This window comes from Calliopsis andreniformis, chromosome 5 (assembly GCF_051401765.1).
Source record: "Calliopsis andreniformis isolate RMS-2024a chromosome 5, iyCalAndr_principal, whole genome shotgun sequence".
NCBI lineage: Eukaryota > Metazoa > Arthropoda > Insecta > Hymenoptera > Andrenidae > Calliopsis > Calliopsis andreniformis.
Window position 1 is genome coordinate 22677611 of NC_135066.1, and position 144179 is coordinate 22821789.

General features: G+C 35.5%; 11 protein-coding genes and 1 long non-coding RNA gene across 22 annotated transcripts; 6 read left to right on the forward strand and 6 right to left on the reverse strand.

The window, feature by feature from the left end:
- Positions 1-6346: 6346 nt before the first annotated feature.
- Positions 6347-9487, reverse strand: LOC143179070 (multiple inositol polyphosphate phosphatase 1). Its single transcript, XM_076378081.1, has 8 exons — positions 9310-9487; positions 8887-9021; positions 8507-8700; positions 8259-8378; positions 8035-8179; positions 7729-7939; positions 7417-7629; positions 6347-7331 (listed from the first exon to the last, which is right to left on the reverse strand). The coding sequence occupies exons 1-8, from the start codon at positions 9485-9487 to the stop codon at positions 7184-7186; spliced, it is 1344 nt and encodes a 447-aa protein (XP_076234196.1). The 3' UTR covers positions 6347-7183.
- Positions 9488-12921: 3434 nt separating this feature from the next.
- On the reverse strand, positions 12922-14186 carry LOC143179419 (dynein light chain Tctex-type protein 2). The gene is made up of 3 exons (XM_076378637.1): positions 13997-14186; positions 13355-13548; positions 12922-13143 (listed from the first exon to the last, which is right to left on the reverse strand). Exons 1-3 carry the CDS (start codon positions 14063-14065, stop codon positions 12978-12980), a joined length of 429 nt encoding a protein of 142 aa, XP_076234752.1. The 5' UTR covers positions 14066-14186; the 3' UTR covers positions 12922-12977.
- A 4055-nt stretch (positions 14187-18241) lies between these two features.
- On the reverse strand, positions 18242-21463 carry LOC143179676 (uncharacterized). The gene is made up of 2 exons (XM_076378989.1): positions 19479-21463; positions 18242-19394 (listed from the first exon to the last, which is right to left on the reverse strand). The coding sequence occupies exons 1-2, from the start codon at positions 21461-21463 to the stop codon at positions 18242-18244; spliced, it is 3138 nt and encodes a 1045-aa protein (XP_076235104.1).
- Positions 21464-28180: 6717 nt separating this feature from the next.
- On the reverse strand, positions 28181-30172 carry LOC143179117 (uncharacterized). 2 transcript variants are annotated; one of them, XM_076378169.1, is made up of 5 exons: positions 29932-30172; positions 29503-29719; positions 29353-29440; positions 29037-29267; positions 28181-28969 (listed from the first exon to the last, which is right to left on the reverse strand). In XM_076378169.1, exons 2-5 carry the CDS (start codon positions 29715-29717, stop codon positions 28856-28858), a joined length of 648 nt encoding a protein of 215 aa, XP_076234284.1. In that variant the 5' UTR covers positions 29718-29719; positions 29932-30172; the 3' UTR covers positions 28181-28855. The 2 variants fall into 2 exon arrangements, with proteins under 2 accessions (XP_076234284.1, XP_076234283.1); XM_076378168.1 differs by having other exon boundaries at positions 28183-28969; positions 29503-29723; positions 29932-30169.
- Positions 30173-45544: 15372 nt separating this feature from the next.
- On the forward strand, positions 45545-49980 carry Pig-g (phosphatidylinositol glycan anchor biosynthesis class G). 2 transcript variants are annotated; one of them, XM_076379079.1, is made up of 14 exons: positions 45545-45763; positions 46106-46256; positions 46334-46532; positions 46607-46816; positions 46890-47081; positions 47230-47572; positions 47642-47838; positions 47912-48154; positions 48229-48407; positions 48479-48663; positions 48743-48896; positions 48968-49268; positions 49331-49497; positions 49575-49980. In XM_076379079.1, exons 1-14 carry the CDS (start codon positions 45757-45759, stop codon positions 49804-49806), a joined length of 2760 nt encoding a protein of 919 aa, XP_076235194.1. In that variant the 5' UTR covers positions 45545-45756; the 3' UTR covers positions 49807-49980. The 2 variants fall into 2 exon arrangements, with proteins under 2 accessions (XP_076235194.1, XP_076235195.1); XM_076379080.1 differs by lacking the exon at positions 45545-45763 and having other exon boundaries at positions 46201-46251; positions 46403-46532; positions 49575-49979.
- Positions 49981-50888: 908 nt separating this feature from the next.
- On the reverse strand, positions 50889-61289 carry L(2)k05819 (transmembrane protein 94-like protein l(2)k05819). Of its 6 annotated transcripts, none has more exons than XM_076379073.1 (26): positions 61197-61289; positions 60207-60373; positions 59994-60128; positions 59664-59800; positions 59401-59594; positions 58861-59331; positions 58631-58792; positions 58456-58559; positions 58295-58389; positions 57986-58223; positions 57383-57476; positions 57085-57302; positions 56789-57024; positions 56602-56726; positions 56383-56531; positions 56004-56042; positions 55420-55554; positions 54991-55134; positions 54545-54689; positions 54265-54473; positions 52960-53134; positions 52101-52346; positions 51781-52021; positions 51604-51697; positions 51371-51532; positions 50889-51310 (listed from the first exon to the last, which is right to left on the reverse strand). In XM_076379073.1, exons 2-26 carry the CDS (start codon positions 60368-60370, stop codon positions 51238-51240), a joined length of 4185 nt encoding a protein of 1394 aa, XP_076235188.1. In that variant the 5' UTR covers positions 60371-60373; positions 61197-61289; the 3' UTR covers positions 50889-51237. The 6 variants fall into 6 exon arrangements, with proteins under 6 accessions (XP_076235188.1, XP_076235189.1, XP_076235187.1 ...); XM_076379074.1 differs by having other exon boundaries at positions 52101-52307; positions 55995-56042; XM_076379072.1 differs by having other exon boundaries at positions 55995-56042.
- On the forward strand, positions 53189-54132 carry LOC143178992 (uncharacterized). Its single transcript, XM_076377946.1, has one exon. The coding sequence runs from the start codon at positions 53404-53406 to the stop codon at positions 54130-54132; it is 729 nt and encodes a 242-aa protein (XP_076234061.1). The 5' UTR covers positions 53189-53403.
- A 33-nt stretch (positions 61290-61322) lies between the features above and the next one.
- Positions 61323-68741, forward strand: Med16 (mediator complex subunit 16). 4 transcript variants are annotated; one of them, XM_076379081.1, is made up of 14 exons: positions 61323-61848; positions 62661-62822; positions 62900-63098; positions 63949-64195; positions 64293-64448; positions 64512-64684; positions 64788-65115; positions 65192-65399; positions 65488-65662; positions 65737-65883; positions 65959-66172; positions 67863-67972; positions 68128-68273; positions 68373-68741. In XM_076379081.1, the coding sequence occupies exons 1-14, from the start codon at positions 61787-61789 to the stop codon at positions 68494-68496; spliced, it is 2451 nt and encodes an 816-aa protein (XP_076235196.1). In that variant the 5' UTR covers positions 61323-61786; the 3' UTR covers positions 68497-68741. The 4 variants fall into 4 exon arrangements, with proteins under 4 accessions (XP_076235196.1, XP_076235197.1, XP_076235198.1 ...); XM_076379082.1 differs by having other exon boundaries at positions 64518-64684; XM_076379083.1 differs by having other exon boundaries at positions 62676-62822.
- Positions 66494-67869, forward strand: LOC143179748 (uncharacterized). The gene has a single exon (XM_076379085.1). The coding sequence runs from the start codon at positions 66494-66496 to the stop codon at positions 67652-67654; it is 1161 nt and encodes a 386-aa protein (XP_076235200.1). The 3' UTR covers positions 67655-67869.
- A 26-nt stretch (positions 68742-68767) lies between the features above and the next one.
- Positions 68768-71340, reverse strand: Txl (Thioredoxin-like). The gene is made up of 4 exons (XM_076379086.1): positions 70984-71340; positions 70134-70401; positions 69447-69730; positions 68768-69369 (listed from the first exon to the last, which is right to left on the reverse strand). Exons 1-4 carry the CDS (start codon positions 71079-71081, stop codon positions 69156-69158), a joined length of 864 nt encoding a protein of 287 aa, XP_076235201.1. The 5' UTR covers positions 71082-71340; the 3' UTR covers positions 68768-69155.
- Positions 71341-71414: 74 nt separating this feature from the next.
- LOC143179750 (uncharacterized) lies at positions 71415-73731 on the forward strand. The gene is made up of 2 exons (XR_013002002.1): positions 71415-71651; positions 71709-73731. It is a non-coding gene; the product is annotated as an uncharacterized LOC143179750 (long non-coding RNA).
- A 3438-nt stretch (positions 73732-77169) lies between these two features.
- Positions 77170-78096, forward strand: LOC143179677 (uncharacterized). Its single transcript, XM_076378991.1, has one exon. The coding sequence runs from the start codon at positions 77170-77172 to the stop codon at positions 78094-78096; it is 927 nt and encodes a 308-aa protein (XP_076235106.1).
- The last annotated feature ends 66083 nt before the right edge of the window (positions 78097-144179 follow it).

Genomic DNA, 144179 nt, shown 5'->3' on the forward strand with positions numbered 1-144179 from the left:
TATACCACGCGATAGAGCAAACCTTTCTACTAAGGAAGGCATCAAGCGAATGTCCAAAATTATTTTTTATTTCAATATAAAAATAAAATAGTTTGGCGAAACGCGTGGCGGAGACAGTGGTACTCAATGACGTCAATGCGTATAGGGACCGCTGAACGGCAGGCGGTAGGCGAAGTGTCATCCGCGCGCGCCGTTGTCATTGAGTACCACTGTCTCCGCCGCGCGTTTCGCCGAACTATTTTATTTCTATATTGAAATAAAAAATAATTTTGGACATTCGCTTGATGCTTTCCTTAGTAGAAAGGTTTGCTCTATCGCGTGATATAGTCAAATTTTCTCCTCGATCCTTACTTTTTGAAATAAAGTGAAAAATATCAGCAAAAATGGGTGCGTTTTAGGTGTCCTTTTCACTTTAATTGTTATTTAAACCTATTTCGATGTTTATAATCTAATAACTATTTATATTATTTTATTCGGGAGAGTCCACAGAATCATTTCGTGCAAAGAGCAACTAAATAACTACTACGGTAAAAGCAGAAAAAAATCCCAAAGTTAAAAATTTGTCATTTTTTTCAAAATTGATTTTTTCAAAAACTGTACGTTCTGGGGGAAAACGGTTTGCAGATTCGTAATCAGCACGTCGAAGTCTATAAGAAATGTTTATACACGTTTACAAAATCGAAGAAAAGTCAAAATTTGTCGAACAGTGTAATTTATATTTTAGCCACACAGGTAGGCATAAAACACAGTTGCACTTCTCATTTTTTTACAACCAGTCTTTTCAAATCAAATTTATATGAAGATTGGAATTGTATATTAAAGTTACTTGTAGAATAAAAAAAAAAGTTGCAGGTTTGAGCGGGATCCGAACTCGAGCAATGGTAAAGACATAGATGACAGGTATAGGATCCGTGCATTTTGACGTTCTTCATTTTATTACCGTTACGTCTGATGTCACAGTTAGATTATGTATAATGAAGAAACAAATGCAATAGATCACATGTATATTTAAAACAGTTGTATGCGTTTGGATACACCACTAGGCCACGCATAGGGAATTGAAATATCTCAATACCGTCGATTAGTTGTCGCGATTTCGAGTAACACTCGGTCATGTTCGGCTCGCATCACGTATCGCATCTGTAACGTCCCTAAAACGATGCTACGTTGTCCATGGAAGAGCGGCCTTCCAATGGACGAAAAGGTGGGGGTTCGTTTGGCGTGCGGTTAAGGAGTTAAAATCCAAGGCTTATATCTTTCTTAACAATAATTTATTCAATAATACTTATTCTAATCCTAACGTTAATACAACATTTATAACTATTCTAATCTGGTTAAATAAAATCATAAGATAATATGAGATTATATTATGTGTGATTATATATATATGTGAGGTTATATTGAAGGTGATCAGAATTATCTATCAATTATCTCGATAACGCAAGGGTTATGCAAATACGATATATACGTCGTTGAACGAGAGTTAGGTTATGTGATTATTTATACTATTCGCGGTAGAGGATCCTCTATACACGGTGAAGTGTATTGTGCGTGTGTGTCTGCAATAGATCTTGTCTCGTATGCCTTGGTCGCTGCCAAAGTTATAGGTGGCTATAACCTCAGAGCGGTCTCAAGGTTCCATGAAACATATAATCGTTGCCTTCATTGCCTAAGCATCCGTAAGCCCTTCGTTGTCTTTTCTACATCAGTCGCAACCCTGGAGAAAAGACTCTTCAGGAGCGGTCTTAGAAATGTGTCCGACTAGGAATGGCTTCTAGCGCTTGTTGGCAGGCGATTCGTCTGCTTCTGGCGAGCACGAACTCTATATTAAAGGAGCATCAACTACTATTTGCTAGAACGGTCGCTACCTCTAAAGGAGCGGTCTCGATCTTTTAGTATATCAGCTTCCTCCAAGATGTCCTCCGTACTGCACTTCACAGGAATCGTCGTAGTGCACCTGTCATAAGGTTACTTCAGACTGAACCTATAAAGCAGCATCAAATACCCTTGATCTCTGGAAAACGGTCGCTACCTCTAGAGGAGCGGTCTCGATCTCACTGGACGAGTATATCAGCTGCCTCCAAGATCTTCGTCTGTTCGGAACCTGATGCCAGTGAGAAGTGTGTCTCCTGCTGCTTTCGCAGCTCCTTATATACTCGCTAGACGGAGTTCGCGCATGCGTAATGTCTTATTTTCTAATGGCGGTCTTATTCTAATCGTAAATAAAAACGTACGATATACGTTGTGTTTATGTTAAAATATAATTGGAACCTATAATATATGATATAAAAATAAGGTACAAGAATATTAATTAGTATTAAGATAATAGAATACGCAGTAATATAATAATAAAGTATTAGAAGGATACAAATATAGAGAGAGATGGCAATAGACAGAGAGAGATAGTAATAGGTAGAGAGAGATGTAATAGATAAAGTGAGATAGAAATGGATAGAGTGAGAGGGAAGACCGTGGGTCGTTACACATCGCTCGCTCCTAACCTAGCGCGTTACCACTTATATACAGGGTGTCCCAAACTAAGTGCGGGAGCCGGAAATGGGAGATTCCTGGGCTGATTCTAAACAACATTTTCCTTTGCAAAAATATCCTCCGAAGCTTTGTTAACGAGTTATTAACAAAAAACCCCGACCAATCAGAGAGCGCGAATAGCGAGCGCTCGGCCGACCAGCGACAAGGAACAAGTTACGCGGAGCGTCTGCTATTCACCGTGCTCGAGGCTTGTACAAGAAACTCAAAATGTATACGTCAATGCTCAATTTCTCCTAAACTATTGGATGAAAAATTATGAAAAAAATTAAGACCACGTTAACTATTGAGACATATATTATAGAATTTTTTCAGATTTTTAAATTAATTATCCAAGTTATAAAAAATATAACACAAGAAGAAAGAATTTTAAAATGCCGATTTAGTAAAGTAATGCCATAGTAAAAAAAATAAACAGCAATGTTTTCGTAGTTTCTATGAATTATACGTTATTTTACTGTGTATTAAAACATTGAAAAGTGTACAATAATAGTTATTTCATAATGAATGAACGAAAATTGGACGTATTAGTTGCTGTAATCTTTAAAAAGTACGGAAACATTGATTTTTACTTTTTTAATTATGACGAACCAAGGTAAAACATGTTTAAATAAATTGAGACTAATAATAATATGTCTCTAGTAATACGAGTAATTACTATCGGTAAAACTTACTCATTCGGAGAGGAATTCACCTGCTGCTTGAACACTTGCTCCACTAGGTCGTTATGCCGATCCCGATCATTGGGGGATGATGCCCAGGTAGCGCTGATCGCAGGTATCCAAGACCACAAGAAGACACCTTGCATTTACAACACTACGCGGTCACTAACACTGATCACTTCACTAAACGAGCACTTGACCTTTTAATGACCAACAATCGACTATTTTGAAACGTTCTGCGGCATTTCGTAAATAAAACCAAGATGTTACACAGTTCGGCGGCGAAATTACGATCGATACTGGCGATTTTATCCGAAGTCTCTTTCCTCGTGCTCTCGCATCCCTCCAGCGCGACTTCTCGGGGTGTAGCTTCGTCGAAATTCTCGAATTTGATTTGTTAGTTGACACCAACGAGGTTGGATCTTCCTCGGTTACTTTTTCTAGTGGAGGTGGTAGTCTCTTCTTCGGATGGAAAAAGTCGCAAGCAAATTCATGGGGAAAAGCGAAGGCCGTAACGAGTGTCTCGCAGATGTGGCCGTTTATGATCACAGGTATTGCCCTGCAAGTTCGAAGGATCCATCCGTACCCGAGACCGAAGGCCGCGAGGGTCGCGTCGCGCTTACCATGGAAGTCCTTTCGATGCATTCGGACTGTGTCTCGAAGGACTGTGTAACATCTTGGTTTTATTTACGAAATGCCGCAGAACGTTTCAAAATAGTCGATTGTTGGTCATTAAAAGGTCAAGTGCTCGTTTAGTGAAGTGATCAGTGTTAGTGACCGCGTAGTGTTGTAAATGCAAGGTGTCTTCTTGTGGTCTTGGATACCTGCGATCAGCGCTACCTGGGCATCATCACCCAATGTTCGGGATCGGCACAACGACCTAATGGAGCAAGTGTTCAAGCAGCAAGTGAATTCCTCTCCGAATGGGTGAGTTTTACAGTGAGTTTTCAATGTTTTGATACACAGTAAAATAACGTATAATTCGTAGGAACTACGAAAACATTGCTTTTTATTTTTTTTACTATAGCATTACTTTACTAAATCGGCATTTTGAAACTCTTCTTCCTCGTTTTTTATGTTTTACAACTTTGTTAATTATTTTAAAAATCTGAAGAAATTCCAAAATATTTGTCGCGATAGCTAACATGTTGCAGCATTTTTTGTTATAATTTTTCCACCAGTAGTTTTAACAAAATTGGTCAATATCCTTCTTGTCTCTCGTTTTTTATGTTTTACAATTTTGTTAATTAATTTAAAAATCTGAGAAAATTCCACAACATTTGTCGCAATAGCTAAGGTGTCCTTAATTTTTTTCATAATTTTTTGTCCAATAGTTTATGAGAAATCAACACTAACAGTGTCTTTTTTTTCTACAACTTGGCTAATAATTTAAAAATCTGAAAAAATTCCACAATATGTGTCGCGATAGTTAACGTGTCCCTAATTTTTTTCATAATTTTTCATCCAATACTTTAGTTGAAATTTGGCAATAACGTGTAAAGGTCTTGAGTTTCTTGTACAAGCCTCGAGCACGGTGAGTAGCAGACGCTCCGCGTAGCTTGTGACCTGTCGCCGGTCGGCCGAGCGCTCGCTATTCGTGCTCTCTGATTGGTCGGGGTTTTTCGTTAATAACTTGTTAACAAAGCTTCGGAGGACATTTTTGTAAAGGAAAATGTTGTTTAGAATCACCCCAGGAATCTCCCATTTCCGGCTCCCGCACTTAGTTTGGGACACCCTGTATACATACAGGGTGTCCCGCGTAACACAAAAAAAAAACACAAAAAAAAACTGTTTACATGTCATTTGTATGGTATAAGGGGGAAAATTTATTGGCTATAACAAATTATCTTTTAGATTATTATTTTAGTAAAATAATAATCGTAGTAAATAGAACTATATACTTTTTGTCAAATCACTTTGTAGTGCGTTTCAAGACAAATTCAACGACATAGAAATTATATATCTTTCTTCAAATGGTTTTCGAGACATTGCATACGAAAGTTTAGTGCTTTTCAACACCGGAAAACCTGCTCGAGTAGAAAGCACCGCAGGAAGTCTCGCCTGCGCGTCAAGTGTCACACGCCATACATTATCCCTTGAAACCGATACGAGAGGCTTTGCTGCAGGAACAGTAGGCCCAAATTCTGGAAATGGTTTTCCTGTGAACCTGACTATCATGTCTTTGAAAATAATAATTTAAAAGAAAATTTGTTATAGCCAATAAATTTTCCCTGTACATAAATACAGGTAGATACAGTAATGTTGCGGACGAGAGCCGTTTCGTCTCCATGGACGAGAGCCGTTTCATCTACACTCTACAGGGACGAGAACCACGGTCTATCCTCACTACCTCGTATGATATGTGCCTCCGAGAAACCAATTCTTGGAATCATCGCGACGAGCTCGACGCCCGAGAACAAGGAGGCTATAAAAAAACAAGGATAGCATTAGGGATTTAAATAGGAAAAATTGAAGTTTCTTATTCGCAAACGGATTTTCACGCAAATAATACCAGTTAATTCCTTGTGCTCTCCCGAAGGAAATAATATCAAACACGACATGATTCCGATTATTTATAACATACATAAAAATTGATTTATAGAAAGAAAGGTCACACTCATCTATGTATACAGTAATGTTACAGCGAGAGCCGTGCTGGGGTCTCGTCGCGGCTCTTGTTCATGTGGACGAAACGGCTCTCGATCGTATTATTACTGTATTTAGAATCCAACGATCCTAATCCAGACCAAACTCAAAATATATACATACATATATATATTAATATTTCTATTTAAAATTGGCTTGAGTTTCATTAGTATCTACTTATATGATTATACCTATCTATAAGGTTATTGGGCTGTTACTCTATTTTATCAATCACCTAGGGGGTAGAACCTACCCTCCCAAAATGTCTCACTTGTTTGGAAACACCCTGCATAACTCCAACATTTCTTTTTCTTTCTTTCTTGCCAACATTAACAGAAGTCTATAATAATTAGACAGTCGTTTCATACATATGTACATGCATGTATCTCCCAATCGGATAATTAGTATAATTCAATAATTAGTAACGTTGCAAAAAAATTAGTGTACTAATTTCGTTTATCGTTTACTTTAATTAATTAAATTCGTTTATTAATTTAAATGAGTTGAACTTTCTCTTATAAAACCAAAAGTTTATGACACTTTTTTATAGCTATCAATAGTATTTGATACATAGATTTCAAAAATATCAGTATTAACTTTAGGTATTCATACTACTAATAGTTATACATTTTTAAAGGGGCGTATTATTGCTACTATACTGCTACTACACTGCTAATTTTAACGCCACATTGATTTCATTGTTCATGGGGCTCAGTTAGTCAGGAAATTGATGAATCTTTACTGTACATAACCTAGAATTATGGTATGGGTCAGATGTGATCTAGGTTATGGGGTAGGAGTCGGGACTATGCCCAGGCCACAGACAAGTCTGTGCCACGAACTAATACATATTGTTTGTGTTATATCGTCAAAATGACAGATTATGGACTGTAAAAACATGAATTTCTTTATCGCCTGAATCCCGCGGACAACGAACAAAGCCAATATAGCGCTAAAATAAGCCATATAATAGATATCTCTAGAGACGTATAACTTTTAATACTCTGAGTTTTAAAGTTGATATTTTTTAATTCTACTTGTCAAATACTCTCGGTAGGTACACAAAAAATCCTAAATTTTTGGTATCCCAAGATGAAGTTTAACCTTTAACACAAGATATGACATGTCATTCATCGCTCTAATTTAGGTGACAGTACCTATTCAGATAATATGAAAAAACTAATATAAAAAAAGCTGTACTTGGAACTATTAGAAATTGTTACAAACTATGGTTAACGCGTGAAACAATTGAAAAAGGTAAGATGTAAACATACTTTTACAATGTATTACAAGAAATATTACTTATATTTTATAAGAATTTTTTTTTTCTACATACAAAAGTTTACATTGCACTGTGAAGCAACAGATCCCAATTTCTCCTTAACGTATTCCCAATCACAAACACCTTCATGACAGCCTTTGTAGTCCAAAGGCCTTTCATTTAAATAAAATCTTACTTTATTAGAAGAATCGCACCTGAAAGCAGTAATTACAAATAAAAGTATTAATTTTAATGAAAGTTAGTTTCAAGGATACAAGACGAATATAACTGCAAAATTACTTGTAAAAGACAGCCGCGAAATTCGCGGCGAAAGGTATCAGATGGGAAGTACGCCACTTTCTTGTATTTTTCATTTCGTTAAAGTTGTTACTTGTCAAAGGTGTTGAATCTTCTGCGATTCCCATTGACATTAAGTGTAATTGGACCATTGAACTATGGGTGTAGTAAAAAATACCTTTTAGGTCTTCTCTTGAGTCTCCATTTTCCAATTTCCTATAATATTCGAGAAAAAATCATTAAAGGAAAATGTGGGGATTATTTCCAGGCATTATAGAAAAAATGTGTCAAAAATTTGAATTACGAGGGACTCACGTAAATTGGTTAAACATGTCCTGCAACGGCATGCATCCGATTTTCCTTAGCAGTTTGTCACCGTAACTACTGTAATAATAATAATGAAGATCTTCCTTATATTCGAATACTTCTAACTCATTCTCAGTGAAAGCCGCGCACCAAGGAGATAATTTATCAACGTGCCAAGCTCTCTCGTAAATACACGCATAATGCATAGTTACGACATCATCTGCAACGAATAACCTAATTAAATTAGTTTCTTCTACAGAAAATAATATTACCTAATTATAATGTCTAAACGTATTCCTGAATAATATCTTATACCTAAGGAGAGGTCATCTGAGAAGCCAAGTCGTCGACTGACATTGTGAATTAGTTTCTGAAATTCGGAGCCAGACAGAAAGGTAGAAGCTTCATCATTTTTCGATGGTTCATTTTCTTCCCGCCAACGCTTACAAATTTTATGAGTCTAACAAAGAAAGATATTTTTATGCAATAACGTTAAAAATTGTTCTACATATTTGTTCTTAATTACCACTTTTACATACTTTTAGTAAAGTGTCTTCCTTGGTTGGTACCACTTTCATGTTCATATTTACATCTCCAAAGGCTCCACGGATGAAGGACTTCATACTAAGTATGGTTCGTTGAGTGTCTGTGGATCTGAACTATATAAAAGTCAGAATTTCAAAGTGTTTGAGTATTTAAATTTAAACGATTTTTAAATATTACCAATACCTTCGTGTATTGTCGAACTATAATAGAAGTGTTATTTTATTACCTAGATATAACTTACATAATATCTATCTACTTGTATATCCTTCGAATCAGCCTGGAAAAGTTCAGGCAAATAATTTTTAAATCGTTTTCCGATAAATGTTAAATCGTTTATACCCTGCTCTGTTAAAAATTCTTTATTCTCTGTATTAAGACTTGAATTCATCCTCCATCTCTTCAAATTCTCTATATCTTTCTCGCACAAACGGCTACCTAGAAATAACCAGAATAAAAACTACTTTTTAAGGATATTTATACTTTTTTTAAAGATTGAAGCGTGAGATATGATCATATAAAAACGTGTGACTCTAAAAAAGTAATCGGTCATTAATAGAATGAAGATGATTGCAATTCGAATCCTAGATTATATAATCGTGTACATTATCTATAATTACTCACTCCCATGTTTTTCATAATTTTGAATTATGTTACGTTGCAATTCCGGTAAATACTTTTTCATGTTTGTAATTTCTTTTTCATTTGGATTTCGGGTTCCATGCCTTGTCAGCATCCATATTTGTACTGGATGACAGTCTGCAGAGAAAAGATTTAGTGTTTATAAGTAAAGATTTTTAAAGGCCAAAAATTTGGTATCCCTTGTTAATTCTTATTGAAATATTATTATATGAAATAATAGACGCTTTTAACTTGAAGTTACGATTTTCAACAATAATTGGAATGTTCTTTATTTCAAGACAATTGTCTATGTTTATTTAAATTATGTGTTTAACATGGTACTTGTTTTCCTTGATTAGAAAAATGGTACCAAACTTGTGACAGGTAATGTAAATATAATTGTAAAATGTAATTAAACTTACTTACTGGGAACACTAGTATTTTTAATTAGACCATGGTTGAGCTGATAGGCTGTTTTAGTGTTTGCGTATATATATGGTTGTTGGTCATCAGAGTAACAATAATTTGTTTCAGCATCACATAAAACTAATTTAGTTTCAAGACAGACTATAATTAATATTGTAAAGACTCTTATATCCAACATTTTCCTGATTTTATTTATTTTCGGCATATGTTGTACCTGTTGGCGAAGAAATGTAGGAAGATATTTAACCCATGTAATAACTTGTTATTTTTATTAAAAATGACTATAGGAAAGAAATAATTATGGAACGCGTCCTTGTAATATCACGTTTTGCAAAAGTCTTTGTTACTGTTAATGTCTGATAAATTATGTTATGTAGTGATATACATACATATGTATGTGTATACTTACTGATAAACTAACATTGAATATACGTTTCTAAATAATTACTTAGTGATAATAATTAAATATTCTATCAATGGTTGATTGTGGTGGACAATAATCTATGCATCGACTTGCAATTATTGGCCGATATATATAATTACACTGTTCAACACGGGTCTGATTTTGTAAGCGTGAATAAACATTTCTTATAGATTTCGACGTGTTGATTACGAATCTGCAAACCGTTTTGTTCCAGAACGTACAGTTTTTGAAAAAATCAATTTTGAAAAAAATGACAAATTTTCAACTTTGGGATTTTTCTGAGCTTTTGCCGTAGTAGTTATTTAGTTGCTCTTTATACGAAATGATTCTGTGGACTCTCCCGAATAAAATAATATAAATAGTTATTAGATTATAAACATCGAAATAGGTTTAAATAACAATTAAAGTGAAAAGGACACCCAAAACGCACCCATTTTTGCTGATATTTTTCACTTTATTTTAAAAAGTAAGGGTCTAGGAGAAAATTTGACTATACCACGCGATAGAGCAAACCTTTCTACTAAGGAAAGCATCAGGTGAATGTCCAAAATTATTTTTGTTTTCAATATAGAAATAAAATAGTTTGGTGAAACGCGCGGCGGCGACAGTGGTACTCAATGACGGCGGCGCGCGCCGGTGGACGCCTCGCCTATCGCCTGCCGTTCCGCGGACCCTATACGCATTGACGTCATTAAGTACCACTGTCGCCGCCGCGCGTTTCGCCAAACTATTTTATTTCTATATTGAAAACAAAAATAATTTTGAACATTCGCTTGATGCTTTCCTTAGTGGAAAGGTTTGCTTTATCGCGTGGTATAGTCAAATTTTCTCCTAGACCCTTACTTTTTGAAATAAAGTGAAAAATATCAGCCAAAATGGGTGCGTTTTGGGTGTCCTTTTCACTTTAACTGTTATTTAAACCTATTTCGATGTTTATAATCTAATAAATATTTATATTATTTTATTCGGGAGAGTCCACAGAATCATTTCGTGCAAAGAGCAACTAAGTAACTACTACGGCAAAAGCACAGAAAAATCCCAAAGTTGAAAATTTGTCATTTTTTTCAAAATTGATTTTTTCAAAAACTGTACGTTCTGGAACAAAACGGTTTGCAGATTCGTAATCAGCACGTCAAAATCTATAAGAAATGTTTATTCACGTTTACAAAATCGAAAAAAAGTCAAAATTTGTTGAACAGTGTTATTGGAACAATTAATGGTGATTGTAGAATTCTCATGCTGCCTGTTCTCCTTTTTCAGTGATCTAATAACACATTATGAGACTACTATATGTATTCCTTTCGTATTTGTTTTCTCTTTCTTCTTTTTTAATAACATAGCGCTAGTCACATAAGTACCTACTAAACTAATTCTAAGAAGACCAGCAAGAAAACTTACTTTCCGCTTTCCGTAGTAAATAAGATAACGCATAAAGTTAAAAAAGTACTAAACTTTTAATGTTATATCTGTAAGAATTAAACCTACAAGTAATAATATAGTAACAATTAAAATAATTGAATACACAAAATATTAAATCTCTAAAGAAATTTACGAAAAGATTTACTTATATTATGTTTCAATTTTTTATAAATTGTTTATATCTAATAAATCTACGTTCGATTGTAAAAAGAAAATGACATTTGTAAATAACATTTAAAAAACTTTTAAAGTTTTAAAGTGTCACAATTTTGCTTTCAAAAGGAGAATATAACACACACTGTAATACAATCACAAATGAAATGCCACGGACAAATTCGACTAATGAATCTGACAATGAGTAAATACACTGCCCTCTATCCTTTATTAAAAAAATAACACGTGTCATTTAAAAAAAAATAACAATAAATAGCTATACAGTACCACTTTACAATTATTTTATTAAAATATCTCCTGAACTAATAATATTTTGATACGAATCTCCTATTATTTTTCTTTTTAAGGACTCTCTCAGACCAACGTGAATTTTTCACTACAGCGGCGAATTCGCGACGAATTAAGAAAACAGACATATGAATTGGTATTGGTGCAAACAGGATATTACGAAAAATCACCGCGAATTCACTGCTACTGCGAAAAATTCGTCTTGGTCTGTAAGAGCCATAAATCTTTAATTATTCAATAACTAATAAAGAATATTTTTCTATTGGAGATTGGAACACAGTACTTACGTGTAATCGTTTCGACGAATGATCAGAAACTGTCTGCGTACGCGCTGTTTTATACGATTGAGCGATAAAGCTGTACTCAACTAGTTTTTTTCCTTTATAGTATTACACCAAGTATAAAAACCAACGATGGAACATATCAAACACCTAAGGCGTTCATATTTAACGAAGCGAGATAAAGCATTTTGGAATATTTATTACAATTTATAGCGTTTGTCTGTGTACACCTGTAGAGGACCAATGAAAACCGGTTTTTTGTATAATCAATGTGACAATGCGAGATCAACTCATAGAATCTAGATAAAAGCTTTAAATAGTATAGTCTGATCGTGAATAATTATATCACTACGTTATTTTCTTAAGTCTCACTACGAAATGTAAATAGCGTGCCTCAATACATTACATTAAAACAAAACGACAAATCACACATGTATTTAACAGGTGACATGATTCAAAAACCGCGATTTTTGGGTTACGACTATGAAAATTTTACTAATTGAATTTCGAATTTGTGGAATTTATTTAAAGAAATCTTTCAAAAAGGAAAGATTTATCGTAAATAATGAGTAAATATTACTTAAATGAATTATTTAAACAAGATAACTTTCGTTGAATAATTTTATTTATTTTTTATAAGTTTATAAATAGGTATATAAATAAGTTTATAAATAGATTTTTTTTCTAAAAAATATGCTTTTTAATTTGTGTGTATTTGTATATGTACTCGACGTTGTGATGTCTGATACCTTGATCTTAAGTACAAATACGGAATAAGTTAGGTCAAATAAACTAAGACAAGAAGTGTTCAAATTTTAAATAAATACTTTCATTATTCAATGGAATCAACTACAATGTATCATAGTATCGAAATAAATGTTATACTGAAGACACATGACCAAGAATTGTAAATGAATACATATGTCATCAAAAAAATATTATTGAAATCATGTATAACTTTTGTCGTTATACTATATGTATTCCATATTTTCGGTTATCGTTCTTCTCTGGTAATACATCTTTTTCTTAACCGAAAAATAAAGACGAAGTTCTGAATAACGATTGTAAAGCTAATTTGCATTTTACTCGTAGTAAAGGCCAAATACACAGCAGTAAGCGTGAAATGTTCGTGCTTCGTACATGAATGTTGAATAATTATCCCTTCCAATATCCCAAAGGAATCCAATCGATGTTTGTACAGATTGGCTTGCCTTCTCAATGATAGCCATGTTGACTACAATTTTACATCTAAATGAAGAGTAGATAACTTCAGTAGAATTAAATTTACTACTTCTGGCATTTATACTATTCAATTGATTTATTAGTACGTAAAAAAAGAGAATATACGGAATAGTATTAAATAATAAAATATGATGAAAATAATAGATAATTCTGCAGAGATTTTTTCTTCGTTTTCTCTATCATTACCAGATTATATTGTGGACAAATAGTGACGCACCTGTCGAAGTTTAATTTTTTTATTCTGTCTCTAATGTCTGTAGCCACTGATTCACAAAGTTTTGGACACACAGCGGCATCATAAGATACATTTTCTAGTTTATTAGATAATATTGTTTCTATGATCTTCTCGACTAAATCAGCTTTAAAAGTATTATATGCCTCCAGACGATAAGTATTTTGATACTTCAATGCCTGAAAAAGGTAATCACTCATTTCTATTTTATTGTACATTACATCATATTAGAAAAAATTATTATACAAGTATAATCTGTTCAATTAATGTATCTGCAATTTGATAAATATGTAATTATCCTGTAAGAAAATAGAAAAATGATAAAGACAAAATGCTCAAAATGTTAACAAATCTTATCGGTTTATAATTCATTGTAAAATGAAATAGTTGGATGTTGCAGTAAGTATTGTCAATTTTTTAATTAAAATTGTAAGAATTTAAAAGATGAAACATGTATAATTAAAGTATGTAATTATATCTAATAAAGTTCTCAGAATGTACATAAGAACTCTCCACGTCATCAGTGCAACTATTTGATATTTTTAATACAGAAATATAGATAACATTCTGCAAATTATATTTACTTGCAATTGTTGAATAATAGAAGAAATCAAGGTGTTTCCTCACCTCGTGTTCGTAATCTTGCTCCTTATCGCACAGGTCTTGTTGAAAAGGCATAGTAGATATAGCAAGCATTAATCATAAAAAGTATGTGACATGTATATTCAGTGAGTTATTATTTAGAACATATTCGTAAATATTATACTTTTTATAGATGTATTAATTGATAATTAAGTAATCAATCTATTTGCTTTACACAGTCACAAGCAACAGACACCCATGTTCCACTGCTTTCTATTCACGAGTTACTTAGTAACCAAAGTACACAATATTGACTAACAGATTCTATTGCGTAACAGGTCAACAGAAATATCTTTAAATATATATCTAATATTAAAAAATACTCTGCTTACGCATAATTATTATTATTATTCATTTATTTTATCTACTGTTATTTATTTATTGAATCTATACACATCGTAACGTGAATTTTGTAAATAAATTGCGTATAAATTATTTTAAACAAAGCATCCAAATCTAATCATAAGCTATAAGGTATTCACAATTTAAATTTTAAACCACTATCAATTTAGGTAGATATACAGGGTGTCCCACAATTATGGTAAAAACGGAAACATTCATATTCCTGGTGATAAAAGAAATCGAAAAGTCCTTTACCGTTTTGAGATCCGAGACCCCGTTTCCGGGATATAAGTAGTTGAAGTTTGAGAAGTCGACTTCCGGGGCGCGCAGTTTAAATACCAGACGTCGGAGCACGTGAGCGTGCTAGTTGACAGCACCACTCCACTTGTTCCGGAGAAAATATTTGGTGACCAAAAGCGGCGTACAATGAGCGGTTCACCGTTATTTTTCTTTAAGATTTCCTCTATGCACATGGGTTCCTCTTTCGCTCCCTTCAGTGAAGTGTGAAAATTAAGAATCCATGCTATTGCATTATTTCTCAAGGCTTTTTACTACAAACAAATTTTAACTGCATATTGAAAAAGTGTGATCGATCTGAATTTTTATTCACAGTTAGTATTTCGCTCCTTTCACCGTGATTAGACAGTGCAGAAAGGGTTATAAGCCATTTTATCCCTTTCTCCTACTTGGGCCGAGTACCATTACTGAGTCCTACTAGATAAATTTCAATTAAGATCTATCATTTTTTTTTTTATTTTTTCAAAGTTTTACCTGCCTATTAAGGAATCACTACCGTGGAGTCAAGGATAGAAAGTGCAGTGTGAAAGAACAAGTGTTCTCAAATTTGATTTTGCCGTTTAAATATAAATTTAAGATAAGTTATTTATGCGTATCATTTCTCTATGCCTCCTATAATCCTCCGAATATCAGACATCGAAATAATTAAAGGGTTGAGAATACAATTGATGTATTTTTCCTTCGGTGCAGCGACGAGATAATCTCTGCGAGACATCCGTTAACCACATGTTTGACGACCAAACATTTTTCCCAACTCACTTTTCAACAACAGGGAATTCCATATTTCTTTCGTCCAAATGCATCGAAAGGACTTCCATGGTAAGCGCGATGCGACCTTCGCTGCCTTAGGTCTCGGATACCGATGCGTCCTTCGAACTTGCAGGGCAATACGGAATAAACGGCCACATCTGCGAGACACTCGTTACGGTCTCCTACACTAATCCGATATGCCTTTGCTTTCCCCCATGAATTTGTTTGCAACTTTTTCGACTAGAAGGAGAAACTACCACCTCCACTAAAAAAAGTAACCGAAGCAGATTCAACCTCATTGGTATCAACTAACAAATCAAATTCGAGTATTTCAACGAAGTTATACCCCGAGAAGTCGCGCTGGAGGAATGCACGGGCACGAGGAAAGAGACTTCGGAAAAAATCGCCAGTATCGATCGTAATTTCGCCGCCGAACTGTATAACATCTTGTTTTTATTTACGGAATACCACTTTTACGGAATACGGAATACACATTTCAAAATAATCGGTTGTCGGTCATTAAAAGGTCAAGTGCTCGTTTAATAAAGTGATCAGTGTTAGTGATCGCGAAGTGTCATAAATGCAAAGTAGCTTCATGCGATGTAGTATACCTGCGATCAACAGACGCTGTGCTGTACGCTACCGGGCATCGTCCCCCAACGACCTGGATCGGCACAGTGACTCAGGGGAGCAGGCATTCAAGCAGCAGGTGAATTCCTCTCCGAATGGGTAAGTTTTACTTTTACTTTCGAATGAGGAAGTATTATTATTAAACTCAATTTATTTAAACATTTTTTGCTTTGGTCCGTCATAATTAACAAATAGAAACCGGTGTTTCCGTAGTTTTTAACGATTACAGCAACTAATACGTCCCATTTTAGTTCATTCTTTATGAAATAGGTATTTTTGTACAATTTTTAATGTTTCAATACACAGTAAAATAATGTACAGTCGGTAGGAACTACGAAAACATTGCTTTTTATTTTTTTACTATGGCTTATCAAGCTAAAAAATGTGAAAAAAATGTTACATAATGGTATTAGGGATGTTTATGGGTAAATATAGATTAGGGGAGCCACCTCCAATTTCAATAACCTTGGAATATCTTATCAAGGTCATCATTCTGAACAGCTTTTCCCTATACATATACCCGGTGGTCTGTTTTGGTTTTCGAGATATTCGCAAAAATGTTTTCAATATTAAAAAGTGTGATCGGAGTAGGTCTGGGTTAGGTTCATTAGTGGGGAGGACAGCCCCTCCCCAAACCCCTCAAATATTGAAAACATTTTTGCGAATATCTCGAAAACTAAAAGAGACCGCCGGGTATATGTGTAGGGAACCTTGACAACATATTCCAAGGTCATTGAAATCGGAGGTGGCTCCCGTAATCTATATAATTACCTGCTTATGTACAAAATTAATATGATGATAAATCGTTTTATATTTTTTACAACTTGAATAATTAATTTAAAAGTCTGAAAAAATTCCATAATATGTATCGCGATAGCTAGCATGTTCCTGATTTTTTTTTCATAATTTTCCATGTAATAGTTTAAGAGAAATAGGGCAATAACGTCGAAATATTGAGTTTCTTGTACAAGAAGAGCACAGCGAGCAGTAAACGCTACACGTGGCTTGTACCCTGTCACTGAACGGCTGAGCACTCGCTATCCGCGCTCCCTGATTGATCGTTATTTTTCGTTAATAACTCGTTATCAAAGCTTCAGAGAACATATTTGCAAAGGAAAAGGTTGTTTAGAATCACCCCAGGAATCTTCCCTTTTCGGCTCCACCACCTTATGTGGAACACCCTATATTTTCGGTTGTCTGTACAGATTTTTATGATCGTGTATTCCACTATTTCGTTACTTATGGATGTTGGGAAGTATATTTCTTCGTATGAGATGTCCTTCTTGATGATGATAGCTGTTCCACCTCCTTGCTTAAAAGTAGGTGTGTTCGTTCTGATGATATTGTAGTCTTTAAATCTAATTTTGTAATACGGTGTTATTTTGGTCTCCGATATGAGAACTGCATCATGGTTGTAAGTTTGAAGGAAATTCTGTAGCTCTAGTCTTCTGTAATTAACTCTGATAGAGTTGATGTTTATAGCCACGACTGAGAGATTATTAATACTTTCCCGATTAGTCATTATGATTTGAGAATAGCGAGTTCATTATGAATTCAATCTTCTGTGATAATAAGCTAATCTGAGCTGGGTGTACATAAGCTTGGCGCTTCTGGCTATTATGGACAATTTCGGAAAGTCAAAAGAGAAGGTGAATATGTAAGTTGTACTTGGCAATTTTGATTTCAGAAACTATTTAGCGTATTTACATGCTTCAAGTTTTATTTTAGTTGAGAACGCTTGATCTGCTTAAATAAATTCTTATATGGCCTGCAAAGTATTTTAACAACGTTGGAAGTTATGTGGAAATTATTATTTTTTAAATAGGGCCTCGTAATAGCGTTTTTAAAAATTTGGAAAAATAGTACCATATTTATTGAAATGTTTTCCATAAGAGAGTTAAGGATGGTTTATAAAGGATTATATGGATAGTATCATGTTCAATAACGGAGTTAGTGGTTGCAAAGGGGTTTTCACCGATAACATTTCACCGACTTCAAATTTGACCGACAATAACTTTGGCTGACAACGCCTTTGACCGAAAACGACTTTGATCGACAACGATTTTGACCGCCAACGAATTTGACCGACAACGAATTTGAACGCCAACGAATTTGAACGCCAACGAGTTTGATCGACAACGATTTTGACCGGCAATGATTCTAGCCAACGTCAGTAATACTAGTACTGACTAATACTGACTAATACTAGTACTAGTACTGACGTCGGCTAGAATCGCCCTCTTGCAACGGTCTTGTTTCGCGGTTCCACTTTGTTCGCATAAGCAACGTGGGTAGGTATTCCTTTATCCATCTAGTCCAATACATGTCGGCCAATTTCTGTGCTACACGCCATTGTCTTCGTAAGTGCAGATCTTGGTCACGAAACTTCTCTGGTATCGGCGCTCCTGATGATGCACCAATAAGAAAATGATTGGGTGTCAGATTTCCTTGATCTCTGTGGTTTACCGACACATGAGTCAATGGTCCACTATTAACAGTATGTTCCACTTCCGCCATCAGAGTCGCTAAGGTCTCCTCTTTGGGAGCACGTTCTTTCAGTACTGCTTTAAGCGATACTTTGACAGATCTTATAAGTCGCTCCCAACTACCACCCATGTGTGGTGCAGCCAGTGGTATGAACCGCCAACGTATTCCTAGATTGATGGCTTGTCCGTTCAAGAGGTCCGCGTCCATTTCCTGGTGGGTGATTCGTAATTCTGCATCGGCGCCTCGAAAGTTTGTCCCGTTATCCGAATAAATTTCAGTTGGACATCCCCGCCGAGCAATCATTCGCGTGAGTGCCATAATCATGGAATCCGTTGTTAAAGATGCGGCGAGTTCCAGGTGTATCGCACGAGTCGTGAGACATGTGAATAAAACTCCCCATCTCTTTTCCCTTCTTCTGCCTATAGTAACCAACATTGGCCCAAAATAGTCGATACCACAATAAGTGAATGGTCTATGATGGTGCTTTAATCGGGCTGCTGGTAAATCCGCCATGAGTGGTGTTTCTGGTCTGCTTCGTTTTATTCGGCATAATTGACAACGTGCGGCGACGTTTCGGGCAGTCGGTCTTAGATTTAAGATCCAGTATTTTTGTCTTAATTCATTAATAGTAGCTTCAGTACTACCATGGTTAGCTCTTTGGTGATAGTGCAGTACAAGTAACTTGGTATAAGCGTGCTTCCCATCGAGTACGGGCGGATATCTCGATTGTCCTTCAACGCCTTCCGAGGCGCTTATACGCCCACGCAGACGAATAATGCCTTCTTCATCCAGTAGTATTGTAAGCTGCACTAATCGACTGTCTTGGCAGAGTTTTATTTTGACGTAGAACTTCGACTTCTTGGCCGAAGCTCTCCATCTGGGTGGATTTTATCCATAGATTCTCCGCTCGTTCAAGGTAATCCACGGACTGCGACAACGATCGGCAAACACCAACACCCACCCGATACTACGTATCAACAGTGTCCAGGATGAGAATCGGTCCAATTCAGGCAATGCCCATCGGAATTGGTTTGAACATACGGCGACAAATTGCGATTTCCTCTCCTCCGTAACGTGTATCACCTCCGTATTAGGGACGCTTTTCATTTTCGGCCAAGTCTCCTCCGGGTTCGTGAGAAATTCTGGTCCTACTATCCATCTGCTCTCGGACGTTACCTGTATTTGGTTATCTCTTGTCGCGTCATCCGCTGGATTCTGCCTCGTAGGAACCGATCGCCATTCGGAAACGTCTGTCAGGTCATCTATTTCGCCTAGCCTGTGTGCCACGAATGCTTTATATTCTCGAGGATCTGTTCTAATCCAATGAAGTACTGTGCGAGAATTCGTCCAGAATACGCGTTTTGACACCTTAAAATCGTGTTCCTTCTGGATGGTATGCGCTATTCTGCCGCCAAGCAGCGGCGCTTGAAGGTCCATCCTTGGGGTTGAGACTGGCTTCAAGGGAGCAACTCGAGATTTACTCGCGATGAACGCCGCGACAAATCTGTCGTTTTCGAGTTCATACCGCCAGTAAGCTACCGCCGCGTATGCTCTTTCGCTAGCGTCGCAGAACACGTGCAAATCTGGGTCGCTATGAAGGGGTTGCTTGATGTAACAACGTGGTATTTTGCATCGATCTATAGCTTTCAGATCGGCTGTCCATCGACGCCAATATTCATACTGATCATCTGTGAGGCTTTGATCCCAAGCTATACCACTCCGCCAAATTTTCTGGAGTAGCATCCTAGTACAGATTGTGAGTGGTGCCAGAATGCCTATGGGATCAAATACTGACATTATAGTGCGTAGCATTTCGTGTTTCGTGGGTCGTTGGGCACCTGTAACAATTGTCTCAAGGGCTTTCTTCATGTTCAATTCGAACCCTAACGTGCCGTCGGTAGGAGCCCACTTTAACCCTAAAATCCTCGTTTCCATCCCGTTTGTCGAATTTAAGTGTACGGTTCCTTTCATTAAAGTTGCAGGCGGTAACCTGGACAAAACCTGCTGGCTGTTGCTTGACCAGTTGCGAATCTGAAAGCCTTCCCGTCGATGTACTTCTGTGACATCATGAATCAACTTAATGGCTTCCTCGTCTGTATTAACGCTATCCAAGTAGTCGTCCATATAATGTTTCTGTATGATCGCTTTGGCTGCTTGTGGGTAACTTTCCCGGAATTCCTCGGCATTTCGATTTCTCACGTATAGGGCTGAACATGGTGAAGATGCCACTCCAAAGATCATAGATGTCATGCTATATTTTCCCGGCGGCCGATTGCGATCTTTGCCTCTCCACAAGAAGCATTGCGCCCTTTGATCTTCCGTACGAATCTTGATTTGCAGAAATATTTCTTTGATATCCCCGGTAAATGCAATTAGTCCTTGACGGAACCGGAACAATGTCCCCAACAATGAATTCAGCATGTCTGGCCCAGCCAATAGGTGATCATTTAAGGAAACACCATCCGTTCTTGCAGCAGCGTTAAATACTAAATGCAGTTTCCCTGGTTTGTGCGGGTTGGTGACGCCGAAATGGGGTAGATACCATCTATGGTTATCCTCTCGTCTTGATTTCATTGCGTAACCGTTGCTTATGAGGTCATTAATTTGTTCTTGGTACGCTCGCTTATATTCTGGACTTTTGTCCAATTTCTTTTCCAGCGACTTCAAACAGATTAACGTATCACTGTAATTTTCTGGAAGTTGGATGTTGTCTTGTCTCCATAATAGTCCCGTTAACCAGCGCTCCCCAATTCGGTTCGTCGTGGATTTGAGCAATTGAATCGCTCGTTTCTTTTGCGCATCGAATCGGGTTCGTGGCATTATTCCTATACTCTCTAGCCTGAAATGATTTTTGACCAACTCGTGCAGGTCACTTCCATGTAGTTGGTCATCCTGTGCGTCTGTGCGGTTATCAATGTGTAACAGGGTTTCCTTTACTCTCGACATAATCTTGGTAGTCGCATAACCGTGTACTACCCATCCCAACTCTATGCGAGAGGCGACTGGTTCATCACGTCTGGCTCTTCGAGTTTCCTGCGATATTATTAGGTCCTAATTATCTTGTCCCAGTAATAGCTGCGGTTGCGCATTGGGATAGCACTGTATATCTATGTCACTTAAGTGCGTGTATCTGTTAAGATCTTCTCTCGACAATCCTTGCCAAGGTAGCGATAGTCCTTGGACTGTCTGCGCTCCCAACACGTTGAATTCCTTGTCAGTCAGCTTATCTTAAAGGTGACTCGCTTGCTCATGGGCTCCACTGCTATCATCCTTTGATTAGCACCCTATAAAATTAGTTGTTCCCTGGGCCCCCCAGCTCCAATCTCTTCTGCTAAAGGTTCATCTATCAGGCTAATCGTTGATCCTTCGTCCATGAGAGCAAGGCTCGATTTGGATCCTCGTGGACCTGTCACTGTGACAGGAGCGACCTTTAGCCAAATGCGTGGAGGAGCGGTTAGTCAGATGTTACCACTCGTTGTCTCGTCTGGCCTCGATGAGGTGCGCTGTTCGCTTGTCGCAGTCGTTGATTCTTCTGTTGATCTGTGTAAGAGGGTATGGTGTGCCCGATTGCAACCAGGGCGTTGACATAATTTCGCGCGACAGCGATTCCTTCTATGCATCCCTTGCAGGCATTTAAAGCATAGGCCCTTATTCTTCGCACAGTCCCACCATTGTTGAATTGATTGCGCGGTAAACCAGATGTATTCGCTTATCCTGTGTGATGGGCCTCCACAGAGTACGCATTTGGACCTTTCTTTTTTTTTATCGGTTTCTCGGCTCGTTACCAAGGACACGTGTCGTACTCTTTTTGCAGGATAGCGACGATCTGGCTCTGTATTTTGTCGGCAAAATGGTTGTTCCTAACGGCCAATCATTATACTAGTGCCTGCCTTAGAGGCTATCTCAGCCTCCTGTTGAAAATACTTCGATAGTGTTAATAGTCTTGGGTCTCCCGTGTTTCTATTTTCATGCCAGTAACGATTATAATTGTAGATCATGACGTTGGGCATTTTACGGATTATCTCAGAGGCGAGTTCCGGATTGTGCAAATATCCTACGTGGTTTACGGCTTGCATTGCTGCTACACAGTTTCTCAACTTTGTCGCGATAACTATTAAACTATCGCGCCCAGTACCGATCTTGGGTAATCGTTTTAATTCTTCCGTAAATTCCCAGACTATATAGTCAGGGTTGCCGAAACGTAATTCTAGTACTTCCATAACTTGACTGGTGGTACTGGCTGTCATCATCATGGCCGCCACGGATTTTCTCGCCTCTCCCCGAAGACAACTATACAAACGTGTTACCTTCTCAGTTCCTAAGTAATCAGTGCTCTCCAATAATAACTCAATGGTCCGTTTAAAGGGAAGCCAATCTAAGGGATCCCCGTTGAATGTGGGTAGATCTTTCGTGTTTAATATTGTTTGCATGGTTCGCTCAACTCGCGTCGATCCGACACGAGCAGTTATCTCTCCTAGGGTTTGTGTCAATGCCTTAGTTAGTTGCTTGATTTCTGTGTTTTCTACTGTCTCTTCAAGTTCCACTGCCGGCTCGGGCATTGAGGTCCTTACTTCTTGCGTTGGCTGCCCTGCTTCAAACACTTTCTTAAATGAGCTGGAGCTTATCCAGTGCCTAGTCCGAGAAGTTTTCTAGCTCCGCTTCTTATACTGGATCTGAGGACACTCCCGTCTTCGCTCTCAACCTCAGACAGCTCCGCCCGCAACTGCTTATCCACCAATTCTAATTCTAGTCGTTCCCTTTCATCAATAGCTCTTCTCTTTATTTTAGCTCGTTCTTCGGCGGCGCGTAATTCTAAGCGTCGCTTATGGCTAAGCGTACTCCCTCTTGACACTATAGAATTCGGTTCATCTCGTGTTTCCGCGTTCGGCTCTAAGGGCGCTCCCTTTGGGGCGCTTTCTGAAGGACCTGAGCGGACTGATTCAGGACTGCAGTCTCGTTGTTGCTTTTCGACCGTCACTAAAAATGCAGCTTCATCGGCCGCCACCTGCTCGGGCTCCATTCTTGGTCTTCGGCCTCTCCCTGCTTTTCTTCCTTTTGCGGTACGACGAGGGCGGGGCATCCTGGTTTGTTCAATTGACCGCCTCACTGTCGAAAATCGAAACCTTAACTATCATTCAACCACTTCATTGCTGTGAATCAAAAACTCCCTTGATAACACACGATAACCTCACTACGGATAATCAAAGCACAACTGTTTACGCTCGATCACTTCGCTGGTGTGAATCGAAGACACAACTGTTAACACTCGATCACCGCACTGTTATGAAGCGAAAACTCAACTGCGCTCTTCATTTCACTCAAATAGATATCGGGTACCTGAGCCCCCTCCACTGACAACCAGGCCCTAACCGCGACCCTGTTCGCGCGTAGGTCGCCGGTTCGGATCAGGCTCGAAGGACCAATTTTGTACCAGACCGCATCACCGTAGGGTTACAATGCCAGGCATTCCCACTACGGCATGGTACGCAAGGATTACGAATGGAGGGGTTATACTCTCAGACGCCATTTCTTAGAATTCTTATATTACACTTTCACTTGTTATGACCGATTTATTAAACGTTGAACAGAGACAGGAGTGATTCGACGGAACTCTAATTCTCATGGATCATACCAGCGCTTAGTTATAAACGGTCGTCTTAAATTTTTCTTGAACCCGTAAGATCGGTGAACAGTAGCTGTACCCAATTTATCCACTGGAACCTTTCCCAGTTGCTTACCTTTCCTAGGGACCCTTGCCATCGGATAGCTGATTGCTGAGACGCGTTTGTTGACACCATCTGCTCCTAACTGAGCATAAACGCGCCTCAGGAGAAGACCCTGAATGTCCTCCCATGATATGAGCTCTTGCCATTGAGCGATTACACTGAGTCGTGTTACTTGGCACAAGGTTGCTCTGATCAGAGCATTAACACGACTCTGCAATGTTCAACCACTGTCCACGCTCAAATTACGTCAAGAAAACACGAGCCCCGTTTCCCGACCGTTCCGTCAGTCACCCGTGCCTCTCTTCAAAGAAAAAGGGCCTATTCTGGCCCCGCGGTTGCGCTTTATTCTACTTCCCCTACCCCGGGTCAACTTCAGTAATACAATACAATTATAGGGCTGAACATAACGCAAGCATTGACGCAACTGAACGCAGTGTTAATAACAACGACAACAATGATCACGTATACATCGGAACAATCGAGAACTTAACACAAGATATAACCTAATCATAACAATACAGCTGACTGTAACACAAATTAACCTAATCATAACATTACAGTTAACTGTAACACAAATGAAACTTGTAATAATTATGCAAAATAAAATCAGTTCTTAGACTTCTGTGTCGTCAACCCTAACACTGATCACTTCACTAAACGAGCACTTGACCTTTTAATGACCGACAACCGACTATTTTGAAACGTTTGCGGCATTCCGTAAATAAAAACAAGATGTTACATAGTTCGGCGGCGAAATTACGATCGATACTGGCGATTTTTTCCGAAGTCTCTTTCCTCGCATCCTTCCAGCGCGACTTCTCGAGGTGTAGCTTCGTCGAAATACTCGAATTTGATTTGTTAGTTGACACCAACGAGGTTGGATCTTCCTCGGTTACTTCTTTTAGTGGAGGTGGTAATCTCTTCTTCGAGTCGAAAAAGTCGCAAGCAAATTCATGGGAAAAAGCAAAGGCATATCGAATTAGTGTGAGTGAGTGAGGGAGTGTGAAAAAATTATTACGCTCGCTTTGCTGAACTGTGCCATTTGCGTAATATTTATCAAACCATTTGATTATATGACTGCATTTAGGTGGGAGCAACAATTTCAATTAGTTGAAAGCATTCGGAATTTCTCTCGGTTCTAAAAATGCTAAAGTTGAAATTTGTCTAACTATGAAACTGAATGATTCATCTCTACCATGTCGCTGTACCAAACCATTCTTTTGTATCTTACAATACACGGATTGAAGATTAATTTAATTGCATTCATTGCCGCAACTTCGAAGTCAATTAAAATATATTCAGGATTTAAGGAAATGCCTAATTCTTCGACTGTGAAATTTGAAGTCCGTAGCAGGAGTATGTAAGTACTTTGCCGCTTCGAAGACAAAAATGCATATACCAGTGGAACTACGATACTATTCTCACTATCTTCATCTTCAGTACTGGCATGAATTGAATATAATTGCTTCACAAATGTAGGAAGTGCTTTAAAGGTTTCATCCATTAGCCAGTATTTACTCTTAGATAATAGTTTTAAATTTTCCCGTGTAGTGAATAGTATAATGCGGTGTGAACAGCCTTTTACAACTTTTCCAAATTGCTCTCCATTTAAGGTTTTTGATAATTCTTCTGGTAAATACAATTCTAATATATTTTGTAGTTCAGGAATTTTTAATTTTCTTCGTACATAGCACATTTATTCATTTAAATTCTTATCACTCGGAAGATATGCTCGGGTATACCTATTTACTTCTGCTTTAAAATTTTTAATAATAACGCCAGGTTTTTTATTAGTTTTAGTTGCCATTTCTTTCATTTTATTGCAAGATTTTAATATATCGCTACGTGATACCTTAGGAGCATGATTATGCTTCAGTGTATCATGCTTTCGAACAATGTGTTCATTATTAGAATATACTGTATTGGCTGTAGCTGTGCAGTCACAACCATTGCCATTTCTTCCTCTTCTTTCACATGTTCAATAATAGAAATCATTTCTGTTCCTATTTTTGTTGAATATACAACCGTCTATACAAATCTTTTCCTTTCGTTTGCTTGATAATATAATTTCTACAATAACAGAGTTATTACTTTCTGCAGAATACCTTCTAAAGATGGTGCTGACATTTCTTTATTTAACTATTCAGTGCACTGACACTTTTACTTTTATATTTGTTATTTTCAGGTTGTAGGAAAAAAGAGACACGGGGTATTTCTCCTTTAGAACACATATATCTATTTATATATGATTAAAATATAAGAAAACAAATAAAATTTTTGGTCATTATGAACGTGCATCTCACTGTACTCGCACAATATCCGGCATATTGCCATAATATCGCCCTCCCTCTCCTTTTTTTCTCTCACGCTCACACGCGCACCACTACTACTATCAGGTAAAACATTACCATTATTCTCAACAATATTGAAATATAATTATTACACAATAAGAATTGTAATTCTAACGAATATGTACGATGCGATTCAGATCTCAGCAATACGCTAACTGAGGTAATGTTTATGGGACAAACACGCAGTCGGCTAAGGTTGTTGTCAAACAATGTTATTTTTGGATAATACTGTGGTCGTCTCAAGTCGTTGTCGATCAAATTGGTTGTCGGTCAAATTCGTTGTGGATCAAAGTCGTTTTCGGTCAAAGGCGTTATCGGTCAAATCTGGAGTCGATGACGGTCGGAGAACTTGTATGAACGGAGAACCGTGTCGGAGAAATTGTGTCGGTGATTTCCATGGGACCCATTGCAAAGCGAGTAAAACATATTTTTCTTAATAAAAACAAATAGTACTTTTCTTTTTTCTTGGTAAGACAGTAGCAGTTACTTTCTCAATATACAGTAAAAATTTTGGGACAATCGATTGGTTACTTTTTTTTAAGTCATTCCAAATGGCAAAAAAAGGATATGGCAACCGAGGAGTAGAGGCGAAATGTGTAATAGAATTTTGCATGAAGAAATATTATAAGTACTTGAACATATAACGAACACATGAAAAAAGACTGAAGATAATTTACCAAATATTTTGTTTAGTAAAAATTTCAAAAAGTCATTTCTCATGAAGATAAGAAAAATTGATCACTTAGCATGCCTTGCACCGACTTACGGGTAGGCTAATTTTATTGAAAAGATTACAAAATATATGTACCCGTATATACAGGGTGTTTCTAAATTCGTGGGAAAACTCGGAGGTGTAGGTAGAAGACAAGAAAATAAATCGAAAACTTCGTATGCAATATTCTCGGAAACGCTGAGTTTGTTAGTTATACGCGATTTTATATTTCGTAAAATACCGATGTAACAGTGACCCATCCCCTTAAGGTTAAGGTGTCCGGGCTTCGACGGGGCCTCGAGCTTTTAAAAATCTAGGCATTTCTGGGGCTAAGTGAGCCTCTGGCGACTCGCAACGCGTATAGAGAGATACTTCATCCGATGGAAAAGCATACTTTCTAATTGAAAATACTATTGATATTTATCTACGATTAAGGGGTTGCTTTGGCATTCTTAGAAAGTCGAAAATTTTGCTCTCTCATAAAGGGATAACTTGAACCTTTTTAAATAACGTGGAAAAGATTTCATACTAAAATATTAAAAATGAAATTCAGTTTGAATGCACTGTCATTTCTCAAAATGATGGCTATCTCCATTGCTCATATTGCAATGAAAAAAATTGAATTTTTATGTTAAACAACTGAACAAAGTATAGTTCGTTTTTTTGTAAACAAATGATAAAAATGATATTTAATTAGAATTTATTATAATTTGATTTGGATGTTGTTTCAATGTTGCAGAGTATAATGCATTAAGTTTTATTGATATTTTAATATTTTTGTATTTTGTTGTTTCACAATAATTTACTTAAACATTTACAATAACTTAATTAATTAAATTAAAAAAATCTTATACATAAATGGCCGACAATTCTTATAGCAGTGTTACATGTTATAGCAATTATATATGTATGTCTATGATTATTCAATTCAACAATATTTAGAATATTCCTTCTTTTTAGATTAAATATATATACATATAAATTTGTTGTTATCTTAATTACAAATTCCATACATATGACTTTTTTTCGGAAACAACCACTAAAATATAAATGCATATGTAAATGTTTAGAAAGTTTGTTTGAATAAGCTTAGTATAAAATTTGTATTAAACCAAATTTAATATTTTGAAGGATTAAAAAAGAAAATAGCGAAATATTGTATTAACAACTAAGCACAATTTTTACAGAAGTTAGATTAGAAACATTCGTGTCCGAGAGTTAGCATTGATAACAAATAGTAGTCTCTTGAATTGTTTCATATTAATGCTAAATATAAGACACAAATGTACCCTTTCTTTATAATATACATCACTATTATTATGATATTGTATTCTGTCATAGATCACTTTAGAATACTTTAAATACTAATACTAAAAATATGTTTGTATTACTTTGCTTTACATAGAAATCAAATGTTAATAATACAATAAAGTATTTCTGTGTCAGTTGGAACCTCGTCTTTTTTTGCAGTTATACCTATAAAGAACATATCCAATAACAAAAAAATTACGAAGATACATTTTTTTAAATTTAAAATTCCATAAACATTTTAAGATAACAATTCAACTTCTGCTTGTATGTTTTGCCTAGCCTGTTCTTCATACTTTTCACGAAATTCCTTTGTGGCAAAAATATTTGGAATCTGCACAAAATTTTGCAGCACCTAATTGGAAATACAAATATTTATATAAGATACTTGTACAAAATTTTGTATAGCATCACAGAATTACCTTTAAACGTAATGCAGTATACATAGGCTCACTAAGAAAAGAATATTCTCCACGTATTTTTTCCCTATATTCTGTATAACTTTCTGGAGAAGAACCTAACACAGCCATGTCCAAATCTAAAAAATAATGAGTATCTTCACTTCCAAAGGCACCTCCAATTTTATGCGCATCTGTACTATGTGTAGCAGCAACTTTTAAAAGCTCACAAGCTTCTTCTCTCAATTCTGCATCCTATATAAGACATGATTTTCATAGTATTTATTTTTCTCAGTTTTTTAACAGACATCAATTCAATACTATTGCGAAAAGTAGTTACCGCTAGAATTTCAGCTTCATCTGCAAATGCATTAAAATGCTCCAAATTCTTATTCTCACCATCTAAAGCTTTAGGATCGTATTCAAAGCTGTAACATGTTCAGAATTGGTTGTATACTATTGTTTTATTTTATGTTATGATAGTACTTACTTTTGAAAGTATAAAGCAAGAAGCACAGCTTGAGGATTCTTTAAATTATTTTTAATTTCATAATAGTAATTCAGTTTTTCACAAAGAGAATCCAGATTATGATAAGTACGCTTCTCTTCTGAATAAGCTTCTTGCAATTTTGTGAACCATACATCACAAACTTCACTATTTAAACCTTCTGTTGCTTCTTTCCAACTCTCTTGTATTGATGCCATTTCTTTCTGAAATTACGTAGCTTATTATGTATTTAATTTATACTCAACAGAATAACTCTTATAAAATTTTATATGCCTTTTCTGTTTATGGTTATTATTTAAACAGAAGGATATCAATTTTCCAATTTTATTTAAAAAAACATACTAATTGTTTTTGAAAAATAAATCACCAAGTGACGAAAGAAAATTTTTCCTTTAATTATGGTATACTCACGATATATTAACTGATCCAAACAATGTAATAGTTTAAATTAGATACTAAAGGCAAGAAACTGTGTTTCGTAAAAATTTTGATTGCTGATACATAATGTGTCGTTGCGGTTGACCACTAACTGAACGAATTCTACTTCATAAAATAAAGTCGGCTTCTACTTATTGATCGGATTGTATTCGCATTTTATCAATAAAATACAACGCGACTTCTAATTAACGTTTTCTACGGAAAAAATATTGAATTACTATCCAGGAAATATTATTTATTAAATTACTTTAGACTTTAAAAAATTTAAGGATAAAAAGGAATTTAATATTTTCTCTACGAAAATAATTTAATTCCAACTTTACTCAGTTCGTGACTGTTGGTATCCCTTTGTGAGATACTGGGCTTCCCCATACAGGGTGTCCAATTTAACTGGAAACCTTCGAATCTAGCACTCCTATCAGCTAGAAGAGGAAATACAGACTTCTATACAGGGTATAAAAAAATGTTGTAATTCCTTGAAAGGGGTGATTGAGAGGGTGTTTTGAAACAACTTTTTCCTTAGCGAAAATGTTAGATGATCTAACATTTCACAACATCGTCAGCTGCTATCGTGGTCGCTCAGGCAGCAGACTTGCGTTGTCATTGGTCGGAGTTTTTTATTAATAACTCGTTAACTCGTTAGCCTCATCTAATATTTTCACTAAGGAAAAAGTTGTTTCAAATCACCCCCTGAATCACCTCTTTCAAAGAGCTACAATATTTTTATTACACCCTGTATAATACATTAGAATGCTAGCTTCTATGGATGCAGTCTGCAGTTCCATAATAGGCTACAACCAGCGTTTAAGAGATATGTAGAACGGCGACAAGACTTTCGTATTTCTACCACTGGCTGATAGAGGTAGTACTTTGAAGGGTTTCCAATAAAATTGGACACTCTATACCACGGCTCTATACTCTATACTCTATACTCTATAGTCTATAGGTTACCAATCATTCTGGGTCATTCGTTGTGTTCAATTAATTCGTAAAATTGATGAAAATAATTTTGTAATGTTTAAAGAATTGAAATATCTAGCTAAAACTCTCATTATTCGGATATCTGAGTACCTAAAATACTCATTGTAACTCAAACTCGGATTTGAAATCCGATTTCGAGTATTCGGAATTGGAGCTTTTCTATTTTATCTGAATTCCGAGTAAAGGGATTAAGGGAGTGAAGGCTTTAAATAAAACGATTAATATAAAAAACGTGAGAACTAATTTACTATCTGAGGATGCGAGAGTGACAATTTGCTGTCCATTACACACTGGCGCACGAACCGCGTGTCTGTGAGTTTAGCGCATTGGACATTCGGACAGCTTCGTGAAGCTGAGAAAGAAAGAGATGTATAGTTAGAATAAGTGAATTACATTTTTATTACTATTCTTAAATATATTAAACTTTTATTAATAAGCATACCACGTGCGTTGCACATTACAAAAAGGAACGTTAGTTCGACTACTGCGTCGGAAGCATAAGAATAACGAAAGGAACAAAAAAATCTTCCAGATGGCGCATCCTTAATTCAAATACAAATGTACTCTTGTATGAGGACTTCCGGCTTGAATGTAACACGTGAACACGGCAAGTTAATTGGTGAAATAAATTGAAGTAGTTTACTTTCTTAACAGAGAGAATTTCTAATAATAAGTGCATAAAAGTAAACATAAAGTAAAACAGAAACAATTATAATACAAAAATCTATAACTGATACAAGGTAAGGAAAATAAATCGAAAAGTAGAGAAATAACCTACAAAATCAGTAACATTCAAACACACATCACATCACATCACACTATGGATGAAGACATGGAAATAGAAGAAAATATAAAGAGTAAAAGCCTATTAGAGAACAAAAATACTCAAAACTTTACAACGACAAATAACAATGAAACACAAAGCCCTAACAGAAATCAAATAATGGACATTTTAGGAATAAAAACTTTCCCATGAACAAATAACCAAACACAACAAAAAAAAAAAAAAAATTTAAAAAGAACAATCCAAGAAGAAAATATAACAATAATAAATAGTCAGTCAAACACTAATCAAATAAATAAAACAACAAAACAAAATAAATTCTTCGAAATGCAAGAAAATAATAAATACAACAGCAATATAAATGGACCATACATACTGCAGATAACGTCAGAGGATGAATTACAAAACATAGGGAATCTACATCCATTACAAATAGGGAAAAAAATAGCCCCTCTCGCAATGGAACCGCAGAAAATAAATAAATTAGGGAAAGACAGAATACAATTGACATTTAACAACTACATTCATGCTAACAAATTTGTGGAAAATGCAAAAAATAAACTAACGGAATAGTACACATATATACCAGCTATAAAATATACAGACGAATAGTAATTTATGACATACCTAAAGATATGGAGTTAGAAGATATCAAAGAAGGAATAGAGGAGCATGAATCCAACCCAGAGATACTAGAAATTGAAAGATTAATGAAATATGACAGGGAAAATGAAAATTTAAAACCGACAAATGCGGTAAAAATAACAATGAAAGGAGACAAACTACCACAGAATGTATACATATGGTATGTAAAATGCAAAATAGCACCAGTAAAAAAAATATTAAAACATGCAAAAAGTGTCTGAGATATGGTCACATAACAAAACAATGTAGAGGACAAAAAAAATGCCAAACATGTACAGAAATAGAACACCTAGATACTAAAGAATGTAAGAACATAGTTAAATGTCATAACTGCAAAGAGAACCACAAAACGTTTAGTATAAATTGTCCAGCATTCCAATACCAAAAGAAATTATAAAACAAAATAATTTCATAAACGAAAATCAAATTATAAATACATATTATAAAGAAATCAACAAAAACAAGCTATACGACTGGAATGAGAAGCAATTTATAATTCCACTAACACCAGAAAAACTGGAAACCATAAATAAAGTTAACGACATAAAAGTAATGATAAGAAAAGGAAAGAAAATGAAGAAACAATCATACAAGAAGGAAAAACTTTAGCAGGAAATAAACATAAACAAAAAGAAAATGAAGATAGCACAAAAAAAACGGAAGAAATACAAGTAAAAACATTATCTCTAAATAATACCTTTCCATATCTCAGGAAAGAAAAAATAACAACAAATAAAAATCAAACACTAATAACATCGCAAGTAAGACCTAAAATTAAAGGAATAACAAAAAATGAAAATCTAATTGAAAATAAAAAACACACAAGTGAACAAAAAAGTAGATCCAGAATACTAGAAGAAATCACCAATATAGATTTAACAAAAACTTATCTAAAAGAAAAAAAAGAAAAAGAAGCGTAACAGAACAAAATGAAAATAATTCAATGGAATTATAGAGGAATCAAAAACAAAATTGTGGATCTAAAAAATATAGTTCAAGAATATAACGTAATAGTTTTGCAAGAAACCTGGCTAGATACTAGGAAGTACATAAATATTGAAAACTTCAACATAGAAAGAAATGGTAGACAAGATATCCATCATGGACGCGGAACACTAATAGTCATAAATAAAAACATAATAAGCGACAAAATAAATGAAGACTACACAAATTTCAATCAATTTGAAATCCAAACAATAAAAATAAAAACTTAACAAAATAAGAATTTATACATAACCAATTTACACAAACCACCACAAATCAAAACAACAGGAAAAATATGGTATAAACTATTAAACAAAATAGGTAATATATCAAATTTTAAAAATCACATTATATGTGGAGACTTCAACGCCAACCATAAAATCTGGGGAAGTAAAACTAATAACATTACAGGCAAAAACCTTATATACGCAGTTAATAAAACAGAACTAATAATAGTTCAAAAGAATGAACCTACAATGATACCCAAAATAAATTGTAAACCAAATGCACCAGATCTACAAATAGTAACAATAGATTTAGTAAATAATATTTACAGTTAAAAACATAATAGATCCCGTGAATAGTGATCACAACCCAATTTTAATAGAAACCAACATACAATTACAAGAATTCAGAAATAACAGAACAAAACTAATAATAACAAAAGTTGACTGGGTTAAAACAAAAATGGATCTAAAAAAAATAATTTTTAAAACTAATATACTAAGGACTAATTACCTGGAAGAATATAATACACTAATCAACCTAATACAAGATATACTCATCCAAAATGGGGCAAGAAAAACTAATTACCAAAAACAAAACCAAAACAACATAAACAACACAAATAACAATAATATAGATACAACAAGGAAAAATAAAAATAAAAGACCAGCACTTGGATGGTGGAACGATGAATGCCAAGAAGCTACAAATACCAGGAAAGAAGCATACTTAAAATATAAAAATCATCCAACTAATGAAAACCTAAATATATGGAAAGAAGAGATTAATAAAACAAAAAAACGATTAAAAAAGTAAAATCAAATAGCTTTAAAGAAACAATAAACAAAATTAACCCAAATACAAAGATAAAAAACGTGTGGAATATAATAAAATCTTTTAAAAATAGTAAAATATGGAATACATCAAATAATAGCACACCGGAAGACAAATTAATTCAGCCAAGAATTATGCAGAAAAATTTGCTCCACCATCAACAGCAATTTATACACAAATACATAACAAAAAACGGAACTACCATCTATATGGAAACATAAAGTTACAACAAAAGAAATTTAAAAAATAATAGATACCCTAAAAATAAACACTGAGGAGCGGACATCACAAATGAAATATTAAAAATCTTACCAGATAATATAATAAACAGATTAAAAGACAATAACACAAATTATAGAGCAAGGAGAAATACCAGCAGATTGGAAAATATATAATACCACTTTAATACCAAAACAGAAGAAAAACAGTTACAGACCAATATCATTAGCCTCAAACATTCTAAAATGAACAGAAAAATTCATCAAAAACAAACTGGAAGATTACATTGAAAACGACCTCACATTACTAAATATCCAATTCGGATTCAGGAAAAACAAATTATGTCAAGATAGTTTAAATATATTTAATACAGATATATATTTAGCTTTCCTAAAAAGAGAATCCTTAGGAGCACTATTCATAGATATAGAAAGCGCCTTCGATAATGTTAGTCCATCAATATTAATTAACGAACTAAGTAAATTAAAAATACCTCCAAACATAATTAGATTTATCCTAAATACGATAACAGAAAGAACAGTATAGTTTTATCTAAATGGAACACTCATAGACACAAGAACATGCAAAAAAGGACTTCCACAAGGATCTATATTAAGCCCATTACTCTTTAACATATATTTACACAAAATATTAAACCATATTGGAGACAATTGTTCTATTCTCCAATTTGTAGACGATATAGTAATATATTGCAAAAACGCAGACAATTTAATAATAAAGAAGAACTTAACAGAGTCAATGAAACTACTCAAGAAATGGTTAGAAACAATAAATCTAAATATATCAACGGAAAAAACAAAATTAGTAATATTTTCAAGGAAAAGAAAATCCCAAGATTTTAGTATAGAAGTAAAAGGTAACAAAATAACAACAACAAGAGAAGCAAAGTTTCCAGGATTAATAATGGATAACAAACTAAAATGGTCATCGCATATTAAATATCTCAAAGAAAAAATAATAAAAGCAACAACTATACTAAAATGGTTAACAGGAGTCTACTGGGGAGCTCATCCAGAAACCCTTTTACTAATATACAGTATGTCCCACGAAATCCTGGACAGTCGATTATTTGGTAACCTATTAAAGATACGAACAAAGTTTTTATATAAAGTTGAATGGCAAAAGGGGGCTGATTTATTGGCCGTAATAATTCTTTTTATCATTATTGCTTACAGAGATATGAAAGTTAAGTTTGGTTTTTTAAATGGGATTATATATTTTTTGTTTGATCAATAGATAATACGTTTCAATACGAATTCAGCAAACATTAATGTATACACCTTTTTTCAAATAGTTTTTAAGATATTACGCGAAAAAGTTTACTGATTTTTGGTACAAGAAAATTTGCGAGATCAGGAAGCACAGTAGGAAGTCTCGACTCTCGACCACACTTAAAATGCTACGGGTTAAACCGTACCGTGCCTTTTGAAACTGATACGAAGAGACTGGGGCAGGAACGGCAGTTCTAAATTCTACACAATAATTTTGTATACACCGTAGTAATATCATTCACGTCTGAAAAAGTTTCTCTATCCCTTTTGTACGAATTTAAATTCAAATTCTAATATTAAATTCTTGTAGTACATAATATCTTGCCATCATAAGTATTTTCCATTCAAATGTATTGCCAATTTGTTAATTACTTCAAAGTACGAGCAACGCTTTAGCTTTATCAATTAGCTTTATTTCTTTACTAAAACATGGGCGATATTTTTCTGCATACCGTAAAGGTAAAGGGTTGTGAAAAAAACTATTGTGTAGAATTTAAGCTTGCCGTTCCTACCCCAGTCTCTTCGTATCGGTTTCAAGAGGCACGGGTTAACCCGTAGCATTGTAAGTGTGGTCGAGAGTTGAGACCTCCTACTGTGCTTCCTGGTCTCGCAGATTTTCTTGTACCGAAAATTAGTAAACTTTTTCGCGTAATATCTTAAAAACTATTTAAAAAAAGGTGTATACATTAATGTTTGCTGAATTCGTCTTGAAATGCACTATCTATTGCTCAAACAAAAAATATATAATCCCATTTAAAAAACCAAACTTAACTTTCATATCTCTGTAAGCAATAATGATAAAAAAAAATTGTTACGGCCAATAAATCAGCCCCCTCTTGCCATTCAATTTCATATAAAAACTTCTTTCGTATCTTTAATAGGTTACCAAATAATCGACTGTCCAGGATTTCGTGGGATGTACTGTATATGTTGCCACTTCTGCGCACGCGGTGCAGCATACAAAAGTACGCATATTCCAACATTATTCATTTACTTATCCATTTAGTTATCCATTTCCTTATCCATTTACTTATCCATTTACTTATCCATTTACTTATCCATTTCCTTATCCATTTACCTATTCATTTACCTATTCATTTCCTTATCTATTTCCTTATCCATTTCCTTATTCATTTCCCTATTCATTTGCCTATTCATTTGCCTATTCATTTATCCATTCATTTACCCATTCATTTACCCACTCATTTACCCATTCATTTACCCATTCATTTATGCCATTTATGTGTATTTTATATGTGCCATACTTTTGTGTTTGATTTTGATTATGTCGTTTGTGTTCGCGGATTTATTTATTTTATTTTTTTTCGATCAATAGTCGATTGCGTAAGATTACGGGAAGAATCCCAAATAAGATTGCCGTCACGATTAGAAAAAATTGCCTTGGTTGATGCTCTATTGTCGCCGCAGACCGTTACCGCTCGAAATTATTGAGTTTTGTTATTGATCGAACGGTACCGAGCACAAACGGTGCTAATCCTCTCGCGTATTTACGAATTTGAATTTCGTATGATATTGATCGGCAGAACGCTGCCGAAATTGTTTCGATTTTGGAATCACGAAGAGACAAAGCGAGGACACTAGAAGTACAGCGAAGAAATTCGAATCGGGTAGGCTCGAGAGGCATGGTGAGAGCAGCGACCAAACGCGTACGTGAAAAACGTAAACAAGCGCGACAATAACGGACGTACGAATACGACGTCATATACCTAATATCCAGCATAAAATAGCCAGCACAAAGATTTCGTTTCTCTTCTCTCATTGTTACTGGTGACTGCTCGCCAACAATTACAAAAGAATTATAGCACTTTTATTACGATTAATGCAATTAATAATGTCAAGCCAGCGGTACCATGCCGCAGTAGAATAGAATTTTTTTTTAACTATTATATTACTCTCGTTTTTTTTCGTTTTTTTTTGCGCAGACATTACGTTTAGTAGGCTTAAAGAGTACCGTTCTTTCTCTCAATAAGGCGATGTTTGCGTTCATGCCAATAAATTAAATCGATTAGGGAAATGGAAAACAAGACCATTGTATGGGTTCCGATGCAAGCCACCTCGGCAGACGACGCGAGTGCGGTGCCGGGGTTGGGGGACGCAAATCCTAATTATTCGTTAGAAATTCCGATTAATACAGCTCCAATGAATCAGAGTAGTCCGCTGTAAATGCCGCACTCTCCCCACCCTAATATCGGGATGACCTGCGGACAGGGGAACGCGTTACAGCAATCGCTAAACCCTTTTCTCGTGCCGAGGAACGATGACGAGCAACCACCAGAACAGATGAATGCCGCAAACACGCGACTAACAGCAACGCGATCGGACAGTGCCGTTTTCGACAGAATCCGGAAATGGCAGCTGGCCTATCACGGGGGAAGCCAGGAAGACGCAGAACTCTTCCTGGATCGCCTCCGTGTGTACCGAAGAACGCTGAGCGCTACCGACAGCGCAGAACTAGATAATTTATTTATCTGTTTCGATGGGCCAATGCTCAGATGATACGAGATGCGTCGCGAAAGCTGAAACACCTGGGAGGAATTTGAGCATGGATAGAGGAGTTATTTCGGGGAACCGCGCCAACAAAAATCACTAATGCGACGGGTACAAGAACGGTATCACGGGGAGACGGTACTGGTGCCTTCGTCAGCTTTATAGGCCATGATACACTGCGCAGACTGCCACCGAGCGTTAAGATTGAGAGAAAGAAACCGTGCTATTTTAGATCGATCTGACGAAACGGTTACCGTACCGATTTGATTGTGGGATCAGGAACGCACTCTCACCGTACGCGTTTTAGAAACCGCTGTTACTTCTCTCGTTGTGGGCGCCGACTGTATTGCCGATTTCGGGTTAATCGTGGACTACGAGCAGTCCATATGGTATTTCGGGTCGATGCCGTAGACAAAGTATCCTTTCATGGTCGCGTCGAGCGCACCACGAGCCTGCGGGTTAGTGGATTTGAGCGAAACTCAAACCAGTCGCCTAAAACAGTTCCTCGACCAAATATTAGAGGGACTGGAGGGTTCGAGGAGTGTCACGGCGCTCGCCTCTCATACGATCGATTGGGGGGGGGGGGGGGGGGGGGGGGGGGGGGGCATCCGCCAATTCGTCAGCGTTATTATTCGGTCTCCCCAGTGGTGCAACAAGCTATTTACAACGAAGTTGATCGTCTACTTGCCGAAGGAATTATCGAACCGTCAACTAGTAAATGATCATCACCAATAGTAATGGTGAAAAAGCCTAACGGTACGTACCGGTTTTGTATCGATTTTCGACAAGTGAATGCCGTCTCAAAGAAAGATGCGTACCCGTTGCCGAACATGACGGGAATTTTAGACAAATTGCGTACCGCGTGTTTCGTGTCCACTTTAGACCTCAACCAAGCGTACTTTCAGATACCGTTAGAAGAAAAGAGCCGTGAAATCACTGCTTTTATCGTGTCGGGAAAGGGATTGTTCCATTTTACGCGAATGCCATATGGGCTCACAGAAACCCCGGTAACATTTCAACGCCTCTTAAATCGGTTAATCGGACCAGAAATAGAACCCTACGCCTTCGCGTATTTGGACGATATTGTAATCGCGACGAGAACATTCGAAGAACACCTCGAATGGCTCAAGCGCATCCTGTGCCGGATAAAAGTCGCGGGCCTTAAAATCAATAGAGAAAAGTGCGAGTTTTGTCGATCGGAGGTGAAGTATATAGGTTTCGTCGTGGGGAGGGAAGGCCTTAAAGGGGATCCGGATAAAACCGCGCTGGTAGTCTCTTATCCGGAGCCGGTCAACATAAAGCAGCTGCGGTGTTTCCTGGGAATGGCGAGTTGGTATCGCAGATTCTTGCCGAACTTCACCGTGGTTGCCGAACCGTTGAACCGACTCCTCAAGCAGGATAGGAGATGGGAGTGGAAGGAGGAACAGCAACAATCCTTCCAGCGAATACGACACATGATCGTGACGACTCCCACCCTCACGTTCGCCGCAAATCACGTTGCCGCGAAATTAGCACCCAAATTCTCCGGTCCGTACAGGATCTCTAAGAGACTCTCAGACGTAGTCGTAGAGTTGAATACCCTGGAGGGGCGAGAGGCCGGCAAAATCCATATCGCCAACCTCAAACCTTTTTGGACGAACGACTAGAAGGAGGGAGGATAATATTGTTAAAGCATCCACAGCAAATGGACCAAGAGACCAACTTCCACGTCATAGGACGTAAATGCCGATACCCAGAGCTCCGAGTGCCGAAAAGACCCGCCAGCCAATCTAGCCGCCCTGATAGAGCGGCTGCAACAAGTGCAGCGGGAAAGGAGCGGCTCGACTAGAAGCCCCTCGGAAAAAGACCAAGAGGGGGCGACAATGCCGTCCAGGCCAATCACACCAGCCGCGCCGACCATTAGGCCGCAGGAGGAAGCGGGGCCTCATTGCGGCGGGAGGGAGCAAGAACCGGTGTGGGAGACGACACAACCCACATCCAGTGACCGGCCACTACCACCACTGCCGTATTCCCCGTGCCGGGCAAGGGAGGTCACCCTAACACCGCCGCAGCCACCCATGATGGGACTGCCACATCTGCTGGAGTTCGGCGACCGAGGGCATTAGTTCCGGCAGTGCCCCAAGTCGGTGGGCACCTTTTGTTATAGGTGCGGGGCCTTCGGAGAAACGATGTGAACATGCGGCGAATGCCGTGCGTCCAACCGAAAGGAACCCTGTCACTCGTATAAGCCAGAGGCGAGCTCCGCGCTGTCGAGAGAAGCCTAGGAGGTAGCCCGCCGACTCGGTTGGCAGTAGCCGCGTACCGCCCCGGCTGAGCAACGATCGCCCTCCGTTCATGCCGACAACCAGGACAGAAGTTTATTTGCTTATTAAGTACCACCTAGGCGAAATAGGACATTATGTTTTTTTAATTGCAAAATACATCGTTGTTGAAACTTACCCAGAGTGTCACCGGTAGCGGTCGAACAATAAAGATTATATTGCCGAGAAGATAGGACAACGCTTATTTCAAACCCTCAACATCGCCTCTCCCTCTGGTTACTCACTTAGGCTAAGACATCAAGAGGAAGAGGAACAGTTAGATAGCCGTGCCGTTGCCAGCACTATCGTTGTAAGGAGGTCACGGATCCCCGACCGAACGTAGTCCCTGCCGATTGTCTTCGTCTGTACTTTGTGCCAGCCATTGTGTCGTCTGTGTGGTAAGAGGGAACCCAGGAGTCGCGCCTTGAAGCAAGTGGGACCAGGTGTTCTGTAGCAGCTTGGTGCTGTCCAGTCCTTGTGTATGTGTGTGTTTGGGGGGGGGGGGGGGGGGGGGCATACAGGGAAATTCTTTTGTTTTCCGTTCCCTTCCTGGGTACCTCCTTTCTGGTTGGGGCGTTGGAAGATCATCCGTCTCAAATTCTACTGTATCAGCGGCATGATCCATGGACTCGAAATCAGTGTCTTCATTGGAGGTTGAAAATGAATCGTTATTCTCTCTTCTAAATACATCTACCTCCGACTCGATCTTGTTTTCTTGCTCCGCTCTATCAGGAATTATATTGTAAAACAGATTTTCTTGTCCAAAATTAACTGTGCTGCTGTCATCTTTCTTTTCTTTTTTTGAGCTGGGAATTCGTTTTCTATAAATATTACATTTTTTGCTTTTAGTACTCGCTTTGGGTTTTGTAAATCTATCAACCTGTATCCTTTTGAGTCTAAGCAATAACCCACAAAGACACATTCTTTTGCCTTTTTGTCAAATTTTGTTCGTTGTTGTTTTTCGATATGCATATAGGGTTTACAACCAAAAACGCGTAGACGCCTTAAGTCAACTTTTTCGTTGGTCCATATTTCATATGGCGTTTTACCTTTGATTGCTTTTGAAAGCGAACGGTTTTTTAAATACACAGCAGTCCTTACTGCTTCTTCCCAGTATTTTTTATTCAGACCTGAATCTTGCAACATGCATGTTGCTTTTTCTATTATAGTTCGATTAACATGTTCAGCTACACCATTCTGCTGAGTAGTGGTTGTTTGATGACGGATACCGTTATCTTTTTAAAAATCTTCCATCTGCTTGTTTACGAATTCTGTCCCGTTGTCTGTTCGTAATATTTTAATGCTTTTGTCTTTTTCATTCTTCACCCAAGCATTGAATTCCTTAAAGGCCGTCACTACTTCACTCTTATGCTTTAGGAAGTAACAAAAGGTCATGCACGAAAAATCGTCAACTAGAATAAATACATATCGTGCACCAGACCAACTTAGCTGTGGGAATAGCCCACAACCATCAACGTGCAAAATTCCCAAAAAATCATCTGCTCTCTTCCGACTTTCACTATTAACCCCTTGACATACTTTGATGAGTCTGGCTCGTATATTTTTTACAATATCTTCGCTGCCGATTACGCAGTAATGCGTGATGCGGATATTTTGCAAGTATCCGATCACGCACCATCACGTGAGACGTCTATGTTTGTTCAATGGGAGCTTCACGGTTAGCAGTTTAAGATAGTTACCCGTTTCAGATCGGCAGCAAAGGTGGTGATATTACGAAAGGAAATTGTACGTGAAGGGGTTAAATGGTAAATTAGTCTGCTTTCTCTCGATGCAGGCTATACATGGTTTTTTATTAGATTCTCTATACTTGATCCCGGTCGCCAAACCTATCCTTAACAAAGTCATACTGCGTTCGTTTAAGTGTCCAAGTCTTTTATGCCAAAGCTCTCGAGTTTCTTGGTTGCTTACGATACTGTATGCACTACATAGTAGCGGTTCAGTATCTAATTTATATAGTCCGTTTTCGTTGGTTTCTATTGCCAATGCTTCTCCCTTTGCTTGGAAATCAGCGTCGAAAACTAGTATAAAATCCTGGCTAGCTCATTTATTTATGACAGCAAGTTAGCATATGAGTCAGTCAAGGAATCGATTGGTGTTACTTAGGTGAAAATCCGTTTGCAAATAAGAAACTTCAATTTTTCCTATTCTTAATCCCTAATGCTATACTTGTCTTTTGTAACATCATTGATTTCGGGCATCGAGCTTGAGCATAGACGGTCGAGCGAAACCCTTTTTCTTGCTTCTTCGGTCGTGCATCAATTATCTTGGCGACCGAGAGTAAAGGAAGCCAAATCGACTACCAGTCACGGACGAAAGCCGCGACCAGACCCAAGCGCGGTTCTCGTCCGTAACATTACTGTATATGTATACGTATACTTATGTACACGCACACATATGCGTGATCTTCATATTAATATAAAAATGATATTTGGAATTAGTGTCTATCTCGAGAAAGGCATCGACGTGGGCAAACAATGAATAGTATGAATGTAGTGGTATTTAGAATGTGACACTTGTAAAAGTTATACACATACAAATAACATGTATCGTTTGATAAATACCACTACATTCACACGATTCAGTGCTATATTGAATCACAGAAAATATCTTAGCAATCGGAAACATCGCGCGTGACTCGTGCCGCTTGCAGGGATTTGAACAGTTGAATATGGCGTTTCAAGAGTGAGAGAGTAAGACTCATATTCGCACTCTCTCTACTTTCCACAAATGTCCGAAGTCGGTCGCGAAGAGTCGAGTTCACGTACACATAGCTCGTATAGTAGTGTGTGCAGTAGAGGGGGAAATTTTCTAAGCTACCTCCCGAATTCGAAATCATAGAAAGGCTCCATCTTGCGTTCATCAAGCAGCCACGTATCTGTGGATAATACTATTTCTGTAACGAAAACTGTAATAGCAGATACCGACCTGGCAATTTCGAAATGTCACGTGACTACCGTACCCTTAAGAGGAGCTGCAGAGACGTGAACTCTGTGACCGAGATCCAAGACTGACTGCCGAGGAGCCTTTTAGGATTTTTAATCCCCCAGTTTGAAAAGTCCATGAGAAAACAGGGACTAGCAAATATGTCTGTTTTCTATCACTACGGTACCATATGGGCCCAGCCAGGCTCGGGTTGGCACGGTTTTTACAAAGAGGGAAAACACCAAGGACACGAACCGCTGCAACTCCGCAGTCTGTAAGGACTTTTGCGTCCTTAAGTCCCTATTCTGGCAGTGCTTGAATTTATGCACCGAATCTGTGGCCACATTTGAAAAGCAACTGTTAGTTGTCAAACGACACATCTGGAAAACTTTCTCCTCTCTGCAACTCCTTTACTATAAGAAAATATGTCTTCTTGTTACGGACGTAACAAAGATCTAAAAGTATTATAGGAAATCATTTTTTCTTATATTTTGTTTTTTCGAATAAAGTTTTTTTATACAAATTTTCTAATTAATTATTTATGTCTCTGTTAAAATATTGGACAACCATGATATAACTATAATAATAACTATATAACTATAACTATAACTATAACTATAACTATAACTATAACTTATGATATAAAAATATAAATAAAAATTTGATAGTATAAAAATTCCAAAACTAAATGCAATAATAATCCTTGAAAAGCCTAAACTCATTTTTTTATGAGAACACAGCCATTTTGTAAGTCAATGGTGCTAACATCATTTCTGTTATCCAATATAACTTTAACATTTTCTATTATTTTTCTCCCTTGTTCTTAATTATTAAGTTTATCTAATAGTTGACCAATAGAAGTAAATTTAACTGAAAAACAAACTATTAGCTTTGATATCATGATATCATTTGATATTAGCTTTTATACATTTTATAAGTTCTGTTATTGCACTTACCTATTTTCACGTACCAAATTCAAAATTCACATACAACTTCACAAGATTATCTCCGTTTTGAAATACCAGATATTTCACTGAAGCTACTAATTTGATTGGTGCTTGATTTTCAAAAGTTTCTACTTCAACTGTCTATGTAAAAACTGATGAGCGCATAAATAATGCCTATTCCAAAATAACTAAAACTATGAAATAAATTTATAACAAATTAAACTAAAAATAAAGTATTTTATTACTTTTATTTAAAATACACAGTTATAACAAAAAAGCCAGATATATAACCTCTATCTCTACAAACTGTCAAACGTCATGCACAGCAAACGAAAGTCATATCACATTTAAAATAATCATAGTAATTTCAAAAGAAACCGGCAATTGGTACGCGACTACTAAAAATAACATTAGTAATTTATAAACATTTTTATTTACATAAATTCAATAAAAATGGATTTATTAACAAAACGTTTCGTGGTATAATTCATACTTGGCGCGAATGTCTGCCTACACTTCTGATGTTTGTCAATTTGTCAATCACTTCAATTAAACAATGCCGCCACACTTTTAAATTGATTTAGAACTACAAAAATCGCATTTGGCATCTTCCATATTCGCGCAAATTTACATAAATCTATCTTTCTCCCTCTAACACAACTAGTAATATAGTTCTCACAGCATCTTACTAGACTTTGCTAGACGTCTGTCGGCACACGAACCGCTTAATATGTTATTTTTTCGATAATGCATACACTTATTTCATTAATACTTGCATCAATACGTAGATGATGATTCATAGAATTATAATTAATTAATTTCCATAAAAAAAACATCTTCTAAGGTACTTTTAAAAAAGTTAAAAGTTCAACATTTCCCATTTCTTCACTTGTGTATAGATAGTCTCGGCGAGAGCTTCTCACCAGTTCATCCCCATGTTCCTACCACTCGTGGTACGTGGTACGAATGTTCTTGGTGCAAGTCTCTACCGAGACTCCTAATTTATTGTCTTCGCTGTAGAAGGAAAAGGAAAAAGAATGAAAGAAAAATTACGTTTGTCCACTTTTGTCACGTGTTGTATTCAGCTACTTTCTAACCTTTCTAACCTTGTTAAAGATAATTTTTTGTAATTCAAAATGCAAGGTAAAGGTTCAAACATAAATTATAATGTTTCGTTATTAAAAGGAAATGTGTGCGATAATAAATATAGCTTAGAAGTTGTTAATATAGTTTAAATTGGTTTGAAACTATGTTTTCTTTTAAATTATCCTCGTTTATGTGTTAAAACTTATCTTAGAGACATTAAAATTGGTAAATTAGTGGAGGTTGTAGATAGAATAAAAAATTACAATTATTTTATAACATGTTAATCAAGTACTTCTATGCTAAAGTATGAGGAAAGACAATTACAGTTTATATTATAATGTACTTTTATGTTGTAAGGACATTTGTTGAAACTACATGTTTCCCTTTTTTTAATTACAGAAAACAAACGAGAGAAAAATATACTATTTTATGTACTCTTAATTGGACCTTTGTCCATTTTATTGTTTTTACATGGTTTTTTCCCTTTGATAAGTTATGATAATACAATAGCAACAAAAAATGATATCCCAAAGTTTATAAAAAATGTGAGGTAAGGTATAGACATTTCATATGAGGATACAAGAAGACAAAATATACTAATTTATTACTGGATATAATTGTTTATAGAATAAAGGTAGATTCATTATATCAGCCAATGATAAAAAAATTGATAATAATGGTAATTGATGCTCTAAGGTGGGATTTTATAACAGGATCAATTGGAAAATTAGCCATGCCGATAACTAGTAATCTTATTGCAAATTCTTCTGCGTGTTTGTTACAATCTAAAGTACAACCACCTACAGTAACTATGCCCAGAATAAAGGTATTGCATTTTGAACAGTCATCTAAAATATTTGTATTTTTACAACTATAAAATTAACATTTTACCTAACATAGGCTATTACAACGGGTACTATTCCAAATTTCATTGATATAGCATTAAATTTCGGAAGTAAACCAATTTATGGTGATAGTATACTCCTTCAGGCGAAAAGAAATGGCTACAAATCTGTATTTTATGGGGATGATACTTGGCTTACATTATTTCCTTCTATATTTGATCGTTATGATGGCACTACATCATTTGTTGTAACTGACTTTACAGAGGTACTTTGTAATATATTTTTTTTTAAATTTCTGTATGTAGCAGAGCATAATTTAATGTATTTTACTAATTCAGGTTGATAATAATGCAACTAGACATTTACATAAAGAATTACATATTACTAATGATTGGTCTATTATGATCCTTCATTACTTAGGACTTGATCATATTGGTCATGTTCATGGACCATTTAGTCCACTTGTTAAAACAAAACTTAAAGAAATGGATAATATAATTGCAAAGATTCAATTGAAAGTTCAGGAATGGGTAGGTGTAGTCAATTTGTTTAATAACTCTGCTTTATTTATTAAATTTCAATAGTCTAATATCGTAATTATTATAATTACAAAAGAAACAATAAACTTTTCATTCGTCTTCTATATTTATAAAAGGAATATAAACTTATTATCTTCAGAATCAAAATAATGATTCTTCTCTGTTTATTATCTGTGGTGACCACGGAATGAAAGATTCTGGGGGCCATGGTGGTTCAACACAATCAGAAACAAATGTACCCTTCATTGCAATTGGTGGAGAATGTTTGCAGAAACACAATCATTTCACTGAAATAGAACAAATAGATATTGCAGCTACATTGTCAATCATTTTGGGAGTGCCAATACCTTTTTCTAACTTGGGAACTGTCTTTTTGGATACTTTATACGAGCTACCCATTTCAAAAAAATTATATGTACTTCATTATAATGCTAAGCAAGTATTTAATCATTTCCAAAAATTGGCTGACTATAAATTTGAATGTGAGTAAACTCATGTAGTTAGATGGTATATGTCTTTCAATGATACAGTATATCTGTATATTCTTTTAGATGCATACAAAAAATATTTGGAGGCAATAAAACTTCATCATGTTTGGCTAAGAAGTAAAGATCATTCAAATAATATGACTGATGATATTATATTTTCTTACAAACTTGCACTCAAAGGAATGAAAGAGATATTAATACATAACATGATAAAATATGATTTTCATATAATAACAATAGCCTTATTTTTCTTATGTCATGTAAGAATTAAAATTTAGTTGAATTAACACCTTAAATTACAATTGGATTTTGATGAGAATTATACAATTCCAGATGATTTGCATTTTATCAGGGAAATCATCTTCCAAACCAGTTACAATAAAAGTTACTATTTTGTTAATCATTTTAAATATGTTTTTGTGGACATTAACAAATTATTTTGGGGAGTTTCAAAATGTATTTATTTGGTCATGGAACTGTGGCACAATTCTGATAGTATTATTTGTAACAATTGTTTTAATTGTAAATAGTTATTTACTTGCTGGCATTAAATATGTCAGCCTTTTCACGTCTGAGGTAAAAAAAGCTAAAATAAGATATAAATTTTCAAATTTTTCATACATTCTAATAAATTTATATCTAAAAATTAGAAAACACAAAGTGGGCTTGAACAATGGTTACTTCCATTGGGTACATTTGTACATGCTATTAGCCTGGGTGGTACTAGTTTTGTGGAAGAAGAACATCAAACTTGGTATTTCTATTGGGCTACTTTCCTCATGTTATTACTTTATAATTCTGCCATAAAATTCTGTTTACATTTACAATCGTAAGAATAATGCTATTATACTTTAAAGTATTAAATTATAAAAAAAGGTAGTTTTAAATATCAAATTATAGTTACAGAAATTTCAGACAATATTTGTATGCACAAACTTGTATTAAGCTTTTATTACTGCTAATAGGACATAGATTCCTTAGAAAACTAAATAGTACTGGTGATAAGTATGCTAATCTTCCTGATATAGCCAGATTTTTAATAAGCCAAGAGAGCAAGATCAGCATGACATTTATACTTATTAGTGGTAATTAAATGAAACAAACTATCAATCAAAATTTGTATCATATAAACATATTTCCAATGCTTTAAAACTATTTTTTTAGCTCTTGCACTTTTAATATGGTTTGATTTTATACATGAAGATAAAAAATATAAGCAACAGTCGTTAATATTTAACTTAGCAATTGGTATATGTATTTATCTTCGTCATATGTGTAACAATAGTGTCATTAAAATACCATTCTATCCTCAGTCTAGGTAAGCTTATTATCTATATAGAGAATCTGTATAAATATTTTTTAAAATCATAGTAAATTCCGTTTTTGCAGAGGAATTTATGAAGTACAGATTTTCTGGGTGTTACTTGCAATAAACTTTATAAATTATATTTACCGTTTAATATTAACGATTAAATATAATGAGACAATATTTCTAAGAATTGCATTGTCTGCCATTGTAAGGATATGGATCATGATCACAGCAATGCTTCATCAGCCTTACAATGTAATACTTTTGCCATTTCAAATCATTTTTAGCTGTATAGTTCATGGCATAATTAAAGATGATATTACACAGGAAACAAATACAATTTTGTATATTTGGATTGGCAATGTATTCTATTTTTATCAGGTAACAATGAAGTATGATATCTAGATGACTAGATTCCATATGTACAAACTATTTTTCTTCAGGGAAATTCTAACAGTTTGGCAACTATTGATGTAGCTACAGGGTACATTGGCATACAGTCATATATGCCATTTATTAATGGATTGCTTCTATTAATTAATACATATTCTGCCCCTATTTTGACTTGTCTTCTACTTATGTACCATATAGTATTACAGTATGCATATCAGTGAGTAGTTTTTGAAATTGTAGTGTATATAAAATTTGCTCTATGTTGGTACATGACAATGGAAAATTTTCTTTTAGTACATGTGAGATTGTTGTCAAAGTTAGTAAGACGTACATTACATGGAGATTATTACCAGTATTTATTTATGCAATTATAATCAGCATTCAGCGTCATCATTTATTCATATGGTCGGTATTCGCGCCAAAATTGTTATACGAAGCTGTACATTCCACTGTTATTTGTTTTATTATATTTATCGTACTAATTTTGGTTGTAATCCACAAGAAAATAAATAATTGTAACAGATGATATATTTCTCCTAGAATTGTTTCTACCTAAATACCATGTAAAAGTAGGATACTAAATTGATATTTTTCATATTTTTATTTTACTTCATATTTTATTTTCATACTTCTTTTAAATCGAAGAAATATGGACATTGGAGTATATTTGAAGACAAATTTTATTTTAAAGTTTAAAATTACTTTACAATTATTTGCATTTTTCTAAATTCTTCAAGCATTTCTGTAAAAGTTAAAAAGACAAACTTTTGTAACATGAAATAGTAATTTTTAACAATTTGTTTTTTTTGTACAATCAATATCCTATTGCTTACTTGTGAAGCTCAGATTGTAAAAATAATATAATTATAAAGATAAAAAGTAATTTAGATTAAATTGAAGATAAAATTCTATAAATATTTGAATAATGTTTTTACACTAGAATAATCTTTATGTTAATAATTGTTTAATAATTTATATAGCCATTTATTGATAGTATTTATGTAAAATAATATTCGATAATAGTGTAGAAGAGACATTCTCAAAAAGTTAATTGAAATATTGCAGTCCTACTTTTAAACATAAATTAGTTTTTATAAGAAGACTAACATAAATTGAAAAATACAATGAACCTGTACACATTAACTCAGTAATATTAATATAATTCAATTTAAATAGTAGCAGCATCTCAGTATTTTACAAAGTACTTTCTTTGTACAGCAAGTGTTAAGAATAACCTAATTAAAACTGAATAATTATATATCTTGATAATACGTACAATTGAGCTTTTTATTACTTTAATAAATGTGCTGAATGTAACTTGTGTTTACCAATTCTTTAATTAAATGTTTTTTGTCATGAAGGTAGTTCCTATTCTTTTGTAAAAATTCAAGAAAAAAAAAAGATATTTGCGTCAAAAATATGATACACCATGTATAAATATATAATACTTAACACAATTGAAATAGTAAATATTACTGTGTTTGCAGCACATTAAATTACATTTTAAGAAAATGTAAAATATTACATCATTATATAAAAATATAAATATTTTGATATTCAATTATCGAATTGGGGAGACAGCTTTACTCGTTCTAAAAATGTTTCGTATCAAGCACTAATAAAATTAATTTACATTACAAGATCGTAAAATTAATTATAGGATAAACATTTTAAAATACTTTAAATTATCAAATCATTTTATAGTTGATCAAGTTAAGTTAGATAAACTGATCACACTTAATATGTAGAATATTATAATAAATAGATAATAGTTAATAAATTAGGTGTACTGACGATCTAGATGAAGCACAATTTAATACAGCTATATTATTATGCAAAATTCGAGTATTTTAGTTTTTTTTAGCTATGATCCATATGTACATATTTTATTATCATTCGGCTAATTATATCTTGTCTCACTTCTAAATTTTTCAATTTTATACATAAATAAAATTCTTCAAAACGGTGAATTCATTCCAAGCTTTGTACCAAATTCTAGCCGAGCTCTTTTTTGATACCTTACATTCACTCTGAAAGGATTTTGTAATGTATTAAGTTCCATAATATTCGTATTTTCAGTAAATACTTACTTAATCTCTTGCCATTTAATCAATTCATTGATTGCGAAGATCAGTGGCAACGAGAGTAAAAGAAATAAAGGAAGATGAATAGGAAAGTCTTCAATCTTTTGACCCTCTTCTCTCCAAAACTTACAGAATACAGTTCCTGAGAATACAGCTTGTGCGCATAATCTAAACAAGCAAAAATAATAATGGCATATTCTGAAAAATCACGTATTTTAGTATATGAGTGTTTCACTTACACAATAAATGCACTAAAAAACCACACAATATTATTAAAAGGTTGTTTCTTCCAAATTGAATAATCTCTATGTACAAAGCCTATAGATATTGTTACTGCAAGAAATTCCAAATAGTTTAATGCAGTTAAAATTAACAATGTGTAGTATTTCTAAAGACAATCTAAGGATACAATTTACCTAAATGTAAAACTAATAATGTCAAACCAAAATGCTGCACTGCTAAAATGATGTCTGGTTTGGCGCCCCAACCACCCCAAGAGCTCTCCCCATGCGAGTCAGGATATACATAGACGCATTTAGACTCAGTACTCATAAAGATGGGGCATAGAGTTAAAAATGATATGCAGTGTGACAGTACTATTATTATAACTGTCGGTAAAAATTTGCTGCCATAACACCATAGAACGAACAGTGCAATCTATACAATAAAAAATGTAGCATGTATAATAATTACAAGAAAAGCTATAAACAAAATATAAGATTTTGATAAGATTTACCTGTCCATTTATGGTGCACTGATTTTTCCCAGTTGCACGCTGCATTATAGTAGGATCCATAGGCGTGGCAATCATGGATATTGACAACATTGGAATGATTAAACAACTTAACCATAAGACTTGATCAACAGAGAATAGAGGTGGTAACAGTAGGAAACTAGATACAGCTTGAGTGAAGGAGACGGTGACTGTGCAACAGAGCCAGAACTGCACGCAATTCCAAAGGCACTTCATATAATGTCGAGCCTAATGATATTGAGCAGATGATTGATGTTCAATTAAGAATGAGTAACCCTTTGTACTCACAGAGGAACTCTACGAAGTCTTTAAATCTTGTGCACCTAGTTCTTAGTTCAACTTTTTTTTCAAATGTATGGGAGGACAAATAACACGCTTTCGTAAAGTAGGAAGGAGCGCCTCTGCCTCGTCTTTGAGAAATCTATTGAGAATGTGACAATTTCTATACAGGTGTACAGCGTAACGATATCTACGATTTTTGGACCGTTTTTGATGATTCTTATTTTTAAAAAATATATCTTTAATGTATCATTTGTTCCATCTCGTTGTTTATTATAAAAAAGTATTAAACTATTTTGCTGAAAAACCAATAATTTGGAAGATATATCACAGGTACATAAAAATGTTCACATTTTCAGTAATTAATTTCTCGAAAACAAGGCAGAGGCGCACCTTCTTACTTTGCGAAAGTATTTTATTTGGCCTTTTTTACATTTTGCATCTAAGAAAAAATTGAATAAAATGCTCAGTGCACATTTGATAGAGTTCTCTTGTGAGTCATAAGGTAGTGTGACAACTTTTTTGAATTCAAAGGGTTAAAGATTAATAATTAGTTGTTTACCTCCATAATCAAATGGAATATTGCAATTGGATCCTCGCGTTTGACGCTTAAGGAACAGGCAACGGAATTTAATGCCCGACTCAAATCAATGGGAGATGGTCCTTGGTCTTCTCTTGTCGGAATTAATACAGGTACCCTTTGGCAAACTTGTGGATACAATGGTTCTACTGCCACTCTAAAATTATGCAATTTATTATAATCTAAAATAGAATAAGTTCTTATGAGTTGAGTACAGTGGTACATAATAAGGTAAGGGTCAAGGACAATAGTTTAAGAGCTGATACAGAGGAAATTAAGGGACATAGTCAACTTTGAAAATCTAGGCTAACAACTTTGTGACTCACTGTATATATCGTACATAAAACAATTGAATCACAAACACTGACGTTATTATGTCAGTTGGATTATATACATAACTTTATATGAAATCAAATTTATATAAAAATGGAAATTTCCCACTGTACGAGAAAAAGCGGTCAGAAACCTCAACTTTCTATATTCAGAGACGAAAATTTGTTATATCTGCAGCCAGCTACACGACGTCTTATGATATGCAATAGACCATACAAGAAACCAACCCTTAAAATTGAATCAGATACAACCTATAGTATATCATATTTAAAATCTGACTGCCCTAAATATAGACTAAATTATAAGATACACGAGAAAATATTGAATGACAAGGTCACGGGAAAATACGATTTCGATACAGTATACAAACTTTCTTATCAAGCTTCGGAAAGAAAACAACGAAGACCTTTTCTCCCAAGACCAAATTTATTTATTAGTGGATTCCACGATATGACAACTATTCATATGTTGTCTTATAAAAATTCTGGATACTCGAAAGCAACGCCGTTTGAACCCTACCGAGGAAAAGTTAATTATCGTGTACCGATGGCTTCTGAAACAGTGATGAAGGACTCCTATCAAAGTTTTGGTCCTATTGAAGTCAAAAGATCGATAAAGCGACAATTTTGGCAGACTAAATTTAAAATGGATTACCACACCACAAGTCAGTTATCTTACCAACATTTAGGAGTTTCTAAACGGAGTCGTCATGTACCTAAACGACCAATTATATCTGCTCCAGTTGAAAAAGATACTGTTTTCAGTACGAGTTATACAGCTCCAGGTCGTTTTGTAAATAAGAATATTGTCATTTATGAATAATATTGTATTAATTTTGAAATATATTTGCTAATGTAATTTGAATTTGTATTGTTTTCGTGTTTGACATTTTATAACGAAATTTTATACCGAAATTTTATAGAATACAGTTTAATAATATAATAAGGTAATTACCCTGCATCAGCTTGCATAAATATAGGCATGTTTTCGGCATTGGCAGAGGAACCAAGAACACAGACAACTTCTCCATAATCTTGCATAATGTGTAGCATCTCCCTCGTAACTGCAGTATTGCAGTCAGTAAACAATGATACCAAAAGAGGCACATTGTCTATTAATTCTATATGAGGTCGAATCTTATCGATACCTCGTGGTAATTTTGCCTGGAATGTAAATAAAAGAGTATACAAATGATTTTAATAGGAAATACATCATTTTTCATACAGACACTTACTCTATTTGAGAGATCAAAATTTACAGGAGCACTTTGTTCTGTGCTATCTGTGAGACAGCTCAAAGATCGCCATGCTTCTTGTCCAGATCCTAAGTCCACACTTTGAACGAGTACACTGTCTTCGCTTCTTACTGTATCTTGTTCCCTAAGAATTTATTTATCACTGAATATTTTAGACCTATTTTCTAAACTATTTGTGAGAAGCAGAATACAGAAGAAAATTAATTAATCATCTGCTCTATAAGTACATAAAACTAAAGCTACTTAGAAGCTATTCAGTGTTCATAAAAGAGAAAGAAAAGAACAAAAAGTAATTACGAAAAGATTGTAGATCCAGTTTTCGTGATCCTTTGTACTAGGTGACAAAGACTGGCATGCACATTCAAAATAATATTATAACAGTTGGTACTTTAAAATTGAAGGTTTAACGCCGACATAAAACAAACCTATGGCTCATGGCGCTCTTTACTTGGGATGTTCCTGTATCGTTCCATTCGGTGGTCTCATCGTCGAATTTCACAGTGGTAAAATCTGTATTTATAGCGCTTGGCGCGGACATACTCATGGCACGGCTATTGTCCAAATTCGTACTACAATATAAAACAGATGATGGTATAGAAAAACTCGGTTTTTCTGCTGTCCTTTCATGCAGGATATTTTTCTTAATACAAACACATCTATGCAGCATATAGTATGTCAGCAAAAATGTTTGAATGCATGCTGCTTAAGTTTGAGCTTCAGCGACTATTTATTTTAAATATCGTTTTGAGAAGCATAAGTACGATTTGCGATCATGAACAGTTACGTGTAGTAAAAAGTAATAAATGTTTCGTTTTAGTGTTTATGTGTGATATATAGGGTAATATGTAACATACCGAGAAGAGACACGATTAAGCAAGTGGCTGGCCTCATCCATGCAGGAGTAATTATGCTGATGAGAATGGGCTGAGGGTGTGGGTGAGGACATGGCTGCTGCCTGGCTCACCCACCAGCCCACTGGACTCTCGGACCTAATATTAGCGTGTTAGTTACATACATTTATTTGTGTACCTTATGTATGTCTTTGATATAATATGAGATATTAACACATGTGCATAAAATAATTGTAATGTGTGTCAAAATATATGTAATTTTTATTGTCTCTACCAACAAAGCTTTTAAACTATACGAAAAAGATGTATCAATAGCTATTAATGTAAATACTACCAACCAATTTAATTTAACGTTGTAATTGTTAATTCAATCATATATATAAGAATATTTATTGAACAAAAAAGAGGTACTTCTTGATTTTTAATTTTACTAAAATATATGTCAATCACAAAATTAAAGAGAGGAACGAGATCATTGCATTCAAGGAACAATAATCGCAATAAAAGTATTAATAAAGAGCATAACATATAAGCATGCAAATTAGTAACAGTAATGAAAGAAAGAGGTATAGACAAACATATACGACGGGGTCATGTGTGGATATCTCTCCAGCCATTGCTGTCTCCTGTAATGTACATGCATATTTTACATTCACATTCATCGTTATAACGAATAGCTAGTTAAACATATTTATTATTAATTAGCAGCGTTTACTTTAGATTAGAAAAAAGACACTAAGAAGTCACATATAACCAGTTTAAGTGACAAGGCAGTAATTATATATATATATATATAAAATATAATAATATATATACATATATATATATATATATATATATATATTTATTTATATTTTCCAACGTGAGGACATGCCCCAAATTTTTTATTAATCCAAAAGCAAAGTAAAGCAAAGCAAAGTGGTTCATAGAGACGTTAATTAATCACAGAAAATAAGGGTACGATACCTAGCTCTTTCACTGAGCAACGATATGTGACAGTTCCATCCGCTTTCAAGGCCCATTTTCTCGGAAAATACTCGCGATCTTAGCTCGTTCTCTTTGCTGAAGTGAACGAAACGTATACAAGCTCTGTCGAGTTGCTCGATTAATTGTACCTATCAAAAACTTTCAATAAATTTTCTAGATACTTAATTACAATTATATTATATTGATAAAATGTTCTACCATGTCCGTTTGTGCCTGATACTGCATCGTCACCATCCCAATAAAAACCTGATTACATTGAATTTCGAAGCAACTATCCACGTCACTTACGCTGTCATCTTTGTTTTCGTTGCACAATAAAGAATCTGTTAGCATAAAAACAAGAATTTATAAACTTGCAAGGCACATAAGCATTTTTTATGCTTACCAGTTGAATGGAACTGTCCGAGTATGCCTTTCACTCTAGGATCAAGAACATTTCTGAAGTCCCAAGGTAATGGAGTAGGACTTCTGTGAGGCGTGTATAGATGTTTACTGTCTGCAGGAAGCTCCAAATATATTTTAGACATTTTATCATTAATTCCGCGCGTTAGTGGCCTATACGCAAATGCCGTGCAATATGAGGTTAAACTCGTCCTCTGGTAAAAATCCTGCACTTTTTTCCTGAAATTTAGAGTGAATGTGAAACTGAAGTATAGATATCTCGATAATGATTTTATATACCTATCAGATGTAGAGAGTGGACACAGATCATGACCGTCCCAAAATTCGATACAGGAATCTAATATTATATCTGCTGTACCCTGTGTCAATAACTGCAATCCACCTCCACTGCGTTCTCTGACAACCACTGCAACCATGTGTGGGAAGGGAAATTTCAATTTCGTCGCAATACTCAAAGACCGTGCAAATTTTATATCTCGTCGAACCATTTCTGGTTGCTGTAACGAAGTGTATTAGATTTTAACCATATCTCCTATGAACAATCAGAAAGAATAATCTATATATAAATAGTACTCACAACGTGTCTAAATGTAGACAGTTGTTGCTCCAACTGAAATATGTTTTGCGCCTGATCTTGAAAACCGATCTGTTTTGCTAACTCGCATAAGCACCTACAGAAGATCAAACATTTGACTTGAACGGACCAATGTTATATGGATGACAGAAAGAAATAGGTGTGTGAAATTGCCCCATGATTAGCATTCACATGATTATGTATATTATGATTGGAGATCCATTCACCCATACAGACAGATTAACTACATAAATACGGAGGATACGTAAAATAACTATGGTTGGACTGACCACATCTGTCCAAGGCTCCCTGATTCGTCCACTAAATACACCTGTCTTGAACTTTGCATTGTATCTTTCGCCTGATACACGCTCTTATCTTCTATACTGTGATCCTGGTAGCTGACAAATGTGTATGATCAACGTTACTGGTAACTGGAAGGGTTACCTCTGGACTGTCTTAGGATAATGAATATGATAAACTGGACGTAATTAGCTTGAGAATTGGAAGAATTAGTTTGAACAATGTAAATACAAACAAAGGGGGGAAATGCAGTGCTACAAAGCATATAAACCAAACACAATGGTGAACTATTAAAGTATATACCTTCTGTTTGTCACTGGGACAAGATTTTCATTGTACAGAGCTTCGCAAGTAACATGACAACAAAATTGCATGTAATGCTCTTGTGTATCCATGTTACATGTGTTGAGTAATATTGCTAGACCTAGCGGTTTCAAAGAATTTAGGTGCTGTCTCCAAGAATGATCGTCAAATTGTAGGCGAAATGGTAATGCATGATCATGAGTAAGATCCAATACCTCAGCTGCTGAATGAGACATGTCTGGAATAATTTTTTATGCTCTAATAAATTGGATTTTCAGTTTCATAAAAAATATTTTCACTTTGCATTACCATGGTGTACGTAAGATGTTTTATTTGAGTACTGTTTAGAGTCTTCTGTTTGAGTTTGGCAGTGGGCTTCAGAAGTCCTGTCTAAGCTACCAGTACTACAAGATAATGAAATTTCAAATAATGTTTTCTAAATTAAATATTTTCTTATGAAAGATATTTACCTTGAAGAAGGGGACAAAGCGTTTGCGTTACGTAAGAAAAATACTTTTTCTGCTGTTGGATTAGGCCATGAAAGAATTCCCTTTTTATCCACACAGCATAGTGCCTGAAAATTTTATTACTGCTATTCATTTTCTTATAATCTCTGATAATTAAATTATCCACTGTTTGAAATACCGTGACTGATCCCAGAACGTGTAAAATATTTGCAGATCGAGACATCATGTGCTCTTTACCAAATAGGATATCGAAAAAATATTCTTTCAATTCCAACCAGTTATACACTACTTCTGGATAACTCGGACCGGAAATATCCGTATCTTCAAAAGGATCTACGAACTACAAGAATTTTTTTTATAAAAAATTGTATTATTCTATAAATGACCTTATTTTAAAAATATATTAACCTGAAGCTTTTTCGAAGATTGGTAAAGTTTAAATAAAGCTTTGAAACGAGCCATCCCAAAACAGTTTAAAAATATCCAACAAATTGGAAATACTAACGGAAGTAAAGGAATGCTAATAGCAATTGGTTGTAATAAAAACATTTCGTTCCAGTAACCGATACCGAAATATTCGGATAAGTATAAGTAACGAAACAAATTTACAACTAATACGATTAATAAAAGAATCGGATAAGCTAGTTGTTCGATACAGCAAATCATTAAAAGATGCCGTTTGCGATTGTGATACGTGACGGGTCTATCGAGAGCTTGATCAAGAGCCATCCTGATGTTCATTAAGTATGGAGTTTCCTGAAGCTTATAGATCTTATTTCTCAGGGGTGTCCGTGCTTGCGGCGTGGAGAAAATTTCACTTGTGTTATGAATTTGTGGACTGTATACTTCTCTTGCGTGTAATACTGGTGCTTCTGCATCCTGAAATTAGTATAGTCAGTAACAGAATTTGTTTATATACGTATATATCTATCTATCCATTTAATTTACATTATAAGGGACACAATATCCAGGAGCTTGTTGTCCAGGTTTTACTACAATTATATCTCCAGCAACCAACAACGCCCATGGTAAATTCACTATGTGACCATCACGATAGGTCCACTGTAATGTTAAACAAGGAGACAATGGACTACATAAATGTGGATAATTTTGAGAATCCCATTGACAAGTATTTTTAGCAACTGAAACATGTAAAATAAGATTATATCTTAATAAGTAAAATACGAAATTCATGTTAAATATTTAAATACCTTCTAGTTGGTCAAGAAGAATTCGTACTCTGTAAGGAATTTCTTCATGTCGTAGTTTATTATCTGATACAACTAAAATAAAATTTAAGATTACTAAACAACAGACAGTCAGTCCTTCATAAGGCAGTGTAGGGTACCTATAATGCAAAGATATACAGCTTATAAAATTGTAGTTGCATTATGTTTAATAAACTTGATATAAATGATTGTGTTTTTCATAATTCTCATTTCAGTAGAATATAGAAGTACAGTATTCAAAATGTAATTATATATAGTATATGTAGTATATATTATATGAATTTATATGATACTTTTCTTTTTAGATCATACCATGTATCGTTGAACGTAAAGGATGCAACAACCAGGATAATGGCATTAATCAAGAGTGCTATTGCTGATGTCCAACAAAGAGTTGTGTACTGACTCCGATGATGCAAAGTATCTCTCAGCCAAGCTTTATACTTTCTACACATATTTTACATAACAATAAATATGGTGTTCTTTTTTCTCTTATAAGAAAAAAAGTAGCAACAATAGAATTACTTATTTCTTTTGCAATCTTCTTCATATTCTTGCAAGACTCTTTTTATGTCACGTTGTAATGTTTCAAGAGCAATTCTTGTAGTTAATCCTAATGATTCCACAGGTTTATTATTGGCATTCTCACTTGTTTTGAGTGTAGTATCCTTTACTTGATCGCCATCCATTTTCTACGTAATGAAATCACTAAGTTTTTTGTCACATATTATAAATTCTAATGCATGTAGGAGATATAATACATAGAAAGTTGTTTTACCTAGTTTTAATAGCTGTTTCATATACAGGAAAAAAGTATAACACAGCAGACATAATTCTGTACCTTAGAGCCAATGTAACCCCAATTCGTTTTTATTTTTCAGGGGAGCCAAAAAACAAATGCTATTATCTAGTACTTAACACAGTACTCTGAGTAGTTTATACTATTAAATTTTCTTCACTTATAACATAGTTTAACTAAATTCTTATTATTCTAATAAAATGAAGAGAAAGCAATAAGATCCTGTAAAAAATTTAATTTTGAAGAAAATGAACTTGGGTTAGCCTGGTTCTCAGGTACAGAATTATCATTATTGATGCATATATTTTTATTAACAGAAATGGAAAGTGATTAGCCAATAATATATTCGTTGTCTCATAAGCTGTGCTTGAAGAAATTATAATCACATCAACATTGACATAAATAAGAAAGACGTGCAGTTTAATTTACATATTATTTTTTCAATGTCACATTTAAGCAGTAGAAATACTTACTATAGTGCAATATGCAAATTGTGGTATACATGATAGCTAATACTTAATAACGTAAGAAAAATGTAAGCATTGCTAAATACATTCATTAAGGGTACAGGGGACTGAAATAAAAAAGGAGGAAACAATGGAAAACTGATTTATTAATACAGCCACTTTTAAAGGATAAAAGCAGGTATGCTCTCCAAAACAAAACAGCGAGGTTAAAATGTTCAACACTTGCATTGAAGAACGGACTTAATGTACCGTTTAAACTTGTCACATTTGAGGTAAAGCTTTGATTGCTTAATATCCGTTCATTTATCGGAGAACTGAGAATAATGGGAAAAGCGTCATAACTGTAAATGACCTGAATCAGAATGAAGAGGGCATATTCGCCTAGGCTCACATATTACAAACACACGTTTTATTGTCACATGACGCAGTGCTAACTGTGTGACTAGTGGTGACGCTGCGATGTTCGTACGAGTATGTGTCGTACGATTTTCTTGGTACAATTGTATTATGTGATTTATTATTATTTGTAACTTATATATTACGTTTTCGTACGTCGAAATGTATAGTATACAAAAAATATCGGAATACACGCACTTCTGTTCATAATATTTGTTTAATTTAATCTTACCGCAACGGAGCGTTTTTAAATATCGCCAGAAAGCTTGTATTTTTTTTATTTAAATTGTATATATATATATATTTTATAATTATTGAAAAACTATTTAGAAAGGTTTGGATAAAAAGCGACTATAACATAATGAATACTACATGCAATTAAAAGTGATGTGTGAAGAAACGAATCTATATGATATCCATGTTGTTAATATAACCTCGTAAAAATGGATTTATTATACACTGTACATAGAAGAGTGGCGTCAAAACCTTTTACTAATCAGGAAAGGTATGTCTAATTCGTTTCATTGATAATATGACAGTTAATTATTATATAAAATCATTTTTGTATGTTAGTATATTTGAGGTTAACGAGTAGTTCTCAATAGTATTTGAGATTTTATTTGTTATTAAAATTGATAAGAAGGAATACAAATTTGATGTTAATTAATAAGTTAAAAGGGTCCTGTAATGGAATTTTTTAAATACTTAAAGTATAATTAAACTGACAAGTAATATTGTTTATGTACATATTCTAAGAGTTGTTTTGGATTCATATTATTATAAAAAGCTGTTTTTTGTAATGTTTTTCAGAATTTTTTATTTCTTTTCATAATATCTATTAACACATAAATTATAATACTTTATTCTAAGGTATAATTCTTTTATTGTGAATGATATTTTTCAGAACATTTGTTAGAATATTACACAGTTGGTTCATTCTGTTTATCATCTTTTAAAATGTTTATTAACTTTTTATAGTATGCTCATTTCTGTGCTATTACAGCAGGGTCTTCTTTTTCATGATGAATGTGTATTATGTAAAAAAATTGTGGAAAAATTTATTTGCAAGTTATAAGTTGTAAGAATAAGTACGCATCTATCATGTAAAAAGAGACCTAGTGAATACCGTATGAAATCTAACTTATATCATACATATGTGACACAAGCCTTTTGAGTTGAATTTATTACTTTGATTTCATTGAGAAGCAAATTTTGATAAAGCCTCAATACATTTTTAATTGAATATAATTATATTAATATTTTCTTTATAAACAATGTTTATGGACATTTTCATAAGACTCTTTAATGTTTATATAGTAATGAAATTTTTAGCCTATATGAGGGACAATCTTTGTGCTCATTATCTAGTCGTAATATAGCAGCATTTACCACCACCACTGAGTTAGATGATAATAGTGGAAAAACATGGGGGTCCCATGTCTATGTTTGCGATTTGGATATGCCTTGGCATACGCACAAGTATGAAATGTTCTTAAATACATTATTAAATATTTTTAATATTTTACAGTATTAATTACTATTATTATATTTGTTAGGGTATTGTCAAATATACATACCATTACTGCATTAGAGTGGGATCTACCAGGTGATAAATTAGTTGTTGCTGATTCTACCGGAAATGTACAATTATGGATGTTTAAAGATCATGTACTCAATGATTGGGTTTTAATTGGGTCCACCTGTTTTGTTGCTGAACATATATTAGGTGCAGCTTGGTTTCATAATGGGAAAAAGGTATCTGTAATTTATATTTAGTACTACTTAATTCTTAAATGTGTATATCCAGTTGTATAAGTGTATATGTAAATACAGGGTGTATCCCGTAACATGACAAGATTTTTCAACCATTTAAGCCCTTCTGATGAAAAAGTTTCAGATAAAAATTTATTGATATTCAGTATATAACAGATGACAATAATAAAAATATCTAAAAGAGTTTGTTCTTATAGGGAAATTAAGGTCATCTTAGGTTTTTCAAGCAGAACCACATATTTTTTTTCTTATCATATTGTAAGGAACATCAAAACAAATTCAAAGCACATATTACATAATATTTACTAACACTTTACTAGATTTACAGTAGTGAAAAACATATTTGTCACTGAAGAGACTACTAAATGTAAATGTAGGACTAGGATTTCATGCTGTTGTGATATATTAGCATAAGTGATCATTGAACATAAAAAAACTGCACTTTATTTTAATACATGTTCAAAGTATTGTAAAAGTTTGAATGTGTTGCTATAATTATACTGGCTACAGTCACATCTCTGCATGCTGTGATAATACATTTTGAACATGTATTATAATAAAGTGTGTATATTTATGTTCAATGTTCATTCATATTAATACATTACAACCCTATAAAATCTTAGTTCTACAATATACAGTATTTTTTGCTTATGTTTCATAAAATGATATATCCAATATGAGTGTTATGTAAAATTTGGAAAGTTATTTAGGAATTATAGGAATAGGTTTAGTTGCTAATGTGTTAAAATCAATACATGGAATACTTCAAACATACACATTTAAGGATTAACATAAATTTTAGTACATTTAAGAATAGAAATTGTAATTTCAGACAGGACTTGTAACAGAGAAAAAAGATAGTATTCATTATAGTGAGAAATTTAATCATTTGCCTTTTGCCCCTTCTGTAAGACAATTTGGAGGTAGAGCAGCTGAAGGGGTGTTAGTTGTATCAACAACTGGTATGGTTGGTGCTGTTATGATCACAAAAGATTTTCAAAATCCTATATGTTCATCAACAGAAAGTTTAGGCAGTACAAGGCACAGAATAACTGCAGTTGACTTATGTTACGGAAAAAGTATGCATGCTTTTAATTAAAGCATATATTGAAATTAATGAATCTCTGTAAAATATTCATATAAATGACAGTGAATAGATCAGTGTACAATTTTCAGATGGCCATATTTTGATAGCTGTAAGCAGTGGAAATATTTGCTTACCAATTAGGTGTTACAGAGTATTAGTGCGTAAAAATGATGATAAATGTACTATTACCTCACAAGCACTTCCAAGCTTTTTTCTACAGGATGGTGCACCTAAGGATAATGCATGTAAATACAAATTTATTTATAATGTTAATTGTCTTTACACTCATAAATAATAAAATTTTTTAGATACAGGTGTGACACATTTGAAATTCGTTGTCCGCGAAGATGCGGATTCCTTAGTTATTGCTGTTAATAGTGAAAGTGGAGGTATTATAGAAGTATGGGAATTACGGGAAAAATCACAACCAGTTCATAAATTATTTCAGCCTAAAACATTAGAACCATTTAAGACAGTAGTGGTATGTGTTTAAATTAAATAAATTGATGTTAAGTTTTTAATTGCTCATATTCTCTCTCTCTCTCTCTCTCTCGCTATATTATATATATATATGGCATTTGTAGGTATGGCAACATCAATCACAATACCGTTGTCAATCCCCAATAACAGCAATAGCGACCACAAAATTGTCTATAGTCACCACATTGCCTCCTCCAAGTTACGTTATAGTAGCTTTGGCAGACTCTTCTGTACATTGTCTAAGTCGTGAATGTTTAAAAGAAATAGCTTTCTCGTCACTAAATATGGCATGGCGATCCGATGAGCCCAATAACAAGTATTTTAAAAATTCTATTTCCATAGCAAATATAGATTTGTCTTGGTTGGGTTGTGTTCTTTTAGCTTGTGATACACGTGGAAATTTATACTTATATAAACTATTACCTGATGGAGGTAATTATTTTTTTCAATACATATAAAATTAGCAATTGGCAAAAGAAAAGTATAGAGTTACAACTCTTCTTTACAGGACCATCCATGACATTAACTTACGCTTGTACACTCTTAGAATATTGTTTAGTAACAGGACTGGATTGGTTGGATATACTTTTCTGTTTGAGATCTTCTATGATTGAACCATTATGTGAAAGATTAGATGTCTCTTTTAATAGACAATTACAACCAATACAGCAGTATCATTACATTCAATTTCTTTGCATCAAAACATCCTTATACAGGTTTATTTTCATATTCTCTAAATTTAGATCAATTAAAAATTATTTAGAAATTCGATATTTTATTATTAATAAAAATTTCTACTTTCAGAATGTTAATATCAGGACAAAGTAAGGCGGCAGATTTATCGTCATTACTGATGATACATTCAGTGGCAACAGCTTTTAAATCTTTGTTGCGTCCATCAGATCTAATTTCACACGATAAGGGACCAGCAGAGAGTTTGGCAGCCGTAATTAATGATGCAATTACTGATGTAGATAAAGTATGCATAAGTTTTACTTTTTTCGTGTATATAGTAATAGGTCTTTCAATAAGTAATAAATGTATAATTTATAGGTATTGTTACACCTTGATCCCAAAGAATTTACTGTAGAACCAAGTACACTTCAGTCATTGCAGCAATTAATTCAATGGGTTGCAGATTTAGCTTTGAATCTTTTAGCTCGTCTTCCAGAACAACGCCTTCAAATGAAATCTGGTGGTGTTAGTATTCATTAATTTTAATTAGTATTTGAGTAAGCGTTTCATATTCATGTTTTTTCTGTGGTAACTATGCAGTATGAGCTGCTAAAGGACCATAAAGCTTTGAATACATTGAGGGAATTATTGGTGATTATTCGCATATGGGGTCTACTGCGTCCTTCATGTTTACCAGTATTCCTTCGTAGTGCCGATAATCTTGATGTCCTGGCCTTATTGTTTCGTTTACTGTCAAAATTAGTTCAGCCAAATGGAGACACACAAGCTCAGCAGATTGATGATGGACTGATTGGTAAGTTTTTTCATCTGTATCATTTTTGTTAATACTAGCAGTCATTTATATCGAAAATAAAATCATGAGTCATTTTTCTCTGATACTTTTGAACTGTTTCAATTTTATCGTAATGCATTGGTCAGTAGGAAATGAGATAAAGTACCACTTCCTTATGTGTGAAGAGGAACTCTAGAATTTCTTATTCAGTATTATTCAGTGTGCGCTACTGACTTCGCGCAAAATATTAGATTTCCATTTCACTATCATATTACATACAGAAAATTGTTCGTGAATTTATACATATTGTTTATACTTTAATTTGACATCGCGTAACTTAAAATGAACAAGAATCTTGTTGTGAAACATAAAAACTCACTAGCTTTAATTCATCTGAAAAAGGATAAATTATTGCAAGAGAAAAATGAATCAAAAATTGTTTCCTGTTCAAAATCATGCAAACTAGCAATGTTTTGTGTATTAGTATGTTGTATTTTTTTAATATACTGGATTATATTGAGTCCTCTTTTAATCAGTACGATTTATTCTCATAATGGAAATAAAACGAATAAGATGTCAATTGTGTGGTTGGCTATTTACTGGTTCATTGCGTTTATAATTTGGCTTCTTATTATGTTGTGTTTGATCTTAATTTGGAAATGCTTTGATTTCAACGAACGTGATAATATCAGTATGCAATCGTATGGTACAAGTAATTTGGCGAAATTACCATCTATGATCAGTACAAAATACAATCGACCGCAAAACTTAAGATTAAGTAACGTAAAAGAAGATGAGGTGTTAAATGATTTTGTTTCGGATAAAAAAGATACAGATAGTTTTGAGAAATATCAGCATAACAAAATTAAGAAGCACAGAGATTTTCCTCCTCTTGTGATACGTCATAATTCAGGCAATGATATTGAGAGTATTGATATCGTAAATTTGAATGAAGGTGATGATAAAAATAAAAAGAATGAAAATTCATTGGAATTAGAAAATGATATTCCTAAAAATCATGGGGAATTTACAAAGAATTATTTTAAGTTAGTAACAATCACTCCAGAAGATGAAATAGATGTTAAATCTCTTCAAGAACAACTTTCGCCAAGAGAATTATTTTTTATCGATCTTATTAGAGAAGCAGATAAAGCTGAACGAAATAAAGCGAATTATTTCAAAACAACGGAAGAAAAATATTCGTTTTCCAGCGATAACAACCTTATTGAAAACAAGTTTACTCAAGAAACACAAGTTGAAAAAACGCAATTATTTAAAGCTAATTCATCAAGCACAGAAGCTGAATCAAGCTACTTTATTGCAAGTATAGAAAGCCCAAAACAGGAGAAGACAGAAGTGTATTTAGAGATTGACACAGACTCTAAACCCGTGAAGCGATGGTCTGTGAATTTGAATGATGAAAAGCCCGTACTTGTAGTACAAAACAATTTTGATGTCAGAAAGGAAGATAATGATGAGAAAGTTGTAATATTTGAAGTATAGTCGAACGTTAAATAGCTCGATAAAATATAGAAATTTATAATTTAATGTATTAAATAATCTTGCTGTGCTATTGATAGAACATATTAAATTCTCTAGGATAAAAAGTTTTATTTATTTTTAACATAGCTAAATGTATTATAATCTATGCCTATGTAAGAATAGATATATTAGAGAAGAAAGTGTTACAACCACTACTACTTTCTTACAGATGATTGTTGTCTGTTACCAAATCAAATTATGATACCTCAATTACATCACGGCAATAATATAACAGCTATAGCTACTCCTGTACTATTCTATCAAAGTTTTCCCCTGCAGGTAAATACATAAATACCTTCTCGTTAACTTTCGGAGAACAGACTCCCGTCACCTTTGACCTGGATCTGATGTGATCCACGTTTGTTCTGCGAGGGTTAATTTGCAAACCTTATATTTTGACACACAGTTCAATATTTAATCTATTTTAACTTCAGTTGGAATATGGTATTGAACCTGAACAATTATTATTTGTGCCTGAACTTAATTCGGTCGAAGGTTGTATGCACAGTGGTCAAGTTGTAGATGGTACGAGGCATTTATATCTTGGGAAGCAGCCGCTTCTTGTTAAACAATGTACAAGGTATTAATATAATAGCGTATTGTAAATATAATTTTTGTGTGTTATTTTGGCTTCGTAGTATTATGCGATAAGTTATGTTATTGGAAATAAAAATTTCAGATGTGGAGGGAAAGCTCAAGTTCAGAATATGACAAGAACAGCTGCAATTAGAGCATGGGATCAAAGGTGGACAAGAGCCTGTCGTTGTGGTGGCATTTGGCGTATTCACAAAACTAGCCCCTGAATGCATAATAAATCTTTAGTATAATGATTATATTTATAATAAAATGGTTTTACTTGCAATTTTATACATTACGATACACGCAAGATTAAATGTAAAATTTTTATTGATGTTTATACAATAGAATGAATTTTACTTGTGATTTTATATGTCATGAGACGGCAAGATAAAATATTTTTATTTAAGATACAATAAAATGTTTTATTTTGTCCTTATTACTTATATTTTAATGAAATTGCGAAGGTGATTAAAAAAATTCTCTTAAACACAAAAATTTGTTTTAATTTGTTTACTTTCCTGTTACCAACACTCTGGACAAACTATTTTTGAACTAGTAGAGGATACACAGAAATTCTCTCAATTTTTCAGGTTTTCCATTTTGAAGTTTACAAGTTTCGGTAAAATAGAGTTATTTTTTCCGCAGTGATCAAGATGGAAATTAGAAAACTTTTTTTTTTATTATTATTATTAATTTTTGTTTATGATAGAGCAAATCAAGAAGCTTGTGTATCTACTATTATTGAGAACGGTTTTAACGAAATCTAAGTGCACAATGTGATAACATTTCCTTATTAGTATCATTCTTGTAAAATATGATTGCTATGGAAAGTTTATTAAAAATAACATTCGTTTACAATTCATTATATGTAAGAGATTAGCTATTAATGACTTTCTCCTTTTTTACCTATCACTCTCTTGAATTCTCCCATGTTTGTAGTTGAAATTGGTGAACCAATTACAGCTATGTGATCGATCCTCGTTGTTTCGGTACCGCTTTGATTATCCTTTACAAAAATCTGCAGATTCTGCACATTTTGAAATTTGACAAAACGCAAGGGAATTGGATTACCTTCATCGATATCCTTTACTGACAATCTGCACATTACCATAATTCTGTTAATAAAAACATTAGAATAGACTGTGATATATAATAAAAGTAGAGCAAATCTTACGTAAGATCTTGAATGCTTGTGTTTGAGTCTGCCATATCAAAATCAATTGTTCTAGGTTGATTAATATATAATTTGATATTTTTTGGTCCTTTATCTTTGGGAGCTTTAATTTTCAAAGAATGAACTTTAACTGCTTGTGAAAATGCAATGGATAATATTAACTGTTCATCACAGTCACTTTCCAAATATCCATCATCAGCAGTCAAACATTGTAAGAAGTTATGTTCATCAGATTCATTTAAACATTCACATTGTGCCTTGGTAATGAATGTAGCTAGATCCATCTGTAAAATGTATATTTAAAGATTTTGGGAAAACTAATAAGCTGGCAATTGCTTGTAATTATATATGTAATAAAGTTGGGTAAAAACGTTCAGGGAAAAATATGTATAAATCTGGGCTTTTATTCAAAATGAAACTGTAAATGCAATACAACTTTAATACTTTGACACGTACATATTATACATAAATGCAGTATTCAAATTACTAGGATATAATATTTACAGGAAGGTAGAAAATGATTTTCAACTGTTTTTCTTTTTTTGTATTAAATGTTACAACAATATTAATATCCACTGAAAGAAAGTTACCACAACTTTCTTATTGGTACTTATTCCAATAATATAAAACTGCAGCAAGAATGATCATTCCAAAAATATGATAATAAACATTATCACTACTTCGTACATGTCCAGACACTGGACTCTCAGAATCTTCAGAATCTCCACTGCCATAGAACTGTTGGATTTTGGATTCTAATCCAACTGGATCTGCTCCCTGACACAATCCCAATTTTGTATGGTTACGATAAAATATGAAGGTAGGCATTGCACTAACACCTTGCATCGCTGCAGTTTCTGCACACTTGTCTACATCAACTTTAAGAAATACTGCATTCGGATACTTAACTGATAATTGTTCAAACACAGGTGCAATTCTCTGACAAGGACCACACCTACAGATTACAATAACAATAATAATAATGAAATATTTTTGAGAAATGAATTTTAATCTTTGGCATATCAAAGAAGGATCATTTAAGGATCTTAATATCATTTTCTCAGCATGATCAAATTTAAATTTTCAAAATCTCAAATCTTCAACACCTAAAGTTTTTAAATATTTAAATCTTTAATTTACAAATTCTAAAGTTGTTTTATATATTTGTTTCAATGTTCTGAATTCTAATTCTGATAATTTTATATAGGAACTTTAAATGATTATAACTTGATATGACAAGGATTAATATAATAACTTTAGTAAAGAGAAAAGTAGTTTTAACTGTAGCTTTTAATTCTACTTGTTTAATTTGCAAGTGTTTAATTAAAAATAATGTAAATTTATTACATACAACTTAGTATGTAGAATTTTATGAGAAAGATAAGGAGTGAATACAAACGAAATGGAATGGTGAATATTGGTTCCAAGTTTGTAAATTTGTAATTAAAGCAATGTTAATTATAATTTAGCTTATACAGATCAAAAAGAGTTTCTAGTTTTAGAATTCTAATAACTAACATAACCTAAAAATACTTACCATGTCGCTGTGAAATCTACCACAACTAATTTTGTCCTTGCATTGGACATTTCCTCGTAGAATTGGCTATCATCGTTAATAATACGTACCGCTCCCATTGTTTATTGAATGATCTAATACGACATTAATAACAGAAAAGCGTAAAATCTACTTCAAAATATCGAATGACTGGCACTTTGAGTTTGTAGAGGGATCGCGTATTCCAACTTCCTAATGGTGAATTTACGATAACATATTGCAGGTGTACGATTGGTTGCAAAAGCCACAGTCACACAGTGATTGGATAAATTTAAAATTCATCATAAGTGGCTCGATATACATGTGAATGTACGTATAAAGGGTGTCCAATTTAACTGGAAACTCTCGAAAGTGCTGTCTCTGTTGGCCACAGTTAAAAATACAGAGGTTTTGTCCCTGTTCTAGATACCTCTTAGACGCTGGTTGTAATCTATTATGGAACTGTCAATGACTGTCAATTCTGTAACCTAACAAATGCAAACGAATAGATTCCTTGCTAATAATTACTTGCATCGTCAGCGCATAAAATTTTTAGTTGTAAAATGTTTGCAAACTATTTGCTTGGTTTAATTTGAATTTTTCACTTCATATCATCTAAAGAATGTGATTTGAATTGGATAAATTATTCAACCTGTTTCATCAAGAAACTTGTAAATTTATCATTTCTCGTATATTTTGGCTTATTTATAACAAATCTCCTATTCCAGGTATCATTTCTGAGGCATAGAAATTGAGTTTTGTTACTCTTGTACTTCAAGGTGGAGACAGACTTTTGGTTTCTAGTTGCAGGTTGATAAGTACATAAAACCTTACGTCAAGGATATTGAAGAACATAGTTTTTAAGAAATTATTCTTTCTATTAAAAAATGTATAAACTGAAGAACAACACGATTCTGTGGCTGGCTGCTCTACCATAACCAGTTTAATACATTACAATCTGTCCATTATATATACCATTGAGGCAAGATATCAAGTTGATACACCAGTTCTAGAAATAATCCTGTCTCTCATTCTATATTATTATTTAAACTGTGTGCTATCAGCTTTAGTGGTCCCTCTTTGTGAGATCTTAAGTTTTGTAATGGGTAGACCCCAAATAGTAAAATTTAATAATAAGTATGTTAGTGCTTAATGCTAGTTCGAGTATGCTTCAAGGATCATGCGTTAGACTTGTACCGTTCAATCTTTTTTAATGATACCTGTAGGATTGTTATCAATACTAAGTTTCTCCTTTATTTTTTTTTTATTGAGCATTTCAAACCTCCATGGAGGTTTATTTGGCTCACGTGATTACATACTATATGCACTATACTATACACATATTATACAGACTTATATCTATATGCTTAAATTACATTCTTGTAAGAAAGTGAAGATATAGAGACACGCCTTGATATTTGGTTTAGCAATTAATATTTCTATACAGAGAAGTAATTGAATCTTTGTTTTGTAGGTTTTCTATTAATCTTACTCTTTCGGAGTTGTTAAGTTCGCATTGCCAAACAACGTGATTTATATCTTCATTTTCATGATTACATTTACATTTTGGATTACCTATCATGTTTACTCGAGCGAGGGAACTAGCCAAATTGTAACAGTCGGCTCTAAGTCGGTTTATTATAACGATGAATTTTCTAGTTAGGTTTTTGCGCCAATACCACGGTTTATGTGTGTTGGTATAATATAGTCTAAAATATTTTTTCCCTTTATTAAGACCTTGTTCTTTAATTATATTTTTAGTATGTAGCTTTGGTTTTTTGTTTGTGGATTTCGTAAATGTCGGTGAATGGAACTATTGATAAATCAGGGATACTTGAATTTATTGCTATTTTGGCTATTTTGTAAGAGATCAGCTGTTTCGTTGCCCAATATTCCGATATGAGACGGGATTCAGAAGAATTTAAGAGAACTGTTATTTGGGCTGTCTTGTATAAACTTATTGTACTTCCTCTTGATTTCGTATATATAAAAATTGGTTTTGATACATGCTTTAGGAGATTGTAAGTTTTGAAGAACACTTAGGGAGTCTGATAGGATAAATATATTATGGCTTTATTATTTAGTGCAATGTCCATAGCATGGTTCAAAGCAACACATTCTATTGAAGCATATTTATCGATACTTATCTTGGTATTTATGTTTAGTTCTGGATAGATACAAGCTGATCCGACATGATTGTTATTCGAAATTTTACTACCATCTGTACATATAGTATACGCGTCGCTTTCCTCTAGTAGATTTTCTAGCATCTGATTAGGATATGTCGATTTTTTAAATTCAATACCTAGTTCAATATCTATTGAAATTTTGGTCGTTAATGTTTTGAAATCTTGATAATAAATGCTGTAGTTATTTCGAGTGTCTATTTTTTTTGGCTAAGTGCAATGAATATACTATGCTTTAACTAAGAATTGTTTTTTGTTTTTGTCGTTTATTTTTCGTTACATTATAATAGCTTTTTATTGCTGTGCAAGAAAAGGGATTGTTATTAGATAAAACTATTGCTAGATATGAACCGTATAAATATCTTGTTCGTTTTCTTATAGATAAGAGTTTGGATTCTGCTAAGAGAATGTTAGTTGGTGTGCTGTTGCGATATCCTAAGCAGATTTAATTGCGATATTTTGTATTTGTTCTAGTTTTTGCGCTATATTTTTTCCTTTTGGGATAATATATGAAAGAATTATACTCAATAATGGAATGAATAAAGCTCTTATATAATACTGTTAATGTTTCCGGACTAGAGCCTCACCATGTGCCCCGTAAGAATTTTATTATGTTAAGAGCTTTTATACATTTTTTTTAATGTAGTCGGTATGAGGGATAAATGTCATTCTATAATCAAAAATTATTCCTAAGAATCGAACGGTTTCGCTGAATTTTATGGTATAGTCGTTAGTTTTTATTTCAGTGCTACCAGGTAATATTTTTTTATTGTTGAAATGTACGTATGTGGTTTTATTTGGAGTAATTTCTAAGCCTAATTTTAGAAGATTTTCTTTGATAATTCTAACAGTTGTTTCTAAAGTGTTTTTACCTCCCTTAGTACATGAAACTTTTGTGTATAGTGCTATATCGTCAGCGAATTGTGAGATTATTACATTTTTCTGCAAGTTAGCGTCGACATTTAAAAGGTATAGTATGTACAGCAGGGGGCTGAGTACTCTGCCGTGAGGAACTCCTTTATGCAGGAGTCTGTAATTTGTTCCCATGGACTCTGTAAATATACATCTTTAGTATGTTAAGAATTTTATGAATTGGAGTATATTTTTTGAACATCCGATTGAGGCAAGTTTAGTGATCAGCATGTCAGTGTTGACGTTGTCAAAGGCTCCTTGTACATCTATAAAGGCCGCAAACACTTCCTTTTTTTCAGTAAACGATTCTTCGATTTTTAGTGCTAGGGTTGTTGCGTTATTTATGCAAGATTTTCCTTTTCTAAAATCTTGTTGGTTATTTAGGATTAAGTTATGGTATTCTACCCACCATTGAAGTCTATTTTGTATAAGTGTTTCAAACAATTTACAGAGGCAGGAAGTGAGTGATATTGGGCGTAGACTTTTCCCATCCGCTTTGTTAATGAAATGGATAAAGGGCTGTTTTCAATTAGGAGGATATTCATTTTTTTCATACATCTGATTGTAGATATCTAATAATAATAGTTGGAATTTTACGGGTAGTTTTTTCAGAATCTCATAGTCAATACCATCAATTCTCGCAGCCGACTTCAATTTCTTGTTATCTAATGCAATATTGAATTCAGTATAAGTAGGCATCGAAAAACTCATTGTGTTGACATGTTGGAAGCCAATTAGGATCCGTTTGGACCCATAGGGACTTATTTTATTCAGGGCCTCTTCTATTTTGCTATCTGTTTGTAAGTTCTCAGTTCTATGTTGAGGAGTTATTTTGGCCCATTTGTTTTGGAAAATTCTGCATTTATTCCATACATAATTTGTGTTTGTCCTCAGGTCTATGCTCTCTGAAAATTTTTTGAAGCTTTTTCTTTTGTTTTTAAAGGTTTTTATGGCAATAGCTGAAGCTTTTTTATAATTGATTAGGACTTCTAAACTGATTTTGTATTACAAAGCATATCTATGTGTGTGTGAGTTGTCATAATGTAGGAAGAGGTCCCATGTTTGAATTGTTTTCGCAAATCCGTTTCTATTTTTGTCGGTGTATCGGCAGTTCCAGTTCTTGTGATGTGCATTGAAGTCTCCCATTAAAATGCAGTTGTTATTGTCTTCACAGTTTGATCGGATGTTTTTATATTTCTCATTCTGTATAGGCTTTCAGGCTTATTTTTATCAGCGAGGTAGTGGATGAGAGCTTTTCCTGTGTGGAGCTGCCGTGAGCTCGAGGCAAGATAGCCTGATAACTTCGCCGTATCCGCCCTGCAAGTCGCTCGACAGAAGGACAGTTGTCCGGATGGGCACCAGGCACTTTCGTGCCAATCGATCGTATCTTCCACAGGTGTTTATTTAACAAAATTCTGGACCGTGCCCTCTGCACGGTTACGAAAGATTACACACGTGGTCAGCAGCAGTAACAAACACGCGTCCTAACAATATCGGAACGCATGGACTCGCCCGTTAAAAAATCGTGTCAGTCGTAGTGACACCGGAATAAGCGATACAATAGAGACGAATTACACAATACCGCGATATCGGAGACGCCCTGGAGGAAACCCGAATCGCGCCTAGCACCAACGGCACTCCGTGCCCGATAGTTAGACCAAGGTAATCTATGCAGCTTACCCTTATTTCACTAGTCGCTTGTAGCGTTCGTCACGTATCAGCAACGAGTGACGACGCTCAGCACGCGCGCATGCGACCTCCCCGATTCGCGGCACGTCCCTCCCCCGCGCAAGCGCTTCAGCCCCTCGGCCCCTATGGCTCCTGCCGCCTGAGCAACGATCTCTGGGCTCGCTTCCACGCTCGCCTTTCTCTTGAGCCATTGTAGAAGGGCAGCACCGCGGGACCATCCCTTAGCTCGCTGTTGACAGATTTTCCTGTGGCTCTCTGGTCTTCCGCGGAGGCGGCAAGTCCGTCAACTTCGAGGGTGGAGGGCCTTTGTACCACCCGGTGTAGATATGGCGCCTGAATCCGGAAACTGCACGGCCAGGGCACCCGAAATTAGCGACGATTCAAATTTATGATATTTTCCTCCAGGAGGCGCCTCTCGGTATGTGTTCCGCAAGGGAGCCATACGGTGCTTCTTATTACAAACTTCGCGAAATTCACCAAAACGGGGACGGCGCTATGCGCAACGTCACAAGGCTAAATTTTTTCGTATAAATATAATGATGCTGTCTCCTTTTGAGTGAATTCGATCTTTTCTGTAGGTTAAAAAAACTGCAAAATAAATGTTATCTTCCTCTTTGAGCCATTATTCTACACAAATTAGAACATCTATCTTTTTTAGGATATCTTGGATTTCTGCTAGACGTTGTCGTATGCTCCTTACATTCCAGAAGATAATTTTGAGGAAATCTATATTAATTGTATTATTTGTATTCATTTTAATTATTTTGAATATACCTCAAGTGGTTGTACTTCTTGTGCGACATGAACGAAACACGCAGCTCGTATAGTTGCATGTGTAGTGGTGCGTCAAATTCTCGAAACTTGCGTGCCAACTCAGGGCAGCACGGGCCTGTGGCGGCACAGTCGTTGAGTCAGCCGCTCCGTAGAAAAGTGCGGTTCCTGTAATTTTAAGCGCGCGACATTTTTGTATTGAGGGCGCCGCATGTTTCCGGGACGCGGCTTTTCCCGGCTTTTCCGGAAAGCGTACCTTCCCTTTTTCCGGCAAGCGTTCATTCATTCTTTTGGTAAGCGTGCTAGGCGTTAGACGTGTTATTCTGTGCAAAGGTTTCGTTAAACTTAACGTGTATTATAAAGAAACTCTAGTGAGCTGTACATACTTTATAATTAGTTTTAGTGTACAGATTTTTATATTTTATATTCCTAGAGTGTTAAGTGTGTATTATAGACTTGTGTTAGACTTTAAATAAACCTTATTATAACTCTTGTTTAAACCTTACCAGTGGAGTGCTGATAAAGTCAATTCCCCTTTATCATTTCCTGACTATACCTCCACAGTGGTGACCCCGACGTCAGAAAAGCAGTGTAGTGTGTAAATTTTAATAGGGAAAAAAAACTTTGAAAAATGTCGTTATTACACACGCCTACGAAAAGCGACGCCACGCCGACCGCCGCCAACATGGCGGACACGCCTGAGGGGGCCAGCGTCCCCGCTGTCGAGCCATCGGTCAGTGCAGCAACCCTCCAAAAGCTACCGCCATTTTGGAAGGAAAATCCAACTTTGTGGTTCGCCCAGGTGGAGGCGACATTTCAGCTAGCCAGAATCACGACGGATGACACTAAATACCGCTATATCATCACGCATCTGGACCATACGGTTTTGCCGTTTATCGCTGACGTCTTGACTTCACCCCCAGCGACGGGTAAATTTGAAGAAATCAAGAGACGCATCATCAATACATTCGACGAATCGCCTGAGTCGAAACTCCGGCGGCTTTTAAGAGGGTCTGAATTGGGGGATGAAAAACCGTCACATTTTCTTCAGCGGCTAAGAAACCTCGCCGGCGGGCAAGTTGGCGAAACCGTCCTCCGTTCATTGTTCCTGGAACAGCTTCCTGAAAACGTCCGCAGCATTATTGCTATATCGGACACTGCTGATTTGCAGCGGTTGGCGCTGCTAGCCGACAAGGTCGTTGAGATGTCGGCACCCAGAGTCGCCGCGGTCGAGACCCCCAATATGGCGCCTTCTGACCGCGTTTCCGTTTTGGAGGAGAAGATGGCGAAGTTAGTAGATATGGTGGAGACCCTGTCCATGCGGCAGTCCCGTCAGGCCGATGCTAGGCCGCGCGCATTTTGGCGGCGCAGATCCAGTTCGAGGGAAGGGAGGCCACCCTTCCGCTCGAGGTCACGCGAAGGCAGAGGCGGCCTCTGCCATTACCATCGGCGCTACGCAGAGAGGGCCCACCGTTGCGTCATCCCATGCGGGTGGACTGGGCCACCCCCGACGGCAGCGTCATCAGGATCAGCAACAACCCCGCAACAGGGAAACTAATGGAGTACCCCCGAGTGGAGACGGCGTCGGACGGGTGCAGCGCGAAGTCCCGTCTCATCATCAGCGACAGAATTAGCGGTTTAAGGTTTCTTATAGATACCGGGGCGGATATTTCTGCATTGCCGCTGTGCTCGGCAAGAGGAAAGTCCACCCCCTCTAGCTTTAAGGTTTTTGCGGCAAACGGTACCCCGATCGATACGTTTGGGTCCTGCCGACGCGTTTTGAATTTAGGTTTGCGCCGCCCTTTCGCGTGGGAATTCATCGTCGCGAAAGTTCAGCAACCCATCATTGGCGCTGATTTTTTAAAACACTATGGTCTTCTGGTGGACATCCGTAACAGACGTTTAATCGACAGTTTGACTGATTTACGGACCGTTTGTAATATAATGACTTCGACAGAACCGTCCCTCACTACCATTGACGCTAATAATCCTTTCAGACAACTTTTACAGGAATACATTGACGTGACGCGGACTTTACAGCGACAGGAGAATTCTCTGCATCCGGTACGTCATCATATAGCCACCAAAGGTGCACCAATTGCCGAGCGTGCCCGGAGATTGACCCCTGAAAAGTTAAAAGTGGCGAAAGCCGAAATCAACGATTTGATTGCTCAGGGTATCTGTCAGCCATCGGACAGTCCGTGGGCTAGTCCCTTACATATGGTTCGGAAGAAAAACGGGGATTGGCGGCTGTGTGGTGACTACCGGAGGTTAAATAATATTACGACTCCCGATAAATATCCGGTACCGCATATTCAAGACTTTACTTACAGACTGGACGGGACGAATATCTTCACAAAACTGGACTTAACTAAGGCATATCACCAAATTCCCATAGCCCCAGAGGATCGCCCTAAAACGGCCATTATCACGCCATTTGGGTTGTATGAATATAACGTGATGACCTTTGGACTCAAGAACGCGGCGCAAACCTTCCAACGGTTCATGGATGTCGTCTTGCGAGGACTGGATTTCGCGTTTTGCTATATAGACGACATCCTGATCGCATCCGTTGACGAGCAACAGCACCGAGAACATATCAGGCAAGTTTGTGATAGATTGCGTCAATTCGGCATCTCAATTAATGTGGCCAAGTGCATTTTTGGGACTAAGTCGGTAGAGTACCTAGGGTACTTGATAGACAATAAAGGAGCTAGGCCTCTACCTGAAAAAGTCCAGGCTATCAATAATTATAAAAAACCGGTCACGATTTCAGATTTACGCCGTTTTCTAGGCATTATCAATTTTTACAGGCGCTTTATTTGTAACGCAGCCGCGATCCAGGCTCCGCTACATAAATTTTTGGAAGGAGCCCGAAAAAAAGATAAGCGGGTTATTGCGTGGACGCCTGAGGCCGAGGAGGCATTTAACCGCTGTAAGAGTTCGTTGGCGGATGCGACGCTGTTGGTACATCCCCGTGACGGTGTGCCTCTGATGTTGGCCACAGACGCATCCGATTCAGCTATGGGTGCAGTGCTGCAGCAAGAGGTGAACGGAGTGTGGGAGCCGTTAGGTTTCTTTTCTAAGAAATTCAGCCCTCAGGAGCAAAAATATAGCACCTATGACAGGGAGCTGACTGCCATTTTTAAAGCCGTGAAGCATTTTAAGCATTTACTTGAAGGACGTAGCTTCACAATTCAAACGGATCATAAGCCCTTAATTTTTGCGTATTCTCAAAAATCTGATAAGGCTTCTCCACGTCAATTAAGGCAATTGGATTACATTGGGCAATTTACCACTAACATAACCCACACTCCGGGAACCAACAACGAAGTCGCGGATGCGTTGTCACGGCTGGATGTGATTAGCCTGCCAGTCGTGATAAGCATGCAAGATATTGCTCGCGGCCAGGAAAACGATGGCGAACTTTCGCGTTTATTAGAGGGTCGCTCAGCGCTGCACCTGAAGCAGCTGAGGTTGGATGGTTCGGAGCGCACTATTTTTTGCGATATTTCTACTGGTGAGATCAGGCCTTACATTCCGGTGGCACTTCGAAAACAGATTTTTGACAACGTCCATAACCTTTCGCACCCGAGTGGCAGGGCTACGAAGAAGCTCATTAGTAGCCGATTCGTATGGCCTGGCATGAACCGGGATATTACTCAATGGGCTAAGACTTGTGTGCCATGCCAACGAAGCAAGATATCGAGGCACACTGTCAATTTCCCCCTGAATATGGCTGTTCCAGAGGGTAGGTTTGAGCATGTCCATTTGGACATCGTTGGTCCACTTCCGCCGGTTAGTGGTTTTAAATACTGTTTGACGATGATCGACAGATTCACCAGGTGGCCTGAGGCGGTTCCCATAAGGGATTCCACGGCCGATGTTGTCGCCTCAGAGTTCTATGCCACCTGGGTGGCTAGATTTGGAGCCCCAGCCACGATCACCACTGATCGTGGCGTGCAGTTTGAGGCACAGTTGTTCAACTCTCTCACCTCGCTGATAGGATGTAAGCGGATTCGCACAACAGCATACCATCCGGCGTCGAATGGAATGGTGGAAAGGTGGCATAGGTCTCTGAAGGCGGCAATAATGTGCCACGAGTCTCGCGATTGGGTGGCGGTTCTTCCCGCCGTATTATTAGGTTTAAGGTCAAGTATCAAAGAGGACCTAGGGGCGTCGGCGGCAGAACTCGTTTACGGGACACCCCTCAGGTTACCTGGGGAATTTTTCATCGATACACATCAACCCCGTCATTTTAACATTGATAAATTTCGCGAGGCAATGCGTCAAATCAGGCCTATTCCCACCGTTCATCACACTAGAAAATCACACTTTATGTCCAAGGATCTTCTTTCGTGTACCCATGTGTTTGTCCGTGTAGACGCAGTTAAAAGACCTCTGGAGCAGCCATATGAAGGACCATACCCGGTTTTAAAACGCATTTCGGACCAGGCGTATCTGATCGGGTACCGAGGTAACCCACAGGTAATTTCTACAGAGCGGTTGAAGCCGGCATTTTTTGAAATCACACAACATTCGGCTCAACCCCTTCGAACTTATGCTCAGGTTTCGTCCGCTCTCCCTAATCGGTCAAGCGACTCGGAGGGGGGTAGTGTGGCGGCACAGTCGTTGAGTCAGCCGCTCCGTAGAAAAGTGCGGTTCCTGTAATTTTAAGCGCGCGACATTTTTGTATTGAGGGCGCCGCATGTTCCCGGGACGCGGCTTTTCCCGGCTTTTCCGGAAAGCGTACCTTCCCTTTTTCCGGCAAGCGTTCATTCATTCTTTTGGTAAGCGTGCTAGGCGTTAGACGTGTTATTCTGTGCAAAGGTTTCGTTAAACTTAACGTGTATTATAAAGAAACTCTAGTGAGCTGTACATACTTTATAATTAGTTTTAGTGTACAGATTTTTATATTTTATATTCCTAGAGTGTTAAGTGTGTATTATAGACTTGTGTTAGACTTTAAATAAACCTTATTATAACTCTTGTTTAAACCTTACCAGTGGAGTGCTGATAAAGTCAATTCCCCTTTATCATTTCCTGACTATACCTCCACAGGCCTCCCGCTTAGGCGCTACCTAGTGTGTTCAAGCGGAACTAAACTTGTCAGTTTTTTACTCTGTTTTATCTCTAACCTGGCAAAAAGCACTGCCAAATCGCGCTGACGCTTTACGTCCTTATATTGGAAGGTTTTGAGCTGGAAAAGGGCTCATTCGATAGAGGAAGGATCAATCTAGCCCGCGCTGGTCATGATTTCGCTCAGAACAATCTCTAAATTAGCTAAAAATGCTTAGATTTCATGGCTGTGAATTTGTCGATTTTTGCTTCACTTTGAACACTCATATTACTCAGCAGAATCTGATTAAATAATGACCAGCGCGGGCTAGATTGAACCTTCCTCTATTGAATAAGCCCTTTTCCATCTCAAAATCTTTCAATATAAAGACGTAAAGCGTCAGCGCATAAACCTCTGTTTTTGCCTCATTTTGTCGGTAATGTCACCGCCCTGACATATCTGATCCTAGGCCCTTAATGAACACAAATATCGATCCTAGTCGGCACACCACGTGCAAAAATAACACTCCCGGCAAAGAAGTTCGTCTCGGGAAAACAATGGCTGTAGAGGATATCATTTCAGCCACTATTTGGTAGAATTTGTATTTAAAAGAACATTCGATTTGACGAACGACTGGATGCCTTTTTCAAGTAATGGCAGATACATATAAAATAACTGAAGATATAAAGGAATAAACAAGTAGGAACGTGTCTATTATTTTGCCGCCCCTTCCCAAACTCCTCCCCGCTAATAAACATAACCCAGACCAACTTCGATCACACTTTTTAATATTGAAAACATTTTTGCGAATATCTCAAAAACTAAAAGAGACCGCAAGATATATGTATAGGGAAAAGTTGTTCACAATAATGACCTTGACAACATATTCCAAGGTCATTGAAATCGGAGGTGGCTCCACTGATCTATATAATTACCCTGTTGCTAAAATTCTGTATATTATTCATGATTGTGTAACTTATCGTTATTTACAATCATGTAAAAATTGTCACCCACATGTGGGTGATATGGCAATCAACGTGTTAAGGACAGATAAAAGGAATTGATTTTGTACGTTTCTTTTGGGTAAACCCACCTAGCTCTCTAATCCAGATCGACGTTAGATCTTCTTTAGTGATTCTAACAGTAGGTTATATAACTTATTTTGTTAATACATTTTAATATATAAGTAATTACTTGTTTCGAAAAATTTTTGACATAAGAATTATGCAAACATAACTGCGATAATTCTACTGTTCATGAAAATATTAGTAAGAATGAAAAACCGATCAAAATGACAAGTATTTAAACAGTTTTCTTATACACATTTAATAGAGTTAAAGATCTTTCCATTTAATGATTGATTTTAGCTTCTATCATATTAAATTAATAAAACTAATTGTAAAAGAAATTCACAATATCGTATTATTCTTTCAAATATTAAATGAAACATAAAGAATTAAAACGTTTGCCTGAAATATAATCTGCTCATAAATTGACACTTACAGTTTAACGTAAACAATGCATCATTATGTTTTGTGACATGCTCGTTCGGTAGCGTCGTGGTCAAGCCTGAACGAGCGTGCAAAACTGGTCTCCACGCTTCGCATGTCTTATAAAATATATCTTGAGTGGTCTAGCCATCCCGTATCAAAAATCGTAAGTAACGAGTGGGGTTACGAACTCCGCTCATAACATATCATATGTAACTTAACTTATTTTTGGTTCGTTTTAAATCTCGTTTTCCGCTATCGTCCAAAGTGGAACCACCCCTAGTCTTATCCATCAGGATCCACTTCTTTGAAGTTTTAAAATTTATCTAGGACTTTATTAAAAAAAAATGTTTTACATGATAATATATATTATTAGTACAAGATATTACTATAAAAGCCTGACAAATTCAATATATAAATACCTTTTATTATTTTTACCGATCGTAAGTTTGATGTTAATTTCATTTTTACGAAAGTTCTGTTTTGGTTGTTACGCTGTCGCAGTTCGAATCGCATGTTACTGCACCTTATACTACAAAATGGAGATTTAGAGTCCCACTTTACATGTTTGTATTGTATATATGTACATGTACATAATTTTTTGAAAATGTTTTTAATATATGATAAATGTAATAAATTTAATAAATTATATATTTGATTACTGCGATATGTACGTTCTGTAATATTCATGTTTAAAATAATATGTTGCACATATGGAAAACGGTTACGTAAAATTATATGCTTCGTGCAACTTTGAGATGACTTTTTCAAATTTGTTCATGAGTTATGTTACTGTTACGTTCTATTTAGATAACAAAACTTATAGAACATTGTGCCCACTATGTTACGTAGCGGTTATATTTTCTACATGTAACAAAAGTTACAGAACTTGTGACTTTCACGTTATGTAGCATCTACATGTTGTGCTCTAGAGGGCCTATCCAAGTCTATTCAGTTCAAAATTAGTAAGTATACATCATCTTGATTGAAAGTTTTAACATATGTTAACCGTTTTAATGCAAGGAAATCATATGAGTTTTTTGGTTTACGTCACTGATTGTAAGATTTTAAAACAATCTTTTATTAGTTTCAATTTTTATCTTGCTTTGCTTCTGTATTGGAGTTAAGTATTGCTTATTATATATTATTTGTTGCGAAAAATAGAACTATGCTAATGAAATTTTGCGTTTTCTAATTTCATCTGATTACATGTATGTTACTAAACGCGAATCATCTTTCAATATATAGCCAATAATCGGCAAATAAAACTATATTTTATTATACAATAAAAAAAATACTTAATTAGTAATTACATATATTATACATAATGATTTCTGGTTAAAATTATATTTGAATGAAGTCTGACGTAAATGGAAATAAAAAGTTATTTATAATAAAGAATAAATTGTTTAAAGTGTTAATGAAATATTACAAATGGTATGTTACAAATAAATGTTTAAGTTGTTAGTGGTCATAATAAATGTTCAATTTGTTAGTAGATACAAAATTAGCCAGACTTTATTATGTGCTAAATCACTTGTAGTAAAACACTTTGTTCGCTGGCCCCGTGATTTCATGGGATTTTTAGTCATAGTGTCGACTACCAGTTACCCGATAGTACAGGATTCCATTTCCGTCACTACTATACGTTTCGTTGGCATTCCAGGCTCCACTGGCGAACATGTAGTCGACGTGCAAAGTGCTGATAGTATCGAATGTAATATTTCTCTATAGTTAATAATCCACAAGAATTCCCTTAGTTCATACATTTAATATATTCATTACATATACTTGTTAATAAAATTATTAATTGTAACAATCTAATTAGATATCAGTATTGTTATCATTTTGTTCAACAAAACAGAAAAATACGTCTCTGCCAGCTCCAAACTTAGTTCCTAAATAAATCTTGCATCTGGGGCAATAGTGGGCTATATTCTTAAACCTTTTAATTAGATATGGTACCATACACATGCTGTAATAATAAATTTAGCTTACTTAATTAAACAGTATTTCATTTTCATATTGAAGATACAATTTAGAACCTTCTGCAATAAATTAATAATGAAGATGCAGAAAATTAAGTATGCATATACGAACCAAAGAGGAGATAAACTTGCAGCAATTGTGTGTGTCACGCCAGTATTATAATAATAAATATCGGTTTTTATATAACTTAAACAATTTGGACAAGTCATTTTATATGAATATCGATCGAAGTCAGTGTGTTCTGCAAATTATGCATATATTTTGTTAGAATTTGTTGACAATTTGTAAAGACGCTGTTAAGGTGTTGAAGGGATATGTAAATTCTTATATGGTTTAACATGCAAGTATTTTTAATCATCTGAATAATTTTTTCAAATCTTTTACTTGCCTCGTGTAGAATGAGGAAATCTTCGTCGTCTACAAAGAAATTGTATCTTATATTTCTTTGAAAATCTTTTTATTCTTCGTTTAAGTTTGCGAAAACGTCTTCTTCTTCTTAACGATTTTAAGATATCATGTGGTATGTTATGTTCCTTAACAATACGAACATAACCAGAGGGGGTAGGGAAAATGTCTTCAATACAAATTTTTATACATTTTTATGGATATTTTATGAAATTGTACACTTCTAATTATTCTCTGAATAATACAATTATAATAGTACAAACTTAAACATTTATATTATTTTATGATACGAAAAGATATATAAGATATATAAAGAAATAGCCTTTAAAGAATTTTACTTTATTTCTATGCTCTTTAAAAGATTTTAATAAAAAGCATTTTTTGAAAATACCTATGCTTTTTTCTGTTAAACAGAGAAATAAGAATATTCCATGTAAAAATATCTAAAGTTAGAACTGATAAAAAATCCCCCCCCCCCCCCCCCCCCCCCCCATCTCTCTCTCTCTCTCTCTCTCTCTCTCTCTCTCTCTCTCTCTGCATACATACAGATATGTGTATAAAAAAAATATATATATAGAAAATTATAAAAATATATTATTTATTTTAAATAGTTCATTAAATATATATATATATATATATTATAACATACGCAGAACTCTGTCACTATCAGTTGATGGATTTCTATGTTCTGCACGTTCTTCATCCATAACAAAATATTTTTATATGTTCTTATTAGTTTTGAGGTTACTTATGCATACAAATGTGTTAATATGCGCCACTCACGAGTATATTATTCAATAATTTCATATGTTAACGGATAACAATATCTCAAAAATTAGATTTGATTAGAAATTGAGTATAACACCAATTTTAATATATTTCTGTTGACTATTTAACTTTTATGTGCATTCGCATATGCTAAACTTGTCAAATTGTTTCACTAATCGAATCGAATTCAAACATACTTTCCATTCTTCTGTTCTGCAATAAGATATTATGATGTCATATTATGCAAATAATTTTATGCGATTTTAAAAAGGGTAATTGGGGCAAAAATTACAAATGTAGTAATTTTTATATCATATTAGTTTGATTAAACTGCTATTATTTTAAGATATTTGAGCAAGATAAATAGAAATTAAGTAGAAAGAACTACTATTATTTTAAGATATTTGAGCAAAATAAATAGAAATTTACCAAATTTCCATCGTTTTCATGTAGATATGATATATTAGCCAGGAAGTTACGTTATCAATCAAAACCAGCAAACTGAGATATTGCATTGCTGTGAAACCCTTAAGTTAAAATTAATAACTATCGTTTAAACGTTTGATTACCTAAATTCTTGAAATTATTTTATAACTGCCATTGTGTTACTTGATGTTATTTGTCGAGTATTGACACCCCGACATCAACTTCTCAGCTCTCAACAGTATCTTAACAAAGTATTTTTTTCAATATGTTCTTAAATATGTAAGTTAGAAAAAGTATATTTCCTGAACTTGTTTTAATTTGGATTACAAAACAACATACGATTTTATTTAAAAAGTTAAAGTTTCCTTTGATTTTGATTTGAAAAAGTACTTATTGCAGAACTTCTTCTAGAAATTAGAGAGACGCGAGAGAAAACGATTAGTTTTCTGATGTAGTAGAATCTCGATTATTAGAGCTAATAGGGAGACAAATGTGTTCGGATAATAGGACGATTTCTTGTATTTATTTTTTCATTAAATTCTTGAGTTTTTTGCGTCTCATGAGCCGTTATATAGGTAGTTTTTTACCACTACGTTACAGGAACCACAGGTAAAGAGCAATATCCAAAATGTCACTTTTTGCAAACTTAAAATTTTTTCGGGTAGTACTTACTAGTATCAGTTAAGTCAAGGTTCTGTGGATATTTTTCAATTAATTACATATGGCCTTTTATACCAGCAATTGTTGGTTTACTAATATCATATTCTTGGGCTAAGTTAGTTACACATTTATCATTTTTCAACTCTGAAAAACTTCACAGTTTGTTTCAACTGGTAACATTTCCCATTTCTGTTTTGTCGACATTATTATTTATAATTAAGTGAACGCTTCGAATATAAATACCATATTGAAATATTGTGAAGAGATTTTTTTTAGTTAGCTTTGATAACTTTGATAGAGCAAAGTAAATATGAGAAGATTGCCGGATTTGCATTGACGTGGAGCCTAGGCTAGACCCTAAATTCCTAAATTAAAAAATAATTTACACGTTGCATTGATCCATAAAACAGAGAGGGAATCTAAACTTTTAAACATTATATCAAGAGTAAAAAAAAGGTTGTTGCATTATCCGAGACTGGATTGTTAAGTCAAAAAATGGCGTCGTTTTCAGCGGTAGCTGGGTAATTGACCGCATAATAATTAGCGCTCGACTCACCTTGTGATTTAATTTTGTTAACATTCATCGAAATTGGTGTTACCGCAAAGTCCGTGGAAATTAATTAGTTACGAAATTGTCATTAATGAAGAGACTCTGTGATGCTCAGGTTCAAGCAATTTTCCTGAGCTAACTTAAGACGGGTAAATCATGTTGTGATTAACTTGGCGAAGTCATGGCTTTGCTTTTTGTCCGTACCTTTGACAATTCTCGAATATTGTACATAATCGAAACTTAATCGCAGGGTCTACGAGAAAATGTCTATGGTTAAATAACGCATAACTTTTCAAAGGCACTCGGGTAACGTGCTGTGATTATTGCTGGCAACGATTATTAGCTTCGTATAAATAAATCATGCATCATAAGAAAGTAAAAGGTGCATCGGTGTATTAAATAGGCAGAGGAGTGAGATGAGTTGGCGAACGGGGTATCCGGCTAAGAGAAAACCATTGTCTGGGGAACGCGAATGTTATTTGCTGGCAAAGTAGATTAGGTTGGTATTGATAAGGAGAACGAGAAAGAGAGGGGAAACACGAGGAAAAAGGATACGCAAGTGGGAGAGCAGAAACAAGATGGAGCGGAGTTAGCGAGAGTGAAACGAACGAAGATGATGAGAGAAGCGAGATGAGGGAACGGTTGTGTTCTCAGAGAAAGGCCAATATAGACGTCCGAGATGGGATATAGCAATAGAATTTCGCTTACGAGGTATAACCGCGTTAGACGATGCCCTTTGTTGTATCAGTGCGCAATTGCCTTAAGTTCTGATCTTGTCCGATATTGATGTTCGAGAGGCCGGTGAAACCTCCGATAGGATACTAAAAGTTCTATTCGCCTTCGGTCGTTTCCTGACCGTGTTCGGTTAGTTTAGAACGAGGCTCCTCTTTTTTCCTTTTTGGGAATTCACAAATAAGATTTCTCCTATACATTGAGATAGCATGAAAACTCAGTGTTTTTCTGAAAATAGTAATTAATTTTGCGCGAATTAGGATAAAGTTGTCTCAGAAAAATGTAGAAGTAAAAGTACAATGAAACCTTGATTAATCAGTGATTACGTTTTCTGTTATTTGTGGAGTCGATATTCTGTGTATCAATGATAAGAGTACAATTCGAAAAGTAGAATGGAATTTAAAACATGACTGACAAGCTAACAAAGTTGAAAAAGTGATATATTAGTTTTCAATTCAGTTTTAATTCTTAGAGCTCTTTTATAGAGAAGTACCTGATACGTATATCGATTCACGTATGTAATATGCATCTGGCAGTAAGATATTCATGCGATATGATGATTAATTCGACTAATATCGTAGTTGGGTTTCAATCATTTGTTTTTTAGTTAACATGTTCTTCTTTATGAAACACGCGTTTATTAATAAAAGTTTTCCTAGGAAAATGAACAAGACTAAGAGGACTAGAAACAAAGAAAGGGTGAGTAGGAAATATTGAGTTTATTCGATTAATAGTATAAACAAGAAGAAAACTTTGTATTACAGTAATAAATTTAGTATTATCGGCCGTAGTAATCTCCATATTGAATGGTTCGATCCGATATATACTGTGATGAGCGAACTCATTGTGAGCGATAGAGTACTGCAGCTACTGTGTCAATGCTACGATTTGTTTGTATATTTTATCAGCTGTTCAGATACAAAGTCGTCGTTTGCGATCAGTACCGTGATACTACATCTAACGAAAATCCCCGTCTGTCCACTCCTATTAAGTTATGCGGATATACGATCAGTATCTATCATACGTATACATATATTGCGATATTTAGGATGAGTCAATAAGAACTTGTATCTAAAATATCTTGTTATCTATCAGTTTTATTAAAAAATGAATCAGTGGATTTTGTTGTATTTGAAGACCTTCACTAGATAGCTGTAATTCGTTTTCCATCTCTGCTTTTTTGAGATATTAAGGTGACTTTAACTTTTTTGAAGTTTTTTGAGTCGACTCTAAATCTCACAATTTAACAAAACAGTGGGAGTAATTTTATCACTTTTAATGTGTTTATTCAGAGTATGTGTTCAAAGTTTCTGCCGTTTACTTCCTTACATTTTTCCAATCGATATCGGAATGAATAACGCATTCTTTTCAATGTAACGGACGTAATTCGGTCAACTACGAGTAATCAATTCACTACGTGTTGATTTTGAATAAAACTTTTCAGCAAGAAAGTAATAGAATTATGTTCATTATTTTCTTTAATTTTGAGGTTTAAGGTCAAGTCAAGGCCGATTTGTTATAGGTCGTTGGATTCGACTTTTCATTTGTTACAACGCAGCATTAAAAAAAGCAACATTGACCTTCAAACAACTCAATGTCATCTTAATATCTTATAAAAATACAGACACAAAGAAACCAATTACATCCATTTAATGAGGGTCTTCAAACAGATCAAAATCGACTGAAATGTTTTTTAATAATACAGTACTATTACGCAAGGCGGCTGAGTTTCAAATCTCGGAAAAAGCTTGTGCCTATCCCCACCACTACCACCACTAAGCGGAGGTCCTCTTGTCAAACGAGAGAGTGGGCCCTTACATAGCGACGAGCTATACATTTTTTTGGGTGCTGCCGAAGTATCGTATGCCAGGAAAAAGACAGAATGAGGATAGTTTTTCTCATTTTAACTTTTAAGTATGTATGTACACAGCCTACACGAAGAAGTACATTTACAAATCACTCTAATTTAAATCGCTACCATGCCCCCTTTATTCATTCTAAAATATTATTTTTAATTAAAAATAATAATTATTTTAACATTAAGGATAATATACATGTACATACATATGTACGGCGTTTATACAGGGTGTAACATGTATAGGTTTTAATATTTTAAGGGGTGGTAGAACACTCCAATTGAATCATAAAATGTCCTATGTCCTATAATATAGTATCTGATCTGCTTTTGTTTTGCAGTAATAAGTTACTGCAAAATGGAAGCAGATCGAACACTATGTTATGAGATATTTTGTGACTCGTTTGATGTCTCCTACCACACCTGAAAATACTGAAACGTACACATGTTACATCCTGTATCGTTACCTATACGTAAGGATGAGGTTTGATGCTCGAGAAAAATCTGAAGATGTAAGCGATACTCTAACTAGCAGATGACTTGAGAAGCACATTTGGCGATCCAACAATTAAGGGACAAGTGTAGGTCGAATACGACCCAACCTGTTAAAGTATCATAATTCCGTATTTTTTCTGTTGCACGTGTATCCTGGCAGTGCCGAACGAAATTTATGATTCGCCCCTACCGTTGCCATACCGTGCCGAGGATGGAAGGCGAAAAAAATAGTATACCAATCTCGCAAAACGGCTGCGGACAGTCCCCATGTGTAGTTCCTTTGGCGGAACAGTACAGTACTAGTAGGTAACGAGATATTTGGGATAATAGTTCTTATAGACTCATCCTGTATACAGTATGTCCCACGAAATCCTGGACAGTCGATTATTTGCTAACCTAATAAAAATACGAAAAAAGTTTTTATATGAAATTGAATGGCAAGAGGGGCTTGATTTATTGGCCGTAACAATTTTTTTTTATCATTATTATTTACAGAGATATGAAAGTTAAGTTTGGATTTTTAAAGGGGATTATATATATTTTTTTTTATCAATAGATAGTACGTTTCAAGACGAATTCAGCAAACATTAATGTATACACCTTTTTTCAAATAGTTTTTAAGATATAACGCGTAAAAGTTTACTGATTTTCGGTGGAAGATTTAGGCCTGCCGTTCCTACCACAAGTCTCTTCGTATCAATTTCAAGAGGCACGGTTTAACACGTTGCGTGCGGGGGTAAAAAAATGGTCGAAAAAGTTTTGTCCGATTGTATGCTAGCGCGCGGCAGCACCGCCGGGTCATTACTTCTCCGGGGAAACGGGCTCAACTCGATAGATCTACTCTGTCGCGCGTCGAACGTGTTAACCCGTAGCATCTTAAGTGTGGTCGAGAGTCGAGACTCCCTACTGTGCTTCCTGGTCTCGCAGATTTTCTTCCACCGAAAATCAGTAAACTTTTACGCGTTATATCTTAAAAACTATTTGAAAAAAGGTGTATACATTAATGTTTGCTGAATTCGTCTTGAAACGTACTATCTATTGATAAAAAAAAATATATATAATCCCCTTTAAAAATCCAAACTTAACTTTCATATCTCTGTAAATAATAATGATAAAAAAAATTGTTACGGCCAATAAATCAAGCCCCTCTTGCCATTCAATTTCATATAAAAACTTTTTTCGTATTTTTATTAGGTTAGCAAATAATCGACTGTCCAGGATTTCGTGGGACATACTGTATATACATATAGATACGTATGTACGTTTTACGGAAAATTAAAATAACGCGTCTGATGTTAGGACCAGCCGCTGTGTTTAACGCACATAACCGCATACTGTCACACATAACACATGAGACAAATGCAACAGATCACATACACACGGAGGCGTTGCGTTGTGTGAGTTTCGACACTGCGTCTAGGCAGTAGAAATTCCTCGTTAAAACACAAAGAAAAAAGTTCAAATATATATGTTAAACATGTATTTATGAATGAAAATTTGTGTAAAAAAATTATAATGTTTGTAAAATACTGTTATATGCAATTTAAATATGTAGAAAAAGAAAGAAAAAATTCTTTCTAGACGAGATATCGAACCTGTGACGTCTCGCTAACAATCACACTATCATTCGCAACCATTTATTTTGAGGAAACTATTAACTTCTCAATATATACGATGTGGCAGGACGTTGTAGTACAGTAGAGAAGAGGGTGATTGGGTAAAACTGAAAGTAAAGAATATAATAAATAATAATAAAATATAAAAAGAATATAAAAAGTATTCTATAAAATGTCATCGTTTAATTTTTAGATTCATCCCTCAAAATTTTATACAATGTGGAAAGTAAAAATACTTGGACAGTCGAGAAAATCGCGCATGGCTCGTGCAGCTTACCCGCGACTTGGCCAATGTTTCAGTTTCAAGAGCGAGAGAGTAAGGTACACTTTATATTTGCCTTCTCTTTTGACTTTCCGATGCTGTCCGATGTGGCCTGAAGTACCGAGCTCGTGTACACGCGAATCCTGTGGTCGTGTGTGTATCGAAAGGGGAAATTTTCAGTGACTTGTATCGCCAATTTAGATATCACAGATTCCGACTCCACATTGGCAGTTTTCTAAATTAGGCGCTGCCTGGTTCGCAAAAGCCCAAATAAATTTTTGTCACATTTTTTATTCTGTTTTATCGATAATCCAGCAAAAAGCAATACTGTGGTATGGGCTTACGTCCTGCGACTTTTCGTTCTTATATGAGAAGATTTTGACCTGAAAAAGGGTTTATTCGAAAAGAGAAAGTTTAACGCAACGCAGTAAACTTGTAATTTCGTTCAAAACACTCTCTAAATTACAGAAAAATGCTTGAATTTTATGGCTATGAATGATGGATTTTTGCTTAACGCTCGTATTACTAAATATCACAATTAAATCACAAATTGACAGCGCTGCGTTGAACTTTTTTCTTTCGAATGAGTCCATCCCAACTTAAAATCTTCTCACATAAGAACGAAATATCGCAGGGCGTAAACCCATGTGTTTGCCTAATTTTGTCGATAATGTCGTCACTCTGACATATCTGATTGTATCCCCTTAACCGAGCATACATGTCGTAACAAGCGCAGGCAAGCAACGACGTTAGGGAGAGTAGTAGACCACTTCGTTCATGATACGTGACAAGGTCGAAGTGGTTATAGCGACTGAACTCCGTACAAACTGAAAGTCATTTAGAAATGCTTAACGTATGTATTCGATGATCTTTTTTTGTTCTGAAAAGATTAGGAGACCGTTCTTGCGTTATTTTCATAACTGAGGTAGCGATTCTGAATTTGTCAGATCAAGAACGATGTTCGAAATAACCTCTTCATATCTCGTGCTGCCTACATTATCGACATTGATAGAACACGTCGCACTAACCACACACTGTACATACTCGCGAGTACAACATCATCTCACTACTCGAAATACTATCAAAGTAATTATTATTATAAATTCATAGTCTTAATTAATTGTTCTTACATATTACGCGTTCAATTAACCATTCCGAAGTACGAAACGTCTGACAAGCGTTTAGGTTAAGAATCAATTACAAAAATTATATCGATTCTCGATATTGAGTTATGTCGCGCACTATCATGCTCAAATTTAGTTTAATGATTGTTCATTATACCATTTCCTTTTTTCTTAATGTTCGGTTAGTGAATCAATGAGTCTTGAAAAAATTGTTAATGTTAAACAGATCTAAGTCGTAGATTTCACTCTTTCACCGCACGCCACATAAACTCTCACTACCCTTAACACGTTCGACGCGCGACAGGGTAGATCTATCGAGTTGAACCCGTTTCCCCGGAGAAGTATTGACCCGGCGGTGCTGCCGCGCGCTAGCATACAATCGGACAAAACTTTTTCGACCACTTTTTTACCCCCGCACGCAACGTGTTAATTCGTGACGAAGCCTGATGTCCTCTCGAAACCTGTCCTTTCTTTTGTCCTGTGCATTGAGACGTTACATTAGCGTAAATATTCACTGAAAGTCGCTAATTCTTGTTATATATACGGTAATCATGCAGGGAAGGGATCTCTTCATCGATTTGAACAACTTTGAAATATGCTGTCAAGGACACAATTTCGAGCAACGTTTTCCTATTCGTGTTATCGTCGCTCAGTTTTATTTTCGGCAATACAGTATTTTCTCGATAAATGTGAAACCTTTGGGTCCGGAGAGTCACATTTAGTGCATAGGTACTACATTCTTTATAGTTTACTGAACTTAGAAAGAGACAGTCGGCAAGAGAAAGAGGAACTGAGAGTCGAGGTAGTTTGGCGAAGATTAAAGGTTGCGTATCGGTGAGGCAATATTAATGCACAAGCAACAATTTTTTATTTATGGTTCTTTTTTATGCAATTTTTTTATCATGTTCGTGACATTTTTTTTTATTAAAATGATACCAAATACGATACAATTTGGGTTATATTTACTTATACATATAATTATAGGAAACCATACGTTTCATGTACGTTTTCCACATTTCATAAACAGATTTGAGATGATATACGTGGGGAATAATGTGTTTGTTTATATAGAATAAAATAGTTTGTATTCAGACAGGTCTGTAACTTTTACAGAAGTAATGATAGTACAAGAACGACTCGACAGGTTGTTTTACAAGGGCACTTATTATTGGTAGCGTTTTACCAAAAGTTTTCTTGACCGGTATATACAGTACCGGACAAATGTATTCGGACAAATGATTTCTCTTAGTTTTTATGAATAAGTCACGATATTAATATAAAATGAATTGAGCAGTTTATGAAAGTTAGGGTGATAAATAATGTATGTAAACCAATTTAGCAAATTGTAACATAAAATATATATTTTGAACAATAAACAAAAATTTGATTGACAAAAGTATTCGGACAAAACTTATATCTTGAAAAAATTATAATATAAACGAATGTTATTCATGAAAATAAAAGAATAAATTAATATTTAGTAGAATAACCTCTAGAATCAATAACTGCCTGCATTCTTTTGGGCATAGATTTCAAAAGACTATTTAATGTAGCAGGAGTAATGTTTTGCCATTTTTGGCAAAGAGTGTTGTACAATTTAGCAGTATTTAGAAATTTTCATTTTTTATGGATAGTTTCAAATGTTCCCAAAGATGTTCTATCGGATTTAGGTCCGGACTTTGCGATGGCCACTTAAGAACGTTCACATTATTTACACAAATCCAATTTTTCACGGCACAAGAGGTGTGTTTTGGATCATTATCATGTTGGAATATCCAATTTTCGTCCATGATTTCCCTTGCATGAGGCAACATGTCTGTCTCTAATATTTCTATGTACTGTTCCTTCTTCATTATACCTTTAATTTGCCGCAATGGACCTACGCCGTGACCGGAAAAGCACCCCCAAACCATAATGCTTCCTCCTCCATGTCTTACTGTGGGAATTTGATAACGCACGTTGAATCTTTGACCTTTTGGTCGACGTACCCACTGAATTCCATCAGATCCAAATAATTTAAATTTACTTTCGTCGCTGAAAAGTACATTGGACCAGTCTTCTATTGACCAATGAAGGTGTTCCCGAGCAAATTTAAGTCGGGCCATCCTATTCTTTTTCGAAATCAATGGTTTCTTTACTCCATGTCGTCCATGTAACCCAAAAGACATTAGACGACGTCGTACTGTACGCACACTAACGTCCAAGTCGTCAGTTTCGATTAAACTTCTATGGATCTCTACTGCAGTCCTCCTGGGATCAGCAATTGACAGATGTCGTATTTGCCTGTCTTGTCTAATCGAGGTCTTTTTCGGACGGCCAGACTTGAATTTATTTTCTAATTGTCCTCGTTCTTGAAATCGCTTTTGAATGCAGTACACGGTTTGTTTTGCGATGTTAAAGCGTCGGGAAACGTCAGATATGGATTCACCATTTTGTAAAGCATTTACAACCTGTTCCTTCATATATTTCGGTAAACTTTGTCCTCGCACCATCTTCGTAAGAATAGAATAAAAGCACAAAAAAAGAATTTAACAAATATATCAGTATTAAAAAATAAATTACACGCATAAATGAAACGTCCGAATACTTTTGTCCAAGCAAATTCGAATAAAACCTATTTTATACGTAATATAGAGTAAATATCTACCTCTAACTTCCTCGTGAGCTAGCTTTCAACTAATAGAAAACAAAACACAGAGTGGCCTTCTCCCACCAACAATGTCATAGTGTAGGGAAACAAAAATATTTTTGTCCGAGTTCATTCGTCCGGTACTGTACATGTGAAGACTTAATTTTTCGAGGGGCAATGTGACACAGCGCAGAGAAAAACTGGCGGGTCAGCAACACCTTATTGCATGGCCTACTCAAGGGCCTGAGGGCCAACTCGACGTGACAACTGGCCCAAAACTTTTTCTACACACACCGAAAGTGTCGCCACAGTTATTTCAAGAACAGAGGTCTAAACATACTATTAAGAGTAAGCTCTCTGGTTGTGTCGCATTTACAACTCACGACACAGCTGTTGGTGAGAAAGCTACAAATTTCCTGTTTACATTTACATTCATCGTGTAGAAGGCACGAATTCTACGTCACATTACATACGTTCCACACGTAATATAGTTTCAAACTTTATTAACAGCTTCTGTTTCGAATTTACTAACGGCAATAGTAAGAGATAATAAATTATGATTTTATAAGTAAATATAATCTGAATCAGAAAGATATCAAGAATATGTTAACAAAAATTGCGTGCAAAAGTAATTAAAATTAAAAAATTTTTACCGTTGCATTGGTATTGTCTCACACGGATATACGATCCCGGACCCTATTTATACTGTTCGGTGATTAAACTTTTGTGTCGCTATTGCAGCCGCATTAATCACTTCATTGTTTCCAAAATTAATCTTAGTGGTGGGGATACAATTTTCACATTTAACGCATATGACTTTTTCACATTTATTGCGAGAATACTGTATATGGAAAAGATCTTATTTATAAATGTAAGCAAGGTTTGGTGCTAATACCGAAGGCCGAGTGACAGTTATGTCCATAGATTCTACAACATAGAAAAGTTGTTCAAAATGTTGAGTTGAGTTCTACAGCATATTCCAATTTCATAAAGTTCGTATAAGTAGCCCATTTTCTGCATACTTAGTAATAAATATAAACGAATGATTCCCTTACATTCACCTGATAGAATGACAGCAATCATGACATAATTTGGATCATTTTTAATCATTTGTATTATACCGTTTAAATCGTATACTTTACGAAAAGCAAAGTTGAGTCGAGCCGTAGCGTGAAACGTCACAAAGCTAAATTCTTCTACTAAAACCTAACAATTATTCATTTCTTCGATCTCCGCCAGAGACGTCATACGTATTTACGAACACTACAGTTGCTTCCCCAACTAAACTATTTCAATGATTAGTTTTTCAACTGATCGTTATTCATGAGCAGAGGACGCTAAAAACACCTTCGAATTTCTAAGTCGGTACTGCAGTTTGACTGTAGATACGAAATCCTATAAGATTGTAAAGTCTATTTGTATACTTAGTCAATGATATAGGTATGTATAATCTGATGTATAATCAGATAATGGGTATGTATAATCTGATGTATAATCAGATAATAGGTATGTATAATCTGATGTATAATCAGATAATAGGTATGTATAATCTGATGAAAAATTAATGTTCTTTCAATATTACATTACGAGAAAACGATTATGTAGTTACAATGACGGGGTAGATGCATACCTTGCCCCCTTAATTGCCACTTCCCCGAAAAAGGTGTGGCACATTAATATCGATCAGTTACCTTGAAAGAAATGTCACATCAATATCAATTAATCCGGAGAATAATAAAGGATTGCATGCTATAAGGAAGGGAACTCATTCCTCTAACCCATCGATACATCTCACACTTTCCTAGATAATTAACTCCCGACTGCGACCATCAAGTCATACCGTCACTTTTCAGTAATTATCGTTGCGTTCAGTGAAGAAGATTGCCAATAATTGGATGGTCAACAATTGATAGTATTTTTAATTAACTCAATTGGATATTTAATGATTAATTATATTGAATATTTCACAAACATTGGTCGAAACTTGAAGAAACTGGTGACACGTTTATAAATAAAGAAGAGGATCTAAGAAATCGTGAGATGTCATTAAATAGATACATACACAATTCCTGTTCTCTCTGTTTATTTTATAGAATTAATATATTTAGTTTCAGAGAAGCTCAAATATAGGTATACTTTAATCACTCCATAGTTCACATATGTGCCCGCAAATTATATTATAATAATTAATTATTTTATTAGCGTAATAATGTCGATAGATGTTTAGCATTAAATAAACATCCCGTTTCAATGAAATATAAATTAGCTGAAAACGCGAGTGGCGAAGATTCGTTTTAGAGAACGTGAAATTTCACGAATAAAAAAAGAAATTCACACGTGAAAAGAAACGAATTAAGCACTTACAAATTATACATATTATCATCTTAAGCCATACACTGTAAAATACATACCCACTTGTACATCCAATATGTTCGAAGAATATATTTTACTTATACGGGTGTGAATAATTTTATTAGTAAGTATTTGAATCCTCGAAATTGTTAGATGTTTATAGAATTTCATTATATTTCATTCTAATAATTCCAAATAGTTTTTAAAAATACTAAGGAATTCTAGAGAGACAATCGAATAGTATAACATCTGACATAATACGCAGTGATTAAGGGGGCAGACTCCTTGTGTTTTGAGCTGTGTGCGTGCGCTCACACAAGCAAAGAAAGTCATACACGTATACGCGATGAGCGAGAGAGACAAACGGTTTCGCAAATTACGCTTTACGTCTCGATACTTGCATAAATGAATTTTTCGCGGGTACAGAACCCACGAGTAGACTTCACTACAGGGTGCTCTGGTCCATTTAAACTCCAATAAATACTATACGTTGAGAAAACTGTAAAATTACAAACTGTAAGCATGAAACAGACGCTGTTGTAAACTAGCAAGATGGCTGCCGAAGTGACATTTTTGCAAATATCTCACGATTTAATGGTTTTTCACTCATAGCACACCAGAGCACCCTTCCTTGAATTAGCACAATATCGTGGAAATGCGATTTTTCTCAATTTAACACTTCTTGAAGGCGTAAAGCGTAATTTTCGTTGTGCACCCGTTTTGACACAAAAATAGTTCAACGATTTGCCGTTAGAAGCGTTAATGGTATATCTTAATCAATTTGGTCATATTACCATCAGCATCGATAAAAATACAGATCAGTCGGTAAATGTAATCTAGAATTTGACAGCTGAATGGCGTATTCATCGAATACACGAATACAGACGCAAGAAAGGCTTAGTTGCCAAAACGTATTGAAAGTTTGGTCACGCTGTTGCCACATATATGTATGTACATATTACAATTCTGCCCATCAGGAAAACTTGAACGAATCCAACTCCAGCCGAGATTTTGATTCTTACTAATAAGGGAACATCGCGAGGTGAAAGTCTCCGATTTTGATGAAACTTTGTAGGATTGTAGAATAGCCGAAAATATTCGACACGTATTTTTTTTTATTGCTTCTAATTCATCTAAAGGGTGTGAAAACCACCCCCAAAGTTGGGGGTGGAAAACATATTTTGTTTAATATCTCCAAAACTAGTGCGTATAGCAAAATGATATAAATGGGGCGATTGTGTATTTTTGAACCACGAATCCACCTATGTAAATAGTTGTTAAAAATATCAATTTATTTAAAAAATATATTAAAAAATAGTATATTGTCGTTGTTTTCACTGACAACATGCTGATCGATCGTTTTGCAAATTTGTATGCAAATACTATGAACCAAAACACAAAATACGGCTAAAATAGAATTTTGAATTTTTACGTTATAAACAAAATAATAACATTCCTAGTTAAACTGCATTTTGTGCGAAATTGATCCCTGAAACGAGTGGTTTTACGAAAAATATATACCCCTATAATGTTTTTGTCATTATATTATGATACATGTTTATTGTTCACTAAATGTATAAATTATAACATTGCTAATGAATACTCGCAACGTCTTGCACTCGTTGCAAACAGTACGAGAGGTTCAGTGTGAGTGACCCTTGCATCGATGAAAATGTAGCAAGTAAAGGTGATTTACAAATCATTATTCTTCAATAGTTATTATTTACTATAAACAAACAATTGGAATTGTTCCAGAAGTTATAGTTTAATCCACTAATTTTACACGAAAGTATCTTAGTTGAGTGAATGAGGCATTCACTTATAATCTGCAGGTGTCGGGTTCGAATCTCGTGGTAGCTTTTAATTTTTTTTGTTTTCAATTTTTATTTTAAATAATTCTAATTTTTGTATACCTTTTCACAGATTACAATTATACCACTCATAAAATTTTTATTTTTAAGTAAAAAAAAATTAAAGTAATTTCGTTTGTTTATTTCTTAAAAAGTATGAATGAATGATTGAATGAATAGCATGAATTTAATGAATTATTTATTCTATATATATAAGTTTTAGGATTTCACATATTAGTATATATATATGCCCATAATTATGAAAGTGGTCTAAATTGTATATTTCTTATTTTGGGATATTTAAAGGATTATATTTAAATAAATTAGAAAATATTTTTATATTACGTAACATTAAAATTAGTGTTGATTAATGAACATTTATTATAAATGTGAAATTTTGTGTGAATCTCATACGAAAATGTTGTTTCTTAGACCACTTTCATAATTTTGGGCACATATGTATTGTTTCATTCGTGATACTCTTTCTTTCTCGCTCGCACCGTCCTTTTCTATATTTCGTATGAAGCAAAATATCGGCTCAAGGCGTATTCAGTAGAGATTTACTGATGCATAAAATTGTAATTGATGTGGCAACAGTGTGACAGAACTTTCCTACGATGCGATTTGGCAATTATACCTTCGCACTTCTCATTTGTAATTCAACAGGATAACGCTAGATGCCACATTATCAAATGTCGCATGTATAAATTATATGTTTTCACTAATGCCCGTTTTTTCGCAACAGCGCTTCGATCGATTCGGAGTAGGCCCCGAAGGAGTCTGCCCCCTTAAAGCAGAAGGCAAATATACAATATACATGAAAGAGTACAAATATTATTTAATACAAATATAGTACTTAATTGATTATTTTTATTAGATATGTATTATAATGTGGTAAAACAAACATTCAGTGAAATTCATTAATAATTGTGGTCGTAATCTGTTCTGAAATATTCGTTGTATTTACGTAAATGTTCTAATACTTTAGAGCGGGAGTGTACATGTAATTTGTTCCGTTTACAGAAATCGATTACCGAAAAGCTGTTACTCAACTCAACTTTCTTCAACTACCTTCTAAAGAAAATGCTTTCCCTCAACCCAGAAAGAGTGAAATTTATGTGTTTTCAAAGTTCCATAGATTTTAGTATCGCAATTATATCAAGGTAGAGGCAGTCGGAGATTGAGTCGAGGCTCATAACTCTTGCCGGTCGTAACGTTCAGCTGCAGACTGTTCAGTCCTGCATTTCATAGGCCGCCAGATGTTACGTACCTACATATCAGCAGGTACCACTTCACGTGCGCATACGTATTCATTACTAAATTACGCCCACAACATGGTTGTATGGCGCAGAGGCGCGTTTCAACCGCGAATCACCGATGATACGTAAAACAATGTTGCTCGTTCTTCCTGTTTATTTTGCCGATTCAGGCTCATACTACAAAAAAATCAAATACAATATTGAAGTATCCTGCATCAAGATTGAATAATTGTCTACGACGTCTATGCGTTCGTGTTGAAAGCGAATTCGATTTGTTTTACAAATAGCTTAACGTACGCGTATGATATTATCTTGATATTATGATGACATTATTTTGATATTATTAATTATGAAAGATCGTGAATTCGATGCACCGTCAAAAGCAAATTAATAAGACATAGAAGTCGTGTTTGATGACGAAATTATATACGTGCAAAATGTTAATTGTTAAAAAAACATTTTAAATTACTGAGGATTTTAATTTAATTTAAATGGTATTACCTGTCTTAGCAATCAAAAGGCAACAATGAATGTTGGCTTCTACGTTATATGAATTCTTTGAATAATCGTTTCACTGAAATGAATCTATAAATTTATTTTAAACCTCTCTTTTTAATTTTTTCATTTTTTGTAGTCACCTCTTTGTCATAGTTACTTTGTCAAATTAAAAATTGTAGCAAAAGTAGACACTTTGAAAAAATCAATTTCTCTTAGCTAGTTATGCATACATCATTATTTACTTTGTAATTCTTAAATAATATATATTTTCTAATTCTCTTTATTAGCAGTCAAAATACAATAATATACTGTAAGCTAATTTAATGATTTGAGAACTGTATGTAGATCTCAATGTGGCATGATGAGGTCTCCTCCAGAGATGAACACTCTTTCAAATTATATTAGACACAAATGTTTTCCAAATGAAAAATGAATAATAGAGGAAAAGATTTTTACACTTTTCAAAAACTAATTTGAACAAAATTCACAATGATATAGGAAATAGTAGATAAATAATCGATATTTAATACAGTAATTCTAAATTTACCCATGCCAATGATATTTATTAATCATTAGTGAATGAAACTTATTTTTAAAAATAAATTAATTTTGATAATTACAGTACTGTCCCGTAGAAGAGCCACGGACGGTCCCCATGTGCGATGTAGTATACTGGTATACTACTTTTTTTGCCTTTCATTCTTGACACGGCACAGCGACGGATAGGGACGAGCCATAAATTTCGTTCGGCACTGCCAGGGTACACGTGGCACAGAAAAACACAGAATTAGGATACTCTAGCAAGTTGGATCGCGTTCGACCTACACTTCTGTTTTAGTTGTTCAATCGCCAAATGTGTTTCCCAAGACATTTGGCGATACAACCTGTTAGTTAGAGTATCGCTTATATCCCCAGATTTTTCTCGGGCGTGAAACCTTGAATTCTCGCATTAGATGAAATTTTACTATAGGTTTCTTTTGTTCAAAACTACAAGATCGTATACTTTAAGGTTATTTTCCGTGTTGTGATTTTTGAATCTCGGGATTTAATTTTCGAGTTGAAATGTAAGAAATTGTATTTTTTAAATTTATTATCCATTTTCGAAAAACATCTCACATTTTTAAAACTGTATAAAAGTAAACAGTAACAGATACAACAAATTGTATAAAAACATTTTACTGTATCTCTGCCTTTCAATGGATTTGTAAAATTGCAGAATTCTCTGATTATTAATTTAGCATATTGGTATGTTATTTTAAGGCATTGCTATTGCAAAATTAAGGCAAACCAGGCACTATGTTGTAGTACATTTTACGCTCTAATTTGGATCTCTTATCAGCCTTTAAAATATCGAAGACTATATTACCTGTTAAACCTTGTATAAGTTACGTATAGGTAACTATATAAACGTTGTACATATGTATACGTATATTGTCCTTAATATTAAAATAATTATTATTTGTGACTACAATTAATGTTTTAGAATAAATAAAAGGTGTATGACAGCGATTTAAATTGGAACGTGATTTGTAAATGTACTTCGTGCCGGTTGCGTACATGCATGTGTACTTAAAAGTGAAAAAAATATCCTAATTCTGCCTTTTCCCTGGCATACGATACTTCGGTAGCACACAGATAAAATGGCTCATCACTGTAAGGACCCCCTCGGTAGCTCGACGAGAGGACCCCTGATGAGTGGTGGGGATAGTCGCGAGCCTTTTTCGGGCCCTGAAACTCGGCCGTTTTACGGGACAGTACTGTACTTTCTTACGTACAACTAACATTTCTACTACACTACGACCTCAAAGAGCTGAACTTTTTTTAACAGTACTGAAAATAGGAATGTTTTCTTATATCGCTAATAACATCCTTTCATCCTGCCACACCTTTCAAAGAAACTGAAAAAAAGTGCACCTTTAGACGATTCTTTTTGATATTTTCCTTCTTTTATCGTTCTCTCAAACCGTGGGGAATTCGTGGATGGGAGAGAAAGTAACCGGAAGGGAAGGGGAAAAGAATCACGAAAACTGCTGTAATGATACCTAATTAAATTTAGCATTATACCCTAATATCGGTCCGTCTGGCGTCTCTATTCTAGCCTTTGGACCAACTTAAACTGACAGATAAGACGATATGAAGTTAAGAATAGAGTGTCAGAAGAATTCCCGCGAGGTGTACGTGTAGTATAATAATATCCTTTTCTTCCATGGTTCTTTAATTACGTATACGCTTACCTATTTCCGGAATTCTACATTGCTAGTTGCTTAGGAAATTCTCTGTGAAATTACTATTCCATTACACAATCTTATAGAATTGAATTCTATGGAACGCGCAATAAGAGAAAATCCATACAAACCTGTGTAACTAATACTAGTAGCACGTGGCTACTTTCTTTATTCGAAGCTACTATTATTTAAATGAAACAAATCATCGTGGAACATTCTCCATTCTGTAATTTTATATTGCAATTCGGTTATTAGACAAAACAGGTTTTCTATTTCTGTCTATGTTTTTTTTTCGAAAGATTTTAACGTCGCATCGACATGTAGGTCATCAGCGTCTTGTCTATATTATATGTTCTAACTTTTTAAGAATAGAACACACCCTTATCGATTTCTGTATTCTATAATTTTATATTATGATCCTATTATCACATAAAACACTTTTTACTGCTAACCAGCCAATAACTTATACACCAGGTCAGTATACCAGCCACCTGGCAGTAAAAGGGTTAAAAGAAAATAACCAAACCTCATAATTCGAAGAAATACAATAGGACCTTATTTAATCGACTTAAACCTTATCATACCAAGATGGAATAACCTTGATTGATCTTTCGAAGCTTAAATACAAAATTTTAGAAATTGGAAAGTAGAAATAATAATAGGTACAATTAAAAACAAAGCTAAATACACATACAATATTTCGACAAAAATAATTTTTTATTCAGTGTTTGCATGTAAAATATAAAAGAAACAAAATCCATGATATTATGTACAACATTTTAGCTTCTTAAAAAAGTTTAACATTTGCAGTATCGTTATTATTTTGGTTAATACAAATTTGTTCCATTTCATCTAATTTGAACATCTTAAATATCTCGCTTATTTCTTATGATAGGAGGATGCCAAAGGAAGATATTCGATTCGAGAAGACAAATACTGTGATAGGCATGAAGTTTTTCACAAGATATTTTTTAGAATTTCAGGGTCATAGTCATTTTTTTTATACCAGACTATAGCATAGTATCGTCGCCACACGATAACCCAGATTAAGACGAATCCAAAGGCCTATAATATTATAACCTTCTCGTGATCTTGAGTAGGTATAAAAAATTTATAAACACTCAACAGTAGAAGTAGCGCAATTACTACACGACACCACGATAGTATAACTGGACTGCTTGTACAGAGTTCCTTCCAGCTTCGCCATAAACTAAAATTATTTCAATTCTTTCTGCTTCATCATACGATGCCATTATTTTAAAAAAGTAACAATATTTCATAATGTCCAGCTCGAATAAATCGTAATGGATTTCTGAATCGTATTGCGGTAAGCAAAAGGAGAGTCATAAATATATTCCCGGGTATGGCAGGACGGTGACATTACCGACAAAATTAGGCAAAAACAGAGGTGTACGTCATTACACTTTTCATTCTTATGTTAGAAGATTTTATGTTAGGAAAGGGCTGACTCGATATAGAAAGGTTCAATCGAGAGCGTTTTGGTTATGATTTAGCTAAATTCTGCTGATATTTAGTAACATAATTGTTCAAAGTAAAGCAAGAATCAACAATTCACAGCCATGAAATCAAAGCATTTTCAGGTAATTTAGAGATTGTTCAGAGCGAAATCATAATTAAAGTGCACTGGATTGAACCTTCCTCTATCGAATGAGCCCTTTCCCAACTCATAGTCTTCCAGTATAAAGACAAAAAGTGCATTTCCGTGTCGACAATGCTTTTTGTCAGGTTAGGGACAAAACAGAGTAAAAAAATGACAAAATTAGTTCAGCTGGTGCATACCAGACGGCGCGTAATCAGGAGACCCGTAATGTCCAAATTTGGCACGCGAGATATTGAGAATTTGTCACTCCGCTACACAACTATCGTACGAGGTACGAGCCACGTCTATTGTTCATGCCCTTCAAGAAGTCCCGTGTCATTCCGAACGACATTCTGAGGTTCGAATAGTAGGTAAGCTCGGCGGTTCGGGCCATTTCCGATAGTTTCGGAAAGAAGCTTGAAACGCTTAGGTTCAAAGTCCAAGTCAACAGTAAGCAGCACGAGGTACACGCAATCTTTTTGATATTATAGATATTTTTTCCTTCCGACTTGAAAGGAGACTCTGTAATGAGATCCCCAAAAATTTTTATGAAATTTTGAGGGATGTGTCTAAAAATCAAACGATGACATTCTGTGGAGTATCTTATGCCAATGCGTATTTTTTATATATGATTAAATTAAAACAAGTTTATATACAAAATTGTACAACCGAGAAGGGGTGATTGTACGTGTAATAATAAACCGAAAATAAAGAATGTAATTTTTTTAATAAGATACTTAGTTTCTGAGCAAATTAAATTTAAAGATTTGTCTAGTATGCGTAAGGAAAAATAGGCTGTGCCAACATCATAATAAGTACTGATAATACATTTATTAATAATTGTATTGCTTTACATTTATTATTTACATTATAAAAAGAACTGTTATAAATGTCATTCTTGTTAATGCATACAAGTCTTTGCTCTTCGTACCCTGCTGATATTACGGTGCTCTACTGTTTCAATTTCTATAAAGCCTGTATTATTTCTTCTAACTGCAGAAGGTTTAGAGTGCTTTCTACATATACTAATTCTTTCGTATGACTTGATAAATAGCTTGATATTCGAGAAATTAAAGCATCATAATACGGTAACATCGTTCTATGACTGTGATTCTAAGAACAAGGATTTGTACATATCAACGAGGATAGCGCTTTTAATTATTTATTCTGTAATGTAAGTGTAAAATAATATAATTATTAATATAAAGAATTTTTAAATTCAATTTTCCTAAAAACTAAGTGTCTTATAAGAAAATTTATTCTTTATTTTCGGTTTACATATTTCTACAGGTAATAGAATCACCTACATCCCGGTTGTATGTATCACGCGTCGTTCCACACCTTCTATCAGTGTTGGACATAATTCGAATTAACATTTCGAATACATTTTTATTGGTAGGATCTTCGAATGAGAATTACAAATAAAATGAAATTATATGAAAATAAGGGATTATGTTTTATTCGAATAAAAACTTATTCAAATAACTTTTTAAATAAAGTATTAAACATTTTGCAATGATATTTGTATGTGTCAATACTGTTTAGTCCGGAAAGTTATTCGCTGCGGAGTTAGTAACAAATAAAGTTTAAAAATTTCTTGGCAAATAATAAACAAATGTTTTGTTAGATAAAAAATTATTCGTTAGTTACGAATAAATCTGTACTGTTATCCGTTATTGGTAAATAAATTTTATGCATCTACTCGTTATTTATTATTCCTTATTCTAAATAGAATATGCCCAACTTGTTATAGTCAGAAGTTTGTGATATCCTCAAGGAAGGCGGTTGAATATCTGTGAGTGATAGTTATTTTCTTATGATGACAGGTTTTGGATACGATATACAGTATGGAAAGAACTTATTTTTAAATATTTGTAGTACATGCAACATTATTTCACAAATATTATAATTTTTATTGATAAATCCACATATAAATGACATATATTTGAAATTTTACAAACAACCTCAAACAATATAACTGTATTAACTGTTGTGAAAATATTGTTATATGTTGTTACATTCCGGTGAAGTTTGATATAATACGCAACATTTCATTCAGAGTGTTGCTCTGAATCTGAGTGATCCCCTAACTTAGTATTTTGTCAGAGTCAACAAGTTATTAACCAGGAGGTGTCAAATGTGTTGATAACACTGTACAACAAATTTTAACTTCTTTTTCGACCTTGTAACATTCAATAGTCGTTTCTTATAGATTTTTATGCGCTGAATACGAATCTGCAATCCGTTAATTGCCATCACCCTTAGTTTTCGAAAAAAACGATTTTGAAAATAAACGCAATTTTTAAACTTTGAACAATTATTGTGTTTAATCGGTAATAGTTATTCAGTTGATTTTTGTGTCAGATTATGCTATGAACATTCCCGAATAAAATGGTATACATTATTACTAGGTTATAAATCTTTAAACAAAGATCAAAGGCAAAAGGACATCCGAAATGCACCAATTTTAGCAGATATTTTTCAACTTATTTAAAACACTAAGGGTCTAGGAGAAAATCTAACCCCAGCACGCGATGCAGCAGATATTTTTCCTTCGGAAAACATCGACAGAAGTTGTAAGTCCCGTTTTGTTTTCAATACAGAAACGAAATAGTTTGGTTAAACGTACGGTGCCGTCAGCGGTACTCAACTGCACTGCACTGCCGCTCAGCGTCAGAGTATCAGGCGTGATTATCACCGTGATCCATGTTGTATTTATTGTTTATAAAATATTTAATATACAATTATTAACTATTAACAATAAATATGTAATAAATTTTGTGTAATTTGAAGTATAACAAAATTGGTGCATTTCGGGTGTCCTTTTGCCTTTGATCTTTGTTTAAACATATTTAAATGTTTATAACCTAGTAATAATGTATATCATTTTATTCGGGATTGTTCATAGCATAATCTGACACAAAAATCAACTGAATAACTATTACCGTTTAAACACAATAATTGTTCAAAGTTTAAAAATTGCGTTTATTTTCAAAATCGTTTTTTTCGAAAACTGAGGGTGATGGCGATTAATGGATTGCAGATTCGTATTCAGCGCATAAAAATCTATAAGAAACGAGTATTGAATGTTACAAGTCCAGATGGCTATTGTACAGTGTAATCGACCTAATATATTTTCGCGTTAGTTAGAACAGATAATATAGAGAAGAAAACGAGAGACAGAAGTGCGTTCTCAATTATAGATGTTATTAACCTCCCGCCTACAGAACTCGCGATTTGCAGAGATAAGCATTAATTACGACAGTTTATTTGGCCCTTTTATTTGATCAAATTCCATTTGATCCTTTAAAAGCTGGCGCAACATCGGTTTTTTGCTGTTTAGTATTCTGAATTCCAGTACGTGGAATTTGCCCGTCTAGCGCACAATTTTGTCACTCAGTGCTTCACCGGACAATAAACATATGGTACGAAGGAAGAAGTCTTCTACCTGTAAGTCTCCTAACGCCGAGCCATTTGAGGCCTCTTCTTTATAGATTAATAGGTAATTAAATCTTGTAACTATATTGCGTATCTCAAAAGAGATATAATTGTAATCGTGAACCAATATCTCTGAAGCGAGATAATAAATTAAACTACCTATACTCGTACATATATATATTTTTGAATTCGACCAGTCCAACTCCTTCCCGAATCTTCTAACGAATCCCGCGGAAAGCATAAAGTGCCTAAACCTCTATTTATACTGTAACTACTCCGGACAGCGAAGCCGGGACATAAGAGTGTATTACTCCTACAAGGTTAAATTGTTTATTGGTAACTTCAAACACCTGTATGTACTTCTCTGTAAAACGACAGTCGTCCCATAGTACCTATCACTAGGGAACGACATTAGTTATTTTAAATGTCGCCAGATGGTACTGATTGCCGAATTACGCAGTGGGGGTGAACTCTCCTATGTGTGTATTTTCGGTGCGACCAGAATCACTGATCTCTATACCTGGATACGGTATGGGATTTCTGAGCATAGATTGCTGATGAGAGCAATAGAAGTGCCGCCATGTTACGAGAATACAACATGCGCGACGCTTGAGGGAGATCAGAGATACTAAGATTTCGAATTCACGTGTATACTCGTAGCGCTATCTGATACTACGCCGCTCGACGTCATTCGACAGTCATTCGCATTCGGTGTAGTCATTTTTATGTAAAAATTGTCTACAATCCATAAGATACTAGATTTTCAGGATTGCGTAAAGGTCTGATCTGAAAGGCATTCTATTATGATAGAAGTGTCCCTGTGGTGTTGAGAAAGCTGTGTGTTCGTATCGCGAATGTCGAATCTCGCGATTTTCAGTTGCCTCTTACCAAATTAATATTAAGCAGTAGTTTTTAAAATAAAATGTTGGATGGATCCCGACAGTGAAGTGAATTATACGGTTAAGTTCCCACGAATCGGTTGGGAGTTTACTTTTCAATGAGATGTATCCGTACGATGACTCTCGTGTTTCTGGTTCTCGTTTTCGGAGTCCACTTCCTGCTCAATTCCGTGTCCCTCTGATTCGCGTGTTCTTGGTGTCAACGTTTTCTGGCCGTTGACGGAAGATTGCTATCAATTTGTGGAGGAAGGAGGATCTCCAATCACTCCAATAGGGGTGGAATGAGCCTTCTCTCGTCACTTAGCGGCGGTGGTGGTGGAAAGTCCCCGATCATCCCGCGATGGTGGTGGTGAAAATCTCTCCCTCAGGTCAAAGGCCGCGAAAATTGGGGAGGAAGAATGAACCCCGGAATAACGCGGCTCGAACTGGCCCACACGAGTGTTTTCCAGATGTCTTATAGCTGTATTGTCTCGCGAGTCGGCGTTCACCCTCCGAATGTCCGAACGGAGAATGAGCTGGCGTAACGGTACCAACTGCGGGGCAATACAGCCTTCGATGATTATTGCTCGGGAGGAATACGTCGCCTCACAAAAGCACGAAATTGTTTTATGAATTTACCAGATGTGGAATTTTTGAAAGGACGACTGAATAGATAAACTGTCTAACAGAATCTCGAATCCTCACATCTGGCAACAATAAACAACGATTGCTTCGTCGAACGGAATACTTTATATTTCCTAGAGTCTTTGTTTATGGGGATTTGGTGGAAGCCCGAGGAGAGATCTAACGCACTGAAAAATTTTGCTTTGCCTAAATGATCTAGAATTTCATCTATGTTCGGTAAGAGATATGCGCCATGGTCTGTATATATTCGTTTAATTTTCTAGAATAGCATACTATTCTCTATTTTTGTTTTCCTGATGCGTCTAATTTTTTCGACACTACCCATGCTGGTGCATTGTAAAGGGAATCGGAAGGTTTAATGATTTTCATATCAAGCATTTCATTAATTTGTTTCTCTATTTTCTGCTTGTGACATTCGGGTGGTTTGTTGTAGCTTTTAATGTTTAACGGTTTATCTGTTTAAGAGTGATTGTATTTTCAGCTAAATTTGTGCATGGAAAGAAATCAATGTCCATATTGAAAATGTCTAGGTAATGAATCTACATTTTCTCAAGCGATTCTCTAAGTTCTGAATCAGTATGTTTAGTTCTGATTATCGTAGTAAATATATTTGTCTGTTTAATTCTATTATTGCTATTGTCAATTTCATTAGTAATCTGATGGACTCGCTCACTATTGTTGATGTAATATATTTGGGTTGGCTTCCCGTCTAAATACTGTATGGATTTGGATGTCTGTCCTAAAGGTAGCTGTTGGTGTTCCTGAAAAAGTATAGTAGTGTCGTTAAGTTTCCGTTTGTCATTATTGATCTGGTATTGATAATTGTTTAAGAATGGATGTTCTATTATGCCGTATCCTATGAGAGCGAAATTATTGGGTACAATGTGGAATAGGTGGGTTTGATCGAAAGCATGAACTTGTGTAGTTTTGTAGGATGCGTGTTTGTCGTTGCCCATATAGAACGTTTTTGGTGGTGATTCTTTGACGCTGTTAGTATATTTTTCTTTCAGTAGGTTGATTCCTGCCCCTGTATCCACGAGAAATACGTGTGGTTCTCTTGCTTGTCCGTATCGTAGTTGAATTGTAAGAAGTTCTCCTGTTGTTGAGTTGATTCGTATTGGCTGTTCTTTTGATGGCTCAGTTAGTCTGTTAAGTCTATCGGTTCCTCTTCTGTTGTCTGGTTGATACAGGGTTGGAGCTTTCTTTTCTGCGCCAATGAAAAATTTCGCTGGTCTGTGGTGTGTCCAATTTTGTTGCAGTTGGTACATTTGAGTTGCATACGTTCGTTAAGTGGCTGTACATTGGTAGGTGGTGATGGTCTGGATTCGATTAGCTTCGGTGGCGTGAGACGTCACTCGGCCAATCTGTTAGCGTCTTTTGTCCATAATTTCATATCGAAAGCCATGGTTTGAACGCCAATAAGGGTTATGGGTTTACTAAGTATCACTAACATGCCGATGTCTCTCCGTAAGTTGAGTATGTATGTTCGTACTACTTCACTCTCTTTCTCTTCTATTGCAATTCCACGGGAGATGGGTAGCGTATGCTTATTCTGCGCTGCGTAGATTAGTTCATATAGTTGTTATCTGAAGCGTAGATTGCATGATTGCATGGGTTCTGTTGCTCCTTGGCGTATCTGTTGTAACTTGACTCTGTAGTCATTCACAGTGTTTGGAATGGATATGTTGCATCGTACATAGTGCCTCGTTCTTCGTTTCTCTCAATGCGGTTATATCTTATACTACGTTTAGTGTTTTCGGTAATTTTGACAATCAATATGAGTTTTAGGAGTAACATCTTTTCTGAGTAATTGGTTCTGACAAACCTGACGGACTTGATGAAATCCTCTACTCCAACGTCGTCGCACCCTCGTAAGGTCTCGACCAGTCGGACAGCTTCGGTTGTTTTCATTAGAGGTTCGTTGTTCACCTGGGGCCGCGGTGCTGGCTGAGAAAGTTGTTGAGTTCTTGCTGTAGCAATTTCTTCTTCCTCCTCGTTAGTCTCTGCTTGCCGTGTGTGTCTTGACATGGTCATTTATTTATTATCCGTCAAGACAGTGGTTCGCAAAGTTTGTGCTAAATTCTCAGTTTCCTTGGCCCGGTGCTTATTTTCGTAGTCCAAAGTTAACAATTGAGTGTTTGTATTCTCTTCAAGTCGTTGAATCTTGTTAAGAATTTGACGTAACAGAGAGTTCTGTTGGTCAGTGCTCCCAGTTGTCATTATGATAGATGATTGAAACTTGTCAGAAATATCGGTGTCAGAATCAGATAATGAGAATATACTGGACGCTTTGTTCTTATAGTGTACAAAAGCCAGTTTGTAATAATCTTAGTTCGTGGATACCTTAGTATATCGATAGGATATCACTCGTAGTCCCTTCGGAATCGTCGATCCGTAGAGTCGGCGTCGGAAGTTTTCCTTCGATCGTTTGATGGTCTCCTGGCAGGGTCACCGAATTTGTCACGTCGAACATTGATGTAACAAATGTAGAAATAAATTGGAGTCAAAATGTTGTAGAATATATTCTTTTATCTGACACTTTCTCAATATTTAGAGTATAACGTCGAATTTTAAAATACAAATTAATCGTATTCGACCGAATGACTGACTGCTTGCTGCTCGGGAACGCCCCCCCCCCCCCCCCCCCCCCCCCCGCGCCCATGCACGTAGTTTGGTCAGGAGTAGGGTTCTATTGGTATGGTGTCCAGTGCAGCTTCCTGGAAATCGGGCCTTATCTCGGCGACTTATACAGTTGAATAGTATTTCAAGAGTGAGAGAGCAAGGCTAACATTCGCCTTTTGTCTCGACTTTCTGAAGCTATCCGAAGTGGCCCGAAAGGCCAAGCTCACATACGTGCGGCTCGTGTAGTAGTATATGTAGTGGAGGCGGAATCACAGTGTGATTCTATTTCGCATTCAGTAAGCAGTCAGATGTCTGTACATTCCAGCATTGATTAAGTGTAGAAATAGACTTTATATCTTATGGGATTCCGTGTCCGCAGTCAAACTGCAGTATCGACTTAGAAATTGAAATGTGTTTTTAGCGTCCTCTGCTTATGAATAATAGTTAGTTTAAGAACTAATCATTGAAGTAGTGTTAGTTGGAAAAGGAACTGTCGTGTTCGTAAATACGTATGACGTCTTTGGCGGAGATCGAAAAAATAAATAATTGTTAGGTTTTAGTAGAAGAATTGAACTTTGTAACGTTTCACACTCCGGTTCGACTCAATCTTGCTTTTCGTAAAGTATACGATTCAAATGGTATAATATGAATGATTAAAAATGCTCCGAATTATGTCGTAATTGCTATCATTCTATAAGGTGAATATTAGGGAATCGTTCGTTTATATTTATCATTAATTATGCAGAAAATGGGCTACTGTTTTTAACTTTATGAAATTGGAATATGTTGTAGAACTTAACTCAACGCTCTGAATAACTTTTCTATGGATGTAACCGCCGCTCGGCCTTAGTTTCTGAAATATTAGCACTGAACCTTACTTACATTCATAAATAAGATTTTTTGCATATATTTCGGAAAATAAAGCTGAGCGGCGATAATGAAATTGGTAAGGTGGTCCCTTTCCTGCATGATTACCGTACATTTAACAAAATTAATGAATTTTAAGAAATAGTAGCAAATATTCACGCGAATAACCCCAGGCCGAAGGATGCTTCGGTATTTCTTGCCTGTCGATATTTAGCAGCAGAGTCAACAAGCAGGTTTAGGGTCTCTTAGGCGAAGATTTGTCTGTCACAAGATATCAACTTTGTTATTATATGTTGTATCGTTACGGGAGTAATAGAGATGAATTTCTTCTATTCTCGTGCTTAAAATAACACCTGCCATTATGTAAATCACATAATCTTTAACGAAGTTAGCTTAAAAGTCTTCTTTCCATATAATTTCTTCATAAATCATTCAAATTATATCGTACTTTGTATCATTTTCGTCGGAAAACATAAGGAATCGGTTGGTAGTGCTCGCGTCAGTATCGAATAAGAAATACAAAAGTTCACATATTCGATTAATTATTAAGGCCTAGTGCTATCTTCGTCTTAGGGGTATTCCTTTTCTTGAACATAGAAATCCTTGAGCAGGTCAAGAGACTGCAGACGAAATTAGTATCCATGCTCACGTAGCTACACCGAACAGGTTGCGTACTTTTTATTTTTACGTATATAAAATAATATCTGGTACTCATGAGTTCGCTATGGCGGATGTACAGAAATGTGACCACATATCAAAACAGTATGGAAGCAGTATTAACCCTTCCGACTCGACATCATTACGACATCAGAAGCGTTAACTTAAGCTCACACATATTACATATAATGCGTGTAAAAAGTATTCGTACAGTTGCTATCTTTTAAACTTATGTTTGAAAACAAAGAATTAATATCTTTTAGGATTTTCTTTCGCTGGTATAATGGCGCCGCACCTCTTTGGCATCGAATTAACTAATTCTAACGTTATATCCGATGTAATTTTGTACCATTCTTCCTCTAATGCATTTTTCAACGTTTCTTTTGAAGAAATACTATATTTTCTTATTTTTTTCTCTAATTAATTCCATAAGTGTTCTATTATATTTACATCTGATGACAGTGAAGGAGTTTTCATACATGATGGTATATTATATAATATCCACATCGTGGTATTATAAGTAACATGCTTGGGGTCATTGTCTTGCATGAAGATAAAATTATATCTGATTCCTAATTTTTCCACACTAGCATGGAGCTACGTTTTTAAAATGTTAATATATAATTCATTCTCCCTTCTATGAAATGTAATTCTCCAACTCCAGCATATACTCGTGCAATCGCAAACACAAACAGATTCACTGCCATGTTTCGCAGTAGGTTGCAAGTTTTGAATATTATAAGTTCCACTTTTTTTCTTCATACGATGTAACGTCCATCGAAGTCGAAAATATTATATTTACTTTAGCCTGTAAAAATTACACGATTTCAGTAGTTCATGTCAGCATTCCTATAAGTTTTTACGAATTTTAATTTTTTCCTTCTATTTTGGTCACTGACAAAACATTTCCTACATGCTACACTACTATGATATCCTTGTGTTCGTAAAAAATGTTTAATGGTACTAAGTGAAATGTTGCTATCTAGGAAATTATTAAGATCTTTCGCAATTTTGTGTGTACTTAGTTTGGGATTTTTTTTCATTATATGAAGAATAATCCGTTAAACGTGTTTACTAATTTTTCGTGGACGTCTACTTCTGAAATTATTTTTCATTGTTTTGCGTAATCTGTCTCGATTAATTATGTCTTGAATAGTAGATCGAGCTCTGTTAATGATACGAGAGATTTCTGGAAGAGTTTTACACTGATTATGTAAATTTGTAATTATTTTTCTCTTTTCAGTGATCGTTTCTACGCATTTTCGATCCACTATGCTCTTATAGTCGTTAATACTGTCAGATTTTAAACGCTACTGATCGTAACAGTGATTTCAAACATACTGGCACTGTTAAGTACTGTACTGAGGTGATCGACTTGAATTTATAGTATACATTATAGTCCTACAGAGCTGTACGAATACTTTTTATGCAGCTGTTTGCCTAGAATAGAATTTTGTTGACTTTTTTCGAAAATTATTTGAATATGTATATAGTTTTTTTATGAAATTGATTCTAGACATTTATAAAATTATATATCAACTGTTCATTTAACAAAATTTTATAAGTAGTCTGAGTTATACAAAGTTTCGTTTGAATTTACTCGCTGTAGAAATACTTTTTGCATTCACTGTATCACTTATTTTTGGAAAGTAGTAGTTCATGCTTGTTCATCTCTTTTCTTCAACATCCGATTTGTACCTGCCAAGAACTATGAGAGTCGAAAGTTCTGGGGTAAGTGCCGTTTGGTTTATCACAGTCCTCTTACCAAAAGGCATAGTCTTCCCCACTTAGTGGCCAGATCCTTTAGGAACAATATTCCTATTCTTTAGCAATACGGTGTCGGGCCGCTTCTCTTCTCTAAACTCTCGCTCTTCTTCCAAACAGTCACATAACACCCGATAACTGGGAGGCCCAACATAGCCATCAGCCATCGACCGCCAACGGGACTGTTTAGTCTCGTGCACCCTTATTCAACTACACGCAAGCTAAGTCCCTGTCATAAATCCATGAAAGACCAGCCATTATTCGGCCATTCTTCTCAAATTTTCTCTTAAAAATACGCTATTGACGCTAATATACCCGTACAGTAAAAGTTAAACTTTCTTGGTCACAATATTTTGTTTTTTTATGGAAGCTCTGCTGAAATCGGGTGAAGGGGCTATTTTTTATGACCCTGAATTCAGGTCACTGGTAACTCAGGTCGAACCTCTTGAACGACGTGCACTGAGGGTTCAAAATATGTTAGTTCTAAAGACAAAGATAGTAATAGCGCTTCAGTCTTAAAGGCTTCAGTCTTAAAGTTCTATTTATTTAAATATAATGATGCATTTTTCACGTTAAAGTGTAAGTGTCAGTTTATGAGCAGATTATGTTTCAGGCGAACGTCTGAATTTTTTATGTTTCGTTTGATATTTGAAAGAATAATACAAAATTTTGAATTTCTTTTACAATCAGGTTTATTAATTTAATATAATAGAAGCTAAACTCAATCATTAAATGGAAAGATAACTCTGTTAAATATGTATAAGGAAATTGTCATGCTTGGAATTACTATATAACTTATTTTGTACAAAAAATGCAAATATTATTTCTACCATTTTTTCATTTTTGTTCATATTTTCATGAAAAGTATAATTATCGCAGTTATGTTTGTATGACGTTTATGTAAAAAACTTCTCGAATCAAGCACTTATTTATTTACTGAAATGCATTAATAAAATGAGTTATATAACCTATTTTTTAAAAGTAATTTTAAGATTCAAAGTAGATTATGTTTGAAATATTGGCAGAAAAAGCAAAATTTTCTGACTAAATCGATAACGTCGGGGCTCTAGAGCCCCGTTCACTTCGGACAGAAAAATGCATTGGGTGTTAGGCCTATTCGTATACTTCGTCAATATTAATACTATTCCTGTAACGAAAACTGTAACAGTGGGTACTGATATGTCAAGGTCCTTGGCACCTAAGGGGTTAAGGTAGTCGTGTAACTTTTGGAGATTGCTTTTGTCGGTATCTGTTTACTGCTGTTACAGTTTTCGTTACAGTCATAGAATTACCTATAGATACGAGGCTGTGTAGTAAATGTGAAATGACGCCACTCTCTGATTCCCCCTCCACTGCACCCATTACTGAACGAACCGCGTGTACGTGAGTTTGGTCCCTCGGACCACTTTGAATAGCTTCGGAAAGTCAAGAGAGATGGCGAATGTTAGCCTTACTCTCTCATTCTTGAAACGTTGTACATATCTAACTGTTCCAGTTGCCGAGTTGCCGGCAAAAAGCGGCACGAGACACGAATCACGCGACCTTCATGATTGCTTTTATATTTTCACTTTCTGACTTATGTTAGAAGGGGATTTTTCGGTGAAACTCGCTGAGATTTTTATGGCATTTTGAAGGACGAGTTTGAAGATTAAACGATGACATTCCATAGAATATTTTGTGTCAATACGCATTTTTTTGAACAATTAAAACAATATAGATATATTGTTAAAAATATTACAGACATATTGTATAGACATATACAAGACATAGGATTATAGACATGTTGTTGTCTATAGACATATGTTTAGGAGGTAATAGATTTCTCAAGAGAGGTGGTCGGATAACCGCAGATGATAGTTTCTTCCTAAGTGTTTTTAAATATTTAAATTATTATACATAAATTTATTTCTTAAATGATATTATTTTTTTATACGAATTTTCGTTAATAAATATATTTGAACTCTTCTCTACAATGAGTACATATCGCGTGTATACGGTGTGCGTGTTTTATTTATGAACGCTTCAATATCTGGAGAAATATTGGTGACATAAAAAGATAGCTAAGACAAAACTTGTAGGGCTCGAAGGGGCATATATGATGCCTATATCAAATTGACCCTGTGATGACTTTGAAAAGCTGTATGAAGGTCACGGATATATTTTTTAATGAAACGCTATATTTTTTATTTTATATTCATATAGCTGACGTTAAAACATTTCCTAAACACTATCTACACATGTATTTTGCGCTAACCAATCTGGAGATATTAAATGAAAAATCTTACGCTGTTAGAGATACAACTTCCACGTCACCTCTGGTATCTCGCAATTCATACTCTATGACTTCCTAGTCTTGCCGCATAAATTGCGTTGGCGCTATCAATCCAACAACGCGCTAAGTTAATTGTTCACGCGACCCATTCGTTGTCGCTTACTGTAATACTATTTTTTAATGAACCTATATTCATGTTGTGTGTTATACTAACTAAGGTATTTTGATTTCCGTCGTCCAAGGATCCGCGCATTCTTAACATACGCGCCGCCGGCATTAGCGTTACCCAATGTACACTGCAGGGAGATTGCATGGTCGGACTTTGTACATCATGGTGGCTCAATAATGTCACATGCAATTTAAGTATTTAAAGAAAAAGTTCTTTCCATATTCGGTATCCTATCTAGAAGCTGTCATTATTAGAAAATAACAATCACAGTTGGGCATATTTTATTCACAATATGAGATAAGAAATAACGAATAAATTTATAAATTTATTCACAAATAACGGATGACAGTACAGTAATTTTGTATGGAATAGAACTGTTATTCATAATTTACGAAGAAATTTTTGAACTTTATTCGTTAATAACTCCACGGTGAATAAGTTTTCGTGCTAAGCAGTATTCGTGCATATAAATATGTATCATTACAAAATTGTTATTTGAAAGGTTTCTATTTAAATAGGTTTTTAGGTCAAGTTCTCGATGTACTGGTTCCTCACAGATTTTGATGATCTTCAAATATATTATGAAGGACGTGATCTTTAACAACTTTTTCATTTGCACATAATAGGCGGTCGAACTTAGTTTCCAAAATATTTATAAAAACTTTATACACTACATAGTCGAATTGTACCCTATATGTACAAGTTATTGACAGCGTATGCATGTGTTTGATGCTTCTGTTTATCTATTGTTTGTATGAACACGTCGTAGTAGTCGGCAGTCAGCATTTATCCGTTATAACGGACAAACTAGAAGATTAAACTTGGCCAATTTCAATGTTGAATTTTAACGAAATGTTCATTCAATATTTTCCATGTTTCCATACATGCCAATATTCTCCTAACTCGAAAAAAGACGGATCAGAGTTAGTCTGGGTTAGGCCTTTTTACAGATGAGTGTGCAAGGGGAGGGACGCCACTCGCCCTCCCAAAATTTTAAACTTCTCCGTTGGCAATGTGTTTGGCATTGTTTAGCACGATATGGTGATAGACAAAGAAGTTAAATACCCGTGGCATATATTGCTTGCTGTCTACCATGATGTTTTTATAGAAACAATAGATAAACGGCAGCGTCGGGCTCGTGCATACGCTGTCGATAATGTATACATGTAAGGTATAATTTAACTGTATAGTACAAAAAGTTTTCTGTAAATATTCGGATACTAAGGTCGACTGCCTATTACGCGCAAAGAAAAAAGTTGATCAAAATCGCCTGCTTTATGACATATTTGAAAATCATAAAAATCGGTGAGACACCACTATATCGAAAACTTTATCAGTTTTTACTCAAATAAAAAATCATCCGTTGTTTTCACATTATTTCGTTTTATTCGTAATTCTCAATTGAAGATCATACAAATAAAAATTTATACAAAATGTTATTCAAATAAAATTTAACTTGAATAATGTCCAACTGTGGTACAAGGTGTGTGAAGACGCGTAGTACGTACAACCGGGAAGGAGGCCATTCTATTATCTGTAGAAATATCTAAACCGCAAAAAAGGAATACAATTTTCTTATAAAACGTTTAGTTTTCCGGAAAATTGATTTTAAAGATTCGTCTACTATGCGTACACTTGATTGTCTTTTTATTAATAATTGTATTGTTTTATATTTACATTACGGAACGAATTGTTGAGAGTGCCATCCTTGTTGATGTATACAAATCCTTGGTCTTCGAATTACAGAGTCACAAAATGATGTTACCGTATTATGATGCTTTAATTTCTCGAATGCTAAACCATATGTCGAGTCATACGAAGGAAATAGTGTGCGCAGAAAACACTTATAGTTAGAAAACAGTTAGAAAAAATAATATAGGCTTTATAGAAATTAAAACATTAGAGCACCGTAATATCAGTACGCGGTTCTCTAATTCGAAGAACAAGGACTTGTATCGGTACTTATCATGACGCTGGCACTGCTTATTTTTTCGTACGCACACTAGACGAAATCGTAAATTTAATTTTCTCAGAAACTAGGCATTTGATGAAAAAATTGTATTCTTTATATTCGGTTTATTGCTATTTGCATAATTGCCTCTTCTCGGTTGCATCATATTGTACATAAACTTGTGTTAATTCAATTGTTCATAGAAAATAAGCATTAGCACGAGATATTTCATAGAATGTCATCGATTGATATTTAGACTCATTCCATAAAATTTCCTAAAAAATTTTGGGGATCTCACCGAAGAGTTTCCTTCTGAGTCGGAAAGTGAAAATATCTGGAATATCGAAAAAATCGCGTGTCGCTTATGCCGGTTGCCGGTGACTTGGACTTAAGCGTATCAAGCTTCTTTTCGAAGCTGTCCGAAGCGGTTCAAACCATCGAGCTCACCTACTGCTCAAGCCTTAGTAATGTTGCTCGGAACTTCAGACCATATACACTTATAGATATGGCTTTAGATAATTTCTCTAAAGCAAGGATAAAACATCTACGTGATGTCAAAAATAGGTAAGACGTATGAGCTATGCTAGTACGATATACAGGGTGTCCCAGATAAGGTGGCGGAGCCGAAAAGAGGAGATTCCTGGGGTGATACTAAACAACCTTTTCCTTTGCAAAAATGTTCTCTGAAGCTTTGTTAACGAGTTATTAACGAAAAATATTAACCAATGAGACAGAGCGGATAGCGAGCGCTCGGCCGTCCAGTGACAGGGCACAAGCCCTGTGCTGCTCGCTGGGCTAGAATCTTGTACAAGAAACTCAATATCTCGACGTTATTGCACAATTTCTCTTAAACTATTAGATGGAAAATTATGAAAAATATCAGGAACACGTTAGCTATCGCGATACATATTATGGAATTTCTTCAGATTTTTAAATTAATTATGCAAGTTGTAAAAAATAAAAAACGAGAAAAAAGAATTTAAAAATGCCGATGCAGTATTGTACCAAAACCGGATTTATCATCATATTAATTCAGTACATAAACATCACTAATATCATTGTGTAACATTTTTTTCACATTTTTTAACTTGATCCGCCATAGTGGAAAAATAAAAAGCAATGTTTTCGTAGTTCCTACGGATTGCACATTATTTTACTGTGTATTGAAACATTAAAAATGGTACAAAACTACCTATTTCATAACGAATGAACAAAAATTGGACATATTAGTTGCTGTAATCGGTTAACTACGGAAACACCGGTTTCTATTTGTTAATTATGACGGACCAAACTAAAAAATGTATAACCAAAGTGAAGTTAATAATAAGACTCACTTATTCGAAAGTAAAAGTAAAATTTACCCATTCGGAGGAATTCACCTGCTGCTTGAATGCCTGCTCCACTGAGTCACTGTGGCGATCCCGGTCGTTGGGGGACGATGCCCGGTAGCGTACAGCACAGTGTCTGTTGATCGCAGGTATACTACACCGCATGAAGCCACTTTGCATTTATGACACTTCGCGGTCACTAACACTGATCACTTCATTAAACGAGCACTTGACCTTTTAACGACCGACAATCGATTATTTTGAAATGTTCTGAGGCATTCCGTAAATAAAAACAAGATGTTACACAGTTCAGCGGCGAAATTACGATTGATACTGATAATTTTTTCCGACGTCCCTTTCTTCGTGCCCTCGCATCCCTTCAGCGCGACTTCTCGGGGTGTAGTTTCGTCGAAATACTCGAATTTGATTTGTTAGTTGACACCAACGAGGTTGGATCTTCCTCGGTTACTTTTTTTAGTAAAGGTGGTAGTCTCTTCTTCGGGTCGAAAAAATCGCAAACAAATTTATGGGGAAAAGCAAAGGCATATCGGATCAGTGTAGGAGACCCTAACGAGTGTCTCGCAGATGTGGTCGTTTATGATCACAGGTATTGCCCTACCTGATTCGGAGGAGCTATCCGTACCCCCGACGGATTCGTCTCCGTATTCGGACGGATGAAATATGGAATTGCCCGTTGTTAAAACGCCAGTTGGGGAAAGCTTCTGAACGTTAAACATTTGGTCAACGGATGTCTCGCACAGGCAGACAAACTCGTCGATGAGGAGAAAATACGGCAATTGTATTCTCATTCTTTAGTTACTTCAATGTCAGAGTTCTGCGAACGGCATGCATTTTATTACAGTACACACACAGGCATCATCCGATGTTTGTTTCTCTCTGTCCTAATTTTCATAAACCTTTTCGACCTATAGGGGAGACTTACCTGCCTATTAAAGATTTGACAGATCTTCAACATGCATGTAAATGCATTTAGGTACATGTAAAATCAGGATTTCCTTTATAAACCACTTGAAAATTAAATTCAATACGATGGCAAACCGTTTATCTGCTCTTGTCGTTTAAATACAAAATATAAGACAAGTTTCTTTTCTGTATCATTTTCCTATCATTCTTTTTTCTTTGGGAATATTTCAACCAATATCTGTTTATTTTGTCGATTTTGTTTAATAAAATATTTTGAAACCTAGCAGGGCAAACAGAAATCATAAGTTCGTGGATTTATCTTGTAATAATACAAGAATAAATGTATGGTCACTACATGTGCAGCGTGATAAAAAGTAAGGCTCTGTCGCAGGACGCAGACATCGAAATAGTTAAAGAGATTAGAATACAATTGATGTATTTAACCCCCGATGAGTCGACGAGTTAGTCTCTGCCAGACATTCGCTGACCAAATGTTTAAGGGCAAAAGAGCTTTCCTAACTCGTTTTTTAACAACGAATAATTCCATATTTCATCTGTCCGAATGCATCGCTAGGGCTTCGTCTCGGGTACCGATGGCTCCATCGAACTTGCAGAGCAATACCTGTGATCATAAATGGCTACATCTGCGAGATACTCGTTACGGTCTCCTATACTAATCCGTTATGCCTTTGCTTTCTCTCCTGAAATTGCTTGCGATTTTTTCGACCCGAAGAAGAGACTACCACCTTTACTAAAAAAAGTAACCGAGGAAGATCCAACCTCGTTGGTGTCAACTAACAAATCAAATTCGAGTATTTCGACGAAACTACACCCCGAGAAGTCGCGCTGAAGGGATACGAGGGCACGAGGAAAGAGACGTCGAAAAAAATTATCAGTATCAATCGTAATTTCGCCGCTGAACTGTGTAACGTCTTGTTTTTATTTACGGAATGCCTCAGAACGTTTCAAAATAATCGATTGTCGATCATTAAAAGGTCAAGTGCTCGTTTAGTGAAGTGATCAGTATTAGTGACCGCTAAGTGTTGTAAATACAAGATGGCTTCTTGTGGTGTTGTACCTGCCATCAACGCTACTTGGGCATCATCCCCCAATGATCGGGATCGGCACAGTGACCCAATGGAGCAAGTGTTCATGCAGCAGGTGAATTCCTCTCCGAATGGGTGAGTTTTACCGATAGTAATTACTCATATTACTAGAGACATATCATTAATCTCAATTTATTTAAATATTTTTTGCTTTGGTCCGTTATAACTAAAAAAATAAAAATCAATGTTTCCGTACTTTTTACCGATTACAGCAACTAATACGTCCAATTTTCGTTCATTCCTTACGAAATAAGTATTTGTGTACAATTTTCAATGTTTTGATGCCTAGTAAAATAATGTACAATCTGTAGGAACTACGAAAACATTGCTTTTTATTTTCTTACTACGGCATTACTTTACTAAATCGGCATTTTTAAATTCTTTTTCCTCGTTTTTCATTTTTTACAAACTTGTATAATCAATTTAAAAATTTGGAAAAATTCCATAATATGTGTCGGAATAGCTAACGTGTCCCTGATTTTTTTCATAATTTTCCATATAATAGTTTAAGAGAAATTGGGCATTCGGGCATTTACACTTCGAGATATCCCTTGTCAGTATTTCTTTGGTGTAACAATTCTGTCCCGTTAGATGTTAGATCACCGAAATATTATATGTTATAGAGAGTAGAAAAGAAAAAGAGTAAGCTTGGATAGGAATCTATATTTCGTGCTGGTGGTAATAGCCTTAGAGCATATACGCTCATAAACACGGCGTCAGATAATTTTCTTGAAGCAAAGATAAAACATCGACATGACGTCACATGTGGGCAAGATGTATAAGTTATGCTAGTATACTACCTATATACCACCTATGCACTTTTAGAAGAGCAATACAGCAATGTTTCAAACATGTGAAATTATTTTAATGATTGATTTGAATATGTTGTTAATTTTTTTAAGAAATAAATAAATAAATGTATACGTGTATTCTTTTTAAAGCATGCAAGATAATATTTTGCATAGGTATATATTTTAGTTATTAATTTTTACTTTGCTTTTACAATTGTGGATACTTTTCATTATAATATATTTTGGAGGCAATAATTTTGCAAAATTTATTTGGATTTGATATTGAGATATTGATAGTATTCTGTAAAAGATGTCTGATTAATTATTTACTCAAAACTTATTTTATCTTAAACAAGTAATACAAATACGAATAGTACATAAATGTTTGGAGGAAAATTATTTATTTCTAATTGTAGATTATAAAATAAAGTAGTTTTAGTCAATCTGCCGTGTATTTTATTTTTATCATAAACTAATTGTTCCCTATATATTGTTGTGTATTTCTTTGCAACTTTGAACACAGTAAGTTCGCATCATTTTTAATAATTTATAATGTAAGTTAATGCCGTGTCAACCATTTTGAATTTTCGTGTGTCTACATGTGATGTCACACTTTACACGTTTTTATGCACATTGTGTGGAATATGAATGAGCGCGTTTGCCCATCAATAAGTCTTTGGCGGAACGTTTGTTCAACTATATGTTAGTTGTTTCATGGAACTGAAGTTGGTTGCGTTTCATAGCGTGCGAAATGCCGGTTGGCAAATTCTGTTTCCTAATTTTAGTATTGCTTTATAGATACTTTAAATATAATTATATTCAATATAGTGTGGTGCCCGATTATTTAAAACCAACAGGTTATAGGCCCAGGACATTTTCACTGCGCGATATAGGAAAAAAAGAGAAAAGTTCAATAAAAGTGAAACGACGCTAAACGTAACAGAGGAAAAATGGACACTGTAAATCCAAGTCAGATTAGGAAGCTTGAGAAAAAAAACTATGAGTCGTGGAAGATCAATAAAAAAAGTCTTCCTATATACAGGGTGTAACAAAAATGTCGCAGTTCCTTAAAAGGGGTGATTCAGGAGGTGATTTGAAACAACTTTTTCCTCAGCAAAAATGTAAGATGAGGCTTCGTTAACGAGTTATTAACGAAAAACACCGGCCAATGAGAGCGCGAGTTTGCCGCCCGAGCGACCGCGGTAGCGTTGGGTACGCGCGCTAGATGCTACAGTTTTACTCCGAACAAAAAAGTCGTCATACATCGAAGAAAATAGCATTAGTATGAAAACTGAAAGCGACATAATAAATAACACCGAGTCCTTTTTTTGTTTATCACTTGAAGTGAATAAATACTTAAAATCGAAGAAAACTACGTGCAACGTAAAAATACGAATATGTAAATCTCTTATTCGTATAACGTATAAACGAAAAAGCAATACAACGAAAAATAAAGGAAGAAGAGAACAAACTTCACCTGTAGTTTGTAAACCTGTGTCACTGGGTCACTGTACCGATCCTGGTCATCGACTGTCGAAATGGTTTATGCTAGGGCACGCGTTTAGGTAATTTATGGCTTTATTGCTTTGGTTTCGAAGGAGACATGATCTCGGAGTGTCCGAACAAAGAAGGTCTGAGGTGCTTAAACTACGTGGGGGGTACAAGGAGCTTCTTTGGAAAAATTCTACCCTGCCATAAACTACTCCAGAGGTCGATGACCAGTATCGGTACAGTGACCCAGTGACACAGATTTACAAACTACAGATGAATTGCATTTAATTCATTAATGATTATTATTTTTTAAATCTAACGCAGACTACTTTCAACGTTTCTATCTTCAACGTTAATTCTCCAATTCTCCGTTCATTTCTTTTGTTGCATTGCTTTTTCGTTTATACGTTATGCAAATATTTTCACACTAATGCTTTTCCTTCGACGCATGTCGACTTTCTTGTTCGGAGTACAACCGTAGCGCCCAGCGCGTACCCAACGCTACCGCAGTCGCTCGAACGGCAAACTCGCGCTCTCATTGGCCGGTGTTTTTCATTAATAACTCGTTAACGAAGCCTCAGCTTACATTTTCGCTAAGGAAAAAGTTGTTTCAAATCACCCCCTGAATCACCCCTTTTAAGGAACTGCGACATTTTTGTTACACCCTGTATAATGAATTGTGGTCATATACAAATGGAAAAGAGATAAAGACCGAAAACAATGTAGCAGAATCGACGAGAAAAAACGAAAAAGCACTGGCCTTAATTTTACTAAGTGTAGAAGAAAATCAACTAACCCATGTGAAAAGCGGAAACATCTAGTGAAACGTGGGAAAATTTACAAAGGGTACGTGAGTCAAAAGGTTCGGTCAGAAAAACTGCATCGTACAAGCAACTTCATAGAATGAAAAAGGAACCTTATCAGACAATGACGCAATATTTAAGTCTCTTCCAACATATCGAGCAGTTGGAAGAAGTGGGGATAAAATTGGCCGACGAATACGTGTCGATAACGCTGCTAGCATCTTTACCGGTAGAGTACGAAAACTTCACAATCGCTACCAAAACAGGCGACGAACTTCTTAACCTAGAAAATCTAAAAATAAAATTGATAGAAGAGGAAGTCAGAAGAGGAGACGATAATACTACAACAAGTGAGGATTCTGGTCATAATAGTACTCTAGTAGCCAATAAGAAATACGAAAAATACAAAAAGGGCAACGATAAACAAGTAAGATTTAATGGAAATTTTAATATAGTGTTTCGAGCACTGAGTAAATGGACATTGCTTGCTGTGATCGCACCGAAGAACAAGAAGACGGTCGAAGAAGACGTCTTCGAAGATTGATTAAACGGAGTTGCCTGACAGCTGTCAAGAAAAGAGCACGTCAAGCCGTAACAAAAATCGAGACATAAAAATCTTTGTACATTACATTGTAAATAAAATAGTTTAGTGAAGTAGTGTAACAGTAATTAGCGTAACAGTAATAATGTCAACGCGACGGACGCGAGCTCGCGACGCGTGCGAAATTCGTAACGTTCGTAACAATATGCAAAAAGTATGGACACAGTGCAAGAGATTGCCGTTACAAAAACGAAAACACAAAACAAAGAAGAAACGACGGAATGACAGCTACAGCCGTTAAAAATGACTGTAAAGAAACGAATGTATGGTATCTGGACAGCGGAGCAAGTACCCATATGACCAACAACAAGAAGAAAGTCATGGATATAGGCAACTACGATATGAAGATTTACACAGCAACTGAACAAAGTGGGAACTGTACTGGAAAAGGACCAATAGAAATAAAAATTAAAGTTAATGATAAAAGTGAAAATAATATTAAACTGAAAGAAGCTGTGCTGCTACCCAGTTTCAAAAGCACCCTGTTATTGTGTCACAAACGACTAAAAATGGGTATAAATTGACTTTTTACAGAGATGATGCTAAGCTTAGACACCCAGATGGGTCCGTTGCTATGTCTGACAAGGAAGAAAATGGTTTATGTGTAGTGGAAGAAAGTGTAGCGCACAATGCAATTCTCCTTGGACATCAAGGGCAAACAGGTGACGGTAACCATTGACCGACTTAAACCGGCCTACATCGTGACGGACGATGAGGAGGCGCAAGGGACATCGACCGCTGAGGAACCTCAACGGCCATCGGATCCAGGGTCGTTACCTGTTCCACAGCCGACACCTGAAGCACGGATGCTTCCTCAAGCACAGTCGGTCCCTGAATCCACGGCAACAGCAGGTCGGGGCCCAGGAACAACTCGGTCAGGCAGACGAGTACACTTTCCGGATCGATTCCACGTCGGACTTTCGTGATTAGGTCAATCACTGGCAAGGGGGTGATGTGGCAGTTCGGCACTGCCACCACGGCCTTGTCATTTTCTCTCAATTTCCATTTCCGTTTTCTGTTCTGACTTTCTCTTCAACTTTTGCTGTTTTTAACCTTTTCTTCTAATGCTTTACAATTTCCTGCCTATTCTTTCTACATCCTGTCCCAAGGATTGACACGGGTCTGGTCATCGTCAGTCACATCTGGCGGCCAGATCCGCGCGAGGCTCAGGACAATTTTCCCCTTTTTACTTTCTTCACTTTTCTCTCTGTTCTGTACGCTTTCCTCTTCGTTTTCCAGCCCTCTTTCCATCCTTCTCTCTTCCTGTTACTATCTCTAGTTTGTAAGGTATAAGAAAGGATGATGTGAGGGCGCGAGGTCAGTCGGAGTCAAACTGCTGTAGTTTACACTTCATCGTGCTAATAAACCAGTTTTTAGTTAACCACGTTTATGTGTTTCTTGATTAACCACCTCAGATCTAACCGCACCTTGGTCCAAATGGCGAGGTGCATGCATGCTCAAGCAGAAGTTACTTCTTTCTTTATGGGCTGAAACAATTTTTGCTGCAATATACATAAGAAATAGATGTCCAACAAGGGCAACTGAAGAAACTACACCATACGAAGTATGGACAGGTCGGAAACCCTACATTGGTTTCATGAGGAAGTTTAGAAGTAAAATGGTAGCGCTTGAAAAAGGGAAAAAGAGAAATAAATTTGAACCCAAAGGAAAGCCATACATCTTAGTCGGATACTCAGAAGAGACCAAAGCATAGCGATTATAGGAAAGAAGAACTAAGATGGTTATAAAAAGAAGAGATGTGCACTTCATTGAAGATCAAAATGTCAGTTCATGTTCAAATGAACCAGAATTATTTGAGACATTCTTGGGGTCAACGTTATCTGAGATTATTGAAAAAGAGCCTTCATCAGAGGAAGAATTTTCATCGTATGAAGATATAAATGAAAACCAACCTCAAAACGAAGAAGAACAAGAGGAAATCGGCGTTGGAAGTTCAAGTCCAAAAACTAGTCTTGGTCGTCTTATTCTCGAAAGAACAAGAAAACGGGAAAGACTGTGAAAGTTGTATCAGAAAAAGTCCATTCAAGATGAGTCAACAAATGTACTGGAAGCTATGAATGAGCCAGAACAAGATGAGTTACTGGAGTCGATGAACACAGAATGTAATGCTCTAATGGAAAATAAAACGTGAACCTTGGTGAGTAAATCTAAAGATAAAAAGACTTTAAAATGTAAGTGGGTTTTTAGTATCAAAAAACAACAAGACGGTTCAATTGAAAAATTCAAGGCAAAATTAGTAGCCAGAGGTGACATGCAACGCGAAGGAATAGATTTCAATGAAGTATTTGTTCCAGACTAGAAACAATACGAACTCTTTTAGCAATTAGCGTTATAAAGGAAATGTATGTCCATTAAATAAATGTAATAACCACTTACGTATAGGTAAACTTGACAGATGAACTGTATATAGAACAACCTGAAATGTTTGTCAAGCTGGACCAAAAAGATAAAGTATGTAAGTTAAGCAAACCTTTGTACGTATTAAAACAGGCAGGCCGCGAATGGTATCACAAGTTAGATAATTATTTAATCGGTTTAGATTTGAAGAAAACAGCGGTAACTCCACGTGTACATGTACAATAGATACCAAAGGAAAAAGTGATATCATAATAGTAATCTATGTCGATGATTTATTAATAGCGTCTGTGAATCTTTCAAACCTAAATAATTTAAAAGATAAATTAAAGCAAAAGTTTAAGATGAAAGATTTAGGAAAAGTCAAAGATATCTTAGGAATAAATGTAGAAAGAGAAGGTAATCTTGGAAATATTAAATTAAGTCAGAAACAGTATATTAAAGATATGTTAAATAAATATAATATGAAAGAGTGTAACTCGCTGAGTACATCATTAGACAAAACTTGAGTATTCGCAAAATAGAAGCAGAACTGAAGGATAATAATATTGAAACAGTAAATAAACCTTATAGAGAACTTGTAGGAAGTTTGGTATACTTATCAAATGCAACACGACCAGATATTGCGTTTGTAATTAATTTATTGAATCGATTCTGTAACAACCCAAAGTTAGTTCGTTGGAAAATGGTGAAACATGTTATAAGATACCTAAATGTAACTATAGATTACAGCATAAACTATACCAAAAGTCAAAATTATTTAAAAGGATACGTGGATTCTGATTGGGCAAGAGACACTAGCGATAGACGATCGTGTACGGGATATGTTGTATGCATAGAAGGAGGCCCTATTAGTTGGAACAGGAAACAAAAATCCGTCGCACTCTCCACAATGGAAGTGAAATAGATGGCCCTTTCAGAAGTTACCAAAGAAGTTATTTATATAAGGAATCTATTAAAACATGAAAATTAATAATTTTATAGAAGATAAGACTGTAGTTTGCTGCGATAACCAAAGCGCCATAGAATTAAGTAAAAATAGTGTTAGATATCCATGTAGTAAACATACAGATATAAGATATCATTGTGCAAGAAAGGCTCAAGAACCAGGTGAAATAGAAGTAAAATATTTGGCAACAGATTCGATGACAGCGGGCATATTCACGAAAGCTTTACCACGAAATAAATATGAAATATGTGTCAAATTAATGAATATAGAATAAGCGTTAATGTTAGTCAAACTCAGACATGCTGATAAAGGGGAGTGTGGAATATAAATGAGCGCGTTTGCCCATCTGTATATCAACAGGTCTTTCGTGGAGTGTTTGTTCAACTCATAGATATAGGAATAAAGGGATGGAGCATAAACCCCGTTTCTAGACGAGGGGAGTGAAGCTGCTCCTGAGGTGTAAGGATACGGTCACGTGGTTTCTGGGGACCCGTCGGTGATTGGGTCTAGTATAAATGCGAGAAATTGCAATTTGAGACCTTCACTTTGTTAACAATTATAAATGTACATACGATAGAATATTTTCCACAAAATACAGAAATAAAGTGTCTTATTTATAAATCAATATATTGAAGTGCTAATGGTGTCCTGTAAATGCATGGTATTGAAAGATCAAAATAAAATTATTAAAGGTTAAAATCTATAGAGGGTCCCCAGAAACCACGTGACCCTATCCCCGCACCCCGTAAGACGGCTTCACCCCCGAGGCTATTGCTCCATCCCGTTATTCCTATATCCATGGTTCAACTATATGTTAGTGCTTCACGGAACTGAAGTTGGTTGCGTTCCATAGCGTGCGAAATGCCAGTTAGCAAATTCTTTCTCCAAATTTTAGTATTGCTTTATATATACTGTGAATATAATTATATTCAATACAGTGTGGTGTCCGATTATTTAAAACCAACAGATTGTTTTATGTAAACTGAAAGTAAATATTCGCAATTGGTTATTTAAAAATACAAGTATCACGTTGTCATGAAATAGAATATATTTTACTTTTTAAACTGCATCTATGTGTATTTGATTTGAAATTCCGTTTATTTAAACATCAAGAAAATACCCCTACCTTTATCAATTTTTGGTTACACTCGCTCAGGAAAGCAAAGACTGCTGGCGATTAGTGCAATAGGCGTAAATGCCGGGCGCGATTTAACTCATGTAGTTAGATTAATTTCGTTTACATAAATCTTTAAAGCCAAAAATTTGAATGTCAAACATTGAAGAACTTTCTTCGTGCATCGACTCGGTTTTCAAAGAGCCTAAGCCTTCAGTAAAGCTAAAGGCCTATGAGAGAAGACCCAGGTATCTCACAACACCAGGTGTTGTAGAGGGTCGCCGACGACTTTTTCAAGAAGCCGCAGTTAGCTACTCGACGGACATTCGCATCGAATGTTTGTGCGAATATTCGTGATACAGTAGAAATTGGATAACTGCCTGAAATTCGGGACCAGTAGCAGACAGTTATCTAGCGAAAGTAAAGATTTTTTCCCCTGATTAAATTCGAGCCGAGAGCCCGAGTTTCCTTTTCAAGTGTTTCGAACGTGGAAAAGGACAGTGAGTGAAAGAGAAAGAGGGTAGATAGTGAAGGTGACATAACGGAAATATCATTAACATAATGCTAATGCAATAATAAAATTTCTTTAATTTTGATAATTTTTTAATAAATCTTTAACAATTATATTTTTGAAGTTCTTGTGATGAAAACAAGACCAAACACAAAATAATTTGAATCATGTTTGCGTATTTAATGAATGATAATAACTTTTCTTTTCAGCTACTAAATAAGTAAATATAATCCAAAGTATATTGTGTTTGGTCTTATTTTAATTAGAAAAGCCTCAGAAATACGCCTGTGAAAGTTTTATTGTAAAATAATCAAAGTACGGAAGTTTCATTCTTATATTAGTGTGATCTCTCCGATACACGAGGTGAGATTAAGTTACAATATCTTACCCTACCATCGAATATCCATGTAAAGAAATGTGTCTTTTTATTTTTGTCTATCTGGTCTTTTCGACCACTGCATTTCGTAACTGCCTGCTTTTAGATTCTAGACAATTGTAACTGCCTGGTACAATTTCCTCACTTTTAAAGGTAAGAACTTCTACCCATGCAGTCAGTTGAATCGAATTCAATCTGTGTTTCGTCACATGGGCATTTGTACAATTTTGTACAATTATTTGAACAAATAGTTGTTTGAAAAAAATGTTCTTGTATAATATTATTTTCAATATGCCATACAGCCCATATTTATGGTACACAATTATTAATACTAATAAGTAAACATTATCCAAATTATATCGTGTTTGGTCTTATTCTAATAAGAAGAACCTTACAAATATGCTAATAAAGGTTTCGTTTAAAAAAAGGAAAACATATAAATCTTTTGTCCTTCATTAGTATTGTCTCACCAATACACGAGCTCGAATCTGGTTACTTTGCTCAGTCCCTATTCGCTGTTGAGTTTCAGGGCAGTTCCAGAGGGGTCCCTCCTTAGTGATGGGGATGACTACCAGGCAGTTACATCGTAGACAAATGCAGGCAGTTATCCAACTTTTACTTCACATGCCGAGTTTTCCTACAAATCTAGTCTTTTGCTCGTGATATTCCCATTGTGTGCACGATTTTCCTCCAAATTCTACGCCAAGACTTCTAGTAGTGTGTGCATTTAAACCAGAAGATTAATCTGAGGGTGGACACATTAACCCTTTCTACTCCGGAATTTCATAGAGCGCGTTTTGACTTGTCCCCTGGATTGTAAAGAGTAAGCAGGTTTACTGTTATTCAACGGTACTCTTGTATGGCATTTCAGTATCTGCGGATGAGAGTAATCGTGATGCATAGATGTATGAAGTGAACAGATAATTTACAGGACGAGGGACATATTAACCCTTTCTATTGGCGGATTAAAGTAGAATACTTCAAAAGAAGCCATTTTAGAAATCTTTGCAAAAAAGAGGAGCAGTCTTGCTGAAGAGGACTGCAATTCGTATATCATAGTTTTTCCATTTTGAAACAAGGCATTAAAATTATTCAAAATGTTTAAAGAAACGTTTAAGAATGGAAATTCTTAGCAGTTTCCGACTTTTCTAAAAATGATTGCTCACGGAAGAATCGGACTAAATCGTCCCAGAGTTGTAAAAGTCTCTTAACGCACTGACGCCTCCTAAGTCAGCGCGTATCTGATAATTTCCACACTTTTAATGGAGAGTTCTTATAACTCTCCTGAAATTGACGAAAAATAGCAACCCGTTTGGGACTGTTATTAATATAAGATGCCACTCTCTGTAGTAACTGATCACATTCTTTGGGGAGAGTAGCGCAAGTAGCATTTGTTACCAACGCTACAGAATGGCAAACGCAGAGCAATGTAAGGACATTAGGATACTTTTCAAGTAACTTAGACTTGAAAAAAGAATGTCAACATGTCATAACTGCTGCATTGTCGCACTAAGAACCGCGATATTATTTAGCGGAATTTGTCTCTTCAATAACTGATTTTCGAAAGATTTGAAAATCTTTTCCGCGAGGCAGTCGTAGGCATGTAAATAAATTAATTGCAACTATTCCGTTCTAATGGACAAACGACATGGCTTAACATATCTAACCGCTAAGGTGAGCCACTTATCGTTTGTAGGATCAGAGGTTTAATCCTCGTAAATTGAAAATTTACTATTTTGCAAGTTATTAGTAATGCGTTCGGTTTTCCGAACGCACAAAACGTTATTAATGATTTGGGTGCACTTTAGACGCCCAACTCTCATGCCTTGCAACATTTGGGGATCTTTTTCTCTATATCTTGCATAAGTGCAAGAAAATCTGACGCGACTGATAAGGGAACATTATGTTCCGCGAAGACAGCCGTGTATTTTACTTCTGCGATTTTAATTTTTTCAACGAGTGAAAATGGAAAACTCCGATTCTCATGGAACTCTTCGATTTGGCTTTCCTCCACAGTGTTATCTCTAACGTTATTATTAGAGAGCATTTGTTGCATATTTTTAATATGCACTTGTCGCTGCAAGTGCTTGCGTATTTCTGAAAGCCCACAATTGAAGATTTTATTGCAGGCTTTACGGAAGCACTTTAACTCGTCTGAAGGTACGTGTTCTAACCATACCTTCAGTGATTCATCACTATCGTACCAATGCTGCTGAAATCTTTTCTTGTACTTCTTGGCGGGTACACTGTCCATAACTCACACAGTTTCAGTCCTTCTGTCACGTAAATCCGGTGTACGAAACAAAAAAATGAAAAAATTTACCGTCGTCGATAAAACAAGAAAAATAAATTCACCACTATCTTCGAAACAGCTTTCCGAAAAAAAAGAACACTAAAACGGCAATCACTATAAGTCGTGAAAAACCTTACAGTTCGCAAACGTTACAAATCAACGAAAAAAATTGTAAAATATTAATTACAAAAAAAACAACAACGTGTAAATACCACGTACTCAATAAATGACGTAAAAGCGTATAACTATTACTCCGGGGAAAAAACTGCGATGCACGACGTAGAGAGCTCCTCCCGCTTCGTTACCGTTACTGCGATGGTGATCAGATGATCGACGTCGTGCACATCTAATACATAACGAATGCAATCTGTTCTCGTTTTACGTTCTCTTGTTTTACGCGAGATATGTAGAAATTGCGCGCGATAAAAGGATTAATGATTTAAGGAAAATTTTGCACCGATACAGATTTAAGGGTATTTGTTATACATACTTTTCGATTTTTCATCCACAAATATATTCATAAATGTATGTGGTAATTACGATAATACGGTAATTGTTGCAAAATAAGATCTGAAAAGAGCTGATTTGTAATTTCCGTCATTCTGTAAAAATCTGTCGTAGTAACTCTGGAAAAAGCTGGTTTGTAATTTTCATCGATCTGTAAAGATCTGTGGTAATAATTCTGAGAAAAGCTATTTGCTTTACACATACCATTCATTCTCTTTCGCTCTCTTAACTACTAATTACAGGACTTATTTCTAAATATGTACAACGTTACCACTATCAGTACTGTTATTAGTATCATTATCATTATTACAACCACCATCATTACTACCGCCAGTGATATTTACATTATCAGTATTAGTAGTAGGTGTTACAATGCATGAGTTTTCCCTTGATCTTCGAGACTGATTCTTGTTGATTAATATATATATATATATATATATATATATATATATCCAAATATATATATATCCAATAATATATATATATATATCCAAAATTCCTATAACCTTGTCGAATGTTGTAAAATTTTTGTTCATAAGTGACCTCTCCCCTTCGTTACGTCAGTGCAATATTGCTGTTCGGGCAACCACTGCTCGAGGCCTGCAAAACTGTAACTGCTAGCCAAAATATGCAAAGTATAACAGAAATCTTTTTCTTTCTGTTTCGCGGTATCGCAAATCTAACTCAGAACTATATAGACCTATCGCATCAATCATAGGATTACCTTGTAAAGATTGCAGCAATCAGAAGTCCGAGCAACTAATAACTCATGGTAATAATTTAAAAGCAAAATCTGTTGTGCTTGACAATATGTTTCTTAAATTACAAGAAACTCTCCAAAGCTGTTCGGAGTAATAGTTTGTCACGTGTTAAAATAATTGCCACTCGAGGCTGATAAAACTATAAGCATTAAGCAGAACTTCAACGGACAAGGTCTCGTAAACTCAGAATATTTACTTTTGTGTAACGGCCCCTTCTACGCCTGCGCCATTTCCCTAGAGTGATCTACTACTTCCTACGCCATGTATATAGCCATTTCTTTTTTTTCGTTTAATACGGTCCTTTTCTACGATAGCTACTCCACTCATGTATAACCCTCTTCATTGCGTTCATAATATTTCATTAATTACAATTGATTTCAGCTATTAGTTTTATATACCTTTTTCATTGCACGTATTGTAGAATTTTAAGATATATGTACTCAGTTTCACACCTTTTATAATACATATTTTATAATTATGATTAATTTAAGTTATTATTGTAAATATTAGAATAAGATAGCGATTGTCCCGACTTACAGCGCATGCGCGTGCTCCAATTTTCAAGTATATAAGGAGGTACTCCAGCCACATCTCACAGAAAGAGAGAACAGATTTTGACGGCAAGAATAATGCATTGACTATCTCGGATGCAGCTGATACACTCCCAGAGGTTATTAGAGACCGCTTCGCTCGTGACATGGTCCCGGCGGCTATAGCGACTCAATGCCCAGAGGATTAAAGATGTTTGATGCTCTTTTTGGGATTGATAGTGAGGACGTCCATACATACAAAAACTCGGAGTAATAAGCCCGACGAACACATTTTGCATTTCAAAAGACCACAGACCGCTGTGTTCGAGATAAGGTCTTTACGGCTATAGCGACTGGAGGCTCCAGCAAGCCAGAGTGCGACTTGAAGATGCTTAACCGAGCATTCATGTCGTAACGAGGGCAGATAAGTAACTTAACGTTGATGAGAGAGGCAGAACGCTCTGTTCGTGACAGTGTCCCGACGGTTATAGCGACTGAACTCTATACACACCAAAAGTCGCTTAGAGATGCTTAACGCATGAAGTCTTTCTTATTCTGAGAGAATCAGAAGACCGCTCCTGGGTTATTTTCATAACTGAGGCAGTGACTTAGAGTTGAACAGATCAAGATCGATGTTCGACATAACCTCTCCAAATCTTGCGCTGCATTACCGAAATCGACAGAACACGTCGCGCTAACCCCATGTTGTACATACACACGTCGTGTTAACTCCACTTGTACATACTCACGTCGCGCTAACCTCACTTTTTACCTACTTGCATATAAAATACGATTTGAAGCACCACCGAACAATCATTATTGTTAATTCACATCGCTAATTGATTATTCTTGTATATTATTAATCATTAGGACACATCCCGCTAGTGTTTAATTTAAGAATCGATTACAAGTTATATCGATACTCGATGTTTAAGTTAGGCCACGGACTACTCTGCTCAAGACAGTTAGTAATTATTGATATCATTTCGTTTGCTTTCCATATTCGATTACTTAATAAGTTTGAGTAAATTATTCCAAATCGTAGATTTCACTCTTTTACCGTACGCTACGCGAACTTCCACTATCCTAAATTCGTGAGGAAGTCGCTCTTCTCTCAAAACCTGTTCCTTCCTTTTCGCCTAGTGCATTGGAACGTTACATTTGAAACTCGTATTGTCCACAAGGTTCGCTTCAAGCTGTTTACAATTTTTTACATAGTATTCTTATTTTTTATGTTGGTCCTAAATGGTTTTAACGAAGATTAAAACGTTCTACGTTAAGACTTTCCCTTCCGTGTTATAAACTGGCCTTCTGTGGTGTACGAATCTGCGAAGTCAGAACTAAACCTCATCCGGGATTCGAACTGTCTAACATCACTTACCCCAGGTACAATCCCACTGGGCAGGTACGGCCAGTTAGCTGCAATCATATACCAAAAAGGCAAGCTAAACAGTGACCGTTTAAATCGTGTGACGTTGTACATAGCGCCGTCCCCGTTTTGGTGGATTTCGGGAAGTTTGTGATAAGAAGGACCGTACGGCTCCCTTGCGGAACACATGCCGAGAAACGCCTCTTGGAGGAAAATATCGTGAATTCGAATCGTTGCTAATTTCGGGTGCCTCCGTGCCGAGCGCGCACGACGTTTCAGGGCCGTAACAGAACCTGAGGGACCCCGAGGCCGTCCCCGTCCCCTGTCCGTGCAGTTTTCGGTTTCAGGCGCCGTATCTACACCGGGTAGTACAGGGGTCCTCCACCCTCGGAGTTGAGGGACTTGCCACCTCCGCGGAGGACCAAAAGAGCCAAAGGAAACTCTGCCAACAACGAGCTAAGGGATGGTCCCGCGGTGCTGCCCTTCTACAATGGCTCAAGAGGAAGGCGAGGCTGGAGTCAATTCCGAAGATCGTTGCCCAGGCGGCAGGAGCCATAGGAAGTCCTGGGGAAGTCTCCATGATGCTGAGGAAATACGGATCGTCGTCGGAGAGGAGCGGCCTGCCTCGGGGGCCCCGCTTCTCGTATACGCGCCTGGTCCATAGCGAGTACGCCGAGGAGGGGGGGTCGCATGCGCACGTGCCGAGCGTCATCACTCGTTGCCGACACGCGACTACTGACGGGAAACTAGTAGCGATCAGCGAATTTAGGGTAAGCTGTACAGGTTATCTTGGTCTCTATTACCGGACACGGAGTGTCGTTAGTGCTAGGCGCGATTCGGGGTTCCTCCAGGGCGTCTTCGAATCTACGGTATCGTGCAAATCATCCCTATTGTTATTGCTTTATTCCGGTGCCACTACGACCGACACAACTTTGTAGCGGGCGTGTCCGTGCGTGGTGATATTGTTAGGACCCGTGTTTGTTCCTATAACCGACCACCTGTAAAATCGTCCGTAACTATACCGTCTGCACGGTTCAGAATTTTGTATAATAAACGCCTGTAAAAGATACTCGCCGTTTCATCATTGCCTTGCCGTGAAGGCTAGATTCCTCCGTGCGTTCGGCCCACAATTTTTTCTCTCGCTCCGAGCTAGTTGAGGTTTTCCGCCGTACCTGCGCTTCAAGAGTCGCATATCGCTGCCGATTTTCATTGTAGTTCTCACGAAAGTGCCCGGTGCCCATCCGGACAATTGTCCTTCTGTCGAGCGACTTGCAGGGCGGATACGGCGAAGTTATCAGGCCATTCTGCCTCGAACTCATGGCAGTTAGACGTAGGGAAAGCTTTCCCCAAACACCTAGTCGAAATAAAAAGCCTGATAATCGTCAACATTTGCGACTCCCACGTGCACCGCAGCTGCTGGGTTTTTTGGCTAGTTTACATGGGAAATGTCTGGCAAGCTGATTTGCTGAACAGTTCAGCCTATAGCCATTAACTAAACCCCAAACGTTTACTAATTGGTTACTTTAATCAGTGCTTACCTCGCTGGACTATATTCTGTGGTTCCTTGCTGATAGTTTTTAAGACATGAACGAGAAAAGTCGAGTTCGTCCAAAAAGATTCTTCAAGATCTTCGATCAGTTCTTCCATGACTCTCTAAAAGATGTATTCGACTTCCTCGTTAAGCTTATTAATAGTACTGTTATCTATTTATTATCCTTATTACTGTAAAAATCTTAGGGAAGTACGGTTTTTCGTGGTGGTGTAAATCCGATTTATATAATAATAATCGCTAAATATTATCACGAACGCATATTAACAAACACTTTGCTGCTAATGATTGTCTTCGTGAATTTTAAATTATAACATACAGTTATCATTACTATAAATAGTTTTCGAAAGAATAATGAAACATTATAATTTACTTACTAAAACATAGAATAGTTGGGAAGCTCGGTGATCTTTATGCCTAATAGCTTTATAGAAAAAGATATTTTTACATTTGGGACCATATCATTTATAGATACAATGTGAAATTACTTTTACAATACAATTCCGGTTTATGTACAAAATATTTCTGAAAAGGAGACCATTTATTCCTATCGTTATATGTATGTATACAAAAATGTCTTATTGCAAGTGTAACATCCCTAAAGCGATGCTACGTTGTCCATGGAAGAGCGGCTTTCCAATGGACGAAAGGTGAGGGTTCCTGTGACGTGCGGTTAAGGGCCTAGGATTAGATATGTCAGGGCGGTGACATTAACGACAAAATTAAGCAAAAACAGAGGTTTACGCGCTGACGCTTTACGGCCTTATATTGAAAGATTTTGAGATGGAAAAGGACTTATTCAATAGAGGAAGGTTCAATCTAGCCCGCGCTGGTCATTATTTAATCAGATTCTGCTGATGTTCAGTAATATGAGTGTTCAAAGTAAAGAAAAAATCGACAAATTCACAGCCATGAAATCTAAGCATTTTTAGCTAATTTAGAGATTGTTCTGAGCGAAATCATGACCAGCGCGGGCTAGATTGAATCTTCCTCTATCGAATGAGCCCTTTTCCAGCTCAAAACCTGCCAATATAAGGACGTAAAGCGTCAGCGCGATTTGGCAGTGCTTTTTGCCAGGTTAGAGATAATACAGAGTAGAAAACTGACAAGTTTAGTTCCGCTTGAACACACCAGGCAGCGCCTAATCAGGAGGCCCGTGCTGCCCTGATTTGGCACGCGAGTTTCGAGAATTTGACGCACTACTACACATGCAACTATACGAGCTGCGTGTTTCGTTCATGTCCCACAAGAAATCCCATGAAAAGTCATTCCGAGTGACATTATAAGGTTCGAGCAGGAAGTGAGCTCGGCGGTTCGGACTGCTTCGGACGGCTTCGGAAAGATTCGGAAAGAAGCTTACAGCACGCAGCCTTTTTGATATTATAGATATTTTCACGTTTCGACTCGGAAGGAGATTCTTCGGTGAGATCTTCAAAAATTTTTATGAAATTTTGAGGGATGAGTTTAAAGATCAAACGATGACATTCTCTGTGTATTTTGTATGAAAAATTAAATTAAAACAAGTTTATGTATAAGCTGATACAATCGAGAAAGAGCGATTCTACATGCAATAATAAACCAAAAATAAAGAATATAAATTGTTTACAATATTTATAGTATGTTCTTAGGTCTGGGTTAGGTCTAGGTTAGGTCTGGCTATATACAAAATGAAAGGAGACGTTGCTAAAAATACATTAATTTAATATATTTATTTTTTATTTATAATAATTCATAATTAAATTTTTCCCACACTCGGCCTGGACTCCGGTTGTTGTCGTGACCCCAACCGCGGCTTGTCCCATACTTCCATTTGCGGATTTTCTTTTTAAACTCCCGAAACTATAATATGAAGAATAGACACATGTTATTGACGAAGTTTACTTCGTTCTTCAGCAAAAAATGAATATATAAATTACTTATCGCTTTAGCATAAAATCGCCTATGATCTACGTGTTTTTCAGCACAATTTCACGTTGAACGTCACGTTATTTAAATTGTAACGCGAGTTACCACCACCGTGAAGTTGCGTAAATTCCTTATTCCCGGTTAGGGTTATAAGGATGTTAAATTGTTACAACACGATTACTAATTGCAAAATGTAAATAATTTCAATTCACTGTATTGTACAATTGGGTTTGTAGTTCTATTTGCAAGGCTCAGAAGACTTATCATGCAGAATTTATGGCGACTGAAAACTGAGGACGTCTCGCGAATTCAACGATGTCGGTTCCAGAATGATCCCGAATAATAACTGAATGAATACTCTGAAGTAACCTTTTAGAATAACTTCGCCTTTCTCCTTCCATATCAAACCATCAGCAAGAGCCGCAGAGCATAGTCCAGCGAGGTAGGCCTTGACCTAAGTGACCAATTAGTAAACGTTTGGGGTTTATCTAATGGAAATATACTGAATTGTTCAGGAAATCAGCTCGCTGGACATTTCCCATGTAGGCTAGCCGAAAAACCCAGCAGCTGTGGTGCACGCATGAGTCGTCAACGTTGATGAATTCAATTCTCATGTTTGAGCGTGCTTTTTGAGTATTTGATCAGAGCGAGCCGGCAATACCCCAGGCACGAGCCATGTTTGGCTCAGAAAATCCTACGATGGGTCATATCTTTGAGATATGTGGTCATGGTGACCGGTGGTACCTAGGGTATGGTAACGTTAGATGGCTTGGAACCCCTGATGGGGTTTGGCTCTGATCTTTTAAATTCGTGCACCACATGAGGTTCGCTTACGACATGGAGGAGAAAGTCATGTTGATGTACAGAGCCAATGTAGCCGAGAAGGTTTGAATGTTTATTCAAATCGGCTATAGATATGATTACTGTTTCTTCGTAATTTCGCGTCAGGTTGGTCGATATCGCGAAACACTACGTACCTTTTGTCGTCATGCCTCCTCTAAAGCTTGCACCGACTCCGGCGTTGGAGTCGGCGTCGGCATCGGCATCGGCGCAAGCTTTAGAGGAGGCATGACGACAAAAGGTACGTAGATCATAGGCGATCTTATGCTAAAGCGCTAAGTAATTTATCTATTCATTTTTTGTTCAAGAACGAAGTAAACTTCGTGAATAACATGTGTCTATTCTTCATATTACAGTTCTGGGATTTTAAAAACAAAGTCCGTAAATGGAAGTACGGGAGAAGCCGCGGT

What these genes read in the sequence shown, in the direction of transcription:
- LOC143179070 (XM_076378081.1), bottom strand. Translation starts at nt 9,487, where the DNA reads ATGTTGGATATAAGAGTCTTTACAATATTAATTATAGTCTGTCTTGAA. An exon ending in AAATTATGAAAAACATGGGA is followed by an intron (nt 8,701 to 8,886) that starts GTGAGTAATTAT and finishes GGTTATTTCTAG; the next exon opens with GTAGCCGTTTGTGCGAGAAA. An exon ending in TACAAGTAGATAGATATTAT is followed by an intron (nt 8,379 to 8,506) that starts GTAAGTTATATC and finishes ACTTTTATATAG; the next exon opens with TTCAGATCCACAGACACTCA.
- LOC143179419 (XM_076378637.1), bottom strand. Translation starts at nt 14,065, where the DNA reads ATGCTTGCTATATCTACTATGCCTTTTCAACAAGACCTGTGCGATAAG. An exon ending in AGCAAGATTACGAACACGAG is followed by an intron (nt 13,549 to 13,996) that starts GTGAGGAAACAC and finishes TACCTTTTTCAG; the next exon opens with GCATTGAAGTATCAAAATAC. An exon ending in AAAAAATTAAACTTCGACAG is followed by an intron (nt 13,144 to 13,354) that starts GTGCGTCACTAT and finishes CTCTTCATTTAG; the next exon opens with ATGTAAAATTGTAGTCAACA.
- LOC143179676 (XM_076378989.1), bottom strand. Translation starts at nt 21,463, where the DNA reads ATGTCGAGAGTAAAGGAAACCCTGTTACACATTGATAACCGCACAGAC. An exon ending in CTGTTGATACGTAGTATCGG is followed by an intron (nt 19,395 to 19,478) that starts GTGGGTGTTGGT and finishes AAATCCACCCAG; the next exon opens with ATGGAGAGCTTCGGCCAAGA.
- LOC143179117 (XM_076378169.1), bottom strand. Translation starts at nt 29,717, where the DNA reads ATGGCATCAATACAAGAGAGTTGGAAAGAAGCAACAGAAGGTTTAAAT. An exon ending in CTTGCTTTATACTTTCAAAA is followed by an intron (nt 29,441 to 29,502) that starts GTAAGTACTATC and finishes AACATGTTACAG; the next exon opens with CTTTGAATACGATCCTAAAG. An exon ending in ATACTGCATTACGTTTAAAG is followed by an intron (nt 28,970 to 29,036) that starts GTAATTCTGTGA and finishes ATTTCCAATTAG; the next exon opens with GTGCTGCAAAATTTTGTGCA.
- Pig-g (XM_076379079.1), top strand. An exon ending in AAGTTTATAAAAAATGTGAG is followed by an intron (nt 46,257 to 46,333) that starts GTAAGGTATAGA and finishes AATTGTTTATAG; the next exon opens with AATAAAGGTAGATTCATTAT. An exon ending in CCTTATTTTTCTTATGTCAT is followed by an intron (nt 47,839 to 47,911) that starts GTAAGAATTAAA and finishes ATACAATTCCAG; the next exon opens with ATGATTTGCATTTTATCAGG.
- LOC143178992 (XM_076377946.1), top strand. Translation starts at nt 53,404, where the DNA reads ATGGAAATTTCCCACTGTACGAGAAAAAGCGGTCAGAAACCTCAACTT.
- Med16 (XM_076379081.1), top strand. Translation starts at nt 61,787, where the DNA reads ATGGATTTATTATACACTGTACATAGAAGAGTGGCGTCAAAACCTTTT. An exon ending in TGACTTATGTTACGGAAAAA is followed by an intron (nt 64,196 to 64,292) that starts GTATGCATGCTT and finishes TACAATTTTCAG; the next exon opens with ATGGCCATATTTTGATAGCT. An exon ending in TAAACTATTACCTGATGGAG is followed by an intron (nt 65,116 to 65,191) that starts GTAATTATTTTT and finishes TCTTCTTTACAG; the next exon opens with GACCATCCATGACATTAACT.
- LOC143179748 (XM_076379085.1), top strand. Translation starts at nt 66,494, where the DNA reads ATGAACAAGAATCTTGTTGTGAAACATAAAAACTCACTAGCTTTAATT.
- Txl (XM_076379086.1), bottom strand. Translation starts at nt 71,081, where the DNA reads ATGGGAGCGGTACGTATTATTAACGATGATAGCCAATTCTACGAGGAA. An exon ending in GTAGATTTCACAGCGACATG is followed by an intron (nt 70,402 to 70,983) that starts GTAAGTATTTTT and finishes TGTAATCTGTAG; the next exon opens with GTGTGGTCCTTGTCAGAGAA. An exon ending in AGAGTCCAGTGTCTGGACAT is followed by an intron (nt 69,731 to 70,133) that starts GTACGAAGTAGT and finishes TACATTTTACAG; the next exon opens with ATGGATCTAGCTACATTCAT.
- LOC143179677 (XM_076378991.1), top strand. Translation starts at nt 77,170, where the DNA reads ATGTCGTTATTACACACGCCTACGAAAAGCGACGCCACGCCGACCGCC.